The sequence below is a fragment of the Ostrea edulis genome, chromosome 5 (genome assembly GCF_947568905.1).
Source record: "Ostrea edulis chromosome 5, xbOstEdul1.1, whole genome shotgun sequence".
Taxonomy (NCBI): Eukaryota; Metazoa; Mollusca; class Bivalvia; order Ostreida; family Ostreidae; genus Ostrea; species Ostrea edulis.
Genome location: NC_079168.1, coordinates 46,568,513 through 46,712,691, shown reverse-complemented (window position 1 = coordinate 46,712,691; position 144,179 = coordinate 46,568,513). Strand labels below are relative to the sequence as shown.

The 144,179-nt window shown below is 34.9% G+C and overlaps 4 protein-coding genes and 1 long non-coding RNA gene across 10 annotated transcripts; 3 read left to right on the top strand and 2 right to left on the bottom strand.

The window, feature by feature from the left end:
• Positions 1-714: 714 nt before the first annotated feature.
• LOC125650145 (cytochrome P450 4F2-like) lies at positions 715-38,363 on the bottom strand. 4 transcript variants are annotated; one of them, XM_048878145.2, is made up of 12 exons: positions 36,667-38,363; positions 24,772-25,063; positions 21,717-21,864; positions 19,641-19,825; positions 15,281-15,402; positions 13,325-13,384; positions 12,341-12,464; positions 8,110-8,242; positions 7,806-7,935; positions 7,266-7,544; positions 6,925-6,990; positions 715-2,925 (listed from the first exon to the last, which is right to left on the bottom strand). In XM_048878145.2, the coding sequence occupies exons 2-12, from the start codon at positions 24,997-24,999 to the stop codon at positions 2,814-2,816; spliced, it is 1,587 nt and encodes a 528-aa protein (XP_048734102.1). In that variant the 5' UTR covers positions 25,000-25,063; positions 36,667-38,363; the 3' UTR covers positions 715-2,813. The 4 variants fall into 4 exon arrangements, with proteins under 4 accessions (XP_048734102.1, XP_048734105.1, XP_056020583.1 ...); XM_048878148.2 differs by having other exon boundaries at positions 19,641-19,822; positions 36,667-38,361; XM_056164608.1 differs by having other exon boundaries at positions 19,641-19,822; positions 36,704-36,755.
• LOC125650146 (cyclin-dependent kinase 2-interacting protein-like) lies at positions 25,303-34,528 on the top strand. Its single transcript, XM_048878149.2, has 5 exons — positions 25,303-25,425; positions 28,805-28,967; positions 30,053-30,155; positions 30,941-31,058; positions 33,827-34,528. The coding sequence occupies exons 1-5, from the start codon at positions 25,362-25,364 to the stop codon at positions 34,024-34,026; spliced, it is 648 nt and encodes a 215-aa protein (XP_048734106.1). The 5' UTR covers positions 25,303-25,361; the 3' UTR covers positions 34,027-34,528.
• Positions 38,364-49,479: 11,116 nt separating the features above from the next.
• LOC125651859 (solute carrier organic anion transporter family member 4A1-like) lies at positions 49,480-76,929 on the top strand. Of its 2 annotated transcripts, XM_048880668.2 has the most exons (15): positions 49,480-49,543; positions 58,358-58,445; positions 62,089-62,181; positions 65,118-65,185; positions 65,752-66,068; positions 67,654-67,869; positions 69,572-69,668; positions 70,812-70,933; positions 72,538-72,653; positions 72,742-72,880; positions 72,977-73,172; positions 75,295-75,439; positions 75,528-75,688; positions 75,833-75,897; positions 76,041-76,929. In XM_048880668.2, exons 3-15 carry the CDS (start codon positions 62,092-62,094, stop codon positions 76,283-76,285), a joined length of 1,977 nt encoding a protein of 658 aa, XP_048736625.2. In that variant the 5' UTR covers positions 49,480-49,543; positions 58,358-58,445; positions 62,089-62,091; the 3' UTR covers positions 76,286-76,929. The 2 variants fall into 2 exon arrangements, with proteins under 2 accessions (XP_048736625.2, XP_048736626.2); XM_048880669.2 differs by lacking the exon at positions 49,480-49,543 and having other exon boundaries at positions 51,442-58,445.
• Positions 76,930-95,654: 18,725 nt separating this feature from the next.
• Positions 95,655-140,687, top strand: LOC125649755 (sprouty-related, EVH1 domain-containing protein 2-like). Of its 2 annotated transcripts, none has more exons than XM_056164606.1 (5): positions 95,655-96,133; positions 107,499-107,682; positions 116,633-116,801; positions 131,162-131,184; positions 134,349-140,687. In XM_056164606.1, the coding sequence occupies exons 1-5, from the start codon at positions 96,111-96,113 to the stop codon at positions 135,207-135,209; spliced, it is 1,260 nt and encodes a 419-aa protein (XP_056020581.1). In that variant the 5' UTR covers positions 95,655-96,110; the 3' UTR covers positions 135,210-140,687. The 2 variants fall into 2 exon arrangements, with proteins under 2 accessions (XP_056020581.1, XP_048733447.1); XM_048877490.2 differs by having other exon boundaries at positions 131,141-131,184.
• On the bottom strand, positions 108,499-112,549 carry LOC125649756 (uncharacterized). Its single transcript, XR_007360800.2, has 3 exons — positions 112,085-112,549; positions 111,500-111,667; positions 108,499-109,686 (listed from the first exon to the last, which is right to left on the bottom strand). It is a non-coding gene; the product is annotated as an uncharacterized LOC125649756 (long non-coding RNA).
• Positions 140,688-144,179: the final 3,492 nt, after the last annotated feature.

Here is a 144,179-nt window from a genome sequence, read left to right as displayed (position 1 = left end):
ATATTAGTATACACTACATTTTCAACAAATGATCAACCAACCTCCACTCTGAGATCCGAACTCTGAACCCAGGGGTCATGAATTTCACCATTGCTCATTATAATCATACATACAGTTAGTCTGCTTGATGTCCAGCAGCAAAGATTTTCTATTGCAGTTCCAATATATAATGTATATTGCCAATCTAGCCCCATCCTGGTACTGAACCCTGGGGTTATGAATTTCACAATCTTGGCAAAGGGAATACCATTATAATTATGTGAACATTTTCCTTTCTTGATGTCCAGAAGTAAAGAAAATTTTCTAAAATATACTGCATTTTCAATATATGATCAACTTAGAACCCATGGGTCATGATTTCCACAGTTTTCGTATAGGGCTTATTCATTGCTCATCATAATCATGCCAACAGTCTGACTGATTTCATTCTGACTGCTTGATGTCCAGAAATAAATAAGATTTTTTAATTAAATATATGACCAATTTAGCTCCAACCTGAATTGAACCTAGGGGTAATGAATTTCACAGTTTTGGTAAGGCCAAAAAAATTGATAAATAGTTTCTCAGGCAAAAAATTTCAGATTTCATATTGTGACGAGCGACTCAGGGGACCTAAAAATCCAAATCACCAACATTGATTTTGTTAGAACAAACGTTACACGGTCCAATGGTCAGGTGCCTCTACCCTCCTTTCATTGTGTAAAAATGGGAATCTTTTTTCTTCACGTCTATCATATTTTTATTTAATATTCAAATTAAAATATGATATACATAATGTATCAATAAGAAAATAAATGCATTCTAAACATAAAGCAAATTCTTGAAAGCTCTGTAAGCTGAACAACAAGGAAAAGTCTCTCGAGTATTGCATTAAATGACAATAATAATCAGAATGCTTTGATATACATGTACAACAAGGAATTATTTTATAAGGTGTATAAGTTTATAATGGAGTATTGATAAATATTAACACAATAATATCACATACAATAAAATCTTCATGTATTATCATAATATTGCAGAAAAGAATACCAAACATGTACCAGAGAAATATGTCATGGTTATCTAGTCATAAAGTTAAATTTTAGTAAAATTGCAAATAATTTACATAATGCAAACCATGTGCTAAATTCTTGATCCCCTCCTTGGTTCATACACCAGAAACTGAGGCTTGAGATGCTGGTAATTCAGTGATAGAAGTTTTCAAGTACATGCATGGCAACCTTTATGATGTTTTGCTAACATACCATTTCATTGATTTTACAGCATTCATTTTAATTCTCTTAAATAAAAATTCTTTGAATGTGTTCTAATAGTCTATACAATAATTAAAAGATGCATGAAATCATAATTTCTGTATCATTTCTTTAATGGGTACAAAATGGATTCATACAAAATCTGCTTTTGCATTTTGTTCATGTTTTCTTGAACACAACTTTACAGGCAGTATGGAGTATTCCTACATTGAAAATTCAAAGACAAAAATATTTCGCATCTAGAATTGCACATGTTTAGGTAATCTCATTTGAAGGGCCCACATGAGCATTCTATATGCATGATTTCTGTTATATCACCATAATTTATGGAATGAGACTAACATATTATATACTATATAAAATGGTTTGGGACAGGTTATGCATTATAAACCGCAAAACTGTTTACAAAAAGGCATCATCTGCTCCAAATCATTTTAATTCAAATAATATGAGCAAGTAACAACTTTATTTCTTATAATTTAAAATCATTTTAAACAAAGTTATATCATTTATGTATTCAACAATAAAATATGAATGTAAAGTGACACATAGTGATATTGTTAAAGCAATGTTTGAAAATCTGTATTGTGATGTCGTCTGTATTAGTTATATGGCATGAAAAAGCAGCTAACTTTTCTATTTAATGGTGTGATGAATGCCAATCAACAAATCAAATTGTGTGTTTAAATTGAAATTCAATTATACATATCATTCTGAGTAAAAATCTTACTTGCAAGTATATACCCGGTAATAGCATTTATTTGCATGCACAATCTGATTAAAACCAGATCTTCGATCCGCTCCTCTATTGGACATGTCAGATTTTTGGCATGCATCACATATAAATACAGTATTGATCCCCCAAACCAAAACAATACCAGTAACCATCCAAATTCATCAATACCCATTGAAAATATATCAATACTCAACCAGTACTTTATATCATTAGTTTGTTCTGTAGATGGATACACACAGAAAATTTTTCTTAGTGTTCAGAAAATTTTGCTTATGCCAAATCTTGCATACCTCTTTAAAAACCTACCAAATGTAAAACACAGAATTTATCATGGTCAACCCAAACTGACAAACAACAACATTTGATGTGATAGAAAAAATATTATCTCCTAAGAAGGATATGGACTCATGGCCAGTCATTTATATGCATTATTGTTACTGTTTCCTATTTCAAATTGATATTTGTTTATTGAATAAAAATGCTTTAATCATTTTTTCACTCATGAAATATGGAAATAGTTTCAATAAAAAGTAAAATGTATAACACATTCATTTTTTACCCTGTGTATAGAATAAAGATATGGACTTTTTGTTGCTCAATATGTTGATAAGGTGACCTATGTTCAGTCTTACTGACTTCAAAAACCAAAAATAATATCAACCTTGCACTTTGTGCTTAGTTGATATTATTTCTGTGTTTGAGGTCAATATTACTGAACATGGGACACTGACCAACAATCAAGTCCATATTTATATAATTATAAACATCTTCATCTTGGGGCCAGTCTCCTAAGTCTCATCTCTGCCTTCAGAAGGAGACCATCACTTTGATACATTGCGCCTGGTGACAAAGACCCGAATCCCATTTTCTGCCTTCAGAACAGGGCCAATCTTCTTCTCTACTGTAAAATTGGGATCCAGTTCAACAGTGAAGCTGTAACAGAAAATCGATACACTGAAGAGTCACAGGTTTTACACATCTACACTATGCACAATTGGATTAAAATCAAATCCTTTGACCTGCTCACATAAATCACTATACAAATTTTTTTAAAAAGAAAAATACAGGTTGTTGGACTTGATCAGGTTCGAGGAAATATTACATAGATAGTACAAAATTTCTCCGTTAACTTTTCTCAAAGTTCTAAAGCTAGAACCTTCTCATTTTACAGTGTTGTATGACCACAATGACCTTGTCTGGCTCATGAATTATAGTTTCAAATGAACAAACTTAACTGAGGAAACTTGAGAAAAACTGATCTATGCAATATCCAAAGCTAGAACTTTTAACTTGAATGGACACTACGAAAAGATTACTGGGATTTGCTTATCAATCTTATATTATAGGCATGGACAGGTGACTCTCGATAACTCAAATTTCAAGGGACCTTGACAAAACTTTGAATGATCAAGAGATCGAAAGTCGAATCAAACTTGATTTTAACAACATGCAAATTTATCCTGCAGAGATAAAGATTTGCAAAATTGTAACAATTTCCAGTCACTTTACACAAAGCACACATTCTAACAAATAATGACATTACCTTGGCATGTCTCTAAATTATATTCTCAAAATTACTGTCACATTGTCAAGTTTAAACAAGTAGTACATATCGTCGAATTATATCACCAAAACAAAGTGCAAGTGGAGGGTTAAAATGAATTGAACAATTAATTATCCACTCCACAAGGAAATGCAGGGCAGGTGTCACCTATATAAATACCTAATTAAGACATTCACCATTATTCAGGTAAGGTCCAAGTGGAAATAAATATACCCTAGAGTGATGGTGTGTATATATGCTTCGAGACTTTGAGAGATCAAGAGTGAAAAATAACAAAATTTACTTTGAGAGATTGAACATTAGAGAGATCGAGATTAAATTTGCTTAGTTATAGAGAGAAAAAAATCAGGACCATGATTTCACTTTGGGAGATCGACAACTTCGAGAGATTGAACTTTGAGTCATCGAAAGTCACCTGTAGTTCTTGAGAAAGAATTTCAAAAGATTTTCCCTTATTCCTTATGCAAAACTTTGAATCTTTATTTTGTTTTCCTATATACAGATGGTTCTCAATAACTTGAAGTTCAATCAGGGACCTTGATAAAACTTCAAGAGATTGAAATTTGAGTCAAATCCAGAAATTAAAGGTCCAACCATTATGGTTCAGATTTTATAGCAACTGGAGTATATTCAACATCTTGGCATTGTTTTGGCACATTGTCCTTTATATTTCAGGTACATGCAGTTGACTTGATTTTAAGAACACGGAACTTAATCTTGCATAAATAAAAAGATTTTTAAAAGTTTATATATCAATTTTGTTCCCCTCATGTTCAGACAAATGTACATTTATGAGACAGATTTCTCGTCCATAACAACATTTCACAGTCACTAACTACACATAGCACAATCCACCGCACAATCGTCACAATTTTCAGTTACGTTACACAAAGCACACTTTCTAATAAATAACAATGATTCCTTGGCATGTCTCTAAATTTTATTCTCAATATTACCATCTCACTGTCAAGTCCAAACAAGTCTTAAAGTTGGCTCGAGTTGAAATGTAATGAAAACAAAGCTCAGTAAGAGTGTTCAATTAAACAATTAATTATACACCCCACAAGGAAACACATGCAATGAAAAACATATGTGAAAACACATAATTAACACAGCTGAGCTAGCCCGGGCATTCAACGTTATCTAGGTAAGGTCTAAGCGGAAATAATTATATGCATGAGTGACGGTGTGTATACACTATCGCCATGCACTTCGAGAGATCAAGTGTGAAAAACAATGAAATAGTTTTTTGGGACCCAAATTTTACTTCGATAGAATGAACGTTCGAGATATCGATAGTAAATTTGCTTTGTTATATGGAGAGAAAATTGGAACGGTGATTTCACTTCGAGAGATCAAAGTTCGAGCCATGGAGAGTCATCTGTATGTGTATTTCAATGCACATTTGACTTTGAACCCCTATTTTGGCCCATCCTGGCCTCAAGAGTCATGGTTTAATACATGATTCTACATCATACATACATGGATACTTGCATTTCACTTTGACAAATTACAGTTACTCAAATCACTGCATTCATCGCAGATCATCTATTATGGGTAGGTAGGACAGTGGCATGCACATCTGTAAATGAATATTCCGCATATTCCTTAAAATCTTAGTATAGGGGACCCCCAGTACAAATGTCCAAATTATGTGGGGGTTCTTGTCATTGTAGGGAGATAATTAAAGACATGGAAGAGTTATCGTCCCTGAAAACTGAATCACCTCATAGAACTGTTGAACTTTTTCTGAAATTAATTTCTGTCTGAAAATCACACGGACTATAGGGAATAGATAGCCTTTGAATAATTTTTCAGTATCTAATTTCAGATTTTGTGGTTTACTGACAAAAACATTATAAATCCCCCTCTTCCCAGACATATTTATCTGATAATATAAAAAGAGTGTCACTGATTTTTTTCAAAACACATAAATAAAATTATATGTGCTCAAGCTGACTTCAATGTTAAACTATGGTGACATTTTGTGCTGTCACGTGACTATAACTGTCTATCATCATCTTATATACTTAAACAGTACCTTCTAGGTTTATCAACGTTTAAGAATTCCAAAGAACCATACAAATCAAATTCATTCTGAATATTTCATCAAATTCGAAGGAGAATTGGAGGAAGAATTCAAGAAAAATAGAAAAAAATCCACACCATGGCAATATTACTGAGACATCACAATAAACCCAACAGCTACGACATGCCAGCCTACTGAAAGATGTAATGTAGTTTAGTTGGCTATCATGTCCAAGCTAGTAAAATATGACAGCCACTCTTATGACATGGAGTCTCTGACATACATTGTGAAATATTTAAATGATGTGATCAGTGTTCTGCCTATCCTTCATGTAATGCTAAGATCAGATACAACATTAGATGCCTTTAGTGACATACAGTTCAAGGGACCTTGATAAAACTTTGAGAGTTCGAGAGATAGGAAAAAATTTGGAAATAAAAGGTCCGACCATATGGTTCAGATTTTACAGTAACCGGAAATGTTTACCAGCTAGATAATGGGATCGTTTTCATTCATATTTGTCAGGTAGTTGATTTGATTTCAAATCAAAGAATTTTGCATTATAAAAAAGATTTCAAAGTTTATGTATTTATTTGTTCCTTTATCATAGTAAGATAGGTGTACAAAACTAATTTCTGATAAAGCTTTACTGTCGCTATAGCTAAACAGAGCACATTTTATGTCGCTTTACACAAAGCAAAAATTCCAACAAATGAGTAAAATGACATTTTAGAGTAACTTTACCAAAAATACAAACTCGAGCAATCTAACAGTCTGTAGATCTCTAAATTATTGTCTCTGAATTAGTGTCTCCAACTTACTCTCTCGTTGTGAAATCAACACAACTATAGATTTTATTCCTAGTGGGATTCTATACAAATTTTAATCATCATAATACCCCAGTGTAGGGTGAAAACTGACCAATTAACCAATTATATATATGTGTCCACCTCCCCAAAGAAGCATGTGTGATGTATCACCTATGTAAACACTTAATTACCACAACCACACTAGCCTCTGGGATTCAACAAAATCCAGGTAAGGTCCAAGCAGAAATAATTGTACACTTCGGTAACGGTCGGTATACAATACCACTACATCGAGAAATCGAGAGTGAAATACAATGAAATGTGTTTTACGGGACCCAACTTCATCAAGATCGAGAACTTCAAGTGATCAAATGTTTGAGAGATCGATGGCAAATTTGCTAACTTATATAGAGAAAGAAATCGGGACAATGATTTCACTTCGAGAGATTAAGAACTTATAGAGATTGAAGTTCGAGCCATAGACAGTCACCTGTATTAACAAATGAATGAAGAAGGAAAACAAAACCTACCGTCGTAATATTCTTGAAAGAATCACCTTTTCTTCATTTAAGGCAAAATGCTGTCCGATACAATTCCTAAATTCAAAAGAATGCAATTTTTAAGAATAAATCATGGTAGTTGTAAAATACAAAAAAATACGACTTTAAGCATGGTATAAATAAAGTAGCTAAAAATTTATGATATTTGACAGCATAATTTACATGTTCAATTAAAGCAGAAAATAAGTTATATATAAGATAAGTTATATCATATATCTAGCACATAATGTACTGGCATATTTACCACAATCTTTTTTAAAGTACTTCTCTCTTCCTATACAAATCAACTCAACTGGAGAAATTCATTTTACCTTGGACCCGCAGAAAAGGGAATGTATGAGAAGTTATCAATGTTGGTAGAATTCTCATGAGAAAATCGCTCTGGAAGATATTCACTTGGATTTTTCCACACCGCTGGGTTGTGGTGGACACTGTTTATTGCTATAGTGAAGAGAGTATTCGGAGGGAGTATTTTGTCATCAATAGTTATTTCCCTGGGTATAAGTCTTTGGATGATTGACACAGTGGATGAGGCACGTAAAGATTCCTTCAGGCACATGGTCAAATATTCAAAATTTGGCAAATCATTCCTGTAAGAGTGAAAGCAATTACATGTACTTTGAAAAGAAAAAAGAAATCCAACTCATTGAAATCATTTCAGTGCATCAACTACTATATCATCTTGATAGCAATTGTCATTCTTCATTACCGGAGGTTTTTTAAAAATTATTGATAATGACTTGCCAAACATTAATTTTCCTACCAGCATGAATCAAGGACAGAGAATCTTTTCTTATATATACCAGTATTTTCTTGTTCGCACTTGATAGAAAAAAATGTGTATGACTCACCATTGTACATACTCAGTGGACTTTGAGTGCCAGATTGTGTCTAGTTCCTGCTGAACTCTCTGTTGGTGGTTCTGATGCTGAGCCAACAAATGAAGCAACCAGCTAGTGGACGATGCAGTTGTATCATGTCCTGATTAGTAATATGTGCCGTAAACAAAAACAGTTGCATATATATTTCAATACATGTATTTATCATTTGTTAGTTTAGGAGGTGTTATAAAAAAGAAAGGAAAGAGCTATATACCATTATATTGTTATACCACAAATGAGAATTATTTAGAATTCTAACTTCACAGAAATATACCTTCAAAAAGAAATGTATCGACTTCATTCCTGATTTCTGATTCAGTAAGTTTATTTCCATCTTCATCTTTAGCTTGGAGTAGGAGATCCAGGAAATCTAAATATGGCCGTTCACTCATTCCATCTAACTGATCCTAAAATAAAGTATGAGATTTGTTTGTGTTGAACAAAAAGACTTAAATTCAATACATGTACATGTATTTTCTGGACCTAGGTATCCATGTATTGCGACACTCAAAGACAACATCACACCTTCAACCCCAGAGACTCTTATCACATCCTCCATCTCAGAGACTCTTATCACACCCTCCATCTCAGAGACTCTTATCACATCCCCCATCTCAGAGACTCTTATCACATCCTCCGTCTCAGAGATTCTTATCACGACCCCCATCTCAGAGACCATTATCACATCCCCCATCTCAGAGACCCTTATCACATCTTCCATCTCAGAGACCCTTATCACATCCTCCATCTCAGAGACTCTTATCACATCCTCCATCTCATAGACTCCTATTGCATCCCCCATCTCAGAGACCCTTATCACATCTTCCATCTAAGAGACTCTTATCACATCCTCCATCTCAGAGACCCTTATCACATCCTCCATCTCATAGACTCTTATCACATCCCCCATCTCAGAGACTCTTATCACATCCTCCATCTCAGAGACTCTTATCACATCCTCCATCTCAGTGACTCTTATCACATCCCCCATCTCAGAGACTCTTATCACATCCTCCATCTCAGAGACCCTTATCACATCTTCCATCTCAGAGACCCTTATCACATCCCCCATCTCAGAGACCCTTATCATATCTTCCATCTCAGAGACCCTTATCACATCCTCCATCTCAGAGACCCTTATCACATCCTCCATCTCAGAGACCCTTATCACATCCCCCATCTCAGAGACTCTTATCACATCCTCCATCTCAGAGACTCTTATCACACCCTCCATCTCAGAGACCCTTATCACATCTTCCATCTCAGAGACCCTTATCACATCCTCCATCTCAGAGAGCCTTATCATATCTTCCATCTCAGAGACCCTTATCACATCCTCCATCTCAGAGACCCTTATCACATCTTCCATCTTAGAGACCCTTATCATATCTTCCATCTCAGAGACCCTTATCACATCCTCCATCTCAGAGAGCCTTATCATATCTTCCATCTCAGAGACCCTTATCACATCCTCCATCTCAGAGACCCTCATCACATCTTCCATCTTAGAGACCCTTATCATATCTTCCATCTCAGAGACCCTTATCACATCCTCCATCTCAGAGACTCTTATCATATCCTCCATCTCAGAGACCCTTATCACAGCCTCCATCTCAGAGACTCTTATCACATCCTCCATCTCAGAGACTCTTATCACATCCTCCATCTCAGAAACCCCACTAAAACATCTACCTTAGAGACCCCACTAAAACATCTACCTTAGAGACCCCACTAAAACATCGAACTTAGAGACCCCACTAAAACATCAAACTTAGAGACCCCATTAAAACATCGAACTTAGAGACCCCACTAAAACATCAACCTCAGGGACCCCACTACATCCTCAATCTCAGGAACCCCACCACATTATCCGTCTCAGAAACCCATTACATCATCCATCTAAGAGACGACACTAAATCTTCCATCTCAGAGATCCAACTGTATCCTGAATCTCAGAGAATCCACCAAATTTGTAATCTCAGGAACCCCACCACTTCCCCAATGTCAGGAACCCCACCACTTCCTCAATGTCAGGAACCCTGCCACTTCCTCAATGTCAGGAACCCCATCACTTCCTCAACATCAGGAACCCCATCACTTCCTCAATGTCAGGAACCCCACAACTTCCCCAATGTCAGGAACCCCACCACTTCCTCAATGTCAGAAACCATACCACTTCCTCAATGTCAGAGACCCCACCACTTCCTTAATCTCATAGACCCCACCACTTCCTCAATCTCAGAGACCCTACCACTTCCTCAATCTCAGAGACCCTACTACATCCTTCATCTCAAGGAATCCACCATATCACTACACTACATCCTCAATCTCAGGAACCCTTCAACTTCCTCAATCTTGGAGACCCTTCTATACCTTTAGTCCTAGGGACCCCCTCTACATCCTCATTTTCATGTGCCCCACCACATCCTCAATGACCTGACCACATAACCTCAGGAATCCCACCACATCCTCCATCTCATGGACCCTATTACATCCTATATCTCGGATACCCTATCACATCCTTCAACTCATGGATCCCACCGAATCCTTAATCTCAGGGACCCCACCACATCCTCAATCTCAGGGACCCCACCATATCCTTAATCTCAGGGACCCCACCACATCCTCAATCTCAGGGACCCCACCACATCCTCAATCTCAGGGACCCCACCACATCCTCAATCTCAGGGACCCCACCATATCCTCAATCTCAGGGACCCCACCACATCCTCAATCTCATGGACCCTATTACATCCTATATCTCGGATACCCTATCACATCCTTCAACTCATGGATCCCACCGAATCCTTAATCTCAGGAACCCCACCACATCCTCCATCTAAGGGGGACCCCATCACATCCTCAATCTCAGGGATCTCATCACATCCTCAATCTCAGGGACCCCACCATATCCTAAAAGACCTGACTATATATATATATATATATATATATATATATATATTTAACCTCAGGAATCGCACCACATCCTATATCTCAAGGACCCTATTACATTCTTCATCTCAGGGACCTCATCACATCTTCAATCTCAGGGACTCCACCACATCCTCAATCTCAGAGACAACATTAAAATATCAATGTCTCCATGAATCCTCAGGGACCAGAATATGACTTTCAATGTCTCGGTAAAATACCGGTGAAGACATTGTAGCCATTATTGTCTCGGTAAAATACCAGTGATGACATTGTGGTCATCGATGTCTCCATGAATTCTCAGGGACCATATTATGGCCTTCAATGTCTTGGGTGAAAAGTCAGGTATATTAAGGCAATGACATTTGGTGAAATGTCATGGACAACATTTAAACTATCAATGTCTAGAGAAATCTCATGGACAACATTTAAACTATCAATGTCTCAATGAAATCTCATGGACAACATTTAAACTATCAATGTCTAGAGAAATGTCATGGACAACATTTAAATTATCAATGTCTAGAGAAATCTCATGGACAACATTTAAACTATCAATCTCTAGAGAAATGTCATGCACAACATTTAAACTATCAATGTCTAGAGAAATCTCATGGACAACATTTAAACTATCAATGTCTAGAGAAATCTTATGGACAACATTTAAACTATGAATGTCTAGAGAAATCTTATGGACAACATTTAAACTATGAATGTCTAGAGAAATCTCATGGACAACATTTAAACTATCAATGTCTCAATGAAATCTCATGGACAACATTTAAACTATCAATGTCTAGAGAAATGTCATGGACAACATTTAAATTATCAATGTCTAGAGAAATCTCATGGACAACATTTAAACTATCAATGTCTAGAGAAATGTCATGGACAACATTTAAACTATCAATGTCTAGAGAAATCTCATGGACAACATTTAAACTATCAATGTCTCAATGAAATCTCATGGACAACATTTAAACTATCAATGTCTAGAGAAATGTCATGGACAACATTTAAATTATCAATGTCTAGAGAAATCTCATGGACAACATTTAAACTATCAATCTCTAGAGAAATGTCATGCACAACATTTAAACTATCAATGTCTAGAGAAATCTCATGGACAACATTTAAACTATCAATGTCTAGAGAAATCTCATGGACAACATTTAAACAATCAATGTCTCAGAGAAATCTCATGGACAACATTTAAACAATCAATGTCTCAGAGAAATCTCATGGACAACATTTAAACTATCAATGTCTCAGAGAAATCTCATGGATAACATTTGAACTTATCAATGTCTCAGAGAAATTTCATGGATATTATTGTGGCTATCAATGTCTCAGTAAAATACTAGCAATGTCATTGTAGCCATTGTTGTCTCTGTGGCTCAAGGGAAGTAAATCCAAGGAGTCTAAATTCTCTTCCTTCTCATGGCAGGTAACAGAGACAAGACGATCTTGTGTTTCTGATATTAAAGTTACTTTGAAACTTTGAGTAATTTACATTTAGAGAGGTGATTAAAAACAGATCAGCAGCTGTGACATACGGCCACATTGAAACTTACAATTTCATTTTGTCTTTCTTTGATGATGCTCTCTGCCATCTTATGAACTTTTGCACAGTGTTCTTTGAACTCTCGACCCCATCTTGTGTTGTAAAAGATTACATCAGGAAACAGCCACAGTGATCTTCAAAAATAACGATACATGTATGCCATGCAAGAGACACATTTTCCTTGTTTGTTTTATGTCCCTTCAAGAATTTTACACTCCTATTGAGACATTACCCGCTGTAGAAGCAGTCCCACAAATGAAGACCAATGCTCAGGTGCTCAGGGCCATAGCATGAAAGGTTCTTCATCATATTAATGCCTGCCACGATACAGGACCCCTGTTTTTAAGGTCTTATCCAAAAGACCTGCAACTATCATTTTTAAATGCTGAGCGTTTGACAAAGGAGCATGCAGTCACTACCTATTTTTGCATCTTAGGTTTGACATAGCCACGGCACAAACAGGGCTCACTACAACAACCGCCCAGTCATGAAACAAACGCTCTAGCCACTGGGCCATCACAACCATTGTACAAGTAGTTCATGCATGTATTCATGGATATACAGTGAAAACTGTCTAATCCAACACTTGTGCAATCCATTTCTCCAGACATTCCAACCTTTTCATCCTCAATTTCACATTTTCATTGCTTTTAACTCTGTTTACTCTGACACACTGTGTATTCTGACAAAAATTTTGTCTCCTGGCATGTTGGCTTAGATGGGTTTCATTGTATATACATATATCTAAAGAAAAGGGAACATATAAGCATAAAAACTAAAAGTTTCATTAATTATACTTGTTACAAACAAATTGTAAACATTGTTGTAAACAAATATCCCCATGAGCAAAATAAGTTTGCACTGATATCCATAGAATATCAATGTTTACCATATACATGTATATGTATTTATTCAGAAAGATATTCTCATGTACTTCAAGTGTAATCTATTTGTCACATAAACTGTGAGTAATATATGATGATATTTGAATTACCTATTTCGTTTGCTCCAAATTTCTCCCAATTTTAAGACTGACTTAACATAGTCAGATTCCCTACAACAAAACAACAAACATATTAGTACAATGCATTCAAAAGATATAGAAAGTAATTTAACAAGCAAGCTTTCATAGAATTCTTTTACCTTCAAAGTTTAATTGCCCAACAATTTGGTTAATTGTTAAGTGGATTATTGTTTTAACAAATTGGTATATGGTTTGGACTACAAGATTTGATACAACTAGAAAATAAATGCCCTGCACAATGTGACATCTGTAATGCAATATGAAAAAAAACAAACCAAGGATTTATCGATACCTTCTCATGGCCCGATATTCTGCCTGATTCACAATGGAAAATAGGTTGAATTTTTCCATTTTGTGGAAATTAAAATATTGAACTTTTTAAAAAAGAAAATATGACCATTGGGGGCGTTGGAGGGGAAATACATAATGTAATCTCCTTCATATAAAAAAAAAACTTTATAGCTTTTGTTTGTAGCAAATTTATAGATGATCTCTCAAATCATTTGATGTGTCTTCACAAAAATGTATTTGAAAGTTAATAATGACATTAAGATAACAAGAATGCTACACGTAGCCATGTCCCCCACTGCCGCAAAAAAAGTTGAAGCACAAAAGTCCCATAACTCCGTACTAAAATTTGTCGAATCAAAATGATGGCGCAATATGATCAATTACATATGGTGACTAACAATCCTACAAAATTTGAACAAAATCCGTTGAGAGGTTTCGAAGAAGTTGCGTCCACAAAGTGTTTCTATAGTGTAGCATGTACAAATTCAACAAAGTTCCATAACTCCTGTAAATTTTATCGAATCAAAATGACGGCGCAATATGATCAATTACATATGGTAACTAACAATCCTACAAAATTTGAATGAAATCCAGTGAGCGGTTTCAAAGGAATTGCATCCACAAAGTGTTCCAATAGTGTACGTAGCGCGTACAAATTCAACAAAGTTCCATAACTCCTGTACAAATTGTTGAATCAAAATGGCGGCATAATATGATCAACTACACATGGTGACTAACAATCCTACAAAATATGAACAAAATCCATTGAACAATTTCTGAGAAGTTGGATCCACAAAGTGTTCCTATAGTGCAGCACGAACAAATTCAACAAAGTTCCATAACTCCTGTAAAAATTGTCGAATCAAAATGGTAGCGCAATATGATCAACTACACATGGTGACTAACAATCCTACAAAATATGAACAAAATCCAGAGAGCGGTTTCTGAGGAGTTGAGTCCACAAAGTGAAGTGGGACGGACGGATGGATGGACACACGGATGCACGGTATTTCTATGTCCCCTTCTGCGTTGCGGTGGGGGACAATAAAAACAGGTTGTAATTGGTATTTATTTATCTGTGACTAACGGTGACTATACTATAGTTGGAGTAATAAGATGGAATAATACGGATGCCCTGTAGCTGCACCAGTTCATTGCAAAAAGCCAAATCTAAAGTAGAACCATAAACATTTGTAAGTTCTTTAACTTCTTGTTTAAATCCAAGTGAGAACAAGTCTTTTTAAAAGCTTTTAAACTGAGCTATCCACGTAATAGCAAATAGTGAGGTGAAGGTCACAGGGAAGATGAAGGTCAAAAAATAATGCCACAGTTGAATAGCTACCACTTATATGTATCAGTGTAAGAGCACTCACAAAAATATTGTTAATAGTTGCTTTGAAACTGAGCTAAACACCAAATAGGGAAAAGTGATGTCAAGGTCAAAGGAAATGTCATGGTAAAAAAATATTGATGCAGTTGAATAGATGAACACACCAATATGTATCAGCATATAAGGTTTAATAAAAATATCTTGAATAGTTTCTTTAAAACTGAGCTAAATGCAAAGTGTGACGAAAGGACAGAAGGACGGAAGACGGACATGAAAAACACTATATGCCCCGGCTATAAAAATACCTTTGTTGGCAGTCTGTTTCCATGGAAAATATACACTGTAGCAGTATATCTAGGGTACACAAACTCATCTCTTGCAGTAGATCGAAACTTTTTCCTTCTTCAGCATAACGCTCAAATTTTTGCTGCATAAGAAAATATCCTGTGTTTGAGTTTTACTATTCTATAACAGAAAACTATTGTACAATGGTATTAGAAAACAAAAACAAGATTTGTTTGTAAAACACTGTTGCTCCCAGATTACAACATTTTAGTGCATAATTTTCAAAGTAGGCCAGACGTCAATTTCAAGTTCACAAGGTCAACAAATTTGGTACCAATGAAAATGTTCTTTGCACAGGAAATGCACATGCTTGATATAAAAACAGTAACTTGTACTATGTGAAAGATATGGCTTAAATACAAAATTTCTAAAAGTAGGTCAAAGGTCAATGTTAAGGTCACCAGGTCAAAGATTTTGGTACCGATGGAAAGGTCTTGCCACAATTAATACACATGCCAAATACGAAAGCTGTACCTCTTATGTTGTAAAAGATATGACCAAGGTTAAATTTTTTTAAAAAACAAAACACTAGGTCAATGGTCAATATCAAGGTCACAAGATCTACAAATCTGGTATCGTTGGAAAGGTCTTCACACAAAAAATGCACATGCTTAATATAAATACAGTACCTCATACGATTTGAAAGATGTGGCTTATAGTTGAATTTTCTAGAAGTAGGTCACCAGGTCAAAGGAATGCACATACCAAATATGAAAGGTCTACCTCTTATGGTGTAAAAGATATGACTAAGGTTAAAGTTTTTTGCCATGGACAGATGAACAGATTTGCAGACAGAAGCACAATCTAAGTTTGAGTATGTAATTAGGTTTGATTATCCTAGCCTTATTACATTTAGCACTGTTTCAGTCTTGGTTTGTGCATGTAAAATTACTACCTGCCCTGCTTGACCTTGAAAAAAATTGGCTTCTTCTTCTAATCATGGGAAAAGTATATCAAATCTGATGATCCTAATCTTATAAGTACGGATTTTATCTCATTCACAAAGTGATGAGGCCAAAATAAATCAATTAAGTGTTTCAGGGACCATCAAAAATTTAAAAATAGGGTCGGGTTGGTAGGTAGGAAAAGCATTTTATTTTCCTGAAATATTTTAATTTCCAAACTTTTGTTTTGTGCATATATTCTACAAAATATACGCACCTTACAATCTTTGCGCCATAGAGACTAGCCCTTGTGATGCACTTCCATTAAATAGATGAGGGGCAACATGTTTTAGGCACATGTCATAACATTTTCCCCTGCTGGTGACTGCATTTATCAACATGGCAGACATCTATTTTCAAACGCTTTTAAGACTCAGACATTTTAAAAGAAATTTTGGATTGGATCAGGAAAAAAATCCAGAATTCAGTATTTTGAAATATCAACGAATGAAATATTGCGGGGTCGGTCCAATAAATTAGGGTTGGTTGGAGTTCCGGAAACAAACAATTTATTTTGACCTGACAGATTCACTGCACCATACCATAATATGACCCATCAATGACAGGTGTATCAAAACTTGAGAGGGATCATTCCTATCCCATGGCAGTCTGTCTACGATATACTCCTGGTAACAAGGGAAATCACTTATGGCCTGCAAACCTTTTTCTTTTCTCATAGTTAAGTTCACTTGACCTTAGACCTCAAAATTGATATGGATGATCCTCATCCCAAAATGAGTCTGTTTCTTAAGTATGGTGACTCCAGGTGTGAAAGAAAATCACTCAGGCCAAAAACAGTTTTCCTATATCTGTTACAAATATAAAATTCACCTTTGTAGTTTAGGGATATAGATACATGTACAACCTTCTATTCACTGCAAATTCATTACCGGGTAATTTCAAAGCAAAATCAAAGAGAGTAAAACTAGCAATGAATATAACCTAGCTATGACATTTGTACAGAATGGACTTAACAAGATTACATGTACTGTAAATGGTACATAGTACTAGTACACCTGTGAGAAGGTTATATAGGGTGTTTTTATTATAAGTTGTTTGTTTTGTTACATTCATTAGCAAACATGAGTTCTGTGTGGAAAATACTACCACAAAATTAACCAAGTTTAACAACCTGTAAATATTTCAAAATCAGAAAAAATCAGAAGATTATTAAGAAACAAAATCCTTACAAAAAGCACAACTTCAAGCTGTTTACAAAAGCCCTAGCTTTAAAACTGTGCAAGGAGTTAAAAGGATAAACCATGTACTCACTTTTTAATATTTCATCAAAACTGACTAAGTTCAACAATTTTCTCAAAAATTGAAGACAATCAAAATCCTTGCCACATACAAACCTTCAATACCCAAACAAACACTCCGTTAAATAAGAAGGTCCTTACTTGTTAGATGGACAAATCATGTATTCTTCATGTTATATTTCCTTTAATAAAACTGACACATCTACAAATGGCAATGAAGCATTGTACAAAGTTTCAAGTCTATCCAATAAGTCATATAGGAGGAAAAGCGTTCACAAGACTTTGTGACAGACAGACGGACGGACAGAAAGTACAAAAACAATATGTCTCTCCCTGGAAGAAGGGAGACATAATAAGAAGGTCCTAACTTGAAAATTGTGGGAGGAGTTAGACAGACAAATTATATACCTTCCATATAACATTAAATTTCAAATAAAGGGGCAAAACTCCTGCAAGAGAGGTCAAAAATGGATCAAATTGTATCATGGTCTAGAGTGACCCAAATATATGCTACATAACAAGTTTCAGCTTGATATGTGACAGAGAAAGAGAAAGAGATGTTTGTAAAATACATATGCCCCCCTGGTGCAAAATTGAAAAGGGTTATACACACACACACATCATTTAATTGAGAGTAATATCATCAATTCAAAATATTGAGCAGACAATATCTTCCTATGTCAAGTGTGGATTGACCATGTGACCTAAAAATCAATAGGGGTCATCTACTCCTTAAGATGTACCAGTGTACCAAGTTTGATGTCTGTCAAGCAAAGGGTTCTCAAGATATTGAATGGACAGTATATTCCTATGACCAATTTGACCCTTGACCTTTAACCATGTGACCTCAAAATCATTAGTAGTCATCTTCTCCTGAAGATGTACCAGTGTACCAAGTTTGATGTCTGTCAAGCAAAGGGTTCTCAAGATATTGAATTGACAGTATATTCCTATGTCCAGTTTGACCCTTGACCTTTGACCATGTGACCTCAAAATCAATAGGGGTCATCTTCTCCTGAAGATGTACCAGTGTACCAAGTTCGATGTCTGTCAAGCAAAGGGTTCTCAAGATATTGAGCGGACAGTATATTCCTATGTCCAGTTTGACCCTTGACCTTTGACCATGTGACCTCAAAACCAATAGGGGTCATCTTCTTCTAAAGATATACCAGTGTACCAAGTTTGATGTCTGTCAAGCAAAGGATTCTCGAAACACTGAGTGGTCAATATATTCCTATGTCCAGTTTGACCCTTGATCTTTGACATGTGACCTCAAAAGCAATAGGGGTCATCTACTCCTAGATGTACCAGTGTACCAAGTCTGATGTCTGTCAAGCAAAGGGTTCTCAAGATATTGAGCGGACAGTATATTCCTATGTCCAGAGTAGACTGACCCTTGACCTTTAATCTTTTGACCTGAAAAACAATAGGGGTCCTCTTCTTTTGATAACCAACCCACATATGAAATATCATTACAATCAAGTGAATGGTTCTCAAGATATTAAGCGGACAACATGTGGTCTACCGACCGACCGACTGACCGACCAACAGGTGAAAACCAATATGCCCCTCTTCTTTGAAGGGGGGGATAAATATAAGCAAAAACCCGGATGTTCAGACATCACTAAACAATAATCCATCCCGTCTAAAGTTGGATGTATAAAAACCATGAATTTAATACTGCATGATAATGGATTTAGATTAGGAATTGTTACAATAACCAGGAGTGAATTTAAAGCTGTATACAGTAATACAGCCAAGTATTTCTGCCACTCAGTTGAAAGTTTCAATTCTCAGTCTAAGAGAAAAATATTGGCCATGCAGTCCAAATTGAAAATTCAATCAGTCTGATGAAGCCCTCCTAATTTACATGTGGTACAAAGTAGGGACTTAGATTGTCAAAAATAAGATAACACACACAAGACATACATGAACTATATATAATACATATATAAACAATTGTATATAGAGTCTATCCAATTAAAGTCCAAGACTACACAAAATTAATAATCAGTTTCTTGATGTTGATCAAAAGATTTTTGGATAGAAGGTTTTGGTTATCTAGCAACTTTTCAGCAAATTATTGTTAGGTGAATTGAATTGGAATGATCAGTTACCAGCAGTTGGTCTGTGGCTTTGTTGTAGATCGTTATGTATGGTTTCAGGATATTGAAATGGAAGGCAGGGGTCAAAAGTCGTCTGGCTCGACTCCATCTCTGGCCATCTGCAAGCAGCAAACCCTCTCCCAACCAGGGGTAAACATGGCGGTAAGCTCCCCCAAAGCCCTTGGACTTGGGATCTGCTTAAAAATTGTTTTTTATTATTCATGCCACACTAAAAACAATATGACATTGAGAAAATGTACCTCAGAAGACATTTAGCTTGAAGTTTATTGGTGGATACTTTTTTCTCTTTGTGTCATACTTGAATGGATATCTGAAAAAAGGCTTAATGGTGCAAATGTTCTTCAATCAAAAAATTTGTGGTCCATTCTTTATTACTTACTGTTTAATAACAAAAGAATGTTATCTTTGTTATCACAAGTACTACATTCTATAACCATTAAAATTAAATTTAAGCTGTTTGTAAGTGTTCCCTGCAGACAGACAGAGGTAAATTAATGAGATAATGATACTGCAACAAGAGCAATGCCCACACTGCATAACACGCCCATCAACTATACCCAGTATAAATGTAGTAGAAATCAGCGAAAAGATTAACATCCAAATACCGCTAAACCAGTCTTTCGTCAAGAGATAGCTCTCGAATTGATCTTTTGGCACTTCCTTTGATACCGAAAAGTATTAATGAAACATTAATTCTAAAATGGCTTTATCAAACATCAAAATGAAGAGAGATTTTGTTCTAAAAAGGTATAACTTGAGAAGCAAAATTATTACCTTTTAAAATAAATTTTGCACCAACACCATGGAGAACATGTACACCAAGTTTGATGACCCTAGCCTTATTAGTACTGTTTTCCTTCATGGTTACCCTTCATTGAAAGTATCACCTAAACCTTTGACCTTCAGAGAAATATGGGGAGCATGTGTACCAGGTTTGATTACTATAGCCTTGTTAGTACTCTTTCTATCCTTACCACAATTTGCTGATGGATGAACAAACAGACGACAGACACACACAGAAACACTGCAACATACCATTATAAAACTGTCTATGATGAATGAATAGGTGTAATAAGTTAGATTCTCCTAGTCTTATAGGCACTGTTTCTATCTAGTTTTACCCATGTAAGTTTGACCTTGACAATTGAAAAACAACAGGCTTCTTCCTCTAATCAATGTTAGTATGTATACCAAGTTCGATATTAAGTACCATTTTTATTTGATCCACAACAGACAGACGCATACTGCACCATACCATAATACAACCAATTTATGACAGGCGTATATAAATAAAAACTGAATTTCATCTGCAAGTACCTGTTCACTACACATATAATCAATTCCATTAGTTTAGAGTTTTTTCCCCATAACTTAAACTTAATGCATAAATCAAGTAATTTTACATCTCTTTATTTGCTATGTTTTAAAGTACAGTCAAATCAATCAATCAATCATTTTAGCACATAAAAAAGCCTTAATTGTCTTCTCATCTTTACTGTACTGGATTTCAAAAATGTTCTTAAACAGTTAAAAACTTATTAACATTGTTAAAAACTTATTAACATTGACTAAGAAATACATTTGCCAATCAATGAATAAGTTTGAATATAAATCAATAAGAGATACTCTCACCACAAACCTAATTTAAAAGCTACAGTTCACCAAGCAAGTTTATTTATTAGAGCATCTACACACACACACTTGTAAATGAATTTGCACTTTCAAAAATTATGAACCCATATTGCCTTACACATATTACTCTTACTAAATGTTAATAGATTTAAGTTGATATTTTACCTTCTCATCACTATATAATAACAAAAAATATATAAGAAAAAGACTGAATTACATGTTCAATATAATTCTTTTTCAGAAGATAAAATTAAAAGCAAATTTTACAAGTTTTTAAACAATCTTCGTTTAATAATCATGCAGGGTACCAACAAAAATAATGTGTGTCCCCCCTTTTTTTTGTAAAATTATGTCAGTTATGAAATGATTCCAGAACATATTCAAATCCTTTAAAGAAAAAGCCCAAATCTCTTGAACGGTACAGCTTAAACAAACCTGCATATTTCAGAACTTGTTTGATAGTTTCTGGGTGGTTAAGAACAATCGTTGCGTTGAACGGACCAATCCAAAACTTGTACATCCTGGGAAATTTTGCTGTCAATTCATTTCCAAGTTTCAACTGCTCCGCATGTTTATTTGTTAGCTTGAATATGAAAAAATGTAAGTATCTTAAAATTCAAAATAATGAATGATGTGATACATTTTAATAAAATACAATATAGCATGTTTTGTGATGTAACAAGTATGTAATTCAGAATGAAAAAAAGAACATGGGGAATTCGAAAGATTAACACCAAGCTTAAAACAAGGGATAATAAGCAGTTTTCAGAGTGGAATAAAATAATCAGAAATTGCTGAATAGTCTGGGACTACACCAGAGTACATTGTGATTAAGAACGATATACAGTGTATATAAGGAACAATATTTGGTGGGAAGAAAAATCTTAACCATGTTAACATTCAAGATGAACAATCACATTTGAGGTTGGTCAGATCACACCATGTCAAGCCTTTGAAAGAAATTACCCAAAGATTCAGCTAGCTTAGGGAAAAGACTGTTTCAGAATTAGAGTGTGAAAAGTTGTTTGTGTCGTAAAAAAAGATCATCTAAATCCAAGATGTAAACTTAAAAACTATACATAGCATGGGAAAAAGACATTGGAAAGTTGATGTGACTGGAACCATGTCAAATTTTTTGATGAATATAAAGTGATTATTGGAGAAAATAAGTCAACCACACATATGTGCAGCATAGACCAGGAGAAGAGTGGATCCCACAGTGCATAATGATTAGCCCCACTCGTAGCGCAAGGGCAAGTCTGATAGCTTTGGGTTGTATCTGCTGGAATAGACCATGCAGGTACTCTGATGATAGATAATGGAAATTATGTGCAAAGGTATATCAAAATAACTGATAATAAACTGTGGCCTGTTGTTGCTTAGCATTTGCCTCAAAATTACTTCATTTGTCAGTGCATTGTGCAAGAGTTGTCCTTAATTGCAAAAATGAAAACAATATTCATGGAATGATGTGGCCAGCCCAGTCACCAGATGCTAATAATATAAAAAATTGTTCTGATCATCATTATTAAAAAAATCAATGGAGAAAATGTGCCAATACAATAATTACTGCAGCTGATCTGGAATGAGAAATTCAGAGAATATGGATAACCATCTTGATTTACTACATATAGAACCTGTACAAATCACTTTCTCCCTGAATGACCAATTTGAAATGTTATGATCAAAGGCGTATGGCTCAAAATATTAGCTAAGTTTCAATTACATCAAGCTATTACAGATTTGGAAATTCTTGCTTTTATATTTTTGAATCCATATGTTGCTAATGATGCTACAACACGTACCATTTTGTTTATATAAATAGTAGATGATGTATGCCCCAGACCAGGGCCATCAATCTCCCTAACGTGGGTCTGATAAAAGGAAAATTTGCAAAAATTTCCATTTTAAAGTAATCTAGATATTCCCAATTTTAAGACAGTGTTAAGTAAGATGCATTTCTCAAATGATCACCTATTGACAAAATATACAAAAAAATATAGATTTCTAAACTACATTTCATGTATACTTTGACGGGGATGTGCGAGTGTGTGTGTGTGTGGGGGGGGGGGGGGGGGTATTACTGAATAAATGTAACTGAGTGAGAGTCTAGCTATCTTGCCACTTAAGAGTGATTGTATGTAAATTGAAAAATTCCCAATCTGAACAAAAAATTTCGATAAACTGAACCCAATCTAAAGGGATTGTGACCTGGGACTGTCCCAAAAACTAGTGACAGCCCTGCAGACCTTTATTTGGTTTGGCTGCGATACATGAGGAGTTGAAAGGCTTTCTAGACGTTCCGTCCCATAATCAATCCGTCCCTTAGTCGATTCGTCCCATTACCGATCCGTCCCTAGACTATCCGTCCCCTAGTTAATACGTCCCCTAGTCGATCCGGCCCATAAAAAATAATATTTTTTCAAGTGCTATTTACAGTACTGAATTGATTTAATTCATCTGCGTATTTCATCTTCATGGTGTGTGTGCCGCTGATATCTTCTGTCATCCTTTAATATGCTCTATGGTATTTATGGCTTGATTGCAGACTAATTAACCTTGATCACACGTAATGTATATTAATCTTCTTGAGACTGTTTATCATAACAAATATCTCTTCTTTTAAAAGCAAGAAAAACATACTTTGCCAAAGCATTTAAGGTATTTGTTCCTCCATATTGAAATAAGCTTTCAGTATTTCCCTAAAAGAAGAGATGTTTTGATATTTGACAGCTTTTTCTAAGATCATTATACACATAACAATATTCGATAAAGTGGGCTTAATTTTCAATACAAAGAATATACCTTTTGTTTTTAGACAAAATTTACATACTCTGTCATTTCTTGGAATATTTCTATACCTGCCACATTCTATATCCAAATCATGAGCAATTCTTTGAACTTCTGGAGTTTAAAAAAAAACAAATAAACTTCTAATAGTTACATGTAGGTTACTGTAAGCTCGTAATGATGAAAGGTTGCACAACAATGCAGTTATAAAAACTGTTTTCACTAAGGTGTTTTCACAATGATCAGTGGACTTGGGACACACATTTACATTGATTGCTATACATAGTTGAATAACGATATTTTTACAATAATAAATGAGCACACATTTTCATAACCATCTCACTTCAAACAACAATTATAAATCCTAGTTAAGGGTTGTATAAACAATTTTATTTACACCTCTGATTTCGGCAGTTATCTAATTTTGATAACTATAACTGCAATATATATGCAAAAACTTCCCATTTTCTCAAGTAATAATCATTTATTGTACCTTTGATTAAAAAAAAAATGGAGGGGCCGGATCGACTAAGCAAAATGGGCCGAATCGACCATGGGACGGACCGTCCAGGGACGGATCGACTAGGGACGGACCGACTGGAGACGGAACGACTTGCTACCGTTGAAAGCTATTCTTCACTTGAAATGTACTGTATTTCTAAATTTATCCCGAGAGTAGAAAATTTGAAATGTATCATACCAAATGCAAGTTTCCATACAGCCAATGTGTATTTTCTGGGCCAGGTACCTGCCTCATCAACTTTATGTAATATATGTACCATACACAGAAATTCGCAACTTTCTTGACAACAACGGCCAACACTAATGTTGTAATAGCCACAATAACAGTTTTAGCGACTGTGACATCTGTGTTCGTCTCCTTCAGCAAGTTCCACATTGAGAAGATAGTGGCATTTAATGTCTCCATCGTAGTTTTAATTAAATCTAGTAGATAGTCCTACCGCAGAAAGTATTTTTTCTTTCTTCTCATTCTGCAAAGATTTTGGTACTGTTACAAAAACAAAAAATAAGGCATACTTGAACTATTTCGTGTGAAAATGATGAACGCGTTTGTTTTTATCAAGATCATTTATTTATTTTTTATTTCTATGAATAAAGAATACTTTCAGCTTTAACTTGAAAATTATTAAGACACCATCCAATATACCACAAAAATAACTACACCTTATCCCGGAAAAACAAATCTTGTTAGAAGAAACTAACATTTAACGTGCAGTAAGTTCATCCGGCTTATGAGGAAAATCAGAAAATTCTGTGAAAATCGTGATTATGTCTAAGAAAGAGACCGACCTTAGTAATGTTAGTGAACTCTTCTCACCAATTAGAGTAAGGAGTAAGTGTAGTTTTCATTGCATATAGAGAACATGGAGAGGGGTCCTACTAAACTGTAAAACGGAGTATCTCTATAGCCTATGCGTCTAGAACCCTGGGGACTTTTAATCATTACAAGTGTGTAAACTATTTGAGTACACTGATTTTTTATAATAGTAAACATAATATGTTTTACGGCGTGACCGTGTTTGAGGGCGAAGCAAACAAATTTTGGCATTGGTATCTATATCCAAAACAGAACAAAGACAACCCGAAGTTAGCACGAGGACGGAACTGTATCAAAGCATCCTAATTTTGGATATTTGATCCGCCTACATATTGAACGCGGGAAATATAACGCAATTGATGTAAACAGTACATTGTGACGTCATATTCAGCGTCGTTATTTAGGAAATTTACAAACATAGCGGTTGAACCACAACAACAAACATGGCGTTAATCGTGGAGTGATTATACATGATTAAGAAAATAAGATTTACATGCTTTTACGAATTTTATGTAACATCTCAGAACGACGTGAACTAGGGTAGACGAGATTCAAAATGGAGAAATACATGTCCACGCGATAATATTCGAATCGACGCCATTAGTACCAAACTTTTCAAGTTCCATAGGTATGGTTTAATTTTTCATTATTTCCCTATATTTTCCTTTTAAACATGTATATACGTTTTACCTATAGGGAGAGCTCCGCTCTCACGGCCCTTCGGGCCGTGAGAGGGCTTCGCCCTCTAATATGTTGTACGGTGTGACCGTGTTTGAGGGCGAAGCAAAAAAGTTTTGGCATTATTATCTATATCCAAAACAGGACAAAAACAACCTGAAGTTAGCACGCAGATGGAGCTGTACCAAAGCATCCTAATTTTGGAGATTTGATCCACCTATATATTGAACGCGGGAAATATAACGCAATTGATGTAAACAGTACATTGTGACGTCATATTCAGTGTCGTTATTCAACAAATTTACAAACATAGCGTTTGAACCACAACAAAAAACATGGCGTTAATTGTGGAGTGATTATATATGATTAAGAAAATAAGATTTACATGCTTTTACGGATTTTATGTGTAACATCTCAGAACGACGTTAACTAGGGTAGACGAGATTCAAAATGGAGGAATACATGTCCACGCGCTAATATTCGAATCGACGCCATTGGTACCAAACTTTTCAAGTTCTATAGGTATAGTTTAATTTTTCATTATTTTCCTATATTTTCCTTTTAAACATGTATATACGTGTTACCTATAGGGAGAGCTCCGCTCTCACGGCCCTCCGGGCCGTGAGAGGGCTTCGCCCTCTAATATGTAATATGTCTTACGCTGTGACCGTGTTTGAGGGCGAAGCAAAAAGTATTGGCATTAGTAATCTATATCCAAAACAGGACAAAAAACAACCCGAAGTTAGCACGAGGACAGAGCTTTATCACAGCATCCTAATTTTGGACATTTGATCTGCCTATATATTGTACGCGAGAAATATAACGCAATTAATGCAAACAGTGCATTGTGAAGTCATATTCAGCGTCGGTATTTAGCAATTAAATTTACAAACATAGGAGACGTATAACAATCGCGTTAATTGAGGAATGATTATGTATGATTAAGAAAATAAGATTCACATGCTTTTACGAATTTTATTTAACATCTCAGAACGACGTGAACTAGGGTAGACAAGATTCAAAATGGAGAAATACATGCCCAAGCACTAATATTCGAATCGATGCCATGGGACCAAATTTTCAAGTTCCATAGGTATGGTTTAATTTTTCATAAGCTTTCTATATTTTCCTTTTAAACATATATATATTACGTGTTACCTATAGGGAGAGCTCCCTTTGGGCTGTGAGAGGGCTTCGCCATCTATTACAGCATGACCGTTTATAAGGGCAAAGTCAATCGGATTAAAATCAGCTCCTCGGTCCGCTCCTCTTTTTTAAAATGTCGCTACATGATAATAAAAGAAAAGAAAAAAAGAGGAGTGGATTGAGGAGTGGATATTAATCAGATTGGGGCGAAGTGAAAGGTACTGTGATCCACCAATTCACTGAACGTGGGAAACATAACGTAATTGATGTAAACAGTGCATTGAAAAATGGTCACAAATATAATGTAGAATATTCCTGGTTATATGCGTTGATGAGGATTATTTTTATGAAATCGTCGATTTAACTTAAAAATCTATCTAATAATCCCTTGTAGCGATGACTTATATTGATTTAAACAATAATCAAATAATTCAGCATTCTAAGATAGTAAATCAATTCCAATATGTTTGCCACCCCCCCCCCCTCTTTTTTTTCCCTTGTACATCATCGGAAACTCGCAGGTCAGTTAAGGCTATCCAAGAAAAATCACAGTGCTGTTATAAATGTACCTCTGTGCACTTCGCACCATATGACGTCAGAATGAAAAAGTATGTCACAGTGTACATGTTCTGATAGTTGTATCGCGGGGAAAGTGTCATAATATTTTGTCGTTATTTACTACTGTTATAAAGTGACAAGCTGTATACGTGAAAACATATCTTGTCAATTGATTATATATATATATATATTATTCCTTTATGATATCAAATCATTCTCCCTTTTTAATATATAGTATGCACGAAGGTGATATTCATATTATATTGTGACCTTGAAATCGCCCCTAATCTGAATGACTGAAGCCCTTAACCTAGTTGTGCTACAGGTTTTCTCTCCATTTCATTACATTCATAACAGAGAGAATCCTGTGGGTTCTAATGTTGGTTGTTATGATACATTAAAATCCATTCACAAGCCTAGAATTAATCAAGTTGATCACAATCATTTGATGTCGTTTCATGGACAATAATGAATTTCTCTGTCATAGTTCTAGTGACAAGGTTGATTTTCATTGTAATGTATGTGTATGCTAAACTCGCCCTTCAACTCCTAATTTAGATTCACCACTACTTCAGTTGTGTGACCTGTATGACGTCAAAACGGAGACCTTGACGTAACACATCCACCGTTTTGTCACGGTATTCCATTTCATTATATACATTAGGTGTAATGTGGTGCACTGCATTGTGTAGGGAACCACAAAACTATGATGAGATTGAGATGCTCTATGTAAATTCATAATCTGAGATCAAGGAAATGTGACTTTATGAGGTCTCTGCCATTTTTCATAAGGAATTTCTGGGATTGTGACAAAGATTTTTTTTTAGACAAATGTTTAACTTTTTTGCGCACTGTAGTTAATAGAGCTTGCAGCACAAACCAGCTCTTTGCACTTAATTGAAGCTTACAGTGATATAGGCATCAGTCAGAATATCCCAGCCAAGTAGAATGTCACCGAGCTTAAGGCAGAGCTGTCTGGGGGACAAGTAACAAATTGATATTTTGTTTTCAGATTCACCAGCATCCTTCAGCAAGACAGCAAATCTTACAGGGAATAAACGACAGATTAAGGACGGGTGTGCTGATATCCACAATGTCATGCAGAAGTGGACAAAAACTAATCGAGAGGGAACTGACACCATTAGGGAAATAGCAAATATCAGAATTAGTCACATGTAGGCATGAAATTTTAAAAACAAATAATTCTAATTAGATACAGATTAAAAAAACATTCACACAAAGTAATAAATAGTAAATAATGGTAAAAACAATGCTATAAAAAATGCCACCCAAAACAAAAAAAATACCAAAACAGCCAGTGAATGCCTTTGATACCAAATTGAAACTAAATTGATATTTATACCCCGCGAAACAAAGTTGCAGAGGGTATAATGTTTTTTACCCATCCGTCAGTTCATCAGTCCCTTTCTTGTCAGCGCAACTCCTCTGAGACCGCTCAACAGAATTTCGTGAAACTTTGTAATTAATAAGGACACGCTGTGTAGATGTGCATATTCTAAGGAAATTCTGATTTCGAGCCCATCTGTTCTGTTCTTGCAATAATGCATAGCATTACCATTCATTATGTGAGGCATTGTCAAGGAATGTTGGAGCATGTGGTATGTGAGCTTGCTCACTTTTGCTTTCTTTCATTAAGAAGGAGTATAGTAGCCCTTTGCCAGAATTGTAAATTTCATGATCCCAGGAGAAGGGGTTTTGGTTCCAAAATTATCATCGTGATTATTGTCTTTATCATTTGAAATACTTATACTTGAAAGAGTGACAATTCTCCTAAGGGTTAGTGCGAGGTAACGAATCAATAACCCTCAACTTGTGAAGATAGGTGATATTATAAATCTGTTATTCCAAGGGGAAAAATATACAGTATTAAGAGACGCTGTCCAGTATTCATGGAGAATTTTTGGAAAAGTGCATTTAACTTAAAGAGCTAATGGACGTGATTTTGGCGAAAAATTTCCAAATTTCATTTTTCCACTTTTTATGTTTACAATGCCTAACTATAAAGGTACATGTACCTTTGTATTTCTAATGGTCAGCAAAAATTTGAATGTCATTTGTCGAGTTACAAGTGAGATGCAGAGCTCACAATTCTTAGTTATGTAAACAAGGCTCGTGTCATGTTTTTGTTTACATAGGTTAAATATACTGGTAAAATTTTCGTTAGTGGTAGAAACAACAGGAGTGGAGGGATATGTAACTGAGAACATTGATGAAATCAAAGCTTTTTTATTTTTTGCAGATTACAGTCTAGTGAAGAAAATTCAGAGAAAAGTGATCATTCTACTGATATGCTGAAGCTGGAGACTCTCTGTGGAAACCTGCAGTGTTGTGTGCAAAAATTGGTAAGACCTTGTGCAAGCCGGAGATTTGTTTATATAACACCGCTGTAATGATATGGATGATTGTAGTTTAGCTTCATTATAATGATTTTGATGAGAGAATATGAGAAATTCAGAAGACTTGATAATTAAATAATTAAATACTTAATAATTATAACTTTCTATGAAAAAGCATAAAAAAAAATTAAAAGTACTCAAAAGAATCATATCAGTTTGGGCCAAAGGAAAAGTTACTTTTCTCTGTATGTAATATATCAGTTCTTTTAGGTGAGGTTAGATAATATCAATTTTATCAGTTTCACCTCGTGGTTTGTTTTGTATATACATTTCTTGACAGCTTGTATAATGAATTCCGTAAAAATTGATGCATCTGAAAAGAATTAGCTATATTTCATAGTACCAGATTAAAAGTTCCATCATATCAAACTATACTGCAATCATTTTCAGACAGAACAAATGAGAAATATATGTACATGTGTATTAATGGCCTATGAAATATCATAGCTTAGTTGATCCACATATATACAGTGAAACTTCCTTATAGCAAAGTTCTGGGAATGAACTATTTTGATTCATTTTAAACATGATTTGTTATATCCTATGAGTTTGTAATATGTTTTAAGACTACAGGGAATGAAAATTACTTCACTGTAAGTGTTAATTCATTATAAGCATATTTGTTGTAACCATGTTTTACCGTATAAAGATTAGAAACTCTGTGTAGAATATTCAAAATGTTTATACACATATTATGAAATCTAACTTTTTTCATCATTTCTTATGTGTAGAAGAAACTGGTTTTGAAGATTGCCATGGTTGTAACAAAGTTTCATGGGGTTCAGATGCTTTCAGAGTACAAAAATGACTCCGATGTGTTGTTCCAGACTTGGTCCACAAAAGATTTTGGTGAGCAAGATGAATCACATTCCACAGCGAGTTTGGTGAAAAACCATGATCAATTGAAAACAAGATTCAAGAACAGTAGAAACATGACAATTTGCTCAAATCTCACTTTAGATCCATTTAAAATCACATCTGTCAGTAAAATGATCAAAATGAAATCTTTAGAAATATATCAAAAATCATTTCAAATTGAATATTTTCATTCAGTACATAATCCAACTCCAAAATGAGTCACAGCTTATTAGCTAACCTATGCTGAATTTTTTATCACCTTTTGTTCTGCATCTGTCTGTAAACTTTAAAGATCGAGAAAATAAGCACAGTCTTCCAATTCACCTGGTCTGTGAAACCTTGTCAATCAGGAGAAATTAAGCTTCAGATTGGATGCTAGAAATTTATGGACATTTAGTTACTAGTCCTTGTGTTTACCTTATCTGGCGATCAAGGCGTCCGTGCAATATTTTGATGCTTACCATGTAAACTAGCTTGATAGGGAACGGTTTTGGCTTTTTCATGTAGGCCTGGAGATAGTCACACAATAATTATAATAGATTATAGTAGGTTATTCCTAGGAATGGGTATGATTGATAATCATGGATTTACGTGTATATTATTTTATGCTAAACAGAAAGTACCGACATCTCATTGGAAACGTCGTGTGATTATGTGTAATTAATGTTTATGAAGAAAAATTAATTATGAGTAATTATGTCATTGAAATCTTGATTACACTCAGTTGAAAATTTATAAGCATAATTTTCCCTTAAAAGTACATGTAACTGTCAACTTTAGCTTCTCTAAGGGCTCTTTCTTGCATATGATGGTTGGAATTGGGAATCCAGAGGGAAAAGGAATTATTCGTATAGACAGTTATTGAAGGAATTGTCGGAAAATTCAAATATCCTGACTTTTATTAGGCCATGCGTTATGGAAGTCACGAGTAATACAGACAACTTTGGTAGCCAGAGAATTCTGAAGGGTCACGCCTTTTTCAAATGGGAAATAAATAAGAAATAGCGAAAATATGTTGGCGTCTTTTTTTAAAAACTCTTCTTCTCAAGGACTACTGGGCCAAAAAATTTGAAATTTACACGAAAGCTTTCTGACATAGTGTAGATTCAATGTTATTTGAATCATGGCCCAGGAAGTAGGGTGGGGCCACAATAGGGGATCAAAGTTTTACATGGGGATATGTATGGAACATCTTTAAAAATTGACATCTTAATGATTAGTCATACCCATACGCAGGCATCTTTAGGTGTTCAAATTCAAGTTTGTTCAATTCAAGGGCCCTGGGGGTATGTTGGGACCATAATAGGAGATCAGAGTTATATATTAGAATATACAGGAAATTAAATAATCAAGAATAGCAGAGCCACAATAACTCAATATTTTTTTTAAAAGTTTACATTTACATGGAAGCTAGCTTCCTGACATAATGCAGATACAAATTTGTGAACATCACAGCCCCTGGGGGTAGAGTGGGACCAAAATAGGGGATCAAAGTTTTACATACAAATATACATGTATAGGGAAAATCTTTCTCTTAAAGGGGCATGGACACATTTTGAGCTGAAAATATTCAAATTTTATTTTTCCATTTTTGATGTTTAGAATGCTTAACTAAGGTATTTCTAATGGTCAGAAAAAGTTTTGTCAGTTGTCAAGGTACAAGAGAGATACATACCTCACCATTCTTTATAATGTAAACAAGGCTTGTTCCATGTTTTTGTTTAGATAGGTTAAATGTACTAGCAAAAGTTTTGTTCAGATAAAAAATTTTCAATTTACAAGTTGATTCTGAACACAATTAAATAGTTTCTAGTGTTTGTCACAAGTCATTTTGTTTTAAACATGATATTTTCTATTAAGCAACCTATATGCAAACAAAAACATGGCATGAGCCTTGTTTACAATACAACGAGTTGTGAGTGCTGTATCTCACTTGTAACTCTACAACCGATATCAAAATTTTGGTTGACCATTAGAAATACTTTAATTAAGCATTGTAAACAATAAAAATGGGAAAATAAAATTTGAAAATTTCCAGCTCAAAATGTGTACATGTCCCTTTAAGGACCACTGTGCCAGAAAAGTTTATATTTGCATGAAAGCTTCCTGAGGTAGTGCAGATTCAAGTTTGTTAAAATCACGGTCCTCGAGGGTAGGGTGGGGCCACAATAGGGGATCAAAGTCTTACATATAAATATATAGAGAAAATCTTTAAATATGGGCTCAGGTGAGCGATATAGCCCATGGGTTTCTTGTTTACTAGCTCATTGGATTAAAGCACCAGGCTAAAAATAACTGTAGTTTCCTTGGGGAAAGATGGATAGACCAGAGGTGGTATATCCAAAAAAAAAAATTCTATAGTTCAGCAGTTTAAAACAAGAATTGGAGTCCAGCTTGGGTTTCATTTTTCTTTCTTTGTACAATTACATTGAAAGGGCCATTTTTAGGGAAATACAGCTTTTGCGACAAACTTTGTTTGGAAAAATTAGAATGATATATTATTCCTTTTAAAACCGCCCATTAAAATAATTTTATTATAAACAATCATTGGTAGTTGAATTGTGTAATAATCAATATAGAATTTTTCTGTGTTAGGTTTTAAATAAAAATTTGGCACACTTGCATGCATTTAAACTTTGTTTTTGGTACATAGATGTCAGTTTAATGATTTATATTGGAACAGAAACATGTACAGGAAAGAAATGTTATGGGCATAAATTTGTTAGAAGTGTATAGATTGGTGTTATGCTTTATTTCAGCATCAGCAGCAGAGAAGTTGTCAACCATGTATCACAAGGAGTGGGAACTAAAACAGTCAATCTATGAAAATGTCTGCCATGTCATCAGCCGAGATTCTGTCATGTTCTATACATCGGCATGGGTACACCAGCCTTATATAGAGGAAAGAGCAGAGCTTCTACTTCAGAGCATGCTCACTGAGACTGGTCATGTGTCATGATTAAACCAATAAAAAGACCTGTTTCAAAAATAATGGAACTGTGAAGAAAGCCGTTAACAGTCCAGCTCAAAGAAACATGTACTATATGAAAGTAAAAAAGATGTAACATGGCATAGAATTCCAAGAAGCTATTTCATAACAATTTCTGAAGACTTGAAATTTTCAAAATGACTGAAAATATGTTCCTGGTATATGCTGGAAAAGTGACACTGATTATAAGGAAAAAATTGTCAGATTCTAGTGACTGTGCAGAGGGATGTCCTGTACGATACAGTGTAGTACAAGAATAATCTAGGATATCATTAATTTATGTGTATTGTCAAGGAAATAGAGGAATGGAACAACAAAAAATGGGTTTTTTTTATCTCTTGGGAGCCATGTATCATTAAAGAATTGTATCTGACACAATAGTACTGTGTAGCAACTATTCAATGCATTGACATTCAGTAGTAAAACAACTGTTCTATGCAATGGCATTCAGCAATAAAACATGAAACAGCTATTCCATGTATTGACATTGAGTTGTAAATTAGCTAATCCATGCATCTGCATTCAATGATATAGCTATTGCTTATATTGGCATTCAATAATAAAACAGTTATTCCATGTATTGACATTCAACAATAAAACAGTTATTCCATGTATTGACATTCAATAATAAAACAGTTATTCCATGTATTGACATTCAACAATAAAACAGTTATTCCATGTATTGACATTCAACAATAAAACATCTATTCCATGTTTTGACATTCAATAAAACATCTATTCCATGTATTGACATTCAATAATAAAACATCTATTCCATGTATTGACATTCAATAAAACATATATTCCATGTATTGACATTCAATAATAAAACAACTATTTCATGTATTGACATTCAACAATAAAACATCTATTCCATGTATTGACTTTCAATAATAAAACATCTATTCCATTTATTGACATTCGATAATAAAACATCTATTCCATGTATTGACATTCAATAAAACAGCTATTCCATGTATTGACATTCAATAATAAAACATCTATTCCATGTATTGACATTCAATAATAAAACATTTATTCCATGTATTGACTTTCAATAATAAAACATCTATTCCATGTATTGACATTCAATAATAAAACATTTATTCCATGTATTGACATTCAATAATAAAACATCTATTCCATGTATTGACATTCAATAATAAAACATCTATTCCATGTATTGAATGTCAATAATAAAACATTTATTCCATGTATTGACTTTCAATAATAAAACATCTATTCCATTTATTGACTTTCAATGATAAAACAGTTATTCCATGTATTGACATTCAACAATAAAACATCTATTCCATGTATTGACATTCAATAATAAAACATCTATTCCATGTATTGATATTCAATAATAAAACATTTATTCCATGTATTGACATTCAATAATAAAACATTTATTCCATGTATTGACATTCAATAATAAAACATCTATTCCATGTATTGACATTCAATAATAAAACATTTATTCCATGTATTGACATTCAATAATAAAACAGTTATTCCATGTATTGACATTCAATAATAAAACAGTTATTCCATGTATTGACATTCAATAATAAAACATATATTCCATGTATTGACATTCAACAATAAAACATCTATTCCATGTATTGACATTCAATAATAAAACATCTATTCCATGTATTGACATTCAATAATAAAACATTTATTTGATCAATCCAGATAACACGTTAAATACATTGTTTGTCATCAGGAATTATAACTGTAGAACCAGTGCCAATTTCAGATTTCCCATTTAATTCCCGAAATTCAAGGTCAGCTTTCGAAATATTTTTATCATAACTTTCTAAAATGGGAGAAAAATTGTTGGGATATATTTGTCTAATTTCTTTTTGAATATCTTCTCTAAATTCTTCGGTAACAGGGGCACATAAACCAATTTGTTTTTACGAAAGCGGGTAGTCAAGGTCGTACTGTGACAAGAAGTTTCGTCAACAAGGTCACCTGTGCTACACCCGGGTCTCGTCTATTGTGTCATGTATTGGTTGAAAAGGAGTTATGTAATCCGGTCTGCACGAGAAATATATGACTTGGCATTGTTCAAAATACGGTCAGCTACTAGAACACGTGGATTTTTTTCTATCTATAACTCGAATCAGCAGAATTCTGCTTTTATTCATCAGAAACTCGATAAAAATCTTGTGAGTTTGATAGCTTAATATCTTGAAATGACACAGCCATTACTGACTATATACTAATCAGCCGAAAGTGTGGGTATGAAACACACAAGCGGTTTTACCAACAACCCAAAACAGGGGGTTAAATTCCTATGTAGCGGCACCACCTTTTGTCATAGGATTAAATCCTCGGTACCTAACGGGACCACTTTTTGTGATAGGAGGGTTTGGCTGTTTGGACACATTTTGATATAGTTGGTCACCCGCACCTAAATTTTGATTATTTCCCAGGTTCTTTTAGATTTAAATTCTGTTTGGGTTTTTTTTTTCTTTAGCATGTTAATGTCTGCCGTATTTCACACCTTGAGTCATTGAGGAATAACAACACACTGTTCAACAGAAAACGACGTTTAGGCCTGTTCAACAACACACATGAAAGAAAAACAAGAGTACGTACCGCAAACAGTACATAATACGCCCGTGAAAGTGCTTACACAGTGTGTTTTTTCTTAAGCGACTACTTTTTCCGTCTTGGTTTTAATTTTTACTTTCCCTTTTCAAAGTCTCGCGAGACCCAGAGTATGCGAAAATTTGGGCATGTTCGTAAATAATACCAGTTCTGCAACTTTTGTCGTGATCGATTCACCCGATTTTAACAATGGTGCACTATCATTGCATTACATTAGACTGTAGTAATGATTTAAGAAAGAAACATGATACGCAGAAATATCCACAAATGATAGATTTTAATGGAAATGTGGTGGATTTTTTCCCCACTGCTGTCAGCCAGGAAATTCCCAAAGCCGAGAAGAGCTTGTGTCAAAATATATAGCTTCGAGAGCTAAATTCAGGAGTTCATTTTTCCTGTATCCAGACGTTTTTACACACCTTTGATTTAAAAATGCTTTTAATTGCGGAAAGCACATGGATGTTATCGTCTTCCGATCCCATGTTTTGAATAAACAAAAAATGCCCAAGATCGACGGCTGGTATTGTAGAACTTTGCTTCGGGTAGTATCAGCCATCATCAGGCTGTGACATACTCTCTTTGGATAATATGAATATTTCCTTTAAAAAAGGGATTATGTTCAACAACCTGTGATTTTCTTAAAAATTGAAGAAAATCAAAATCCTTGCCACATGCACATCTTCCATACCCCTACAAATATTCTGTAAAATAAGGTGCTCAATTGAAAACTGTAGAAGGAAAAATAAAAGACAAATCATGTGCTCTCTATGTAATATTTTCTCAAAACGAACTAAGTTCAACAACCAGTAATTTTCTTAAGAAATTGAAGGAATTCAAAATCTTTGCCACATGCACATTTCCCATACCCATACAAATGTTCTGTAAAATAAGAAGATCCTCACCTGAAAACTGTGGAAGGAAAAACAGACAAATCACGTACAGACTGTACTCTCCATGCAATAAATCCTCAAAACGGACTAAGTAAGTAAATTTTATTTAAAGTCGGCACCGTATTCAAGTAACAACAAATAACATGAGCTCTACAGAGCTCTTAAACCGACTATCACAGTCAGACCAACAACAACAAAAATACAAATATCACAAGGTAAGTATGCAAAAACACTTATATACATATTTACACGCATACTATACAGATAGACAGTTTCAGAAGTTAAGAATTAAATACAAATCAAACAAAAGTATTTCACTACAAAATTTAAGCATTAAATTCAAACCACAGCAATAAAAATTGTTAATAAGCACTATAACTGTTATAATGTAAAATAATGAAAAATGTAATAATAATAAAATAAATAATATATAGCAATTAACAGTAAATAAGTTACAAGGTATACAAACAAAACAGGTTTAGGAAGATGAAATAAAAATGAATCTTTCAAAAGACAGAACAAAACATAAAGATTAAACAAAAGGCAAAAAATTGGTAGTAGTGCAGATGAAAGGCTGCAAAATTTGCATAAAAGGAAACGGCAAACTTAAACAGTAAATAATATATTGAAAAGTGAGATTTTCATTCAGCCATACACCTCCACACCGTGTCCTCGACAGGAGCTGCATCTGCATAAATGAAATGAATAAAAATGTTCAATAATGGTACAAAAAATGGTAAGGAAAAATCGCATCTCTAACTATAAAGTCTATAGTGATAATAATAAAAGAACCCCAACCCAGGGTAGGGAGAAGTTATTTTACTTAACTTAGAAGTGAGGAGGGGGGGGGGGCGCTAAGAAAAAAACAACCTATTCAAATTATATATTTATTTACCTAACTCCCAAGTTTTAGGTTTGGGGGTCTAAAATAATTTAACAGGAGCCATTAGAGAAAGACAAGGACTGGTGCAACCTGCTAAATGACTAAAAAGGCTGAATCTAAAGTGAGATTCAGCAAGTGCAGCAAGTTAATGCTTCCTAAGTCCCCCAACTAATTAATAAAAATCATGGTATTTATACTAAATTGGAATAATAGAAAATCATAAACTTGAATATAATGAATAGAATACTTAGGGTATGAACTTTACCCGTATCTTAGTACCACACATAGAGGTTAGATTATGCACTTCAGGATCCAACGAGAATGAATGTTACGAAAGTTAAAGATTGTTTTGATGATTGAACACGTGGGCATATGCAACTATTCCATGCATTGACATTCAATATTGAAACATCTATTCCATGTATTGACATTCAATAATAAAACATCTATTCCATGCATTGACATTGAATAATGAAACAGCTATTCGATGTATTGACATTGAATAATAAAACATCTATTCCATGTTTTGACATTCAACAATAAAACATCTATTCCATGTATTGACATTCAATAATAAAACATTTATTCCATGTATTGACTTTCAATAATAAAACATCTAGTCTATGCATTGACATTCAATAATAAAACATTTATTCCATGTATTGACATTCAACAATAAAACATCTATTCCATGTTTTGACATTCAATAATAAAACATCTATTCCATTTATTGACTTTCAATAATAAAACATCTATTCCATGTATTGACATTCAATAATAAAACTTCTATTCCATGTATTGACATTCAATAATAAAACATCTATTCCATGTATTGACATTCAATAATAAAACATCTATTCTATGTATTGACATTCAATAATAAAACATCTATTCCATGTATTGACATTCAATAATAAAACTTCTATTCCATGTATTGACATTCAATAATAAAACTTCTATTCTATGTATTGATCTATTCTATGTATTGACATTCAATAATGAAACAGTTATTCCATGTATTGACATTCAATAATAAAACATCTATTCCATGTATTGACATTCAATAATAAAACATCTATTCTATGTATTGATCTATTCTATGTATTGACATTCAATAATGAAACAGTTATTCCATGTATTGACATTCAATAATAAAACATCTATTCCATGTATTGACATTCAATAATAAAACATCTATTTCATGTATTGACATTCAATAATAAAACATCTTTTCCATGTATTGATAGTCAAGAATAAAACATCTATTCCATGTATTGACAATCAATAATAAAACATTTATTCTATGTATTGACATTCAATAATAAAACATCTATTCCATGTATTGAATTTCAATAATAAAACAGTTATTCCATGTATTGACATTCAATAATAAAACATCTATTCCATGTATTGACTTTTAATAATAAAACATCTATTCCATTTATTGACTTTCAATGATAAAACAGCTTTTCTATGGATTGACATTCAATAATGAAACAGCTATTGTCATTTAATAATAATGAAATCGGGTATTTCATGCAATGGTGTTCAATAGGATACATTTTTCAATGTAGTGTGTGTTATTTCCCCCTGATTACAGGGGGCGCATAATACATTGCGGTCCTCAATTTATTGCGCCATTATAAGGATTTACTATTAATGCCAGCTAAGAATTTTTTAAAAGTCAATTGTAATTTCTTACAAATTCATTGATTAAATTCATTGGTCAGTTTTTAAATGGAGGCAGGAAATAGACAATAAGTTAATGGTGCAGGGTTTTCAACACTCTCGTTTCAAGTCAGCATTTCACAAATTTTATGGTCGTAATAACGATTTAATTCATCAATACAACCTGTCATTGGGTAAAATGCTGTCTAACATGTTTCATACCAATTGAGGTCGTTCTTTACACACTGATTTTGACTCGAGATATAAGGCTCACAGTGGGTGTGACCGGTTGACAGGGGGTGGTTACTCCTAGACACCTTATCCCACCTCTGGTATGACCAGGAGTCGGGTGGCCAGAAGGATCTTTTTCGCATGCATGTACCTTATACGAGTAGTCGTCTCGGTTTTGTTGATAATTTTTTATGTAATCTTGCATATGTTGACCGATGATGTCATAGGGAACTTCTGACGTACAATAGATGGGAGACATTTCCTGAAAGTACTCCTGGGGGTCATGTTGGGATGCTGAAAATGCTCTGGACTAACATCTACCTCCGCCATTTTAGAAGTTTCCTGCTATCACCGCCTGGAGGATTCCCATCTCCGTCATTTGTATCTGAGGTGTCGTGAATCAACAAAGGCACTTCATTTTGTATTGAAATGCATATTGTTACTCTCTCTCATCTCCACCACCTGATAGTCTTGAGTCTTTTAATAGCGTGTTGTTTCCCAAATCTTTTTGGCCCTTTTGACGCCATATCGCCTCCCACTTTTCTTTGCCATTATGATGTTTAGTCAACCAGCGCGTGTCAATAGAATCTGTGAAACTAGTATTTCGTTTGTCATAACGTTGAGTCGTTAGTTTGTCGTTAATATATATGTTCAATTAAATATCTACGTATGAAGCAGATGTGGAAGACTTTGTGGTTTCTTTTTATTTCAAGTTCAACGGGATATATCAAATCAACATATAAATAAAAATGGTTATTATCAATTGAGAAAACGTCAATGTATCTAGATGTCGAGTTGCCAAATGGTCGTCTATCATACGTTTTGATGCTGTTGGTTTGAGAAAAGTTTGCGATTCCAAATTTACTAAAAGTTCCTTAGAATGTTTTAGAATCCACATTTGATTTACAACACTTCTGGCATATGCCGTGGCACAATGTGTTTTGAAGTTTCTCCTTCACAGCAGTTAATAATTTCGTGAGGAGCAAAGATAGAGGCTTGATAGAACATTTAATGGATCCAGTAACGAATTTGTTTGTAAGGATTTTTGTGAAGTTTAGGAATCCAGATAGGTACAGTAAATCATATTATTTCATCGTATTGATTGGGATATTAAGTGTGTTTAAGACTGAAGCATGATTTTGAAGAATTTCATCTTTTAAAAGGGAAGTTAAGTACGATTACCAAAGTGTATATTAATGCAAATTTCGTTTAAAATACTAGTACTTTGTAAAAATGAGCTTGACAAACAAAGACAATGTTGTTACAAGTTTTGGTGGAATCAATATATATTCTTCATGTAACCTGTCTAATTCCTTTATCACTTCTGGTTTACTAAAAACAGAAGGATAGATGGTACGCACTTTTGATTTGATGTGTTGAACACGTGATTTTAACATTCCTCCTCTACTTTTGATCCCTTCTGACAAGGTGTTTAGCTTTTCCTTTTCATATTTAGCCCATCATCTGGCATACTTTTCGACAGAATTCATAATAGAGACGAAGTTCTCTTGCCACTATTGAGAAAGACCGGTGTTGTCGGAATTAATACCTTTCAAACGGTATCTGTTCCTGTATTAGTAAATTAAAGCTTAAGGAATTGACGGCATAATTCAGAAGGATTACCACCCATAACTCTCGATGGTTTAAAGAGTCTGTGATGGGCAACATCCATAATCCTAGAATCCAGTCTGTATTATGGTGTTGCAAAATTCAAGTACAGACTAGGTTTGGCTTCTTCAAATAAAGTATTCAAAACTATCAATGGTATAGAGTGAAGTTTTGTGCAAAGAGTATGTGTCTTTTGACGTAAGGTAAATGTTAATCAAGTGTGAGCAACAGTTATATCAATCGCTCTTTTCGCTATCGCAATCAGATGTTATTGGAACATATGCATGAAACCAGGTGGGGGTCCGTTTGGTTTTTTTCTGAAATAGCCTAATGCACCAACTGTACATGAAAGGTGAAGATATTTAAGTGATCAGGATGAAACACAAATGTTCTTCCTGCAAACAACTTTGTTCTTTATTCCAAATATGTTAACTATCTGTTAAATACACAGAAATAATTAAGTTAAGGGCTTCCATCATCATCAACTCCGTCTCTCTATGTGGAGAATTGGGTCTTGAATAATTTATCTCCATTTTGTTCTGTCTTTGACTTTCCTGTTGGCTTCAACCTATGACCGCATCCCGGCTGTTTTCTTCGTCTTTCCACAGTTCTTCTCCATGTTTTCTTCGGTGTCCTTTGCCCTTCGGATGTCCAGCTTAGGGCTATTCTGGCATGGCTATTCGTTATCACTCTTACTACATGCCCTATATATTTCGAGCTCCTTGTTTTAGTGATGCTTCAGATATTGTTCATGTCAACTGGTTAATTCTCTCGTTTTTTCATTTGTAATTTTCACATTGAATATTTTCTTATCTTTTTGATACACTTGTGGAGGAAGTTATCGAGTAATTTTTCGTCTCCTTTGGCCATCCTCCAGTTCTAAGACACTCATTGTACTTTCATTATATGCAGTTTCCCACTGGATCTCTTTATCGACGTTTGTTGATTGTTCTTCAAGAATAATGAATCCATTTTTTTTTTATTCTTTCCTGAATTTCTCTTTCGCTTCTTTTGATTTCGGCTTGCACAAATCATATCTGGTTGAGTTTAATGAAAAGTGAAGATAACGAACAGTGATCAACTTCAAAACTCCTATAAACAATACAAAATAAGAGAGTTGTGCAAACACAGACCTCTGGATATATCAAAGGTGGGATCAATTGTCTAGGAGGAGTAAGCATCCCCTGTTGACCGGTCACAACCGCCGTGAGCCCTATATCTTGATCAGGTAAACGGAGTTATCCGCAGTCAAAATTAGTGTGCCAAAAACTGTCTAACAATCGGTATGAAACACGTCAGACAGTATTTGACCAAATGATACATGTAGGTCGTATTGGCAAACTAGATTGTTATAATGACCATAGAAATGGCGAAATGCTGACTTTAAAGGAGACCGTTGAAACCACTCCACCATCATCTTTGTCAGTAGCCTGCCTCGATTTAAAAACTGGTCATTCGCAGAACAAACTCTTGCGTATCGAATCAGTTGTTTGTCTGTTTGTTTTGCTATTTTCCGCCACACTCAACAATTTTTCAGTTATCTGATGGCGCCCAGTTTTTATTGGTGGAAGAGAGAACCCAGATACAATGGACTTGGGCTGACACCACCGACCTTCCGAAAGTAAACTGGGAAACTTTCTCACTTACCAACGCGAGTGGGATTCGAACCCACGCCGACCAGAGGTGAGAGGCCGTGTGATTTTGAACGCGATGCTCTAACCACTCGGCCACGGTGGCCCTTAGAATCAGTTGAGACATGTAAACACCATATGCAGGATATAATGGAATATTGCTACATAAATGTGGAAAGTTGACGAATGAGAATTGATTGATTGAATATTGTTTAACGTCCCTCTCGAGAATATTTCACTCATATGGAGACGTCACCACTGCCGGTGAAGGGCTGCAAAATTTAGGCCTATGCTCGGCGCTTATGGCTTTGAACAGGGAGGGATCTTTATCGTGTTACACCTGCTGTGACACGGGACCTCGATTTTTGCGGTCTCATCCGAAGGACCGCCCCATTTAGTCGCCTTCTACGACAAGCAAGGGGTACTGAGGACTTATTCTAACCCGGATCCCCACGGGAAGAAGCTGAAATCATCCTGCTTTTCATAAAGTTGAGTTGTCAGTTTGCCATTAATATCTATTTTCAATTTCTTTGAAACATTAGTTGTCATGCCTATTGCAACTCCATTGCAATGATGTTCGTCCTCCCTGCCTGAGTATATGATTGTTTCTTCTATTGATGTTTTGACCTTTCCAGACTTGTCTGCGCACGCTTATTCCCAAGATATCAAGACCATATCTTTGTATTTTCCTCATGACCTTATCCGCCTTTCCAATAGCAAACATAGTTCTTACATTGCATGTTTCTATTGGTCATATTGACTTCAGAGCGGCTAGCAAATCTTTCAGTACGTATGTTTGCTTAATTCGGCAATTTTCAACAGATTCCGGTACCCTACACCTAACTTTCTCGGATGTATGACGTAAATTGATATTCAGCTACGCCTAACATTTGTAAGGCGGTCGTCTATTTCCTATTCTCCCGGCAAAATTGCCGCTTTGAGAATGTAATTAAAATGGATTTTCAAAAATGAATTTATCGAGTTTGCCTTTGAAACCTGTCCTCTATTTCGAGAAAAAAAACCATAATTCTCAAAGAGAAACAATTACAAAGATTGAGAGTGCTAAATGATGGAAAGGACTGCATTTCGGTAGAGCTGTCAGTAGTTTCAGTCGATCAGTGACGTTAAACATGTACACTGGTATACATACCATGGCGGAAAACATCATGCACCCAATGTTAGATGGAATCGGCCGAGATGATCCGAGTGGGTTTGTTCTAGGGTCTTACTTCTGATATCATCTCCATCGATGTGACAACAAATAATGAAACGATTTCAGCTTCTCCATCGTCAGCTTCCCATATTTATGTAGCAATATTCCATTATCACCAGCATATAGTGTTTATATCTCTCATCTGATTCGATACGAAAGAGCTTGCTTTGCGTACAATCAGTTTCTAAATCGAGGCAGGCTACTGATAAACAAGTTCATGTTACAGAGGTTTCAACAATGTCGTTTAAAGCCAGAATTTCGCAAATTCTATGGTCGTTATAATGATTTACTTTGCCAGTACAACCTGTCATTGAGTTAAATGCTGTCTGACGTGTTTCATATGAATTGTTAGGCCGTTCTTGGCACACTGATTCTGACTACATATTATTCCGTTTACCTGATCAAGATATCGGGCTTACGGTAGGTGTGGTCGGTCGATAGGAGATGCTTACTCCTACTAGGCAACTGATCCCACCACTTGTATATCCAGGGGTCCGTATTTGCCCATCTCTCTATTTTGTTTTCCTTATATTCACCTTTTTTTTTTTACCAGGGGGTGTCTGAAAGCTGGACAACCCGTTCTTGTTTGATTAGCTGTATTATCCATAATTTTCGTAATCCACTAGTACTGGTTTTCAAGAGTGTGGGGTGAATGGCCCCTACTCCTAAACTGCTACCTATAAGAATCGGGGTTTTTTCTGTCAGGGGTGCCTTGCCATAAATGATTGCATTATCTGTGCTCATGAACTCCATATGTCCCAATTTTCTGCCTGATTTTACTCCCTCAGCCTTTAATTTTCCAAAACCATCCACAAGATGACCCATGGCTGACAACTAGGATTGCAGGCGCCAGGGCATATCCACACACCGAGAGGTCATGCATGCCGTGCATTTAGGGGTTTGGTTTCTTTCAAGACCTTGTGGTTCTGCTTGGGATCGTAAGGGACATAACTTCCATTTGCTAACTCGAGAAGAGTTCTCATGTCTGGGTCGCATAGGTCTGACTGTGGAGAGGCTTTACCTGGCAGATAAGACTTAATCATTCTGCTACTTTTTCGCAGAGAACTGCTAGTCAGGTGTGGTGCTGAAAGCGAGAGTCACAGACTGTACGCACCGCGCAACTTAGCAGACTATTTAAATATATCCATAGAGGGGCTTCCATATCGAGATGTAATTTTTGGTGTGAAATTACATCTCAAATTCACAAATTTAGACTTTATAATTGTTACTGATAAACACAGTAAGAATACTACCCATATCTTTATTGCGACCAATCTTGTTTGAACCCATGATAAGGCAAAGCCATCTGAGATTGGAGCTACCTTAATGAACAGCACTGTGATTTTTTACTTTCACTTTGTCCGCAAAGGAACGAGTGGTCTGACCAGAAAAATGTGGATTCCAAATTTTCACAAAACCCTTACAAACAGATATACATTGCAAGATCTAATACATGATTAATGAAAGGCGAAGATAATGAACAGTGATCAAGCTCATAACTCCTATAAGCAACACCAAATAGAGAGTTGGGCAAACATGGACCCCTGGACACACCAGAGGTGGGATCAGGTGCCTAGGAGGAGTAAACATCCCCTGTCGACCGGTCTAATTAAATTTTTTAATTAAAATCATATCTTCTTTGGCATATACACTGAAGAAGTATGACGGTCATAGAAGATATGATTTTAATTAGACTCAGTAAATGGTTTACCAATCCCATCTACGCTTTTTTCACAAAAATATGAACTGCTGTGATTGAGAAACTTCAAACGTATTGTGCCACATCATATACGAGACGTGTTGTAAATCAAGTGTGGATTCTCAAAGATTCTAAAGAATTTTTAGCAAAGAAAACATATTTTTTTTTCCAAAATGAACAGCATCAAAACGTACAACTTTTCAACAATATATACCACCACTTCTTACGATAAATTAAAGGGTAGATTTTTTTTACATCATAAACAGCTGCATCCTTATTAAAATGGAACTCGGAAATATTCATATCTTGTGATAAATTGTCCAGAAAATTACTTTGTTAAACACCACTCTAATTCTACGCACAAGTACTCTGAAGTTGAGATTTAAGAATTGCTAGAGTTTCTCATTATCAATATCTCTGTAGTCTTGAATGATCGTGTCTTCCAAAAAATTGTTGAAATTCTCACGGGTACGAAGTTTGCTCCTTCATTAGCTGACCTGTTTTTGTATTCTTATGATGCAGATTTTTTCCCCCAAAAGCTTCTACACAAGAAGAAAAAATATCTTTCTGAGGCCTTCACCTCGACTTTTACAGTAGATACATCGACGACATTTTAGCTATCAACAATATTCAATTTACTACCTAGAGATTCATTGATATTTAAATTTCCCAGTAAATAAACATCTTCGCACGTTGGTTGTTGTGGGGAATTGTTAACAACTTCGATGGAAACACATGCCATTAAAACTAATGTTCTTTAATTTATACCCGTATAATTTGAAATCAAACGTCTGTGCACGTTTAAGTTTCTTTTACGTAGTGGTCTGTAAGACAGATTTATATTGTTGACATATTACCCAGTAACATTCGGAGTTCCCGGCGAGCTCGGAGAAGTCCAAAAAGATACGATTAATCCAATAAGAGATGCGGTCATAATATTTAGTTGCTCTTTAGTAGGAGCGACATAGTGACGTGCTATTTTACACCATCTTGCTTAAATTATAAACTATTATTCCCAATTTTGATGGAATAGACAAATTTACTTGAAAAGAAAATAACATCTTTGTTACGATCTACATGTAAACCTGAACAAAAATTCCAGGATGCATTAATCAATTGTGCAAATCTAGGGTATCAAATGCTGCTGATTTGAAAATAATAGTTTAATTCCCAGCGGATTTGTTCGTACATAGATGTAGACATATCACAAATTACTTTTTAAAATGAACCCTTTGAAGATACGCGCATTTATAGGAGAATAGTGATACACCAACTTTCCTATTAGAGTATGTGGCATAAAAGATGCATATTTCAGGCATATCAAATGGGCTTTGAATACACATCCGAAGGATATTATGTCTGGGTTGTTTTTTTTTATATTATGGCATGCATAAGTATCAACAATAACCTATAAAGTTTGCTGAAATAAAAGACATTTATTGCTAGCAGTTAAGCCGACAAGAAATTCTTATTGTATTCAGAAAGGGGCAGTTATATTTCATGTACTACCGATGACAGTTTTAAACTTTTTAGTAAGATTTTGATATAATGTGTTCATGCTAAACTAACCATAAACCATGAGTGAGGGAGGGCTGTTACGGTGTTTTGCATCACTGGTCATGCCAAGGAGTTGAAACTGGTAACTAAATATGTTTTCTGATATGAAAATAAATCCTTGCCAGCTAATAAAGCTGAGAGAAAATTGAATTGAAACCAAGTAACCTGTTTCTTGTCGCTGGTTATCAGTTTCTATAGCCTTTATTCCCTGAAGTAGCTGGTTACCAGTAACTAGGTTTTCTCACTTTAAGTACCTGGTTACTAGTAGTTAGGTTTTCTCATTTGAAGTAGTTGGTTACCAGTAGCTAGGTTTTTTCATTTGAAGTAGTTGGTTACCCGTAGCTAGGTTTTCTTATTTTAAGTAGCTGGTTACCAGTAACTACCTTTACCAATCTGTTTTAGGAAGAGTTGGGTAAAAAAAATTTTTTAAAAAAGAGCAGATATTTTCTTACGAGGTAGTAAAAAGTATTCAACTTGATAAAATTTTAAAACAAAATAGGAATTTTTGAAATTATATTGATAATTTTCCTAACATTAGTTTGATTTGAATTTCTGCCTTGATAATTTCATGCCAAATATATATGTAGTAAGGTACACATAAACCACGAACAATTAAAATTTTGTAGGTTACATCCTTGTAGCATTCTTGCTGTACCACACTTCTTCTCAATTATCTAAAAATCCATCGAAGATGGGCAGTATGGACTGTTTTAGGCTTTGTGCATTATAAATAAAAATATTTCATCGGGTACTTACACAAACAGGCCTATACTTCCACTGGCATCCAGACTGTTAACTCGAGGATGAATCGAACGTATCTAGTAATCCTAAAACGTCACAAATATGACTTATTAACCTTATCCGATCATACCTGGGTCCAACCTACATGCAATCGATTAATTGATTGTATATTCTTTATCGTCCCTCTCGAGAATTTTTCACTCGTGGAGATGTCACTATTGGCGATGAAGGGCTGCAAAATTTAGGCCTATGCTCGGCGCTTATGGCCATTGAGCAGGGAGGGATCTTTATCGTGTCACACCTGCTATGACACGGGGCTTGAGTTTTTGCAGTCTCAGCGGTTACGACCTTTGAACAGGAAGGGATCTTTATTATGCCACACCTGCTGTGACACAAGGCCTCGGTTTTTTGTGGTCTCATCCGAATGACATCTAGAAGTTTACGTCACAGTAATGGTTGTAAACAGTGTAGGCGTGTCTTATTTATTAGTTTTTGTGGGGCATTGTTTGAAAAAGAGGCTTTACAGGAATAGCTGAAAAGATATTTCGAATTGGTCTGTCATTTAATATGTGAAAACTTTTCTATTCCTGGTGCCGCCATTTTTCTTTACATGCGATAAAACTAAAGTTATTCAAGACTTATGTTTGCGCATGTGCATCACGTTTTCCAATCGGAGTAGGCCCTAGTGTTCGAGGGCGAAGGACATGATCATTCAAGCGAATCGAAATAAAACAAACAATTAAGGTAAGATGACTTTTTGTTCTTGTTCAAATACAACTTTGAGCATTAAAGAAATTAAATTAACCTCAAGTTGCCCTGTAAATTTGAGCTATGTTCAATGTACACAAGGTTAATAATTTTTATTGCGCTTGAATCTATACTTTCTTTTGCAAATTTTTTATAACATATCAGCATCTATGCATACATGTATATCAAAGCATACCTTCAAATATATAAAAGTTGCATAATGAAATAGCCTGTACCTTTGAAGGCGATATAATGCATGAAAGCTATTTAAAATATCACTTTCTTTGTGACTTCTCCGTATCGATATTCCATCAGTGGGCAGACATTAAATAGCTGTAGACGGAACTAGGATTATTCACTACCACAACATTTTTGCCACAGTAAAGTTTAAGAGATTTTAACAAATGTGACCATTGAATAAGCATCGCAAACAAAATTATACCAGCTTTATTATCGAATCAGGTTAAAACGATGAAAAATTATAAAATAGAAGTGGTTAGATTTAAATGTCGTCACAGAAAACTGACATTTTTATAACAAGAACACAAAGTAAACACTAAACATACTATAAAAATCCACACACTTTCTCTCGTGTCTCTAATTACGGATTCATTAAAAAAGTGGAACGACAACGTTCTTTTCTTGAAAGTAGTCAATCTCTTCATGTATACCAAATGGATTGTTTAAAAATGGTGAATCAACTGCTTGTGCACACACAGTATTTATCCATGTGCAAATTAAAATGTCCCAAGTCCAGTATGATATATTGCTAAATACTGACACTGTAGATATAAACCAGTCAGATATTTACATGTCCAATGTTTTTGCCTTTGACAGATGATAGGCATTTCCTCATATACACGCTGTAGTTGTAAATGATGCGCGTATGAATACAGAACTACTTGATAAAAATATTAAGTATATTTAACGGCTGGGAATTCCGACAAAAATGAAAGTAGAATGTAAATTTAAGAAATAAATATAATTATTTGAAAACAAAACGCGCTGCATAAAGAATGCGGGCGTGAAGAGATATCTCTTTCACGTTAAAGATAATCTAATTCTAAATGTAACACACTATTTCATTGGTTGAAAAATTAGTAGCATATTGCAGGGACCTATATACTATAGTATAGTTAGTATATAGGTCCCTGCATATTGTTTCCACAAAAAATGTCAGAACTACTTTCTACTGGAATGTTGGGTTTCCCTTTTATATTCTATCTATAGATTTTTTTTTATAGATTGGATTTCCTGAAAACAAAAACTTTACAATTCTGTTGATAAACTTTACAATTCGGCTGATCTAAATACATTTATTCGAGGAAGGAGGGTGTTGCACCGAAGCGGGAAATTTCCCTAATCAAAACTCCGTGCCAGCACTTGGAAAAAAGGAGGTCACAGAGTACGAATTTGTTGTACGCGCCGTGTGATTGGTTCGCAAAGACACTGCTTAGTCTCGGGATCATACGAATGGTCTCGGGATTATTCGCGGACCAATCACACGACACGTTATAAATTCGTACTCTGTGACCTCCTTTTTGGCTGCCAGTGGAAGAGATGAAGCCTGTCCGATCAATACACGCAAGATTGTGTCAAATAAAAGAGATGAGAGGGGTTTTGAGTTGAAGAGACTTGTAGTAGGACATCTCCCTGACCTGCCGCTCGCCAAAATTCCTTAGGTAACACTGCAATTACTTGGAAAATGTGCCCCGAAACGGGGACCCCCTGTTTGTTTACAAATTTTTGTTTCATACCTTGTTTATTTTATTATACCGATAGAGCACCAATCTCTAAAGCTTACAAAAAGCGTGAAACGATTACATGAATCGAGAGAGGGATGAGATAGACCGGGAATTCACACATTTCAGAGAAATTATTGCCACCAAATTTTTTTATCAAAAAATGGGGGGGGGGGTAGTAATATCCATACTTCAGATGCCTGTGTCTTGGTCTACACAACACAAAACAAATCACTCATTTTAAAAGGTCCTAAATACAGAGAATTCTTTCAACTGGCAAAAGAACTTCATTTCTTTTGTGAATTCTGTCGAAGATTGGCTAAATATGAAAAAAAAACAAAAAAAAACTTGATACATTGTCAGAATAGATTAAAGTATAAGATGATATTAAAATCCCTCATTAGACACATCAAAACCAAAGTACATACCATCTATCCTTCTGTGTTTAGTAAAGTGATAAAAGAATTGGTTCCAGCTGATAAAGCTTATAACAACATTGTCTTTGTGATTACAACTGTATTTTAAACGAATTGTGCTCCTTTGTTAGCTGACATGTTTTATATTCTTATGAAGCAGAATTTATTCATAAACTTCTACGTGAGAAGAAAAAAATCTCTATACTGTGGCCTTCAATTCGACATTTAGATATATCGACGTTTTATATATTAACAATAATAGTTTCATTCACATATGTCGATTCGATATATCCCTGTAAACTCGAAATAAAAAAGACACCACAGAGTCGTCCACTTTTTCTTTATACTTCGATATTTTATTCAAAATGGGTATTAACGGCAAACTAACAACTCAACTTTATAACAAACGGGATGATTTCAGCTTCTCCTTCGTCAACTTCCCATATTTATGTAGCAATATTCAAATATCACCTGCATATGGTGTGTGTATATATATCTCAACTGATTCGATACGTAAGAGCTGATTTTGACTATGGATAACTCTGTTTCCCTGATCAAGATATAGGGCTCACGGCGGATGTGATCTTTCGACAGGGGATGTTTACTCCTCGGCGCCTAATCCCAACTCTGGTTTATTCAGGGGTCCGTGTTTGTCCAACTCTTTATTTTGTATTCCTTATAGGAGTTGTGAGATTGATCACTGTTCGTTATCGTAGCCTTTCATTTGTTAACAGTAATGATTTGCTGAAATCTCGGACTACCTTTCCACTATTGATAATCCCGTCATTTTGCGCTTTTGGGTCTGGTATGACATTTCGATCCATTTTGTGTCATGGGGGCTTGAGTTTCATCGACAGCTGATGACAAACTCATTCGAGTTTTCGTATAATGAGAATGGAAAGAATATGTGGTAATTTCCCATGCAACCAAGCAGAAGAATTGGCAGGGTAGTCTCGACACATCTGGGGCTCCACAGGATAAACGAATACACTCAACCAGGGATGATAATTGTCCTGTTCGCACCCTACAACAACTTCTTCATGTCACAGACCCGAATACCACCATCGCTATATAATCACTGTTTCAAAGCTGCCAGTCTCCACAATCATAGAATATGTGGTTCACAGCAAAGTCTGTCAAAACGTACCAGTTTTTTGTTGTTGTTTTTTTTTTTAGAAATTCTGGTTTTTCTCAAAATTACATTGGACACTGCCCTAGAGCGCTGTGATTCAAGCCCCTAAGGACGATGGTTTCAAACTCCGGCATATAATGTTCATGGGTGGGCACCGGAACGAGGTTTCTGTACGAAGTTACAATACGAATTGCAGTGACCATCAACAACAAGGCCTTAGCAATTCACTGGCAACACTCGCAAGATCCTCTGCAACACTCACTCGTCTACCTGGAAGCCTTGACAACCCTTAAGAGAACCCTACCTGTCTGGTCTCTGATCGCATTCCGCATCTTTCACATGTCCCATGTTTTCCGTTGGTACCCACAAATCCCACATCCAACCTTGAACTTAGTGCCAGTTCCAATTAGATTTCCAGCAGTTTTCTATTTACAGAATTTATCTTTAACTCATCCTTTCAAAACTGCACCTTTCAGTTCACAGGGAACCCATTTACTCAACAGTAAACATTTCGTGGAAACAGTCATTACCTGATTTAGTTGATGTTTCCACAAATTACTACGCCCATCTCGAATGACGTGAAATGTAGTCCAAGAATAAATCTTTAATTCAACTAAAATCATATCATGTTTTACCATTCAAATTCAGTGTATTAATATACTTAAGTGATAAGGAATGGATTTATATTTGTTTGTTGGGTGGAGGCATACCAAGAAAAAAACCCGGAAAACTTTGCTCCATCCAACGAAGAAAAAAAAATCACTCCTTAAATATCTTAAACCTAGAGAGATATTTCTTTAAGTTGGAAAGATGTCTCTTCATTTAGATTGATATCTCTTATTTTTTTTAGATATCTATTTAACGCAAGGAGATGTCTATATCGATGTAAAAGAGATATCTCTCAAAGTTACAAAAATATCTCTTACAAGTTTTCAAAAAGAGATATATATCTTTTGAAAGATATCTCATAAACCTAAAGAGATGTATTTTCCCATTTGCCCTATGAATAACCTTCGCTATAAATGATAAGGTGAAAATAACGAACAGTGATCAATTTCACAACCCCTATATAAAATACAAAATTAAGAGTTAGGCAAACACGGACCCCTGGACATGCAAGAGGTGGAATCAGGTGCCTAGGAGGAGTAAGCATTCCCTGTCGACCGGTCACACTCGCCGTGAGCCCTATATCTTGATCAGGTAAACGGAGTAATCCGTACTCAAAATCAGTGTGCCAAGAACGGCCTAACAATTGGTATGAAACACGTCAGACAGCATTTGGCGCAGTGATAGACAGTATTGGCAAACTAGATCGTTATAACGACCATATAATTTGCTAAATACTGGAATGTTGCTGTATATTGATATGGGAAGTTCACGATAGAGAAGCTGAAATCATCACGTTTGTCTTAAAGTTGAGTTGTTAGTTTGCCGTTAATATTCATTTTCAATAAAATATCTAAATACGAAGCAGATGTGGAAGATTATGTGATGTCTTTCATCTCGAGTTCACAAGGATAAATCGAATCGACATATGAATGAAAATCTTTAAAACTATTTTGAATCCAATGCAACATTAAATACCAAGGGCTTACTCTACTGAATATTGAATTTAGAGATTTACATATTTGTTAATTGATCAATATAATTGAAAAGATCTAAAAATCTACCATCATTTAATTCATTTATCGAAGATGTCAAATTGCTTAATGGTGGAAATTGCTATCGGTCTTGTTTCCAAAGTTCAAGAGAATTACTGGTAATTGATATTAGTTTTGAACACTTTACACCACCATTTCGTACAATAACAATAAATTAAAGACCAGGCTTTTTGACATCGTAGAAAGCTACTTAAAACTGGAAATAAACGTCTCAAGAGTAGGGCCAAATTACATTTTGTTTACTGTTAGTACATGTACAGTATGACGATTTTGTTTACTGCTAGTACAACATGACTATTTTGTTTACTGTTAGTACAACATGATTATTTTGTTTACTGTTAGTACAACACGACTATTTTGTTTACCATTAGCACAACATGACTATTTTGTTTACTGTTAGTACAGCATGACTATTTTGTGTACTGTTAGTACAACATGACTATTTTGTGTACTGTTTGTACAACATGACTATTTTGTTTACTGTTAGTACAACATGACTATTTTGTTTACTATCAGTACAACATGACTATTTTGTTTACTGTTTGTACAACATGACTATTTTGTTTACTATTAGTACAACATGACTATTTTGTTTACTGTTAGTACAACATGACTATTTTGTTTACTGTTAGTACAACACGATTATTTTGTTTCCTGTTAGTACAACATGGCTATTTTGTTTACTATTAGTACAATATGACTATTTTGTTTACCATTAGCACAACATGACTATTTTGTTTACTATTAGCACAACATGACTATTTTGTTTACTATTAGTACAACATGACTATTTTGTTTACTGTTAGTACAACATGACTATTTTGTTTACTGTTAGTACAACACGATTATTTTGTTTCCTGTTAGTACAACATGGCTATTTTGTTTACTATTAGTACAATATGACTATTTTGTTTACCATTAGCACAACATGACTATTTTGTTTACTATTAGTACAACATGACTATTTTGTTTACTATTAGTACAACATGACTATTTTGTTTACTATTAGTACAACATGACTATTTTGTTTACCATTAGCACAACATGACTATTTTGTTTACTATTAGCACAACATGACTATTTTGTTTACTGTTTGTACAACATGACTATTTTGTTTACTATTAGTACAACATGACTATTTTGTTTACTATTAGTACAACATGACTATTTTGTTTACTGTTAGTACAACATGACTTTGTTCTGCAATTTATGATTTACGTGTTTTGATAGTAATCTTAGTGTCAGAGTGTTTGTCATTAAGAATAGCCTGGTATAGACATTGACGCTGGGGGGATACCGCAAATTCATTGTTTGTGCTGCTTTGGAGCAAATTCACATCTTATCTTAATTTTGTCTTTTTAAAAATGTCGCATCGGATCTACCTACAGAACTGTAGCTCTCTAAAAATATTCTTCGATCTGTCCCAATATTTTTTCAGAGAACTACAATTCTGCAGCTACGTCGTATCCTGAGCTGTGCTAGATTTACATCTTACAGTTTGAAGAACTGACGAAAGTGGTAGACAATTAGCATTGCTCATGTTACGAGCTACTGGTTTTTTTTAATTGTGTGCCTTTATCCCTCATTTTTTTCTCTCTTTCTTTCGAGTTGGTCCCCCTTTTCAAAAATTGATTCCAATTTGTAAAAAGTTGTATAAATGCGATATCATACCGTGTAATCATAGTGTCAAAGTAAATCAGAGTTCCACAATGCTCTAAGTAAGCTAGAGTTCTGCAATGTCGAAACAATTACGTCCCTAGTTCACTGAAAAGGAAACTAATTACCCGGCCCCGCCTCTCTTTAATAAATCTATATAGATATAAGAAATAATAATATGGATACAGATATACTATTCAATATGGATAACATAAATATCGGAGTAGTAATCCCCAAAGCATGCACCCGGATTCCCTCTATCCACTAGAACAGTAGTATTATTTTTCATCCGGGTTATCAACCATATAACTTTTTGGCAACTAACTTTTTAAAAAATAAGTTAGCTTTACTTTCAGATTTGTTTCTATTTCTATGCCAGTAATTTCTTAATATTAACATTATGAAAGCGTTACAATATTATACAAGTCTTGATTTACATGTATATGTCAAATTCTTGATTTACGTTCGATAATTTTGATATTCATATGCAGAGTGTTATGGGTCAGAAAATATCCACCAGCAGAATTTACTAAAAAAGGCAATTTCAAATTAACACAATTTATTTACAATTATTGAAAGAAAATTATAACAATAACAAAATACTAACTTGTGATAGATGTACAAAACAATGTCCAATGCTAAACTGAATCTACACACAGTCACAAGTTATTCCTAAATCCTAGTTCCCAGTTATTGGGTATAGTCATCAATTCTTTAAGTCTTTTTCTACCAGAGCTTAACATCATCAAAATTCACAGTGTATTTATAATAAAAATGAAGCCTCGGGAATATTCATGAAATACGGTTACGCAAGTGTTACGTCATCTTCCTATTAAAAAAGTAAACATCGAACTCAAGAACAATCTAGGTCACAGGTGTTAATCAAGTACAAGTATTACCCAACAATAAATCTGAATGTATATATTCGATAATGTTGATGTTTATACGTAAATCTTGATGTGTATTCGATAATCTTGATGTTTAAATGAATATAAAGATTATCGAATATTAATCAGGATTTACGTATAGTACATGCAGGGATTATAAAATCATATACATGTATTGATTATTATCGTAGTAAATAATGTTTTGACTACGGGTAACTCCATTTACCTTATCAAGATATAGGGCTCATGGCGGGTTTGATCGGTCGACTGGGGATGCTTACTCCTCCTAAGCACCTGATCCCACCTCTGGTGTGTCCAGGGGTCCGTGTTTGCCCAACAATCTATTTTGTATTGCTTATAGGAGTTATGAGATTGGTCTTTGTACGCTATCTTCACTTTTCATAAACATCAGGATTATCGAATATACATCAAGACTTACGCATATAAACATCATAATTATAGAATAGACATCAAGATTTACACATATAAATCAAGACTTAAATAATTTCACAACGTTTTACGCCAGAGAACATAAAAATGTAAATTTGTTAATTCTTTTAAAACTAAATTAAGGTTATAAACTATAATTCAAAAAAAAAAAAAAAAAAGATCGTTTGACGTTAGAAAAAACTTGAAAAATTTATTGAAATAGAATTGTTAATTTAAAATGATAAACAGAAGCAAAATTGCTAAAATAAAAATGTTTAAAAAATTATAAATTTATAATCATAAATAGAAATAGAAATGTTAAAATGAATTTATAGAATTAAAATCCGTAAATAGAACTTTAAAAGCAAACATGTTAAGATGTAATTGCGGCAATAATATACCTCCGTATCATACCAAAGTTGCATTTGCCGTAAAATTGTCACCGTAGCGAATATTTATATATCTAGGAGGCATCAAAATTCAAATTAAATTTACTGATGTGTAACAGATAATTATGTGTATCATGATCAGTCTGATGGGTGTAGTGTATTTTATATTCATCATTTTAGAACGATTTTGTAAAACAAAAATTGAGCAGAAATTTTCTTATTTAGGGGTAGTATATAGTATTCACATCGGCAAGAGTTTGACAAAAAACATAATCTGAACTTTAAAAACTCATGATTTAGATCAGTTTTCTAACATCCGTCTGATTTGACTGCAGAAATGAATAGTTCAAAATTTGTTTGTAATATTCTAGTAACATTCTTATTACCTTAGACTTCTCAATTTTCTTAAAATCTGTCGAAGATGGACAATTTGGACCCTTTACTTTGTGCGCTATAAATAGAAATACACCATTGTGTACATGTGTATGCATTCAAATAGCTTTCATATGGGCGGAGGCCATGATCATTCAAGCGAATCACTAGAAAACAGGTGCTGTTGAACAACTGAACGGAAACAAACGTAAAAGGTAAGGTTACATTTCTTTTAGTTTAGATTCAACTTTAAGGGTACTAAAGAAATGTTTACCTCAAATTGCTCAGTAGATTTGACCTATGTTCAAAGTATGTAGGGGTAATCATTTTACTTGTGTTTAAATCTACACTTACTACGGCATTTTTTTTTTTTTTTTTTTTTATCATGTAAACATATCAACGTGCATCATCTTCAAATAAATCAAACGTTGCATAATGAACTATCCTGTGCTTAAAAGGCGATATAATGTATGAAAATCATTTAAAATAACATTTTCTTTACAAACAATTATGACTTATCCGTCGGTGGACAGACATTAAATCTCTTCGACGAAATTGGGGCTATTCACTACCACAAAATTGTCATAAATGGAGTTTTCCCACAATAAGGGTTTCTCTCAAATTTAAGAGATTTTAACAAAGGTGGCCATTATATAAGCATCGCAAACAACATTAAGCCAGGTTTATTATTGACCCAGGTTAAAACGATGGAGCGTGACAAACTAGAAACGGTGTCACAGAAAACTTTTCCTGACATTTTCTCAACAAGAACGCAAAGCAAACAAAAAGCATACTATAAAAATCTACACTCTCTCGTGTTTCTAATTACAGATTCCCTAAACCAGGGGAAATAACAAACAAAAAGTATCCAATCTCTTCATATGAAAAACATACACATCATACTGTAGTATATATAGGAGAGAGGAGAAAATCTTTGGCTGGACCGTGAATCGAACCCGGGACCCCTGCATTACTAGTCAGGTGCTCTAACCACTGAGCTATCCAGGCCGATATCCACGATCCATATTTCCCTAATTACCACAATACAAACTTAGATACATTGCTGAATCCAGTAAATGTTCTACCAAGCCGCTATCTTTGCTACTCACGAAAATATTGATTGTTGTGAAAGGTACTGTGCCACAAAATATGCCAGAAGTGTTTAAACTTTCCTCGAATGAACAATATTAGAACGGATGACTTTTAAATACATTACACGACCGATCCTTGCAATAAACGTTTTCACATCATAGACAGTTTCTTTTTCCATAAAAATGGGAAAAAGAAAATATTCATATATATTGAGCAGTCATTAAAAAAATACTTTGTTAAACACCACTCTGATTTTATGCACAAGTACTCAGAAGTTGATATAAAAAAGATGCTGGAGTTCTTCATTGACAACATCTTCTTAGGCGTTGGTGGAATGGGTACGAATTGTGCTCCTTTATTAGCCGACCTGTTTTTGTATTCTTACGAGGTAGAATTTATTCAAAGGCTTCTACATGAGAAGGGAAAATATCTTGCTTTCAACTCGACAAATAGATTTATTAACGACGATTTGTCTATCAACAATAATGATTTTTACTTATATAGTGATTTGATATATCCCAGTCAACTCGAAATATAAGACATCACAGAGTCTTCCACATCTGCTTAATACTTAGATATCTTATTGAACAAACTAACAATTAAAAAACCCGGGATGACTCCAGCTTCTGAATCATCAACTTCCTATATTAATGTAGCAATATTCCATTATCACCTGCATATGATGTATATGTCTCTCAACTGATTCGATACGCAAGACCTTGTTCTGCGTATGATCAGTTTTTAAATCGAGGCAGCTTACTGACAAATAAGTTGATTTACAGGGGTTTCAACAGTCTCGTTTAAAGTCGGTATTTCGCAAATTATACGGTCGTTATAATGACGAAGACGTGAAGGTAACGAACAGTAATCAATCTCATAACTTCTACAAGGAAAACAGTAATCAATCTCATAACTTCTATAAGGAGTACAAAACTAAGAGTTGGGCAAACACGGATCGCTGGATATAACAGAAATGGGATCAGGTGCCTTGGCGGAATAAGCATCCCTTATCGATCGGTCACACCCGCCGTGAGCCATATATCTAATAATTTTGATCGGGTAAACAGAGTAATCCTAATACATCATTTAGGGGTACAGCCGGTCATCGGGTTAAATACCTCAGACAAATTGTTAGGTTGTTTTTTACACTGCTACGGCCATGATCGCTAAGCATAGGTTTAAATTTATTGTACTTCACCTACAGCTGGTGACGTCTCAATATAAGTGAAAAATTCTCGACAACTGGATGACTTCAGCTTCTCCATCGTTAACTCCCCATATTTACGTAACAATATTTCATTATCGCCTGCATATATACTGTTTATGTTTCTCATCTGATTCGATTCGCGATAGCATATTCTGTGCATGATTTTTTTTTTAATCGAGGCAGACTACTGGCGAATAAGTTAATGTTTAGGGGGTTTCGACAGTCTCGTTTAAAGTCAGCATTTCACAAATTCTATGGTTGTTATAATGGTCTAATTCATAAATAGAACATGTAATTGGTTCTAATGCTGTCTAGCGTGTTTTATATCTATTGTTAGGCCGTTTTGACTGTCTTATGAAGTGTGGGACTCACATCAACAGGGGATATTTACTCCTTCTAGGTACCTGTGGGCCCTTTTCACACAAAAAAATCTTACAATTAGGATAAAAATCTTAAAACACCGCCAGTCTTTTATGATTTGTATTATATTAAACTAAGTATATACATAGGTGGTAAAACTGTCATTCTTACTCGGGGCATAGTTGCACTCAGTTGAGTATAAGCAGATAAATTTTTTTTATCTTTATTGTAAGATTTTTTGTAAGATTGTAAGATATTTTGTGAAAATGGCCACCGATCTGTTTTGGCCTACTCTCAGTTTCGTATTTATTATTAGGGCGTCAACATACAGAGAGTGGTCGTCATAGTTACATTAAATTAGAAAGAAAAATTACCACTTTCAGTCATTTACAATATTTCTATAACAGTTTGTATTCCTAACAGGTTCTGTGCACACTCTGTGACGGTCATATATTGTGACTTTTTACAAAGCGATTTAAGGTTTCTTTGCTAAAATGATAAGTAGTTAAATAAATTAATGTTCCTAACCTATTCAAAAATACAATTTTAGGAAATCTTCTAGATCTGTTTTTGAAATAATTTGAATAAACGTTTAAGTAGGGCTAAATCACATTTGTATACTGCTAAAAATACATATTCAGGGCCGTAACTGCCGATGAGGCAGACGAGGCAACTGCCTCGTCTGATTTTTTGGCAAAAAAGAAAATAAAATTATATAAATGTTATATTATAGGATATATGTTTAAAATGAAGACAAGCACCTTTGTCTTTGACACCATATTACGATTCTTTACATAGTACAAATGAAACACAAACATGATAAATTGGGATTTAAAAAGTGTCATTTTCAGTCGTAAAGTCAATCGGCGGCCCCCAATCCCCTGCCTCCCCTGATTTAGAACCCTACTTACGGCCCTGATATTTACTAGTCGTTCTTCAATTGATAATATATAGAAAGTGTGTTTTGAGAGTGATTTTAGTGCCGTCAGCATATCAGTAGGAATAAGCTGATATAGACTCTGATGCAGAAAATGGTGCTTTTTTTGGAACAGATCCATGTTTTAATTCATTGTCATCTTTTTCAAAAATGTCGCAGTTGAAATGAGAGATCCACCTTAGAGATAATCGTTGGAAAGAATTTTGTCATGATTCGGATTCTGGGCAATTCTTCTTTGTTCAGATATATTTTGCATTTTTAGAAGATGGAGAAAAACGGATTCCATGGAACTGCAAATGCGGCGTTTGATGGTGACGAAGGGGTCCACGTGTCTGTGGTGGAAACAAATAGAAAGGTGCTATTCAATACTTATTAGTTGTATATCAGCATTTGCAATGAAAATCGTACGCGTAAAAAGATCATAATTTGCTCCGAATTAGTTCAACCTCACATAGACGGTGTATTCTAATTTTCCTCATATCTTAAAAAATATGTATGCTTTCAACATATCTACTTGTATACTGTATGGCAAGTCCTTTTACTATTTATTCGAAAAATAAGATATCTCTTTAAATCAAAGAGATATCTCTTATTTTAAAGAGATATCTCTTATTTTAAAGAGATATCTCTTTAAAATGAGAAATATCTCTTAATCTTAAGAGATATCTCTCTAAATAAGAGATATCTATTTCACTTAGAGATATATCTTTTATACTTTAAAAGATATCTCTTTCACTTAAAGAGATATCTCTCTAAGAATTCCTAGAGAGATATCTCTCAAAGTATAAGAGATATCTCTTTAATCGTTGAAAAAGAGATATCTCTTTCCAATATTTTTATTAGTTTGAATACTTAAAGAATTCTCCCTAAAACGGAAGCCCGCCAAAGCAAATCTTACCTTGATGGCTGGGGTGTTGCTAAACCGCGGAACGGTAAATGGAGCGGAAGACGGAACGGAACGGAAAATATATTATGCAATAATGTTATGAGGAGGTCAAATTTTTGCAAAATCAAAAGGCTTATTATGAACAAAGGATTCAGAAATTACAGAGAGAACAGAAATTCATATAAATTTGCATAGTAAGTTTTAATAAAAATATCAAGCAAGCGCCTGTTGGCACCATCTTTTTTCCCGGCTTTGTCATCCCTCCCCCAGATTTTGACAGTATGTTGTTTCACAAATTAATAAAAAGAAAAAAGAAAAAAAAAAGAAAGATAACATACTGAAAAAGACTTGAATTATAATTGAACCCCTTTCAAATTCTATTACTTTATTCTGGCTGGTATCGTAAGATAGGATTTTATGAGCCCATCCAATGAATTGAAACAATGTTGTACACTAGAAGTATTTTGCTTGGTTAAAAAATAGGGTTACATCATTTCAATGATAATGCAACAGGGAGAAGTCATTATGATCACGGGGGGGGGGGGTCTAAAGAGATATCTCTTTTTGAAAATTTAAAGAGATATCTCTCTAACTTAAAGAGATATCTCTTTTTACATCGATAGAGAGATATCTCTTTACGCTAGAGAGATATCTCTTTCTCTTTGAAAGATATCTCTCTAGCTTTGAGAGATATCTCTCAAAGAGAAAGAGATATCTCCCAAGCGTAAAGCGATATCTCATTTGTTTAAAGAGATATCTCTTTAAACAAAAGATATCTCTTTGGTTAAAGAGATATCTCCCTAGCGTAAAAAAAATATCTCTCTAACTTACAGAAATATCTCTTTAACCAATAGAGATATCTCTCTTATTTAAAGAGATATCTTATTTTACGAATAAATAGTAAAAGGGCTTGCCATAATACTGCGCAACAAACATTTTTTCACTGATGGTCAGGCAGCAACATTAACTCCCGAGCTGTTACATTAAATGGTATATCTTGTATTTGAGTACTTTGTATCCCTTTAAGGTACCTAGGTCGGAAATCTTTTTTGTCAGAGACTCTCTATATGTAACGTAACTTGCAAGTGAATATTGGGTAAGGTCCTATATATGCTGAAAATTGTCATCAAAATATCGGGAGATATCAATGAGAAATCATCAATATTCCAATTGATACGATTATTTAATACGGAATGGTATAAAGAAATGTTTAAACTGGGTAAGTATATCTTTTATAGCACACAACTCAGAAAATTAAAAAAATTATCAATATGTTATGATTTACATTGTAATTAAAGATGTCTTCAATTGTATTAAAGAAATCATCAAATCATTTCGTAGAGGACACACCGATTTATTATCCCAACATTAGTAGAGGACAGAACGACAAATTGTCTTGACTATTTTGATAGAACACAGAAAGACAGATTGTCGCAAAGCTTTTCTCAAATCAACAACATCAAAACGTATAAACAACTGATTGTATCGACTAAATTAGTAAGGGACAGAACGACAGATTGTCTCGACTAAATTAGTAAAGGACAGAACGACAGATTGTTTAGACACAGAACGACGGATGGTTTCAATTAAACTAGTAGAAAGAACGACAGCTTGTTTCGACTAAACTAGTAGACAGAACGACAGACTGTCTCGACTAAATTAGTAAAGGACAGAACGACATTGTCTCGGCTAAATTAGTAAAGGACAGAACGACAGATTGTTTAGACATAATAGTTGAGGATACAGAACGACGGATGGTTTCAATTAATATAGTAGAAAGAACGACAGCTTGTTTCGACTAAACTAGTAGACAGAACGACAGACTGTCTCTACTTAATTAGTAAAGGACATAGAACGACAGACTGTCTTGCGATTGATCACTCCCCAACGTAAGTTGTCAAGGTACACAGTTATTTGAATCCTAATCTGAAAAACCGAGAACTTTCCTGACTGACCTTGTTTAGTATTATTGAAAACAAACCATTTATTAACTGGCTTTGCCATGGGACATGCTGTTATCAATGTATCACCTAAATGACAATTAATCTTTAGAAGGAATTAATCTTATTTCTATGCTGACAAATTGTTTCCAAGGTGCAAAGTTACAGATGCAGTTGCTTGGGTTTTTTCTTTTTATTCTGTTGCAAACAGTATCGGCCAGCGCAACATGTCCGTCAATTTGGGATGTTTTAAATGTAGGAATTATAAATTCTGGAGGGTAAATTTATGACATTTTAAAACATTCAATTAATTACATAGAGAAACTCTACAGTAATGATGGGTCTGGTTTGTTGGTAATATTCGGTGTCTTTTCTGTAGTGAAATATCCAACTGCAACAGCTTATGTGCTTAAACTGACAAGAAATATTCAATTGACTTTTCTTAAGATTATTATATTGCTCCAGCTTCCAGCGAAAGAAGACACCGCGGAGGCAGTGGACACGCGGCTGGGACTGGGATCATGCAAACCGCAGTAAACATTTTTTATTCAATCAATTATACTTTGTCATACATTTGAAAATTAGAGAGAGAGAGAAATATGAACGCTTATATATATATATATATATATTATATATATATATATATATATATATATATATATATATATAAAATTAGTATGCTGATTAGGGATGGCAATCAATCAATATATTGTCGTAAATTCTTTAATGTGAAAATCATGAAGTTGGATAAGTCATTAAATTTCTAGACCTTTGAATATTACGATCAACCCCCCCCCCTTTTTTTTTTTTTACATGCATAATATATTTAATTAAAAATATTTGTTTAATATAAAAAAAAAAAAAAAAAAGAATAATAACGCAGTAAATCGGTTACAATTTTAAAACAATTTTTCGACCGAGTACATATGTAATCGGTTAATCGTTGCCATCCTTAATAATGATCAAATGTTTGACAGTTTAAAAATTTCAAAGTAAATTATCAAAGTCTTGATTCTTATATGAATTAAAGGTCAATTTCCTGACGCTATATCTATTCTACCAGTAAATCAGTGTAATACATAAACTTTTATATGTGCAGATATTTACAGTCCCTGAACAAGATGTCCCTTTTTGTTCTGTGGGCCTTTATCCTGTGCTTCCTAGAGGGCTTTGCTGTAAACGGGATCGCCAACGCAGGTCTTCCCGCCATCGAAAAACATTTCAGCATCTCCTCCACTAAGTCATCAGTCGTCGCCAGCTCGCAGGACTTCGGTGCGTTAGCGGTAGTACTGTTCGTTAGTTTCGTTGGTGCCAGACTTCATAAACCTCGTTTTGTTGCCTGTGGTTCCGTAATTATGGCGATTGGGTCCTTCCTTTTCATTGTACCACATCTGGTAGAAGAGTATAAATTTGGAGGTAAGTTTTGGAGGTACTGGTACTAATAAGTGAATTCCATTCAAAAAGACTATATACATGTAAAGGAGCTAATAAAATTTGGTAGGAGTAATTAAAAATACCTTTATTAAAAGAATGATATCTCCTAATCTGAATTTATAATACCTTAGAACGAGCAATAATTGAATTAACGTTATCTCTAGTTAAATTGCTGCTTTCTTTAATTATATGTAAAATCCCAGGGTCTACAAAATGTATGTCTCCTGTGAATAAGAGAATGTTTTCCAATGTCTCTGAAGTTGATAATTAGGTATAGAACTGTAGTTGAGAATAGTGTTTTAATAGTAATTCATCTACTCCATACCCGACAACCAGAACTTTTTAAAAAAGCATACAAAATGTAGTTAATTTTAGTATAGATAAAAATGATAAATTAATTTCTTCATGAATTGATATGTCGTTGATTTTTATATGCCCATTCTTTTCTTACTTGATTTAAAATATAATGGAATAAACACAAGCTATGTCTAATCTAACTATTCTCTTTAATAAAATTGGAGTGCATAATGATACAATTGGAGTACAGATGGAAATGGAGTGTAGTTTGATAGGATTGGAGTGTTTGTTGATGGTATTGGAGTGTAGTTTGTTAGGATTGGAGTGTAGTTTGATAGGATTAGAGTGTAGCTTGATAGGATTGGAGTGTATGTTGATGGTATTGGAGTGTAGTTTGTTAGGATTGGAGTGTAGGTTGATGGTATTGGAGTGTAGTTTGATAGGATTGGAGTGTAGGTTGATATAACTGGAGTGTAGTTTGATAGGATTAGACTGTAGGTTGATAGGATTCGAGTGTAGGTTGATAGGATTCGAGTGTGGTTTGATAGAAATGGAGTGTAGTTTGATAGAAATGGAGTGTAGTTTGATAGGATTGGAGTGTAAGTTGATAGGATTACAGTGTGGTTGGATAGAAATGGAGTGTAGTTTGATAGGATTGGAGTGTAGTTTGATAGGATTGGAGTGTAGTTTGATAGAAATGGAGTGTAGTTTGATAGGATTGGAGTGTAGTTTGTTAGGATTGGAGTGTAGTTTGATAGAAATGGAGTGTAGTTTGATAGAAATGGAGTGTAGTTTGATAGGATTGGAGTGTAGTTTGTTAGGATTGGAGTGTAGGTTGATATAACTGGAGTGTAGTTTGATAGGATTGGAGTGTAGTTTGATAGAAATGGAGTGTAGTTTGATAGGATTGGAGTGCAGTTTGATAGAAATGGAGTGTAGTTTGATAGAAATGGAGTATAATTTGATAGGATTGGAGTGTAGGTTGATGGGATGGAGTGTAGTTTAAATAGAACTTCAATCCTATCAAACTACAGCATAGGTTGGTGGAATTGGAGTGTAGGTTGATGGGATTGTAGTACAGATTGGTAGAACTGGAGTGTAGATTGATAGAATTGGGAAGCAGATCTATAAAATTGGAGTGCAGATTGGTATAATCGGAGCGCGTTCTAGTTGAATCTTTTATATAAGTAGAAATAGAACATTATATAAATTTAACGAATGTTTGAAATGACAAAATCGCATTTTGTGTACTTATGGTGTTATTTTTCAGGTGCTTTGCCAGCCTCGGGCCCAACAGGTGCCTGCAACGGAACGCGAGGGGCTGCTATGGACCCCGCGGAAAACTGTGATTCTCCCGGGGATAGGTTTATTCCGGCCCTGGTGATCGCCCAGATGATTCACGGAATAGGCTTTTCCCCGATGTTTACCCTTGGATTAGTCTATATAGAAGAAAATGAAGAACCCTCCCTCGCAGCAGTTTATATAGGTAACCCATGTTGGACTCGGTGCCCCCTTCAATTTATACCCAGTTGCTTTGAGTGGTCTCGCACCAACTAATAATATGATCTTATGTTTGGATATTATTTCCTACTTTGTTTCGACTCTGCTTCTTCTGGAAAAATATTGAAGTTATTTTTATTCAGATTGTAATGTCTATAGTAACAGCATAGAGATATATTTTTATTTCAGTTCTTATTCGTGATATACTGTAGATAACACACATAAATGGGGCAAAATTCACGTAACTAGCTATATATAGTTTATTACTTTGTTTTGTTGAAATTTCACATATCAGTTCTGTCCTTGAATTTAAAAGAATAATAAAAAAGTATGTGTGCTCTGACCTAACCGTCTATAAGATGAAGGAAAATCAGGTATTTGCTTTTTGGCTGTGTTTCTGTACCGAATTTACATAATTAATCTTTATTTACGAGCTATGAAATGTTTGAACAGCACTCTATCTCAATACTCGCTATGCAGCAAAATGACGACTGGGTCCACTTTAATACTTGATACTCAGCCATAGCAATGCTATAAAATGAATACCTTACATTCTGCATTTTGATTTAGATACGAAGGTCACATAATTCCATTCCACTGCAACAGTCACACCAGAATAAGACGTTTAACATATGCTTTTCACATTAAAGTAAATTTATCTACAAGATATTTTCGATTGTTTGTTACTATCACATATATAAAGTGATTGATTGATAAATGTCAGATATAGTAAAACTTAAGAAAACCCAAAAATAGAAGAATGGGAAGGATGCAAAGTTTAGAGCCCAAATTAGCATACAATTTCTAATTCATCGGGGAAGAAAAGCGCATTGGAGGATTGATTTTTTAAACATTCGTATTTCATTTGTATATATCGGTTTGCCCTTCATATAGATTTAAAACTAAAGTTTCTGATGAGCTATTGGCACTATTTTAGTTTCTGATGAGTTATTTGACACTATTTTAGTTTCTTATAAGCTATTGGGCGCTATTTTAGTTTCTGATGAGCTATTTGGCGCTATTTTAGTTTCTGATGAGCTATTGGGCACTATTTTAGTTTCTGATAAGCTATTGGGCGCTATTTTAGTTTCTGATGAGCTATTGGGCACTATTTTAGTTTCTTATAAGCTATTGGGCGCTATTTTAGTTTCTGATGAGCTATTTGGCGCTATTTTAGTTTCTGATGAGCTATTGGGCACTATTTTAGTTTCTGATGAGCTATTGAACACTATTTTAGTTTCTGATGAGCTATTGGGCACTATTTTAGGTTCTGATGAGCTATTGGGCACTATTTTAGGTTCTGATAAACTATTTGGCACTATTTTAGTTTCTGATGAGCTATTGGGCACTATTTTAGTTTTTGATAAGCTATTTGGGCACTATTTTAGGTTCTGATGAGCTATTGGGCACTATTTCAGTTTCTGATGAGCTATTTGGCACTATTTTAGTTTCTGATGAATTATTTGACATTATTTTAGTTTCTGATGAGTTATTTGACACTATTTTAGTTTCTGATGAGTTATTTGACATTATTTTAGTTTCTGATGAGTTATTTGACACTATCTTAGTTTCTGATAAGCTATTTGGCACTATTTTAGTTTCTGATAAACTATTTGGCACTATTTTAGGTTCTGATAAACTGTTTGGCACTATTTTAGGTTCTGATAAACTGTTTGGCACTATTTTAGGGTTGACCTATGCTGCCGCTGCTATTGGTGTTGCTGCTGGATTTTTTATCGGTGGACAGATTCTACAAAATTATTTCGTCGACTTTGATAGAGTGAGGTATTATTGAACTTATTTTTTGACATTGACATTCACAAATTAAAGTGTGTGGTGCAAAAATGCACCAGACGAATATGCCCAGTTAACATTGGTTTAATGAATTTACATATTCATTTATTTACTATATACAGATACTCGGGAGTGTTATGGGGTACGTCGTAACCATCAAAAGTTCTAATCAACAGTGAATTATTCATCCAATTTTAAAAATCAGATCGTCACTTATTCTCTTAGAAAACTCACAACGTCTAGATGTCGACCTGAATGACTTTGTCTCAGACCTTACAAAAGACCTCACTACTAGCGCTAGTATTGAATGACTTTGTCTCAGACCTTACAAAAGATCTCGCTACTAGCGCTAGTACTGAATGACTTTGTCTCAGACCTTACAAAAGATCTCGCTACTAGCGCTAGTACTGAATGACTTTGTCTCAGACCTTACAAAAGACCTCGCTACTAGCGCTAGTACTGAATGACTTTGTCTCAGACCTTACAAAAGATCTCGCTACTAGCGCTAGTACTGAATGACTTTGTCTCAGACCTTACAAAAGACCTCACTACTAGCGCTAGTACTGAATGACTTTGTCTCAGACCTTACAAAAGACCTCACTACTAGCGCTAGTACTGAATGACTTTGTCTCAGACCTTACAAAAGACCTCACTACTAGCGTTAGTACTGAATGACTTTGACTCAGACCTTACAAAAGACCTCGCTACTAGCGCTAGTACTGAATTGTTGAAGCAGCCCTAGTCTTGTTTCTGTAGTACTTCGTGGAACATTTCTATAAAGTTAATGGTGTATGATTTTCTGATCAGCTTTGTCAATGAAATGTGTGGTTTTTTAATTAAGTACATCAATCTTGGATAAACATGACCCAAAAATACGAAGAGAACAAAATAACTGTTTATAACTTAGTCCACATAATTATCTTTTGTCCTATTCATAAGTTTTATTAAACAGGGGACTTAGGATTATTACAAACTTCATGGAGGCACTCTGTAACTACTGAGTATGTCAGCCATGAAACATTTATAAATATACTATTCTAAATCCAGCAACTTTGTTCCCCTTTCTCGTGCCTTTTGACACAATTTGAGTTTGAGAAGCACTGACTGACCTCGAATTTCTTTTTGTTTGTTTAGTGTGGATTTTGATGCCCAGGACCCTCGATGGGTCGGTGCGTGGTGGTTTGGATTTATTTTCACAGCCATCCTTTTTATTATCATCGCCATTCCTATTTCACTCTACCCCAAATCAATGCCAGGTACGTGTTCAGATTGCAGATACCTAGTGATATATTCTAACAGTATTAGTTTCCTTATCTTGTACCATATATATATATGATCCAGAAAAAAATACAGAAACATTTACAATATTAGTATGATAAAAATATCACGAAATAGATTGAGTATATATACTCGACTAGTTTTTTTTTTACTTCTTCAGGAGGATAATCTAAATTCAAACTAAAGTCTTGACTCTTGTTGAGAACAAACCTATGTAGCAACGACTAATGCAATCCCCGCCAGCTAGTGTAATCCGATAACATTACTCGTGCGAGTCGCACAGCTAACGTAATCCCTATTACATTACAGGTTGCAAATGTACTTCCTACTGTAATTCCTTTCTGATGAATTACACAAGCGATTGACTATGTAGATATCACCTGCAATATCAACCGCTAATGTAATATCTGTCAAACCGACTTTGGGAGATATAGTCTACTCAGTTTCATTTCGTATTATGATAAATATTTCCAACGGAAGACCTTATATTGATTCTATTATTTCTTATTGCAGTGGAAGACCTTATATTGATTATATTATATCTTATTGCAGTGATTTTATTGGTTTCTTCTTAATTTTTTTCCTGTCATCAATATTTCAGTACTGGGTCGTTCGATCGTTACAAAATTTTATTATGATTTTAGATTGATTATTTGCCCACACATTCCTTTTATTTTAGGTCACGTGAGTAAACTCGGGTGACCTATTGCAATTGGTTGTCATCCGTCGTCGTCCGTCGTGCGTTGTCCGTTAACAATTGAACATTTTTAACTTTCTCTTGATAACTATCATTCCAATTCTTTCCAAATTTGGTATGTATCATCATTGGGACAAGGGGGACATAAAATGTATAATAAATAAAACATGAAATGTAAATTTCAGGACTCTTGCACCCTTGGAGCTTGAGGTGAGGGGCAAAAACTGCCAAAATTGACCAAATTTCAAAAATCTTATTCTATACAACCGCACATTTGTAAGAAAAACTAAATGCATAGTGATGTAGAGCAGGAAGGCCTCTACCAAAATTGTAACTTTACAATCCCCGGAGTAGAGGTGCGACAGGTCTAATTTCATAGCTCAAAGAATAAAATTTCAATAAGTAGACGCCCTGTTCTTTCCTAGCCTTTGTAGTTTAGTTTTAGTGGTAGTTTGTCTTTGATTTCACTACATTAATTGTTAGATTGTTAGACCGTTCTTGGCACACTGATTTAGACTACGGATAACTCCGTTTACCTGATCAAGATATAGGGCTCATGGCGGGTGTGACCGGTCGACAGGGGATGCTTACTCCTCCTAGGCACCCGATTCCACCCCTGGTGTGTCCAAGGGTCCGTGTTTACCCAACTATCTATTTTGTATTGCTTGTAGGAGTTATGAGATTGATCACTGTTCGTTATCTTCATCTTTCATTAATCTGACTTTCGTCTCCTGTCATATATAATCCAGATTTAAATGTAGAAAAATTTACACAATTAGCAGTATAATAAAATATCACAAAGCCGATTGAGTATACTCGACTAGTTTCATAATGCTTAGTGTTCTATATACATATTTATATATATATATATATTCTCTTTCATAGGAAGTGAGAAATACAGAGTTGATAACAAACCCAAACACCCGGATAATGATAAACTAACACTATGTCAGTTGGCGGCAAAACTTTTCAAACTGTTCATCAAGACATTTCTGAATTTGGTAAGTAATTTTACTGCTGAAATAATGATCCCTAGTTTAGTATATCCGAGTAGTTGCTATTCACAGAATTTATTTTTCTTTTGAATAGCTTAAAAATCCTGTCTTCATGTTGTTGAATTTGGCCGGAAGCTCGCAGACACTGATCATTGCTGGAGTTGGTGCATTCTCGTTCAAGTTTCTCACGGAACAATATAATCTTAACTTTGACGATTCAGGATATCTGATAGGTGCGACAGATATATTACACCGAAAAACATAATGCATAGTATGTTCTAATGGATACCTTTCATTACCAGTAAATAAATATAATGCTCGTTTTGCAGGTGGTCTGATATTAGTGGGGTCTTTTGGAATGTTCCTGGGAGGACTGCTGGTTAAAATATTCAGGTTGGAGATCCTCGGGATGACCAGACTTTGTGCTGGAGCAGCGTTGCTGGCAGGGATTCTCGGGATAGCTTTCCTGGCTGGATGTCCCGAAGTCCCAATAGCTGGACTAGAGGTTGCTTATCCAGGACGCACGTGAGTATCTTTTGAGTAGGGGTGAGACCGAACCGGTGTCTGGTTTCCCAGTTTCACTTTCTCCGGCTGAATCTCAGATTCGTGTACTGAACCATGAATGTCAATGGTATATAATAAAGTAGATCGTTCTGTTAGAAAGCCTACTCTTGATTATCCTTCCATGTGAAGTTAAACTTAGCATTAAAAGACAAAACCTAATAATAATCAATAAATTTATTAAACATAGTTCAAGTACACTTTTACCTGATTTAAAAAGCTCTTCAATAAAATCCTTCTTTCGGATGAAATACCTGATGACTGGAATATGGTGCAAATAACCTGCATCTATAAATCTGGAGATCTATATAACCCGTCAGATTATACAGGATTAAGTACCACTAGCAATATGAGTTAATCTGGAGATTTATATAATCCGTCAGATTATACAGGATTAAGTACCACTAGCAATATGAGTAAATCTGGAGATCTATATAATCCGTCAGATTATACAGGATTAAGTACCACTAGCAATATGAGTAAATCTGGAGATCTATAAGTAGCACTAGCAGTATGAGTAAATCTGGAGATCTATGTAACCCGTCAGATTATACAGGATTAAGTACCACTAGCAATATGAGTAAATCTGGAGATCTATATAACCTGTCAGACTATACAGGATTAACTACCACTAGCAATTTGAGTAAATCTGGTGATCTATATAATCCGTCAGATTATACAGGATTAAGTACCACTAGCAATATGAGTAAATCTGGAGATCTATATAATCCGTCAGACTATACAGGATTAAGTACCACTAGCAATATGAGTAAATCTGGAGATCTATATAACCCGTCAGATTATACAGGATTAAGTACCACTAGCAGTATGAGTAAATCTGGAGATCTATATAATCCGTCAGATTATACAGGATTAAGTACCACTAGCAATATGAGTAAATCTGGAGATCTATATAATCCGTCAGACTATACAGGATTAAGTACCACTAGCAATATGAGTAAATCTGGAGATCTATATAATCCGTCAGATTATACAGGATTAAGTACCACTAGCAATATGAGTAAATCTGGAGATCTATATAATCCGTCAGACTATACAGGATTAAGTACCACTAGCAGTATGAGTAAATGTATTATATTAGCCTCCGCAACACCGTCTAAATAAACACCTGAGTAATCAATAGTTTGGATTTAGAAGAAGGCATCTTACGATCGACAGATAATACATTTATTTTTTAAATCTCTTATCAAGAAATACTTGAAACAAAATATATATGCATGTTTTATTGATTTTACCGATTTTTTTAATACAGTTGATAGAATTGCTATGTTATACAAACTATACAAAAAGGGGATAGGTGGAAAACATAATCTTATGAATATATAGGGTTTCAAATCTTTAACTATGTGCCTAGGTGACTCAGGTGAGCGATGTGGCCCTTGGGTCTCTTGTTCAGTTCTGGGCTGATGGCACTTGAACACCGTTGGTCTAAGTGCATCACACTAGAGGGCAATTATATCGAAAAAAGAAGAGATGGATCTCAACCGGAAATTAGTTAGGCTGGCTATTTGTTGACTCGCCCTCGTACTATGTAACTTTTCTACTTTCACTTCAAAAACAAAAAGAAACAAAACAAAAAAACAAAAAAAAACAAAAAAGGTATATTTTTGTTTCATTTTGTTTTCTGATGACCCTCTCGCCAGAGGGCCTCCGTGGCCAAGTGGTTAGAGCATCGCGCTCAAAATCACATGGCCTCTCACCTCTGTCGGCGCGGGTTCGAATCCTGCTCGCGCCGGTAAGTGAGAAAGTTTCCCAGTTTACTTTCGGAAGGTCGGTGGTCTCTTCCCAGGTACATTGTATCTGGGTTCTCTCTTCCACCAACAAAAACTGGGCGCCACCATATAACTGAAAAATTGTTGAGTGTGGCGGAAAACATAAAAAATCAATCAATCAAACCCTATCACCATCTTTATGAAAAACAATGCCTGCATGGAAGAATTCAGTTTGTGTGCAAACGAACTCTAGCGGAAGTTTGTATACAAAGAGACATTACATGTATATTTAAAACGTCGAGAGCTTATGTCTAATAATGCTGGTATTCTTCACTTTTTCATATTTGATTTAGTACAATAGACGGTTTTGCCGATGCATGCCATGCCACATGTGATTGTGAACGACAAAGTTTCTCCACGGTTTGTGGGGCGGATCAGACAGTTTATTATTCCCCTTGTCATGCAGGATGTACGGAATTGATGGGAATGGGCCCTACTGTAAGTTATGTATTTAGAGAATGCACAATATCAAATATCTAAGAGAGAGTTCTTGGCATATTTAGAAAATTAATTCTTTGTTTCTCAGTCGACCTACTACAACTGTAGCTGTATAGCGGGTGCTGCGACAGCCAGGCCAGGTCGATGTGAGGACAATTGTACTCAGCTGAAAATTCTAGCCCCCTGTATGTTTATTGCCATGGTGGCCGTTCTCACAGCAGTAACACCGACTTCAATGGCTACGATGAGGTAACTCTACTAACTAAAAATACATAATAACAATTGCATTAGACCGTTCATAAATGTATATAATCTTTTATCTCCATTATCTCTATATGAGTTATAAGTAAATCGTAATTTACATATGTAACATCATGTCTTCATTGTACATAGGTGTGTCGACGAACAGGATAAGCCGTTTGCTCTTGGTATACAATGGGTATTTGTGCGGTTATTAGGTAAAATACTACTTCTTGTACAAAATGTTCATGCTTATTGAAGATATTGTTCGTGTGAAATTCACTCTGCAGTACATCGCATTCGTTGCTTTGTTCGACAGAAGACAAATCCCATCAAATGTGTTTCTTTTTACGTCCTCCAGGTATGATCCCGGGTCCCGTGTTGGTTGGCTGGGTCCTAGACAGATCTTGTTTGTTGTGGTCCGGTGGGTCCTGTGGGTCCTCTGGATCCTGTCTTCTGTACAGCCACGACAAGATGGCGGTTGGTGTCATGTTGTGGTGGGTGATGGTGTCCCTAGTGGCGTCCGTTCTCTTCTTCATTGCCTCCATTATTGTTGTTTGCAAGAACTCGTCCAAATCGTTCGATCTAAAGTCCGAGGCATCGTAGATATTTTTACGTATTTAGATGCTTTGATAAGATAAGTAAATTGTTGAATAGTATTCTTGATGACATATATATTCCTTTGATTGGAAGAAATACCCGGAAATCCCATCTGAGCAAGGTTATAGAAGGGAAACAAATCTTATATAGGCATATCCTCAAACCTTGTAAATCACTACATGAATATGTCTTTGGAATGCGCAAAATGTTGGTTTGTCAGCTGACTTTTGTTGAGAAGGGTAATTAATATCATGGTGATATATATATCTTTCATGTAATCGTCCAATTATTTTTGAATATTTCTACGCACAGTCCTTGTTTTGTATACATCTTCCATGCTTACCGGTAAATCTCGTGCGATTTTTTTTTGCAGGATGGTAAATAGTTAGGAATGTAATGTTATTTTTGCCCATTACCGATTTGCAAAAATTAGTTGTAGTATACATGTATTATTATTCGCCCATTTTCAGCTGGACCAAAGCGTTTACAAATGAAATTGTGGTGAAAGTCCTGGCAAATTATCATGTTTGTCTAGATTTGTGTGTGTTATTGTCGATTTAATAGTATGTATATAGGAATGGTTTTAGAATAAACAATGTATTTTTGTTGTACCCATTTTAGTCCTGAATTAAACATATCAAAATGCACAATTTTGCCTTTCTTATTGTCTAGTATATTATTATCGTAAAAAATAACTACCTAAAGTCATTGTTTAGCATCAATAGCACCCCTACAAAGCAGAGAGAATATTTATTTAATTCATGATCATTTGAATTAAAGTCGAATACTCTTGTCTTGAGGGAATGTTTGTTTCTCTTTACACCGTAAAGTGGTAATGGAGAAAGGCCTTAGACGTGTCTCACCGATTGTTAGGTGACTCGGGTGACCTAAAGCTATCGGTCCCCAACCGTCATTGTGCGTCGTGCATTGACAATCACACATTTTAAACTTCTTGAAAACTACTTAACGAATTCCTCTTTTGGTGTAATAAGAACCTTAATTGTAAATTTCCCGACTTTGCAGTTCCAGGAACCCTCGGGACAGGGCACAATTGCCACAATTTGACAATTAAAAAAATGTCTTATCTGGTTCTGCACATCTGAAAGGAAAGCTGAATGCATAGTTACACAGAGCAGGGAAGTCTGTATTTCATGAAATCTTACTATAAATACTTGAACATGCATCGTCTGCAACGGTACTATCAAGGGTTAACTCAACTTTCCAGTTTGTAAATTCAGAACAGGACGGTGTTCAAGCAGTAACTCGAAACTCCACCATTAGTCCCGTTTAACCCGACACTCGATGAAGGGTTCTGTCAGCTTCCCCTCATGAAGACTTGACAGGTGGCATCTTCATACAGTTGTTTGGTGAAGGAGACGAACTTGGCGGGAATTCAAGTAATACATCAGTCTCCAGACAACATATCTGTCAACGCTGTCAAAGACCTTTTGAAAGACTGTGTAAAGTGGTTGCCACTGTAGGGAATCTAGGGATCCGTAGTGTTGCAATGTGGTCTGTGCATGATCGATCATGACGGATGCCTGCTTGTTCATCCCGAAGTGTTTGGTCAAGGGCGATCTTCAGCCTCTCCAGGATAATCCTTGTCAAAACTTTTCCTGGAACAGATCGAACCATAATTTCCATCCAGTTGTTGCAGGATAACAAATCTCCTTTCTTTGGCGTAGGAGTGGGTATAGCGTCTCGGTTGAAGTCTGGATGTCTGCCTTTAGTGCTTCTGGTAGTATTCCATCGGGACCTCCTGCCTTATCCGACTTGATTGCTTTAGTGATCTCTGCCTTGGTTGGGGGTTGGTGCTGATGTCAAGGAACTGGATTGGTGGTGGGATATCTGGTGAGACTGAGGGTGCCGGTCTGTTGAATATTTCTTTAGAGTGTGCGGCCCATCTTGCTCCTTGGTCATCTTCGTCAGAGATGTTACTTCCATTCTTGTCCTTGACAGAGTGACTGGAGTTGCCGGTCTTACCAGAGAGTTCTGGTGTGATCTCGTATAGCCTCTTCATGTTCTTTTGTCCCGCTGCAGTTTCTGCTTCTTCAGTCAGATCCTTGGTGAAGTTTCTCTTGTCTTTCCTTTCATTTCTTTTCACTTGTCGGTTCACCTCCCAATAGCATGCTTTCATCTCTTGTTTTTCTTCTTCATTCTGTGCCTGTGGCGTCGGTGGCCTAGAGTTTAGGCTGTCAGACTCTCGACCGAAAGGTCGTGGGTTCGAATCCTGGCCGCGGGAGGGCCGACGTTGTGTCCTTGGGAAAGGCACTTTACATGAATTTCCTCACTCCACCCAAGTGTAAAAGGGGTACTTGGCGATAGACAGTGAAAGATATTGTTAGAATGTTAGTGCTCTAGCGCTTGTAACGGCAGCTTGCACTGTATGCTTCCTAGGAGGCTGAGAAAGTTCTAGATTGATATAATGTCTGCCGGGGTAATAATACATTGTAAAGCGCTTTGAGCAGCATACGCTGGAAAAAGCGCTATATAAAACCAATCATTATTGTTATTATTATTATTGATCTGGTCCTTCAGGTGCTTTCTATCGACAATCAGTGTCCATGTCTCTTTTGTTAATCATTCTTAATGTTTTCTTGTCCAGACTTCTTGTAAACTGTGTCATTGGTCTTCTGTTGTTTCCTCTTGTAGCTGGGAAAGCACACTGAACTTGTTCTTTAGCTCTACCTTGAATTTTTCTACAGTCTCTTTCAGCCTGGGAACATTGAACTTGTGTGATGGTTTTCCTGCCTGGTCATTATAGGCGTTCAGCATTTTGTCTTGAGTGTTGCTACCACTAGATAGTGATCTGATGATGCGTCTGTCCCACGCTTCACCCTGACGTCATGTAGGCTTCTCCTCCCCATTCCGCTGATGGTGATGTGGTCAATTTGGTTTTCGGTCTTGCCGTCAGGGGAAATCCGTGTGGTCTTGTAGGGGAATAGAATACCTCCGATCACTAGGTCATTGAAAGTGCAGAATTTTGTGAAAAATAGGCTGTTCTCATTCTGTTCTCCAACTCCATGTCTGCCCATGATGAGTTCTTGGTTTGTGTTATCTGATCCCACTTTTGCATTAAGATCTCAAATGAAGTCTGTCCTATTACAAATGTATATTGTTCAGAAACTTGGCGAGTTACAAAGACCAACACCAACAGATTTCAGACACTTGTGAACAGATGTCTTAGAAACATCCTCAACATCAGGTGATCGGAAGTCATCGCCAATGAACAATTGTGGGAGAGAATGAAACAAGTTGAAACTGAGATCAAGAGGCGGAAATGGGGATCGATTGGTCTCATACAACAAAAGCCTGCATCAAGCCTTACCAGGCAGGCCCTGGATTGGAACCTACACGGGAAACAGAAAGTGGGTCGACCAAGACAGACATGGCGCAGAAGTGTTGACGCCGAGGTGAAGGCCGCCGGAATTACTTGGGCCGATCTGAAGAGGACCACCCAGAACAGTGTGCGTTGGAGAAGTGTTGCTGCAGCCTTATGCCTCGGAATCAAAAGACATCAGTAAACATTCGGTTGCTTCCATGAACTCCAACGAGCGCGAGTCTGGTAAAGAGTCTGGTAAGTAACAGTTGTGACAACAGTAGGGTGTAAATCGTTCAACTATAGTCCAGCTGAACATGTCATTACTGGTGATGTTGATATACATGTAGTTGCAAATGAGTACCTGAAATCACTTATTTTACAATTCAGAGAACCATAGAACTTCATCTTTATTGTGATTTCTGTCGAAGAGTATGTCAAACGATGGGCTAAATATGAAACAGAAAAACTTGATACCATTATCACCTGCATATGGTGTTTGCATCTCTCAACGGATTCAATACGCAAGAGCTTATTCTGCGTATGGTCAGTTTTAAGATCGAGACAGGCGACTGACAAACAAATTGATGTTACAGGGGTTTCAACAGCCTCGTTTAAAGTAAATTTTTCGCAAATTCTATGGTCGTTATAACGTTACAACAACCTATTTTTGGATCAAATGCTATCTGACGTGCTTCATACCGATTGTTAGGCCGTTCTTGGCACACTAATTGTGATTACGGACTACTCAGTTTTCTTGATCAAGATATAGGGCTCAAGACGGATGTGACCGGTCGACAGGGGATGCTTACTCCTCCTAGGCACCTGATCCCACCTCTGGTATATCTAGGGGTCCGTGTTTGCCCAACTCTCTATTTTGTATTGCTTATAGGAGTTATGCGATTGATCACTGTTCGTTATCTTCACCTTTTATTATTCACATCAGTAGAAAGAGACTCATTTCCCTATAATGAAAGATAGTCTGCTGGCTATGTTGAAGAATTGTTTACTATAATGTGATTGTTCGGTGTTCACATTTCTTTCATTGAATGCTGTTTTACGGAAGTGGCTTCTCTTACCACCAGACTAACAGAGGTTCATTTACTAGCTGTCTGAAGGAATAGTGTGGTTTTCAGTATTACGTACTAAGTATATAGTATGATGCTTAGTTTCCACGAATATGGGGGAGGGGGAATTGCTGTAAATGTTGCAAGGGTAGTAGTTAATTATGGAAACCAAATGACTGTATCATCAATGGATTTATATTCTGGCGATCTACGTCTATATCTATATCTATCTAAACCTGCAAAAGCATACTTAGTACATGTACAACAATACAATGTCATCAAGAGTACCTAGACAAAACATCATAAAATCTTATTAGAGTTATTCCCCTTGACACAACGTTACTAGTATGAACGTATTTACATTTCATTTACATGCACATACATGGGGGTAACTTTTATCATTTATATCAAGAGCTAATTCATATGAATAGAAGGTGCAAGTGTACGATCATGTTACATGTAACCAACCAACTATGAGCTGAATCCTTTCACAATCATAGAATTACATGGATACTTCATAAAATATGTTCATGATCTGCATACAATACAATGTTTAAAGTGGACAAGATTTGAACAGTTTCTAGTGTCTATCACATCTCATTTGCTTTAAACATATTTCCCATGCCCCTTTCATAGACACGATTTGAGCTGAAAATTTTCTATCCCCCCCCCCCATTTTTAATGTTAACAAAGGCTTAAGACATTTCTGATGGTCAGCAAAATTTGAAATGTCAGTTGTCGAATTACAAGAGATATACAGAGCTCACAATACAAAGTTCATGTCATGTTTTTGTTTACATAGGTTAACTATATTATTCTAATAAAGTTTTGTTTAAAGCAGATTTTTCAATTTACAAGTTAATTCTGAACACAATTAAACAGTTTCTAGTGTTTCTCATCGCATTGTGTTTTAAACATGATATTTTCTATGAAGCAATCTATATTTAAACAAAAACATGGCACGAGCCTTGTTTACACAACAAGGAATTGTGAGTGCTGTATCTCGCGTGTAACTCAACAACTGCCATTAAAATTGTTGCTGATCATTAGAAAAAACTTAGTTTAGCATTGTAAACATTAAAAATGTCATATATTTGTAATACATAACCTGTAAAAAACTTAGTTTAGCATTGTAAACATTAAAAATGTCATATATTTTTAATATCAAAACCTGTAACAAAATATCATTTATCATTGCAAAGCGTTGACTATGAAATATTTGAAACACCAAATAGATTATTAGTTTTACATAAAAATTTTGAAAGTATGGAATATGTTAGAAATTAAGTCAACTTAATTCACTGTCAGTGAATCTACATGTCCTCCAAAATTATATCGGTCCTCTCACCATTACCTGGACTGTCTAATAATGTAAAACTCTACCCAGGGACAAAAGGGGTTACAGGCCTTGGCAGTAAATAATGACCCGTGGGCTTTTATGATTATCTAATTAATTCAGGTTAGGATTTTGACATTAAAATTTAAATTTGAGTTTATTGAAACCTTGAGAAACATCTCATTGGTACGAAGGCCTATTAGTATCATGGTAAAAAAAAATCCCCATCCCATTATCTCGTAATTACGAAAAGATCTCGTAATTACGAGAAAAGATCTCGTATTACGAGATCATCATCTCGAAATTACGAGATAATTATCTCGAAATTGCGAGAAAAGATCGCATAATTACGAGATGATTATCTTGTATAATTACGATAAAACATGTATATAAAGTCGAGTTACACAACTTATGGATAGTCTTGGAAACGTTTGATACTATTTCCTTCTATCTTGCTTGGTCAGCAAATCGAAATGAGGGCTACAGATCCACCCCTGATAAAATTCCTGACATATATTCCCACTACACTTGTGTCGAAATATACCGTCAAACATTCATAAAAGCCCCATGTAAACCGAAAACCCACAATTTCAAAATAATTTCGTCAGTTGGCGTTTAAACGTACAGATACTATGAATTGCCTACAATTATCGAGATACACCATGCAGTGCAAGCTTCCGGAGACTCAGCTTCCGGAGACCACGCCCCCTGGACCCCAGCAGACGTTGTTTTCGTGAATTTTTTTTTAGCCAAGCAGTTACCCCCCCCCTTTTTAAAAAGCATTATATTTTCCAACATAGGAGATTTGGAAGGCATAATTCGTCCCTTGAGCCTTCATCAGGACATTGCCCTGGACCCCAGTGTAGGTCTCAAACATCAGGACATTGCCCTGGATCCCAGTGTAGGTCTCAAACATCAGGACATTGCCCTGGACCCCAGTGTAGGTCTCAAACATCAGGACATTGCCCTGGACCCTATTGTGGGTCTCAAACATCAGGACATTGCACTGGACCCTAGTGGGGGTCTCAAAGCAGCTTCCAGTCCCCCTGCCTTATTTTTCTTATCCACCATTTTATTTTACTACCGACGCATATGGTAATAAATAGCTTTTCAACGTTCTGTAGTCGGGTTTGGAGTTGATCAACTGCGTGAAGGACAGGTTTTTTGAGTTTCAAGAGCATAGCAGAATAAATTCCATATCCAACTACTGAAATTCACATTTTCTGTGTAATACATTTTACACACACACACACACACCCTTGAAAACAACTAGTGGAAATTTTGCTTTTATTCAGTGGATAAATTTAAAACAAATATTTCGCTGAAAATGTAAATGGAATTGATCTATCGCATTATGTTCGTGTCAGCAATACATTTGCTGTCGGCTTAACATTCGCTTCTAAACAGGGAGTGTTTTGTACTTGAAGAAATCTTAAGAAATTTTGTACTTGAAAGAATTATCTTCACTTGTAATAGTAAAGTTGAATATGCAGCTGAACAGCTAGCTGACCGTGTACGAAGAGCTTTTTATGCAACAACACATTCTTTACCCTTTTATGATAACTCTTTCAAAACTTTATTCTGCTCTTATTAAACCTATCATTTTATATGGTTCTGAAATTTGGACTTCAGACTTCAATTTTAACAATTGTGACCAACTACCCTTTGAAAAAAATACGGCATTTTGTATTCAAAGATATTTTGGATGTACAGATGAAGGCTTCAAATTTAGCCATTAGATATGAACTAGGAACATTCCTCATCTGCTTTAAAGCTTCCCTCTCTATGTTTAAATACTACAAAAGACTAAAATCTATGGTGATGAAAATGGTATTAAAAGTCCAATAATATGGCCGCTAAATTCGAAGATACATGTAATAACCTTTATGACACTAGCATACAGGAAAATTGGCAGGAACAAATAAAAAAAATTGAGAAATAAACTAAATCTTCCTGGCATCATTAGATATTGATGCAAGCACATTTCACAAACATGCAACTACAAAACACCGAATTCTCTAAAAGTGGAAAATTACTCTTTTGCAGTAAAATTAGGAAGAACTATGAATTACAAGACAGTTTGAAGTTTTCAATTATGAAAGTAGTACGCTCTAAATTCTAAATTAACAAAGCTAACAATATCTGCCTGCCCTTTAGAAATTGAAATTGGTAGATATTTAAAATCATGTATTCCAAAAGAACATCGTTTTAGTCAGTTTTGTAATACTACTGTTGAAGATGAGTTACAATGATGATATATCAAAGGAAAACAATTGTAAGGTACTATGCAACCCTGTCAATGCAGTCCATGCTAGAAGGTTATACGAATTTTTACTTGAATGTTTTGAGATATATATATATATATATATATATATATATATATATATATATATATATTTGAATTGTTTGTAATTAGTTTATTATCATATATATCTCATAATGTTTAACCTGATTGTATGTCAACATGTTTGGTGACTCAATAAATATATTGTAATTGAAGACTCTCAAAATCATAAAATATTAACAACACTTCAATTTCACAATAAATTGGTAAAACTTGTAGTGTAATACTATACAATAATCTGTACACTATAGTCTCCTACTTACTGAGTGAAAAGCCAATTTATCATTCCGAGAATTCCAAAATAATTAATGATAATAGTACTTGTTGATGAATGTAAGTTCTTATCTGTAATCTAACGTAATATATTCGCGATGAAAAATGAAAACTTTATGCGAAGATTGTTCCTTGTGTAAGCAGTTGAAACTAATTGGAGTTATAGTTTTAAAGAGATCGACGTCATTGAACATCAAGTATACACAACCGAACTGTAGTTTCCATTTCTTTAATTTATTTCAAAGACGAGACGTCCGATGTTAATACTGTCTGACAACAGAGTAAGACGCTGCTTATAAATCATATCAAGGTTTAATACCCAGCCCAGCTTGTTTTTAATCAAGGCACTGAAAGTATTGACACGAAGTATCTATGATATTGAATCACATGCATGTCTTTGAGGAAAATCATGGGCCCATACTGCCTTTAACATTGTGCTTCGGTGTTTATAAATCAATGGGTCTGCTGTGCCAAAACGTTAACCTGATCACTCATAAATTTGGAAGATGTAGTCGGATGTATCAACCGAAATCACGAATGGCAGTGAGCATCTTAAGATCCTACCTCATACATGCAGAAGATACGGTTAACTGGTCCAGATACAAAATCAATATGATAACTCGCCAGGAAAATTTAGGTTAGATACAGCACCCGTATGGAAGTTTGAACCATGCACATGTAACCGGTAAACAGCTTATTGAAACTGGACTTCCTAAATAGTTTTAATCCAATTATATCACTCATCTAGAAAACACAGGTCAGACGCTGCATCAGAATTGCGAATGGTTGTATACATAAATATTCTCAATCTCTACCCAGAGTTATCGTTCCTGCTACTCTCCACTAATTACCTCTGTCAACGTCTAAAAATCATATCAAAACGTACTAAAACTAACTTAGCATATCAAACTGTAATGATCATATCTAAGCAAATCAAACACTTGTCTGAATTTTATAAACGCAGAAGCTGGTAAATATGAGACACCTGAGCGAATTAAAAGGTTTTATATAAATATTCATTCATCCAATAATACTAGAATAATCATGGAATTCGTTGTTTTTGTGAACTTGCTGCAAGATTTTAAGCTTAACACTAAAACTTGTAAAATCATACTTTATTATGCAATAGGTAGAAATAAGTTTTGCCAAGAATCTTGACATTCAGACGTTGACAGAGGTGTTGTAGCGCAGCGTAATACGCCCTCTGGTGAGAGATTGAAATATTCTGTTAATGAATCGTACACACGAGTATGAATCATGTCGTCCAGGGCCAATTGTTTATTCGGGGAAAAAATTGAAATGTCTCTCCACATACACTAACAATAGTGTTGACGCTGAGGATATGATATTAGTAGCTCTGTTGACATTCTGTCCCAGGGAGTTACAACACTTAAATATAATCTAAGTTCCCTCCGTAAAACATTTGTTAATTCTTCGCTCACAATGATGTACTTCTCGCGCTTTCATTTAATAAAGATTCATCTGTCATACTGTTACCAGGTTCCAAATAACAAGAAATGTTTTGTAGTGTTTGTATTTATGGCACTGTAAATATAGTCTGAAACAAACATTATTATATAGCAACACAAAAAAAAAAAGACATAGTATGATGAAACAAAAACAGACGATTTTACCAAAATAACTACCACAGAAATCATCTTAATGTTGTAGAAATGGTAAAAATGGATTACTTTCACTATTTGAAAGGTGAAGATAATGAACAGTGATCAATCTAATAACTCCTATAAGCAATACAAAATAAAGAGTTGGGCAAACACGAACCCCTGGACACACTAGAAGTTGTATCAGGGGCCTAAGAGGAGTAAGCATCCCCTGTCGACCGGTCACACCTGCCGTGAATGATTATCATTAACAAATAAAACGTCGTCGATACACGATAATCGATATATCTAAATGTCGAGTTGAGGGCCACAGTAAGAGATTTGTTCTTCTCATGTAGAAGCTTTTGAGTAAAGCCTGCTTCATAAGAATATAAAAACAGGTCAGCTAACAAAGGAGCACAATCCGTGCCCATGGGAATTGCAACAGACTGTTGGAAGACCTGATCAACAAAGACTACGAAGATATTGTCAATGAGGACCTCCAGCATATTTTTTGTTCTATTTCAACTTCAGAGCACTGGTAAAGGCAACATGATTTGATTAGAATAAAACATAAATTGAAAATCAGTACTAATTATTCAACAGAAAATGAATATTATATGTATATACATACAGATCATGAAGTGACGACATCATGCATGTAGACTATACACACAGGTCTACAAAGTTGTATCATTTCCCAATATGTGGCACCAAACCAGTACTCGGCCAATTTTAAAACATATCAGGTAACTCTATGCAAGAAATAATATTCCTAATTATACTTAGAACACACTATGCATAATCACATATCATTTATACATTAACACCGATGTGATTAAAATAAACTGACCTGCAATGCAATGATTAAAGTCCCATGAAAAACGAAATACCACAGTAAATGATAAATGCAACCATTCAGTCTAAAGGTGTTCCAAATTCAAATTACTGAAATACCTAGAAAAAGAACTTTAGGAAAACCTATTTATGGAAAGCAGATAGTGTAATGCTTCATAATTTCAATGATATTTATAAACTTAAGTTAAATTGGGATTTAAAAAATCTATTTACGCACACAAGCACTACCACATTACTGGTCATTTTAAAATATTCTGAACTATATATTTAAAATGATTCGCTTGATAGACAATTTCTAAACAAAGCGCGGGAATAAGGTATTTCCCCAGAATTCTACAATATGAACAGAGCTTGTATAGAATCGGAACATCACAGATTACTCCGTTTAGGCTCACGGCGGGTGTGACCGGTTGACAGGGGATACTTACTCCTCCCAGGCACTTCATCCCACCTCTGGTATATGCAGGGGTCCATGTTTGCCCAACTCTCTATTTTGTATTCCTTTTAGTAGTTGTGAAATTGACTGCTCGTTATCTTCACCTTTCAGCCTTTTCCGTTAAGTCAAGAGACCCATCGCCCCCAAAAAACCAAACAAACTCGGATAAAGGCCCCAGCATACAACGATTTTCATGGTGAAAAGATGGCGACCTTCGAAACTATTTCCTTGGAAATAAGAGGTAGACTACCAAATATACGAAACCATGAGACGTTTGGTGATTTTTTTTAAATGAAAGAAATAGGGAGCCAATTTTTGTGCAGGTAAGAGTCATACCAGGTATCCAGTAATATAAGTTTTCCGAGTGTACCAAAGCGTTAAAAATTGCAAGCTACGCCCATTTTCTTGTCATGTGACACTAGGGTGACGTATTACATCAAGACTCTCTCTCTCTCTCTCTCTCTCTCTCTCTCTCTCTCTCTCTCTCCGAACGATGTCCCGATTGAACTAGTATATAGATTCATCATAATTAAGTTTGCTCTAACACGCGCACCTACGCTAACGAAGAGTCCGTGTGATTAAGATTACAGTAGAGACCAAATAAAGGCTGGTTATTTATTACAAGAAAGAGTCGTCAGTCTATTCAAAAGTATGTGACTGTTGGATATGATTAATATTGTTACGGATTTTTCAATATACAGCAAATGTGTCGTATCGTTGTTAACTTCAGAATACATTGGTTTATTTGCATAACAGTCTTTGATTTCAAAATATTTTTGTACAGATCCTCCACTTCTCATCCATATCAAATTTCTCTGGTGTAGCATACCTCCTTAAACTCCAAATGCCCGTTGCGAGATCTATATTTTAACAGTGTCACCGCTGCCTGGATCTGGGAAGTCCATAATATAGGCAGGAATGGTTCTTGCTAAATAGTGTGCAATAACTCGTCAAGGTAATTTGACCAAATTCAAAGTTATTATGATTCAAGGGAACATCTTATACTGGACAGTGGAATTTGTTCAAAATTTGAGGTTATGATTGTAATTCTGATATGAGGTTATGATTGTAATTCTGATATGAGGTTATGATTGTAATTCTGATATGAGGTGATGATTGTAATTCTGATATGAGGTGATGATTGTAATTCTGATATGAGGTGATGATTGTAATTCTGATATGAGGTGATGATTGTAATTCTGATATGAGGTCCCATGATTGTGTGTTGTGTATTGTCCTTCTCGAGAATTTTCAATCATGTGGAGACGTCACTGGTTTAAAATTTTGACCTTTACTTGGTGCTCAAAATCATTGAGCAGTGACACCAACAATTCTTTGTAGTAGCATATCTGACAGATATTATTTGCACCTGGTAACGTTTTACAGCATCCAAGCTGTGAAGGAGAAACTTCAAATTTACTGTGCGACTACATATGCCAGAAGTGGTGTTAATCAAATCAGTATTCTATAAAAAAAAAATTCTAAAGAACTGTTAGTAAACTTGAAATCGCAAAGCTTTTCCCAAATCAATAACATCAATTGGAAAACGGAAATATTCATATCTAGTGATCAGTCATCCAAAAAATTACTTTGTTAAACACCACTCTTATTCCACGCACAAGTACATGTACTCTGTAGTTGAAATGAAAAATATGCTAGAGTTCCTCTTTGACAAAATCTTCGTGGTCTTTTGGTGATCAGGTCTTCCAACAATCTGTTGGAATTCCCATGGGCACGAATCGTGCTCCTTTGTTCCTTTGTTAGCTGACCTGTTTTTTTTATTCCATGGAAGCAGAATTCATTCAAAAACTTTTACGTGAGAAGAAAAAATCTCTTGCTGTGGCCTTCATTTCGACATTTAGATGTATCGACGACGTTTTGTCTATTAACAATAATAACAACTTTCATTCATATGTCGATTTGATATATCCCTGTGAGTTCGAAATAAAAGAAACCACAGAGTTGTCCACTTCTGTTTCATACCTAGATATTTTATTGAAAGTAGACATTAACGGCAAACTGACAACTCAACTGTATGACAAATGGGATGATTTCAGCTTCTCCATCGTCAACTTCCCATATTAATGTAGCAATATTCCATTATCACCTGCATATGGTGTTTATATCTCTCAACTGAATCGATACGCAAGAGCTTGTTCTGCGTATGGTCAGTTTTTAAATCGAAGCAAGCTACTGACAAACAAGTTGATGTTACAGGGGTTTCAACAGTCTCGATTAAAGTCAGGATTTCGCAAATTCTATGGTCGTTATAATGATTTAGTTTGCCAACAGAACCTATTATTGGAATTGGGTCAAATGCGGTCTGACGTGTTTCATACCGATTGTTAGACCGTTCTTGGCACACTGATTTTGACTACGGATAACTCCGTTTACCTGATCAGGATGTAGGGCTTACGGCGGGTGTGACCGGTCGACAGGGGGTGCTTACTCCTCTTAGGCACCTGATCCCACCTCTGGTGTGTCCAGGGGTCCGTGTTTGTCCAACTCTTTATTTTGCATTGCTTATAGGAGTTATTAGATTGATCACTGTTCGTTATCTTCACCTTTCATCCATTAGTTTTTCGTCGTAAATATTCAACATATGCATTTATGTCCGTTGTTATGCATCAATTGCCAATTGGATAATGATTTCGTATTAAAAACGTAGAAATTCAGGAGTCTCCAGACTCCCAGTCTTTTGGATACCTGTTGAAAAAAAAAGCTTGGTCCGCGCCTGTCTGTATGACTATACGTAATAGTTTTGCACTCGGCAGGTTTACTTGTACGTGTGTGCTGCTGGAACATTGTAACTTCGACCTCTAGATAATTCCCATACCTTATATACTGTGTCGGCAAAAAGTTATGTTAAACCTATTCTCATATTGGTACAAAATGTATTCATATGATGATTTCAAAGCAGCATTGGTACAATGTATAGAATTAATTAAGAATGGGTCTGGAATAGAGGGTTTTTTTTTTTACGAAAGCCCATTGAGATCATTTTCGTAGCTGAAAAAAAAACCCTAAATTTTCGCGAATTAACGCGTAACTGTCGCGAATTAACGCAAATCGTTCGCGTAGTAACGCGTAACTCTCTCGACTTAACGCGAAGCTTTCGCGAATAAACGCGTGAGGTTCGCGTTATAACACGTAATTTTCGCGAATTAACGTGAAACTTTCGCGAATTAACGTATAACTTTCGCGTTATATTGTGAAACATTCTATATGAATAGAGCTATGTAAAATAGGAACCCGTGACTAGTACAATGAACGAAGACTGACGTTTATGCAGTTATAAGCAACCTTGAAATAAAGAACTACATACATGTACACACGCCAACACACCTACATTTTACACACGCACATTTCAGAATTTTTGGTATATATGCTATAAGTTTTATTGAATGCAAAGTAGAATTCATATTTGTAATTGATTAATACCAGTGCTGCTTATCTAACAGCAGCTTTTGTTACGGGGGTATAAAATTTCGATTATTGAAATCAAGCCTGAAAATGTCACAGAATTCAAAGAACTATCAACCTCTAAATCTCGGAATTTATATTACGTTATTGCTAAAACTATGCTTATTCTATATTTGCTTTTGATACATTTGATATCCTGAAATAAACCCCCCAGAATATCTCTAGAAAGCACTTGGTAAACTAAGTTCTTCCAATAAAAGATCAATCCACACTTTTCAAAGGTTAGGGGCGAGATCAAAAGCTCAATGTCTGACAAAAAACTAAATTCACATAGTTCTCACCAAGATCCCACCCATTCCCCTTTCAAAACTAAATACTGTATGATGAATGTTGAAACCAATCGATTTTAAACAAGTAAAAACATACGATTATAGATAACACTCTGTATACCTTCTCTACTGTTTATTTACAAATGAAAGTGTACATTAAAACTATATCAAATGTTCATCAATATGTAATATTACATGTACTATATATGTGTTTTTAAAAGCCCCTTCCCTTTTTTACATTGAACTTTTGATCTCGTCCCTAATGTCCCTTGGCTGTCATCTTTTGGAAAAGCCCACATAATTCTCACAACAACTTTATAATTTTGTCATTTGATATGATTTTGGTTTTATTATCATTGTCTAGAAAGACCTCTCCTATGCGACAATTAATAACACAAAATATGTACAACAGAATCAAAGGTCAATAGGATGATCTTCTTAAAGCAGTCAGATTAGATTAAGAGATAAGCATACACAACATTACGAAGTACAGCTGGACAAGTATATCATTATTTTTCTTCATTGTAATGAAATTATTTCATGGTACTTTTTAAAATATTGAGCGTATTCAATTCGATCGTGTTTATAAGCAAAATCTACGTTTTATAACCTAAAAGTTTCGCGTTAATTCGCGAAAGTTTCGCGTTATAACGCAAAAGTTACTACCGTATTCGCGAAAGTTACGCGTTATAACGCGAAAAATATTCTTTTAGCTACGAAAATGAGCTAAATGGGTTTTTGTAGTTTTCTATGTTGTCTATTTCATATAAAAGTCACGGGACCAGATTAATTTTCATTGCTGACAGTTAACATCTAATGTTATAAAATGGGATCAGGGAAATTCAAACTATAGGTAATGAAACAGCAAAAATGTAATCAGAGCAAAAAAGTTTTCTCTTTTTTTTTTTAAAGTCATGGAGACAAGTCTTTGATTGGCAAAGGCGATAGAATATAGAAAGCTGGCATGACATTTTGAACTTGCTTCCCCTCTTGAGGCCATAACTGAATAAAAAGAAACATCATTTAAAAGTACGTGTATAAAGCTCAATAAAAATTAGCTTATGTGTGAAGTATCTAGTAAAAAGCAAATGTGTATGAATATACACAGATATTGCATCGTATCATGTTTCTTACAATTATTTTTAAAACGGAAGAATTCTTTTCCTGTTTTTTTTTTTTTTTTTTTTTTTGAAATACCACTTTCACTAGACCCTTGATAATACCCTCCTGAGATAAAACCCCGTTGCTGCCTTAGATACAATTATATATCTTCGGCACGTAGCACTGTTTTTCAAAGGGAAGGGGGGGGGGGGTCGGAGAAGTTGATTACTTCACAATGTTGTCTAAAATTCGTGACAAACGAAATACCAAAAAGATATTCTTTTCTTCAAAATCATCCTTAGTTGTGGAGGGGTTGGGGGTGGAGTTCGTCAGTTACTATATAGGTTCAACCTGATTAAAACAAGATCTTTGATCCGCTCCAATATTTTGCTGTTGCTAATACAATTTGCATTAGCAGAGACATATATCTAAGTTCGTCCATCACTATATAGGCTCAATCTGATTAAAACTAGAATTTTGATCCGCTCCAATCTCTGCTGTCGCTAATACAATTACAATTTACAATTTATTTATTGATTCACCAAGCATGTTGGCATACAATCACGTTACACAATATGAGATTTATAATGATAATAAACTAAATTATAACAGTCCATTTACATATATGTAAATACAAGTATATATATTTGACATGTACCTGTGATAATAGATTGTATGTATACAATTTAGTATTGCATATTACATAAATGTAATTATAGCAATGTACTTGTGGTGCGCAATTCAAAACATTCATGTAAAAAAAAAAAAAAAAAAAAAAAAAAAAATTCAGTAAGCAACAGCAGATTGATTAAAACCAGATCCTTGATCCACTCCAATATTCTGATACCGCTAATATAATTCTGATTAAAGCCAGATCCTTGATCCGCTCCAATATTCTGATGTCGCACTGTTTTTCAAAGGGAAGGGGGGGGGGGGGGAGGTCGGAGAAGTTGATTACTTCACAATGTTGTCTAAAATTCGTGACAAACGAAATACCAAAAAGATATTCTTTTCTTCAAAATCATCCTTAGTTGTGGAGGGGTTGGGGGTGGAGTTCGTCATTTACTATATAGGTTCAACCTGATTAAAACAAGATCTTTGATCCGCTCCAATATTTTGCTGTTGCTAATACAATTTGCATTAGCAGAGACATATATCTAAGTTCGTCCATCACTATATAGGCTCAATCTGATTAAAACTAGATTTTTGATCCGCTCCAATCTCTGCTGTCGCTAATACAATTACAATTTACAATTTATTTATTGATTCACCAAGCATGTTGGCATACAATCACGTTACACAATATGAGATTTATAATGATAATAAACTAAATTATAACAGTCCATTTACATATATGTAAATACAAGTATATATATTTGACATGTACCTGTGATAATAGATTGTATGTATACAATTTAGTATTGCATATTACATAAATGTAATTATAGCAATGTACTTGTGGTGCGCAATTCAAAACATTCATGTAAAAAAAAAAAAAAAAAAAAAAAAAAAAATTCAGTAAGCAACAGCAGATTGATTAAAACCAGATCCTTGATCCACTCCAATATTCTGATACCGCTAATATAATTCTGATTAAAGCCAGATCCTTGATCCGCTCCAATATTCTGATGTCGCACTGTTTTTCAAAGGGAAGGGGGGGGGGGGGTCGGAGAAGTTGATTACTTCACAATGTTGTCTAAAATTCGTGACAAACGAAATACCAAAAAGATATTCTTTTCTTCAAAATCATCCTTAGTTGTGGAGGGGTTGGGGGTGGAGTTCGTCATTTACTATATAGGTTCAACCTGATTAAAACAAGATCTTTGATCCGCTCCAATATTTTGCTGTTGCTAATACAATTTGCATTAGCAGAGACATATATCTAAGTTCGTCCATCACTATATAGGCTCAATCTGATTAAAACTAGATTTTTGATCCGCTCCAATCTCTGCTGTCGCTAATACAATTACAATTTACAATTTATTTATTGATTCACCAAGCATGTTGGCATACAATCACGTTACACAATATGAGATTTATAATGATAATAAACTAAATTATAACAGTCCATTTACATATATGTAAATACAAGTATATATATTTGACATGTACCTGTGATAATAGATTGTATGTATACAATTTAGTATTGCATATTACATAAATGTAATTATAGCATGTACTTGTGGTGCGCAATTCAAAATATTCATGTAAAAAAAAAAAAAAAAAAAAAAAAAAAAAAAAAAATTCAATAAGCAACAGCAGATTGATTAAAACCAGATCCTTGATCCACTCCAATATTCTGATGTCGCTAATATAATTCTGATTAAAGCCAGATACTTGATCCGCTCCAATATTCTGATGTCGCTAATATAATTCTGATTAAAACCAGATCCTTAATGCGCTCCAATATTAAAACCAGATCCTTGATCCGCTCCACTATTCTGATGATCTGGTTTTATAGGTTCAATCCAAGCTTACATTCTTAGGCTACTATAAAAGAAAAAGAGGGGGATTCACCAATTTAACTTACTTTTCATGTAAAATAACAGAATATGACGGTTGTCAAAAAGTCGAAAAAAAAGGAGATTTAAAAAGAAAAAAAAACAACCCACCAGTTCGGACCTCCCCCTCCCCCCCCCCCCCCCCCCCCCCCCCCGGGTTTTACATTCACCAATCCTTTGTCAATAACAATTCCTTAATTAAAATATAAACATATATAGTCCTGAACTCTATTTTCGGTTGAGATTTATTTGGAATGACGCCTGAGCAGTCCAAATATCCCACCGAGTCGATTAATAGGGACTCATGCTTACGTCACAAAGAGGTTTGCTCTGTATGGAAAAGAAGAGAGAAAAATATTCGGTGCATATAATATTTCATACCGTCTCCTAACCTTTAAACATTGATCATCCTTATTATTTTACAATATATATATTTGTTTAAATTATGGAGGATAATTAATACAGTTGTACATAAACAATTGAAGCATAATGGGGATTTCTGCAGAATCGGCGATGTCGATTTTTACAAATATCCTCATGGCTCCATGTTATACACCAAAGACATTTATCTGAAGTGCACTCTAAGGCCATTGGAAACCACTCTTTTTTTTTTTTTTAAGTGGGCGTGTCTATATACACGCACAGAGTGTGACGTCATCAACACTTCCCACATAGGAGAAATCAGAATTTGATTCATAAATATTAAAATGATTGACAGCTTCAATTTCATTGGCCAGACGGTCCTTCACATAATTTACATAAGAAATATCAATGTAATTTTTGCAACTTCAAGCAGACTCGCAAAAAAATGATTTAAAAATTTATTCTCACCACATTTTAGCCTAAAATGGTGCGATGAATTGTAAAATGTAACGTGTCAATATGTAGTTTTCATCATGTGAAATATCTTGTGTGCCGTAAAGTAGTTCCACGGACCTTCAAATATCTTTCCTTCGCCGAGTCGCCATTTTGCATTTCAGCTGCAGCATTGCGGAAAATAATGATATAAGGATTTTCATCAATATTCCTCGGTACAAGATGTCAAATATTAATTCTTAATGGTTTGACGAAGATTTCAAATTAACTTCCGGATAGATTAAGAAGGCTCACAAATTTTATATCGGATACTATTTTCTTGGGCGCAGTCGTAGAGGAGTAATTGAGTGATGTGCATTTCCTGTCTGATAATCAAGAGTTAATTCAGGAAAATGTAGAGGAGATATATTAAAATGGACATTTTAACATGACGGAGGTGTCGGTCCAAAAGTAAGTAGCGCCGTCACCCTTACTTTAAGAGTTAAATATTTCATTTGTAGGCATAATTAGTTCAGTAAAGGGTTATATATGACCATGGAAGATGGAGTCTGGGTTACTGATGATACCGAGTGATTTTGGACCAATTCATCAAAACCATTTTTGTCAACTTGTATTATATTGGTGTTTGTGACCAGAATGGTCATTTAATAAACAAGTAATCATGGCATTGTGATAAATACTAGGTCAGGTCAACCAGTTAATGCTACTGGCTTCATTCATAAATAGGTATGAATGGTGTAAAACGTCACGTCCTGTTTAGTATTTCGCGTCGTTCATTGTGGTTTAGAGAGTGATTCGGTTACATTCACCCTACAGCGTGCTGTGTTGATTGTTGCATGCATGTTCAAAGGCTGATTTACTCCAGGGCTACTACTAGAATTTCTCAATTATGACACTGCCATTTTTGTGTGCTACAGCTACACATACATGTTCATTTTGTTGAAACATCTTTTCACGGACAGTATTATATATTTGCCTTACATCCAGTCTACAGTGCCGTTTTAAATAAGAATTTAGGTTGTTCTTTCTTCTTCAATATTTCAATTTGTATGAATTTAACAGATTTCTGGTCTTTAACTTAATCGCAAGATTAGACGCCAGCTATTGAAATGACCTTGACACTAGAAAAGGATTGGTTGTACAGAACTGGCTGGTGAAATGTAATTTTCATAATCTGCACAGTCATTTCAGTAGAGAAAATCTTTTTGTTACACTGATCCAACCAAATAACATGAAGTTGTCAAAGTGATCTTGCATTATGAATAATTAACACAGAAATAATATTCTTCATCGAATACTGCAGGCAAGGGCGCATGTGAATTTGAAAGGATGGATATTTTAAGGAAATTTATCATTTTGTGGTGAAAAGTTGTTTGGTGTGAAAAATACCTTTATTGCCTTGTGATATAGAAGATTCATGGTGGAAAAATATATATATATGATGTTTAAATTTATTGACCTGCATAACACAACCCTGCAAGAAAAGGCATCAATTTAATGAAAAAAATATGATTACCAAAATTATTACTCCAAACAGTATCTGAATAACTGTGTTTTATAAAGTCTAAGGTTATTCGTGACTCATTGTTAGAGAAGGCATGATAAAATATCAGAAGTATTAAAGCAAATGCCTATTCTACTTGTGTGTGTGTGTATATATATATATATATATATATATATATATATATATATATATGCTGGTGCATTTTGAAGTTAACATAATTTGTTACAATTAATGTAAGTGTTATATTGTGTGAATTGAATAAAAAGAGATGCAAATTATGAAATTCAGATATCTTTATCACATATATCATTACAAATTCTGGTTGAATTTGTTTCTCTTCACTCATTAGTCAATAGTCAGCAATCTTACTGAGAAAACATTGTAATTTGATTGGAACAATGGCATTTCCTGTAGATCAAATTTGCAGGGTAGACTTGAAATACCATTGCCCAATATCTGGCATCGTCACATGCTAGTATATGTCATGAGGTTTGTAAGAGGTTATGTGTTCGCAAATACTTTTGATATTTTGAAGATGGAAGCTCTGGGTAACCAGTTTTATTGGGCAGGCAAGCAATACTTGTCTGCAAGTAAATCTGAGTATAGATTGGTGTGTTCGTCTATTTCACACTAAAAAATCAAATGGTTTTATTAACAACTACAATACAGAGGGCTTCTTATTTAATTCACATATCAGTTTACAGGCCTAGTTTGAGAACCCAATTAGAAATTTGGAATGGATCAAAGAGCCGAATTCGATTACTTGTAAGTTTTGCCAAAAATAGCACTCTAGGGAGTTAGGACTAGCCCTTCCCCATGTCCATGCAGCAACCAATGTTGGTAAAGAATGCACACTTTTCCTTACCAGTATCTTTGGTGAGGAAAAAAAACCCTCATTTAATTGCCCTTACCAGTAGTATTTTTATTATAATGAGAAAAACAATGAATTGTCCTTATCTATATTTTTGAGAAAAATTACAAATTGCACTTACCAGTATTATTGAGAAAAACAATGAAAAGAAAGCTGGTGATAATAATGATGTAAGAAAATAAAACATTATTATATATCATTGTTTATAATTCATGAATCATTGTCTCTGTTTTTTTAACCATATTAAAAATGGGGCAAGTAAAATAAGTGGTATATCTTGCCAACTTCTATTGTCCAGTCTATGCGAAAGACACCGGACCGTCGGACCTGACCGATGTGCAGTGCCTCAGGTCCGATGCATCATATTTTTTTTACACCGGACCGGAATATCCGATGTCTCAATGTCCGGTTTTGAGCTTTACTATCTTGATGCGGAGTTTGTTATAAGTAAAAAAAAAATAGCACGCATCCAAATACGTAAATAAATTGATTAAAACCGCATGGACTGTCTAAAGTATTATACGGGAAGGATTCCTGGTATAGTATTACTAGTATAATAAATAAGATTCCCTTGGTTTTGCATTTTCACGTGTTTCACTTTTTTACATTAGGTTTTTCGGTCTGACAAAATTTGGTTCGGTCCGGTGTGTTCATTGATTACACTGGACCGAATGTCCTGTGTGGTCCAAAAACTTTCGCATATACTGATTGTCAACAGGCAAACTTTCTCTGTGTTGATTTCAACCAATAAATTACAATTTGCATAATGTAGTAAACAAGGGAGGCTTTTCATTTGCAGTTTACTTTTCTTGGCTTTTTCTTTGACCTGCAAGACATGTTTTACCTACTGCACCAGGGATTTTTTTCTACCCATTGGTACTGGTACCGGTACCCATTCAATTGGGAAAAATAGTTTCAAAATTAAATAAATTGGGAATTTTCTACCAACGATTTCAACCAAAACAAAAGAAAAGAAAGAACCAAACAAGAAGTATTCATCACTTTACAAAACTTTTTTTACGGTAATATTTGCTGTTGTGAGACATAAGGAATCATCAAAGGTTCGTTTTAGAATTGTCATAGCTCTACAAAACGCACACTGCTATGATCTGTACTTTCGATTTAATACCGGAAGTGAAAATTTTAGTTAACTCGTACAACGTTTCAGACTAAGTAAATTACGATGTCAGTGGTTTATTTTTCGGCAAGTGAATTGGGAATGTTTAGTCTCAAAATTGGGAAAAATCAACGGTTTTTGGCTTTGGGAATGGTACTGTTTATCGGTACCAGTTATTTAAGGAAAAAAATCGATAAAATATGTATCACATGTCAAAATATTATCATGATACAGATGTGAATGAAAGCTACTTATTGGCAATTTTAATTAAAATTTAATGCATAATAAACAGGGAAACTACCCTAGTACTATTAGTTACACAGTTAGTGATCAGGTCACTAATTAACTGTGTAACGAATTTATCACATCGAAGACCTCTAACTGTATATGTGGGGGGTCTAAATCATACAACTTAGTCAAATGTCTATATAAAAGATTCATTCACAGCTGCAAGTCGAACCCGACAATAAATCACTCGCTTAATACAGATTTTTCTCACATGATACTTTTTTTTTCACAGTGTCATGTGACCAAGATCTGACCAATTAGATTTCAACAATTTTGTCTGAGGCGTGATAATTTGGTACATGGTTTGAGCATACTGATTACTCTGACATGTATTAATTGTGGGACATGTACTGAAGGGCTGAAGTGATACACCTCCTTCACGATACTTATTGCAATACTTGTGCCATGATTCAATATTTTCAATATGATACATTTTATTGAAGAAGAAAAAAACAACCAAAACAAACAAACACAGCTAAACTCGATAGTTCAAACTTGTTAGGATTGAAGAAAAACTTCGAGATATCCTGTACTCCGAGAGTTCAAGAAATCGAAGTTAATGAATTTGACACCAGTATTGGCAATATTGCGTAATTTTTTATGTTGCATGCTCTATTTGACGGGTAAAGAAACACACCTTAAGCAGTAAAAGTTTTAGTTCGAAGTTAGGGATATTTTTTTATACATTTGTATCTGCATATCTATTACTTTATTTGATACTGCAACACTTACATTTTACGAATTTCGACTGTTTTTCTTAGCGATAATCACCGTTATCACGTTAGTTCAGTATTTCTGATACCCAGATTTGTGTTACACTTTGTAAATGATAAACCAATCACTAATAATGACGAAGATTGAAACGGGAAATATCGTTCTACAGTAATTTCTGTGCCTGTTTCGACTTCTGTTATATCTTGGAACTTTGTTTCAATTGTATGAACTTTAAGCTTCCTTTTACACCACTGCCAGATAATCCAACTATCTCCCTGTTTGGATACCGGATCTTTTGTTAGATGGCTTATCAGACATGATATGTACTGTCAGAAGATTTTGAATTTTGGTGCTGGTATTAGTTCTTAAAAAAATTAGGTCTTTATTCTTATTATGTGGCCACTCATTGATCACCACATCCGATTTAAAAAAAAATGTATTGAACCGAAGATGGAGGCAATGAATTGAACAAAGAATCGAGCATTTATATTTAAAAATTAATAATAATTACAACATTGATTTGGAATCATTTGCAAAACATTGAAAATTTTATAGGTCTTATCTAGGGCTAATTTTTAATAATTTTTTTTTAGTTTTGCACTTGTCTTAATTATCAAGTAACAGGTTAACTAGTCAGAGTAAAGTCTCCACGGAGACCCCCTTTTGATCCTCACATAGGGTGCTAGGGGCCCTCTGGATTGGACACATTTATAGTACATGCAGTGATAATAAAATCATACACATGTATTAATTATTATTATTGTATGATATTTATGAACTCAGCCAGAGTACATTGTCAATTTTTTCTACTTTCTTTACTGATAACCTTTGTTTAGTATGAATGTCTGTCCGTTTGAATGTGTGAGCGAAAGAGTTGGAATTCTTAAAACCCTGTACCCCCTGGTCAGGTTGGGTTGTAAGGGTTTTGTAAAAGCCTGACTATATACCTGAATAAATGTTGTTAAAACTGAAAAAAAAAAAATATTGTAAATAATGTTTTGACTGATCGAGATATAGGGCTCACGGCGAGTGTGACCATCCTGTCAACAGAGGATGCTTACTCCTCCTAGGCACCTGATCCCACCTCTGGTATAGCCAGGGGTCCATGTTTGCCTAAATCTCTATTTTGTATTCCTTATAAGAGTTATGAGATTGATCACTGTTCGTTATCTTCACCTTTCATATAGTACATATATAATTTACTATAGGAAAAAGTATTGAATGTGATAATACATGTACTGTCAACTCTTGTAGCTCAAGATATTTTCATTCTACTCACAAGAGTTCATTGTTTATCCTGCATTATGTACTAATGCCAGGCTATCTCAAGTTGTGGGTTTCTAGGTCATATAAAGTAATTATTGTTACATAATATTATATTGCATATATATTGATATTCATAATGTACAGTGGATGCGAAACCCCTTTCTCAATCCTCACCTAGAGGACCATGGGCCCCTGGATTGGACATCTGATACATTAAATAATACAATAATTATAAAATTATATATTTCATATATAATTGTTATTACACTAATACAATAAAAATTGAGGCCTAATTAAGAAATTTTTTCAAGACTTTTACATGTTTTAAGAATGTGTAATACTTGAAGATTAGGAGTGAAACGATACAGTACCTTCTTGATTCGATTTTCGATACTTGATTCGATGATTTTCGATTCAATACAATAGCATTTACCAAATTCTTTATAATGCTAAGATTTTTCATGTTTCATGGTATTTATCGCTCTTTGCAAATAAATTCTACATATGTAAAAACGTTTAACATAAAGCAATACTCTAATCACTTGTCCTAAAGCTGAAATATTGTCATACCCAGGATTTATACGTTGGGGGTACATTTTTCAACTGGACTGTGTCCATTTTGATACAGCAAAGTTTACTCGTACGTTGATTGGGCAATTTTCAATTCCAATGGCCAGTCAAAAACCATGTTATCAAAAATAATGCGTGCAATGATTCTAGAACTGTATCGAACCGAAACAGACCCGGAATGAATAGAACATCGAATCAAGACCACTGCATTGCGATGCATCGTTTCGCCCTTATTGAAGATTGAAAGTAAAAGCAATTTAAAAAAATTCAAGATGTATTACTTTTGAATCTAAGTGGGATTAATTCAATTCACATTTGTTTAGAATGTGAGATATTATATATATTGAGATCATTTGATTTTATTACATGAAATAGAATTTTTTCTGAATTATTTTAGAATTTTCTTGAGATTGTTGAGAAATACACTTAGATTTGATTGTATATTGTTTTATGTCCTTCTTGAGAATATTTCACTCATATGGAGAGGTCACCACTGCCAGTGTCAGAAGGGCTGCAAAATTTAGGCCTATGCTCGGCGCTTATGGCCTTTGAGCAGGGAGGGATCTTTATTGTGCCACAGACACCTGCTGTGACACGGGACCTCGGTTTTTGCGGTCTCATCCCCATTTAGTCGCCTCGGAGGACAAGCATGGGAGTACTGAGGACGTATTCTAACCCAGATCCCCACGGGATTTGATTGAGATCATATTTGACACATTTTTAACATTTTATCTGATGCACATGATGAATAAGAATTCTTTTGGAATCATTTGAGAACATTCATGAGATTATTGAGATATACACTTAGAATATTACTTTGTATAAGCTTTTTTCCTTAAGGCTGATACTATTATTTGACTTATTTGTTTTTGAGGTTCCTTTAAACAGATATTTGTTCTGAATGGTATTGTGTGACAACATTGAGGAAAAACCAAGCATTATTCTTCTTAAATGTTATTTATTGGAAAATGTGTGCTTTTCACATATCTAAACGAGTTTGTAATTTATTCCATCAGAATGTTTTAAGCATGGTATATATATCACTGCAAATTGTGGTCATTTCATTATAATAACTTAACAGTCCCATCTTACAATAAACTATCATGAAAGTATTGGTAATGGTAATTCTTATTTACCATCAAACACAGTTAACACACTGTACTCTTAATTTGATTACCTAATCATTCCCAAATTTGGGACCGCTGTGGTGGTCTAGAGGTTAGAGAGTTCGCCCTGCATGTGAAAGACTGGGGTTCGAATCCTGGCTGCGACAGACCTAAGTCATTAAAACAGGTAGTGGCAGTTCCATCGCCAAACGCTTGGCATCAGGTGTGAATGTCATGGGTCCTCAGAGATGACCTTAAAAACGAATGCCCCATGTCACAGTAGGTGTGACACGTTTAAAAACCCTCACTGCTCAATGGTTGTAAGTGCCGAGCAAAGGCCTAAATTTGAAGCCCATCATCGGTCTTGGTGACGTCTTCATATGAGTGAAAAATCTCAAGAGAGACATTAAACAAGATACAAACAATCCATCCCAAACTTGGGATGGGGATATGTTATCTTGTCTGTTTGTCTCCTATGTTCAAACATTGTGTTTAGGCCTAAAAAATATGTGTTTACGGTCACTCGACTGACCCTGTATTTTCGCCTTGACACAAATTTTTTTCCCCGGAAAATATGTTATTTTCCTGGAATTTTGTCTCCTTCTGGAACCAAACCTGCTATTATTCCACGTCATATAAGAATGGCGACTTCCGCCATTGGGGGTTTAGTGAAAACGGTGAATGTTTTATCTCTGATCTTTAAAGAATCTGTCCAGCTGAAAGGGTAGAATTTTAAGAATTATTGCACGATTTCAAAATTCCATGGCATTTATAAATATATTTAACCAATATCATGACTTCAGTCTATAGAACCTTTGGGGATCTAGGCTAGAATAGGTCCTCAGTACCCCTTGCTTGTCGTAAGAGGTGACTAAATAGGGCGGTCCTTTGGATGAGACTGAAAAAACCAAGGCCCCGTGTCACAGCAGGTATGGTACAATAAAGATCCGTCCCTGCTTAAAGGTAGTAAGCACTGAGCATAGACCTTTTTGTAGCCCCTCACTGGCATTGTTGATGTCTCTATATGAATGAAAATTTCTCGGGTGAGACATTAAGCGTAATTAACCTACCAACTAAAGAACAATGAATGTAAAGTTGTGGGGAAATAGCATGAGATAACACCATCCCTAGCAGTTGATGAGGTTGTTTAAAACTGTCCAGATACAACAAGTACACAAATATAGCAACAACAAAAAAGTTCTGACCTACCGACTCTATTTTTTCCCCAGTAGGTTACTGTAAGCACACATTTTTTTGGCCTTATTGGTTTTCCCTTGTTTATGTATGAGATTTAAGCCACTAAGAGTTTTTACCAAGTTTGACTATAAAAGGTCAAGGTCACTAGAATAGAGGGGCAAATTCCAGTATTCATAATGTGCAAAATCTGCAGTGCATTTTGTATCTGATATGAAAAAAAAAGCTGGTTCCAAATAATTCACATATATACAAAACTTATTTCGATCATCTTTATCAGACTTTGAGTTATGAAGACTGTATAAAATTTATGAATTATCAGATAAAAAAAGAATTTAGGCCAGCTACATAGCTTCAAATTTGTTTATAAACAAGAGATGTTTGTAAAACATATATGTCCCATGGTGCAAAATTAAAAAGGATTATACACATGCATAATTTAATTGATAGTATCACCAATTCCAAATATTGAGCAGACAATATCTTCCTATGTCAGGAGTTGATTGACCATGTGACCTCAAAATCAAGAGGGGTCATCTTCTCTTGAAGATATCAGTGTACCAAGTGATGTCTGTCAAGCAAAGGGTTCTGAAGATATTGAGTGGACAATATATTCCTATATCCAGTGTGACCTTTGACCATGTGACCTCAAAATCAATAGGGCTCATCTTCTTCTTAAGATGTACCAGTCTACCAAGTTTAATGTCTGTCAAGCAAAGGGTTCTCAAGATATTGAGCGGACAGTATATTTCTATGTCCATATCAACCCTTGACCTTTGACCATGTGACCTCAGAATCAATAGGGCTCATCTTCTCCTGAAGATGTACCAGTGTACCAAGTTTGATGTCTGTCAAGCAAAGGGTACTCAAAGTATTAAACGGACAGTATATTCCAATGTCCAGATTGACCTTTGACCATGTGACCTTAAAATCAAGAGGGGTTATCTCTTAAAGATGTACCAGTGTACCAAGTTTGATGTCTGTCAAGTAAAGGGTTCTCTATACATTGAATGGTTAGTATATTCCTATGTCCAGTTTGACCATGTGACCTCAAAATCTATAGGGGTCATCTACTCCTTGGGATGTACCAGTGTACCAAGTTTGATGTCTGTCAAGCAAAAGGTTCTCAAGATGTTGATTGGACAGTGTCTTCCTATGTCCATAGTAGATTGACCCTTGACCTTTGACCTGAAAAACAATAGGGGGTCCTCTTCTACTCATAACCAACCCACATATGAAATATCATTACGATCAAGTGAATGTTTCTCAAGATATTGAGCGGACAACATGTGGTCTACTGACTGACCGACAGGTGCAAAGCAATATGCCCCTCTTTGAAAGGGAAAGGGGGGGGGGGCATGAAAAAATCTGTCTCGGATATTTGAAAGGTCATCACATATTCATGACTGAACAATATCAGCGAGGATGTAAATATTGGTGTCCATATGCTGTATTGTGAAGGTTTTTGTGATTGGAATTTCATGGAGTGTTTGCTTTAAGATAGAAAGGGGGGGGGGATGAGTACCTGTTTTTTGGTATTCTTACATAAGTTACATTCCATGGAAATCTAACTGTTAATTTTTACAAGGACATAAGAACATTGTTTTCATCAGTACTTAACTTAGTGCATTTCACATTTATTGCACATGTGTCATTTTGGAAATTGTACAAGAAGAATTTGAAGTTTTATAATCTATGCTCAAGACTCGAAACTAACTTTTCAGTCAGCCAGTCAAGCCGGACTGATGGACATTTTCTATCAGTCCGCAGAGAAATTAATCAGTCCGCCACTTAAACTGAAACTTGAGGTAAATAAAAACAATGCAAGACATTTATTGTTTTAATTGGTAAACTGTTCACTCAAAGATCAAAACATCTGTGTCTCCTGGTCATACCACAGTCATTTCCGACCTTTAGCCATCTACCCTGAAAACTTCTTGACTGTTCTTCCTTTTCAGAAACCCGGTCACACTTTTTCTTGCTTTCATTGAAATCTTTCCGCTTTGATGAGTTTTGTGACAAGTTGAGGTCAACACTCTTTATGTAGTTTGTAGACCGGTCGTGGTATCACAGCACTGTGGTAGAGCGTTCGTTTCGTAATCAGGAGGTCCAGAGTTCGAGCCCTGCTGAGCTCACGCTCGTGCCATGCTCTCATCAAACCTAAGATGTAAAGATAAGTAGTGTTTGCTCCTTCACCAAACACTCAGCATTTAGAAGTGATAATCACTGGACTGTGTCACCGCAGGAGTGGAAAATTCTCTAGGGAACGAAAAACAAAACATATTTCCAATAGTGACATGGCGCTTTGATTTCATGAATGCATAATGATGTAGAGCAGGAATCGTAAATTTTATTATCCCGGAGGTAGCGGTTCTGACTCCAGGGCGGGGCCAAACTTGGTATATATAGTATATATGTTAGATAATATTTTCTTTAATGCTATTGGTACTAAATTGAAGCTATTAGGTAAGAGTTGGTTTCAGAGTGTAGCCAAAATTGTTAGTGTGATTATTGTTTATCATTTTATGAAGTTTGCCAATGTGGTATAAAAACTAAATGAATATTTAAGTAAAGCTGAAAAGGATGTACCAAAAATGTGCATTTTGCACCCCCAGGGATTTGACTACAGATCGGAATTAGTCATTTTGCGTTCAGGTTACTACATTTATACATGTTACAAAGACTTTCATCAGTATAGGCACTCATCTTGTTTTATATGTGTACTTTTGCTGAATGTTAGAGTTTAGCTTAGATATTCAAAACAGGAAATTTTTTCTAGATTTTGTAGCCCATGGGACTAGTAATACTTTGAACTAATACTCAGGTGACCAATAAGGCCTGTGGGCCTCTTGTTGAGTATTCATAAATTGGGCAAGATCCTCATCTTATAGCATTTTTAAAATATTTTTTTTTACATGCTATAGGTAATTGTTTATTTGAAAATATGTAATATTCAATTTCATATTAGCTGTGTAAGAACATAATTGTTATCATGCATGAATAAAAGAAATTGCTTTTAAGGAGATAGTAGTGTGAATGAATTTATGTGAACACTGACTGTTTATATGACATCATTACTTTTTATGACCATTGGGACATTGACCCACATTCAGTGTATACCTATACATATATGACAATAATTACGTAATTTGAATTTATAAATCTTTCATCTTCTGTGTTTTCAGTGACGAGTTTATTGTGCGTGTCCAGGCACAAGTCATGACGCGGGATGACTCCAGTGGGGGTTGGGTACCGATGGGAGGAGGTGGGCTGTCTAATGTAGGTCTGAGGAAGGTCACTCGCAAGACGGGAGAAGACCTGCTGCACAATGAGTATCTCATCTATGGCACAAGAATAGCTGACAACTCGGTAGGTAACGAAAGATGTCACTTCTAGTACAGTACTGTAAGCTATTGTGTATAGTGCATACCACCAATTTTGGGGAGGGGGATCTGGAAAAACCTTAGCCCTGCATGTATATTGTGCACATCCAAAAAAAAAATGATTTGAAAAAACAAAAACAAAATAGGTTTGCAAGTTTTTAAATTATGGTTGAAAAAAAGTCCCTTGAATGAATAAACTTTATTAAAAAGTTTCTATTTATTTGCATTTGAAAAATGAAATTACGGTGATGGTAATGACAAAGTTCAATGAAGTTTTGTATTTATAAGATATGAATATATTTAAATTTGTTATCTCCATGAATATATTTATAAGTTGATTACACAATAGATTTACTCGCATTTCAAAATGATAGTAGACATTAAAGCAGCAGCTGTATTAGCTGCAGAACTGTAGCTCTCTGAGAAAATATTGGGAGAGATCAGAGAGCTACAGATCCACCCCTCATAAAAACCATCAATTTATGGTGCAGAAAAAAATGTGCACGTTAAATTTGAACTAAAACGTATTCAATTTTTTCCAAAAAAATCTTTAGTCTCATCATTGATGCTTTTGTTTCAAAACACAACATTTTCTGTTTCTTTAAATTCTATCCGGCACAGAAATTTTAGTTCTTTTAGAATAAAACGACCTCGGCCATTTTTATAAAATGTCTATTTCATAAGTCTGCCTGATTATTTCCAACCATTTCTTATTTTTTCTCTCTCATGGGACATCTCTGTTAGGATGAGAAGTTGTATTTCAATGGAGTCATTCCCACACATATGTCAACACAACGAAAAATGACTGTTTACGATGTAATTTATTGATTTGATAAATACATTCTTGCATTTAATTCAGATAAACTGTTTTTTAACATGTTTAAAGTAAAATTAATTCAATTTATATCTCTGAAACAAAACTTGACACACGTTCACATTTTTAATTAACAACAAGTAGATGTAAAATATCATTTCCGACCATGACTTATTTACTACAACTGAAAATAGAGATTATGTCAGCATGCAGTTTAAAATTGTTTGCAAAGTGTTTACTGTTAATTTTTAGTTAAGAATAAAATATCTTTGGTTTAAGATAAAGTTACTTTTTTTACTCAACTGGACCTATCATTTAGCAGACTTGGTCAGTGGGATGTGCCTTAGTGTTAAACCCTGATTTAAAAGAAAATGATAGAATTTTTTTTTTATTCCCCAGTTTTGGTCTGCCTCTCTGACTGTCTTGTCTGTTTGCTAAAACTTAACCTTGGCCATAACTTTTTAATTAATGGATGGTGACAAGGCTTTCATATTTCACGTGTGTATTTCTTGTGACAAGACCTTTACTTTCGTACCAAAATTTTTGACCTTGTGACCTTTACTTTGGCACCAAAATTTTTGACCTTGTGACCTTCATTTTGGATATTGACCTACTTTAGAAAAACTTTAATCTAACTTTTGAATGGTTAGTGATAGGGCTTTCATATTTGACATGTGTATTCCTTTTGACAAGACATTTCTTAGGTAACAAATTCTTTTACTTCATGACCTTGGAGTATGACCTACTTTTGAAAAACTTTAGTCTTGGACATAATTATCCTTTGAATAGTTAGCAATAGAGCTTTCATATTTCACATATATTCTTTTTGACAAGACATTTACTAAAAACTTTGACCTGATGACCTAGGACTTCGACCTACTTTTGAAAATTTTAACCAAGGCCATAACTTTTGAATACTTAGTGATAATGCTTTCATATTTCATATGTGTATACCTTTTGACAAAACCTTTCCTTTTAGTGCCAGAATTTTTTTTACCTTATGACCTTGACTTGGGAGTTTGACCTACTTTAACCTAGGCCATAAGTTTTGAATGATTACTGATATGGCTTTCACATTTCATAGGTGTATTCCTTGTAACAAGATCTTTCTTTGGGTCCATTATACTTTGCTGTTGTATGCGGGCATCAGTGTTTCGCAAACACATCTCGTTTTTCCTGGGAAGAAAAAATGAAAAAAATACATTATTAACTTGTTTTAATATCAAAATCGTAGAGTTATACTTTGAATCCAAATGATATTTGTATCATGCAGTAAATTCCAATGGTAATTATGGGCGCTCTGTCAGTGTCCCCACTTTCCACAGTAATTGATCATACGCTGATGATATAAACCAAACAAATATGATATAATGCTTTAATTTATTAGTGTTTCAATATAAAAAAATCGTAGTAAAAGGAAGTAGGTTTTATTTTGACATGACAGTTAACAGATGTAATTAACACACCTGTAACTTATTGAACATTGGGGTTATCATGGGTTCAGTGGACCCCCTTTGATTGTATTTATATAAATAATGAGTCCCAAGCCAAGATCAATGAGACCAAAGTTTATTCTTTCAGACAATATAGTCATTTTTGTTGAAACAGTTTCAAATTTTCTCGACCTAAATTTCATTTTCACAAACTGGATCGACAAGGTTTTTTCCCCATGATTACTGTCAATTTAATTATTTGCTTCACTTTGCAAAAATGTAGTTAACTCTCCCTGATTAGGTAGAAGTTTGTATTTTCCCCTGGTGGTATCTCGACAACAGTCAAGGGCAAGTTTTGTCTACCTGCTGTCAATCGTTGTTTCATTGGTTAATTCTGTGTACGTTGACCAATAAAATGACGTCTTATTATCATTCTTGTCATTTGGAATATATCTCGGGTGTCTAGTATGTTCTGGAGCTCAGATTTCACACAAATTGCTAGCACATTTATTTCAAAAATTTATGTATCTGTTGGGATGCAGAATTATTGATATCATGCATCCTGAGCAAATCTAATGCATAATTTACTTTATTTTATGCCTTTCTTGAAAAGGGATGGGGGCATATTGGTTTGCACCTGTCGGTTGGTATTTTGGTAGACAGTTTGTATGTTGGTAGACGAAGTGTTGTCTGCTGAATACCATAAGAATGCAAACATCAAACTTGTTATGCTGGGTTTGCCCTAAAGAGTATATGACCTTTTGATTTTAAAGATCACATGGTCAAAGGTCAAGGGTCAATATACTCTGGACATAGGAAGAAACATCCGATCAATATCTCGAGAACCCTTTGCTTGATAGACATCAAACTAGGAACACTGGTTCCTCCTAAAAAGTAGATGTCTTCTATTGCTTTTGAGATCACAAGGTCAAGAGTCAAACTTGGTACACTGGTACATCCTAAGGAGTAGATAACCCCTATTGATTTTGAGGTAACAAGGTCAAAGTTCAAGGGTTCAAAACACTCTGGACATAAAGAAGGCATTGTCCTCAGTGACTCTATATCTTCAGAACCCATCAAACTTTGTACACTGTAACCCTGAAGAATACATCCCCTGATTAGTTTTGAAGTCACAGAGGTCATGGCTCAAATGACTGGTTATGTAGAAATATCTGCTCAGTATCTTGAGAGATCAAATTTAGTATTGTGGTTGCCCCTGACTAGTACTGACAATCCATATTTTTCACTATCATTGCAGACATTTTATATTTAAAGTTGATCTTTTTCATTTGCCACACAGGGGGCATATAAGTTTTTAAAAACATTTCTTGTTAATAGCTTTTTGTCATCCTGATGAGGTCGGAAAGATTCATCTCAAAGAGCTTAAGGAGTCAATCCTTACCACCATATGCCCTACTTGATTCAAATATGCATTGAGGTTACACTTATTAGGGATGTACTCATCTTGTGATTTGGTTTATAGGGTCTAGATTATTACCATGAGTTAAAGTTTATGTACTCAGATCCCAAGTAATTATAGCCTAGATAGCACCTACCTAGATCAAACTTGGCAGATATATTGATGAGTCTTGGCTTCAGTTATCGATGGCCGCTGTCTAAGATGTGGGCATCAAACTTCCTAAAATGATCTTCTTGCCCCAAAGTCACCAACTACAGCAAGTTTGTTTTGCAAGAGATCCACTGTTGATACGAAGTTTTGTATTCTGTAAAAAATAGTAGCATGGTTACTGGCTAGCGCTAGACAATTACACATACTTTGAGAAAGGTTTCGTGATTGATGTCACATATTTATATGAGGTTTAGAAATTGTTGAATACTAATAGGATAGACCATATGGCGATATAGCCCATGGACCTCTGATTCCCCAAACTACAAGCCTAGCTGGACCATATGTGGAAGTATGAATACATGAGTACCTTAGTGTTACCAGTCCCCCCCAACCCCAAATGTTGACAATGTCTTATCATTATTGCATAATCACCCCCACAGAAAACGGGGATCCTTCTGAAATTCATCAAAGTTTAAATCGCCCACTTTTAGATTTTTGAAGGTTGGAATGCAGTCTAAAATGATTAAAAATGTCCCTTCTGTTTTTTTGTCAGCAGCGCATAAACATTTACCTCAAGCCAAATCTTCATTGGACATGTACATCACCCAAGCTGTACACCATAACAAAACATTTTCTTCAAATATCCCTCTAGAAATAGAATATGTGGTGAAGTGCCAAGAAACTTATACATTTTTCATTAAGCCAAGAAACAATGATGTGGCAGGCCAATGTTGACACACTAAGAGGGTCACACCTAGGACTTCTGATTACTTGTGGCTGATAATGTTTAAATAATTATGAGGATGACAATCCCTATTTATACAAGATTATGCTCAAAGTACACATGCTCTGGGAATTTAAAGCCAAAATTAGATACCTTTGTGAAGTGTGGGGAAGAATGATGAAGCTAATTGTTGGTGTGGGGTTTTTGTCAGATGGGAGAGATTCTAGATTATCCTGTCTAAGGGCAATTCCAACAGGGAAAAGTTCAAAAGTCCATCTGTGGAAAGAAGAATTTCAACTTTTTACTGGTCAAGAAGGTCATTTTTTGTAAGTGTTAGAAAGAAAAAAAGTAATGTTAACTGACACCTAATATTAGTTTGAAATGATGAATTTTTACCTGTTGCTACATGGTTCATAAATTTAATAATGAAAAAAAAATTTAAGTGTAAATTAAAACTTGATAATCTTCCAAACCTCCTAACCTTTAAACTTAAAAGATTCAAAAGACAATATAAATCTTTCAGTCTGATCCTTTACCTGTTTGTTATTTTTCATCAATTTTGAACACCTCAATGTGTTATGAGCCAATTGCTTTGATACACATTATCATATGTAATTTGACAGCAAAATCTTTTTTTAAATGCAGCTATTTCACTAAAGTCATCTTACTCTTTTTCAAGGTTTTGTCAAGTATTAGTATTCCTGTTGGTAACTGAGAACATCCTCTTGTAAGAAAACTTTTATGTATAGCTTCCATACAATATCCCTTGTATATTATTAAGTCATTTCTTGTTATTACCCCCCACCTCACCACAAAGTTGGGGGGGGGGTATACTGGAATCGGGTTGTCCGTCTGTCTGTAGATGCAATGGTTTTCGAGCTCTAAAGCGTTATCCTTTCCACCTACAGTCACCATATCATACATATGGAAGATGTTCCCTATCGATTTTGGGGTCAAAAGTTCAAAGGTCAGGTGCACTCCTAGAAAGAGACTACCCAAGGTTTTGTCATGCCCTTTTTAGCTCACCTGAGCTGAAGGCTCAAGTGAGCTTTGTCCATTGTCTGTCATTGTCGGCGTTGCAAACTTTTCAGATTTTCTTCTTCTTCTCAAGAACCACTGGGCCAATTATAACCAAAGTTGGCCAAAAGCATCCTTGGGTGAAGGGCTTTCAAGTTTGTTCAAATAAAGGGCCATGCCCCCTTCAAAGGGGAGATAATCACAAAAATGCAAAAATAGGGTGGGGTCATTTAAAAATCTTTTTCTCAAGAACCAATGAGCCAGAAGAGCTGAAAGCTTCCTGACATAGTGCAGATTCAAGTTTGTTCAAATCATTGCCCCCGGGGGTAGATTGGGGCCACAATAGGGGATCAAAGTTTTACATGAGAATAAATAGAGAAAATATTTAAAAATCATCTTCTCAAGAACCAATGAGCCAGAAGAGCTGAGGTTTACATGAAAGCTTCCTGACATAGTGCAGATTCAAGTTTGTAAAAATCATGGCCTCCAGGGTTAGGTTGCGGCCACAATACAAACTAAGGTTTTACCTGCAAATATATATATGGAAAGTCTTTAGATATGGACCAAGATAACTCAGATGAGCGATGTGGCCTTTGGGCCTCTTGTTTACACTCAGGAAAGAGGTAATTTATACATATTAACAACACTCTTTGGGAGATTGGGGTAAGCTGGGGTATTCTTAGTAACCATTGCTCACAGTACCTCTTGTTTAATTAACAGTAAGTATACCATAATATTTGCCTTGCTCAATGTTTTGTTTGCAATAAACTAATGATGTTTCAATGAGATGAAAGTGCTGACCTTACAACTCCAAATGAAATCCTGTATATTACAGGAAGATAGATCTAGGATCAGTAAATGCCTTAGTTGTTTGTGTTAAGGAGGATATATAAACAATAAACATGAGGTAATTTCTGAATAATGAGATTCAGGGTGTACTCAAATAGTCAATTAACCTCAGGATTCTTTTGTTTATATACCAACATAATACAAACAACCTAGATATATACTGGTACTGGAATAAATCCTATTAAATTGGGCACTGACTTTAATTTTCACATATTCTGATGCGCCAATTTGTAAAATTTTAATTGTTAAATAATGGTAGCAGTCTTCACGAAAACATTTAAAATTTGCTGGCCAGTAGGACCAGTGAACTGTCTTAATTTACTGGCCCACAGTGCAATTTACTGCTCTCTCCCCCCCCCCCCCCCCCCCATTTTCAAAGTACATGTTTATTGCATACATTGTGGAATGTATTGTATAATTGTACAATTAATTTACTGAACCTTTATCAAATATGATTATTACTCATATTCATATCCACCCTAAGACATCCTTTCTGTCGATACCAGAAAAATGATACCAGAAAAATAACACCTACAGTAGTCTCTCTCTCTCTCTCTCTCTCTCTTTTCTCTCTTTCCTCCTCCTCCTTTACACCTGAAAACCAGACTACAATTCAAGTATTTTTCACAAACATCAAAATAGCCTGAATGCTCCTTAGGAAGTAGTTTATCTACCAACATCAAATGTAAATGATTGATTAATTCTATAAACTATAGAAATTGCATAAAATCAGAGATAACTGCAATTGGCGAAGTTCATTTTAATTGGACAATGCAATAAAGCAGCAATTAACGGTGTGATACAGAACGCAACCATTTTTGTTTCAACAAGTTGTTTGTTGAATATTCACGTGATTTCTTGACAATTACAAATATAGTTATCGTTCTTTAGTTTAAAAAAAACAAAAAAACCACGATATCCAAACACTTACTTTATGTGCTATTTATCGATTTATTTTGATTTTGATCGTTAATTTATGCAAATAAGAAGTTTAGAAGATCTAAATTCAACATTATATTTGATGTGACTTACAAAAAGTCTACAAGCCCATCAGACTTCTTGATTTCTTATTTTCACTTTCCCCGACAGTAAAATTCTCTGCCTTGGTCTTAGGACCACCAAGTTTTTCTGAAGACTGGTAGCTTCTTTTTATGCCCCCTTCAAAATGGGGGCAATTGATTTTTACCTGTTGGTTTGTATGTCAGTTGGACTAAGTGTTGTCCGATCAACATGTTAGAACCCTTACCTTGATAGACGTCAGATTTGTTATCCAAGTTTCCCTTAAAGAGTAGATGACTTCTGTTGCTAATTAGGTCATAAGATAGAGGATGAAACTGGACATAGTAAGATATTGTACAATCAATATCTTGAGAATAAAAAAATAATATACTAGATGACCATTTGAGTAGACCATGCACTTCTGGTTTGATCTGAATAAGTCTAATTTTATGAATAACGTATGATAATTAAGCAACATGTATTTGCCTCTAATACTGTTACATATATGTAATACTGAAAAGAGTACCAACTTTGTGCTTGGGTATGTCTATTAAAGGTGTTTTTCATTAGATATCATGTACAACATGCAAAATTCTTCATTTGCTCCGCCACACTTGTTATCACGAGATCTTGTAAGTGGAAAAGATGGAGCTGTTACTGAAAAACCAAAACATTGACAATCAGTGTGAAAATGTAGTTGTTCAACATGGACTGGAGCCATTCCGACAACGAAAGGAAAATCAAATGGTGGCAGAAAAAATTTACACTCTGCTGTTCTTGATGTCAATTTCAAAACTGATGAAATCGCTTTCTCTTCTGTAATCTTACATTAATCTAAACACTACCTTATATGGGCATATACAAATAACATGACAAACAGAAGTTCACCAGTACATCAAACATGGTGCACAATATGAATTGAGAAATTGGATGTCGAAATTGTTAAAAAAAGGTGGAATAGAGTCTCACAAATCGTAAGTTGAAGATTGTAAATTTATATATTGCCTAAGAAACACATAACATCATTTTTGTCTTAGTAAAGAAAACTAGGAAATGTTTGGTATGATGAAAATGTTGTGGGAGTGAATCACTCCCGCATCTGCACCATTACGGAGATCCTAAGGAGTTGTAGCCCAGCCCCCCCCCCCCCCCCCCTCCAAAAATTATGCAGTTAGTATTCAATAAGTTTAAACATCTAAGAAACTCGGACAAATTTGCTAAAGCCCTAACCAATTCAAGATTGATCTCCAGATTTTCGCTAGTCCGTGCAGACTAGTGTATTAAATAGAGAGTTTACTAGTCTGTCGTTTTTTACTAGTCTTGGACTTAGGGACATGAGGTAATTTCTAACCCTGATGTTTATCAAGATTTATACGCACATTGTTCACATTCATGAGGAAATGGCTTCAATTGGTAAAGATATCGAAGGTGAAAACACAGGAAATGTAAATATTACTATGTAGTGATCAGACCAAACTAAGTTAATGGATTTATGCAGTGTATAAAATGTTCATATTCAATTCATTGCAGGTTGTTCTTGACTGCCTTCTAAAGAGAGATATTCGATATGTGAAAGCTAACCCCAAATTTCATCACTGGCAAACCGATGATAAAAGGTTTGGCCTAACATTTGAGCGTTATGATGATGCAAAGGCATTCGACAAGGGAATCCGAAGTGCAGTTGCTGATCTTGTGGACGGTATGTTAAAACTTACTTGAATAAAACGAATTAAACACCCATTTCATTAGATAGTATGTAGTCCTTTTTCATAACCATTAAATCATTAATTATTCCCCTTCTCCACTTTCATGTATCTGTCAGTGACAGTTTGATTATGGACAGGTTTTCTTTTCATTTCTTGTTGTGCTTTTACTAAAGAGTATCACAGTATATGGTTGTGGTTAATGACTTTCAAGAGCTAATCTTGTGTTCAGCAGTTCTTGTAGACTGATTTAGTCAGATTTAGGTTTGAAAAGTTCAGTACTGATGAAATCAGGGAATAATTAATATTACTTCATATGTATCAGAGGCAGTGTGTAACGAAGCATTAATTAACAGAAGAAAGACTAATGAAACCTAATAAACAATTCTTAAATGTCTCACTGACTCAGAGTATGAATGAACTTTTCATTATTCATGCTGGCAAGATTGCATCATGAGCTAAAAATAAATTCACATGTGACATGGAAGAATGACAGCTGTTAGCTTAAACAGCCTTTTCTTCATTTGCTCAGTTGTATTTTAAAATCTGGACTAACATTTTTTTTGGTGATTGTCTCAATATTCTTAAAGTTTGAAGGGTATGGCATGGAGTTGACATCAATACCTGTATTTTGTTAATGATTTACAACTGCAGTGCACTTAGTATTCCCTTAGTAGTATTAGTGTATAATCAAAATTTAAATTGCCAAATGTATTTCAGTATCAATCTTGGAAGTAGATGTATATATGGTTGCTATGACAGATGCACATTTTTTAAATGTCCTTTCACAGAAATGCATGGATGGGGGGGGGGGGGGGGGTGTCTGTAGAAGTCCAAAAATTAGGTGATACATATCCCTAAAATGACAACTGAAAAAAAGATGATGCAAAAAGATCGAAAGTTTTTTTTTTATTATTAAGAACTCATTATTAGGGATACTTCAGGTTGTAGCATTGTTACAATTGAGCTTGGGATCAGTATTCTATAAATCTGTCAGTGTTTCAAAAAATGTTGACCAAAAATACAAATCATCATGAAGTTAGATTAGAGGATAGTAAAAACAAAAAGCCTATATTAACTAAAGATAGATCTTCAAGTGAGGAACCAACCTGATGGGTGACTAGGTGAAAGATCAGCAAGAGACAGGGTCCAAGATTGAACTTGGTCATGACAAAGTTTTTCAATGGACACAAATTCCAAAGGTTTTACTTTGATTTTGGAGAATGATAAAGAAGACAAAAGTATTTTATGTGTTGATTATTCAAGTTCTGATGATTCAGATGAGGAAAAATTGTCATCTTCAGCCATCACTTACAATATTGAGAGCAATGCTAATTTCCTTTGGTGAAATCTAACTTTGGCCGGGTCATGGCTTTACTTTAGCATAATCCATCTTTTTTACCATCAAAAACAGAGAAATTAGAGTTTGCTTAAATCCATAGATGAATTAATTAGGTCTTTTTTAAGTTTAAGTGTTTTCCCAATTTCGGCCCTGGCCCTTGAAATCAAAGGTTTTAGATATCTCTGAAATGGATGAGACGTAATGGTCTGTTCATGCAGCTTCATTTAAGAAGTGAATTTCATTTTTGAAGATACATTTGGGCATAAACTGTAACACTTTACACATGAAAAGTATGCTGGAGTGTCACACATTGCAGTTCATACTCACATGTATTTTCAAAAATGAAATTTTGTATATTTACTCTCTGCTTTCTCCCAGCCAATATTATAGACATACAATATTTATCAAGATTCTTACACCCAATGTTCACAACTGCATCACATTCATGAGGAAATGGCTATCATTACAATTTGTGAAGATATAAAAGACAAAAACATTGGAAATGTGAATATATTGGAATATACTACCGGAAATAAAGTCATCGCGATTAAATATTGGTTTACAGTACTTTCATCAAATCCATCTTAGTGGCGACAAGACAACTATGCCCAGCTTTTGGATTTTTATATATGTATAATTTTTTTTACCTTATCCATATGAACGTGACTTCACAATCTGGATAATTCAGACCAACTATAGCTGGGCAGTCATGTCCTATGGATATTTTTAGCTTTCATATAAGAATGTGTTTGAAATGTTGGGAGATATAGATTCCCTATGTGTCATGACTTGCAAAGAAAGCAACAACAACAACAAAAAATATTGAATATAATACTCATGTGATACATGTTATTACTAGGTGAACTTGTGTATTTCAGTTTTAGAAAATGTACTGCAAAGTTACATGGGAAGTTGTTCAGCTGACTTTTGAGATTGAAGATCAAAGAGCATTTCTTTTTGTTCATGCCTTAGTGTTTTAAAAGAGGAAAAGGGAAAGTTGTATATTTTAAACCCTGTACATGGGTTTGAAGTCCAATATATTGTTTCTCCATTCAGTAGACTGAATTTTGGCCAGCTTCCCAGCAGGAGCATTAGAACACACAATTGGTTCAGATGCCACTTGGCATTGTAAAGTATCAAGTTGTCATTGTGTTTCACTCTAAAAATCAATGGGTAACCTTTCTCCATTCATAGTTGGTAGCACCTAGGTGTGCCCATTCATTCATAAACCCTGCTAATTGATATCAGACTGTGCCAGTTTTGTGTATTTAGCTTTCCCAGATCAATGAAGCTCTTGCCTGGATTAGTATGCTGTTAAAAATTAGGAACATCCACAAATCATATAACGATTGACCCAATGGACCAGTGCCCTAGTTATTTTAATGAACTGTAGTCACTTAAATTCTTGAAGGTTTATCATGAGAAACAATCAATGATTATCAGAGCCATGGGTCCTCTACAAATGATGAATAACTCCCCCTTCACTTTATTAAGGTGGCTCACTTCACCTTGGAAAAGATTCTGAAATCAGTATGAAATGATATAATTATGAAAGATATGATGATATGTAAGAAATAACTATGTAAAAAAGGCCACCCCCACCCCCCATTATTTTCCAAACATGATTTCGATGAATATTAACAAAAGACTCCAGCGGATTTGAACTTGGGATGTGTGAGTGAGTGACCCATCCACTGCGCTACTATGATTGAGACAAAAACAAGTCAATCAACACAAATAATTTCACAAAACTTTTAAATTGCCATGTAATTAGCTACCTAACTTTAATGTTATTTGCAGTTTGATAACTATTTAATTTGAGTTCAGATAAAGGTTGGGTTGGAAGTGTAGGCAATTGAAGAAAGAAATATAGTGTAGGCCCTGCCTTCCAATGTTCTGGATTTTGCTGGTTGGTTCATAAAGTTACAAACTAAAGCTAAGCTAAGTCGTAAAATGATGCAAATGAATAATCAATTGTTTGAAATCATGATTATAAATTCATATCGATGAGGTCAGCTGCCATTTTTTGATGACCATAATATATACTACAATCTTCGGCTTTATACAGTACACAGTAACTTGAGGTGCACTAATTTATAGGTAGTACAACAGAGGATACAGGATTGGTTAAACACCAAGTGAGTGACCCATTTATGATGTCAAGACGTGATGTTGGCTTGTGACATGTTAGACTCCAATTCGACGTACACGTTGAACCATTAATCACAATTTCCTCCTCCCACCCGGCAGTGCTGGATTAATTATTAAGTCCTTTCTATAACAGTCTATTTGTTGTTTCCCCAGACATAACAATGGCTCATTTATTTGTTTAGCATGCTTAGTGGTGTTGCAATAAGCTTAGCCTAGACATATATAAAGTAATCTAATTGTGGGATTTACCCCAACCTAGGAAGGCAGGAGTGCAAGAGCAAAAACCATTAGAAAGTCTGGCTTCGGTGTTCTGAATTAAAGAAAAAAAATAACGTAATATCTTATTAATATCAGGAACAGGCATTGAAAAATTATTTAACAGTCAAATTTGCACTGTAGCCACTGGTAGACTAATTGAATACATTAATGAGCATTGTGGTATTTGAACAGTAGTGTGTGCTGCATAGTGTTTCATTGATCAAAATGATGAGATCAATAATGCCTGCGCACTGGCTCCGTTAACAGGCACAGCTAATTTCAGGATTGGCAGCAGATTAGAACATGCTTCAACAAACAGCTTGTGAATCATGCAAAACAATAAGTTCACATTTATACCCAGACTGTGCCTAGTCAATATGTTGCTCTTTGGAATTGTTCGAGGTGTAATTTCATCATTTTTTTTTTTTTTTTTTTTTTTTTTTTTTTTTTTGCTTCTAAGTTTTCTCTGCTATAGTCAGCATCTGGTGTGCATTTGTATGTAAACTAAGGTGTGTCATCACATAGGGATTTGCTTTCCAGTTTTAATCCTGGCTCTGAGGATTAGCTCTGGTTACCATACACATTCTGAAGCTTTGAGAGTATATTCTATACATTGATGGCATGGAGGAATCCACACATGTTAACACTTAGGTGGCTTGATTTAAGAAAGAAAATTTTAACTATTATTTATCGTAATTAGTACATCATATAAATATGCAGTATTGTCCTTTGGTTACAAGATTATATGATTAATGAATTTTAGATTGTGACTGGATACAAATACATGGAATGTGATATCAAAATGAATACCTTTTAAACTTTAAATTTATTTTGTGTGATATAGAGTTGTCAAGTTAGACAAAGGCCAGTGTGAATTTTTTATCATCTCTTGGCCTTTGCTGGTCACATTGGTCTTCAAGAATGGCTGCATACCAATTTCGTTGAAATCACTTTGATTGGTACAAATGTTTCTAGAAGTGGATGGTTGTTACGTTTTGGAGTGATATGAATTCCAATATATCAGTACATATGTACCTACCAAGGCTTTTGATTGGCTGATACAAAATTGATGTCAAGTCACCATATCTGGTACAGTTTTACTCTAGTGTTACTTTTCAAAGTGACTTGTGTTCCAATATGGTCATCATGACATTTAATTGGGTGACATAAAATCAACCTTTTCTCTTGAGCTATTGCATGCATATGTAGCGGTCAGCCGTGTTCAATCGACAGTGGCCTGATAGCTCAGTTGGTAGAGCACCTGACTAAAGATTCAGGGGTCCCAGGTTCAAATCCCAGTCTGGTCCATTGCATTTTCTCCCCTCTTGTTACATTTGGTGCTGTTGACCACCCCTGGACTTGCAGATGAAAGTCCTGCCAGGGGCAAAAGAATTTGGGTCGTGTCTTTGAGGACGAAGACAATTTAAGGAGGGAGGAATGTATCAGTCAGTCGGGTTCGATCGCCGGTGGCCAGGTAGCTCATTTGGTAGAGCACTTGACTAGAGATTCAGGGGTCCCGGGTTTGAATCCTGGTCTGGTGTATTGCATTTTCTCCCTTCCTACACATTTGTCTTAGACTTGCTAAGTTATTCAATCCAGGTGAGTGATTCAGGCATTTAGAAGCCAGTAGTTTTGTTATTATAGATGATAAAAAGGTCTTAGCTGCTTCGAGGAAGTTATTTAGTTTTTTGTCCCCCACCGCAACACGAAAGGGGACATAGAAATACCAGTGTCTGTGCACGCATCCGTCCGTCACACTTGATTTTGTGGACTGAACTCCTCTGAAACCACTCAACAGATTTTGATCAAATTTTATAGGATTGTTAGTCACTATATGTAGTTGATCATATTATGCCGCCATTTTGATTTGACAAATTTTACAGGAGTTATGGGCCTTTGTTGAATTTGTACTTGCTACACTACAGGAACACTTTGTGAACACAATTCCTCGGAAACCACTCAACAGATTTTGTTCAAATATTGTAGGATTGTTAGTCACCATATGTAGTTGATCACATTGTGCCGCCGTTTAGATTTAACAAATTTTACAGGAGTTATGGAACTTTATTGAATTTGTACATGCTACACTATAGGAACACTTTGTGGACTCAACTCCTCTGATACCGCTCAATGGATTTTGTTCAAATTTTTAAGAATTGTTAGTCACCATATGTAGTTGATCAGATTGCACCATCATTTTGATTTGACAAATTTTACAAAAGTTATGGAACTTTATTGAACTTGTACGTGCTACACTATAGGAACACTTTGTGGACGCAACTCCTCAGAAACCGCTCAATGGAGTTTTTTCAAATTTTGTAGGATTGTTAGTCATCATATGTAGTTGATCAAATTCACCATTATTTTGATTCGACAAATTTTACAGGAGTTATAGGACTTTTTTGAATTTGTATATGCTACATTATAGGAGCACTTTGTGGATGCAACTCCTCAGAAACCGCACAACGGATTTTGTTAAATTTTGTAGGATTGTTAGTCACTATATGTAGCTAATCATATTGCACCGGCATTTTGAGTCGACAAGTTTTACAGGAGTTATGGGACTTTGTTGAATTTGTACATGCTACACTATAGGAACGCCTTGTGGATGCAACTTCTCAGAGTCCGTGGTACAGATTTTGTTCAAATTTTGTAGGATTGTTAGTCACCATATGTAGTTCATCATATTTCGCCGCCATTTTGATTCGATACATTTTACAGGAGTTATGGGACTTTTGATCTTCAACTTATTTTGCGGCATTGGGGACATGCATGGCTACGACTAGCAATCTTGTAAAAGATTTAGAAAATGAAGGGAAAAAAACCCAAAGTTTCATGTTCACAATGAATGTTTTATATTGAAAGAAAAAATGATAACTTGTTTCATGTCCATACATGTATAATCTTTTCTCAGGGAATTTTTAATCATAATGAATTTATAAAAATAACGCATATGGTCATCAGTGTTTTATGATGTTTTATTATGGAGGAGGGTAAAGGGTGGGGGTGTGTCATTTCAGTCCTAATGCTGGAAGATCAACAATGTTGTTGATCAATAGTTGGACACTGACTTTGATAGTCACTAGCACATAAAGCAGTGCTTATTTTTACATGGAGGAATTTTCAGCTGTTCTGATCCAGTTACCCATCTTCTTTGCGAGACTGCATGGCTATGCTGGTAAATTGGGCAGCAATTTTCAGTATACATAACATAAACATTTAATATGCATAATACATATAAAATCATATATGATTTAGCAACCATGACATTTCAGTGTAAGAACTGCAGCCAGAAAACTTTTAATACTGACATCATGGAAAACATCAGCTATTGTGAAAGGAATTTCAAAGCATTAATGTGGTAATTAAGTGATGCATATATGGCTGCATAGTTTTGCTTATTTATCAAGCTGGTGAATCAACAGTGTTGAGGCTTGTTTAAATTTTGGAATGAAACTGCTAAATCTTTTACATTCCCCCTTGAATGCAAGGCAGTTTTTTTTTATACTTGTGCCCCTCACAGCAAACTTCAACAGTTTTGAAGGGGGGTTGTTAAGCTGGAATCAGTATCGTCCGTCTGTTCATCACTCTAAACATCCATCTAAGAGCCAGATCCCTGGTTTTCAGGCCTTACATCGCTCATTGCTAAGTTTTTTAATGGTTCGTTTAAACACCTCGTATGAAGCATGATTTCACCATCGAAAAAGTAATACATGCTCTGTTATTTGATATGATATTTTCCAGAATGATAAAAAAGGTGTTTGAATTAAATTGATGTGTGCAAATAAAGAGATTCTGGAGTTCAAATTTCGCTGTGGTTTGGTGTATAATATGAATATCTAATAAACCGTGACTAAAAGACTCAGACGTTCTAAATTTTTAGGAAAAAAATATTATTGAAATTTGAAAGCATTATTTGTTGATATCTTTTGAATATACGAATAAAGTCTGTTAGACAAATATATTTGAAAAAGAAAAAGAAATTAAATGTCTTACTCTATTTAAGATTTAATCGAGAAAGAAAAAAGTACCGATTCTTATCAAAACTGGTAGAAATTACTGAAATATTTAATATTTTTGCTAATTGTATGCACTTTTCATCAAGAAATTAGTTTCCTTTATAAATAAATTGAATTTGTAAACCATTTTTCATCAAGGGAATGTAGTTTTCTGTTTACAATGTTCTTTATGACTACTTTATTATAATTTCGATCGGGCTTGGTTCATATTTGAAAAATCTCAATTTTCTGAATTTTGGTGTGTGTATATATAGGGCAAGTACTTCAAAAATTTATTTGTCTGTACCCCTGTACTTTTCTTTGCTCTGTGGTAATTTGTTAAGCGTGGTTTCAGAGCTAAAGGTTATACCATCGCTTGAAGCTAACTTTTTGTGTCACTAGTCCAGCCAGACTGATGGGGTATTAAATTTCAACCAGTCCGCAGAAAAATTTACTATTCCAACAGAGTTTTCCAGAAATAATTAAACATATTTCGTTAATGTTATTAAAATGAAATTTAACTCAATATGCCTCAGACAATATTGTAACACTTAAATGTGGGATTTATATTTATAGATTCATCTGATATCTACATATCGAAGCATGCCAAATGTGTGTATAAAATTTCATAAGTATAATTTCCAAAATGATGCTTTAGAAAATTAACCAGTCCCATTGGACTGACTAAAACAAATGTCAGTCAGTCCGCCAGACTTTTAACCAGTCACAGATTGACGGGCATACATTAATTTCGAGCCCTGTATACAGAGCAGTAAATATTTGTCAACATAAAACTTCATAGATGGACAGGAAGTTATTATACGCCCGTCAAAGACCGGACGTTTTATGGTATGATGTTGTCCGTCTGTCTGGACCTTGTAGGGAAAATACAAGATTAACTGTAAGCTCCAGGAGGATCTTACAACTTGGTACATTTGATCATCATGATGAGAGGAAGATGCCTATTGTTTTCAAGGTCAAATGTCAAGTTTGTAGTATCAGTTAATAGGAAAACCTTGTAGGCAGAATACAGACTGAATTATTGGGGATAGGACTGTCAAACATACTCATCATGGCTAGTGGAAGATGCCTTCACTTCAGTGGGTCAATGACTTTCACATTCGCAAATTTATTTATTATGTTACATTTTTGTCAAATTAGTTAGAGTATGATTATGTATATTTAATAAAACATTGAATTTCAGGGAATTTTTTATATTGAATTTTTATTTGTCGTTCATGGGCATTTGGCTCTTATCCCCCCCCCCCCCCCCCCCCCCCCCCTGCGCCAGATATTTTATGGCACCTTACCTACAGCTGGGGTGATGTCTTTGAGTGAAAAATTCTTGAATGGAACATGAAAACAATATGCAAAGAAACAAATATTATGAATGGGCAGAAGCATCTTGGCATTGTCTGTACGAATAATTAATAATTATGGTAGAAATTGATTGTAACATGATTTTTAATTACAAGGTCCATCACCTTTCAACTTAAAAACATATACATGTATTCTGATACAGTAATCATTATTTGATTTTCCTGCTTGAAAGAGTATGTATATGTGCACATCTATTTATAAAAGGAGTACTAATAATAAGTGTTGTATAATTTCGTTGTGTACATTGACTTATTCAGTTCTTCTCTGATTTTTCTTTCCATTGCTTCATGTTGGATGGATATATTGTGGTAAGTATTATCAGAGGAAAAAGATATTTTAAATACGGAATGAAGATGACTTTTATGGAAAGCCAATGGGGTCAAAATTCTATCCCTGAAACTGTGTGTTTATAACTTGTAAGTGTAGAAATGTTAAATGTTAATGTAGATATATGAAATGTAACTTGACAATTACGGTACTTATTAGTACAATGTCAATCCAGTGGGTTGGAATGACTGTAAATGTTGTTACGCAATGCATTATCCGTTGAATGCTTAGATAGAATTATGTATGGAAACTTTTAAGTTGTCAGTTGTTCTTTGGTAAGTATAAATGCAAAACTTGTTTTGAGGTATAGGTAAATCCATCATTTGTTCTATTAATTAACCTTTGAAATTGAATCCTCCAGGTTTTTAATCAATAATTACACAACTTGAAAAGATGTTGATTCATCATTCGTTAAATTCACTGGATAATTTATTGTGTAACAACATTTACACAATAATCCCAACCCACTGGATTGGCATTGTACTAATAAGTATTGCAATTATCAAATGACATATAACATATCTACATTTACATTGAATGAATGACACGTAGATACAGATACACAGTTACAAGGATAGAATTTTGACCCCATTGGCTTTCCATAGGCTGTCCAATTTAAGGGTTGTGAAACTACTTCAATAGTTAATCTTTCAAACACAAGTACTCAGCCTCTTGTTATATCTGCTGATATGAAGTAGATTTGTGAAATCCAGTAGCTCTAAGGTGAAAAGGTCACATACAGAAGCTGGCATTGTTATTCGCACACACAACTTGCCTTGGCTTTTTTTGTTGTGGTGAAATTTAATTATTCTGCATACAGATAATGAGGCACCCCCCTACCAAGAGTTTGCTATACAAAAATCACTGCTCTTGCTAATGACCTGCTTTATATGATGGTGATGTTACTGCTGTTTACATGTAGAAGATGATCTGCTAATTGATAACATTTAAATCCTAGGATCATTCATGGTTTTGTGTGAATGAACTGTGGTTGTGTTATGAGGTGGGTGTGGTTTGGCAACCTGTCACATGATCTTGATCATGCAAGAAGGGAAATGACATGTGTACACAGATTGTATCTGCCCTGTCATTGATGTGATGGGACACATTGTCACCACTGTTGTGTATTGTCTGTCATTCAGTTGTTATGAGATATACTATCATTTCCATATGTGCTGTTCTTGTATTTCTTACTATTAATAACTTCATCGTCATGTGCAATTTGGTCATTTGCAAAATCATTAAATTTATAAACCTCCCATTATATGGCAACAAATGCTAGTGTTTGTAACTACTGCTTTTCATTAAAAGAGTGTAGTTTTGTAATTAATTTTTTTTTATTAAAAGTAGGACATGTAGGAATGTCCTGTAAAATCTCCCTTTGTTGTTATTTATCTCCCTTTGTTGTTATTTTAGCTTGCAATAGATAATTCAGTGCCATAATGAAATTGCATATTTTATTATATTTCTTGGAAACAATGTAGGATAAAAATAATTAATCAACAACAGAAACAGAAGTCCTTCAAGCTGGTCTTATCTGTTAATTGTATCATTTTCATATGTATCAAGTTAGCAACCAGCAAAACACCAGGAATATACAGAACATCCTGGACAAATGAAGTCACAATAGCAAATGGATAATTTCCACTGCTTAGGCGACAAATGTAAACAAAATTTTTGTAGGCGGAATAAATCTGTTCCAATATATGATATTTCACTGCTGAAGTGGGAATGTAAATATAAGAATATTTTGTAAGGTTGTTAAGTAATCCTGGGGTCCCAATCTCCCCCTTCCACTTTTTCTACCTTTCTGTAGAAACATGTCTAATAGTAAAGAACCCTCACTGATACTGCCTAAATGATGATGATTCAATGTTAGGTCAAAATTTGTGGCACTTCACCTACTGTTCGTCTCTTATGAGTAAAAAATACTTGAATAGGACATATAAAGCAAACAAATTAAAATTGTGATATCTTTGAGCCCATACAGGGTCAAAAGCTCTCATGAGGTGCTAGGGCAGGGCAGAGCCATATACAGTGAAAAAAAATTATTGTGGGGGGAAATCTTGACTGCTGAAGATCAGACAGTCTGAGTGCATTAAGTTATGATAAGCAGGGTGGCCTCTAGATCTACCATAATCGTGTAAACCTTGGTTCCTCTATTGAGTGCTGTGGCAGGGCTCTTAAATGAGCCATACTGAAAATACTTCTTAAAAATCTTGTTCATCTAATTGGTGAACATTGAACATCCAAACTGAGTGCATATTATATACTTGCAATGAGTATAGAGGCCTCTACCAAAATTCAAAGGCCCCTTACTCAGAGGTTCTGGTTGAATAATTGTGAAAAGGAAGGAGATCTCTACTTGTGAAATTCATGGTACTTGAATCAAGTACTTTAATGCCAAGGCAAGTCTGAGAGTTAGAATTTATGTAAATCATAAAGTGATAAGGCTTTTAATCTGCCAAATATCCTAAATCAATTTCAAATTGTCATTAATGATCTGTAGAGTGAGAGAATTGGCGGATATTTGGTTTCATCACAAGTTTAATGAAAAACCAAATTTCATTGAACAAGACCATGAAATCAGGCATTCAGCAAAGTTCAGTTTTTATGTAAGAGTATAAAGAAAAAAGGTAAATTTACTTATCAACAAAACTGCTCTTTGGTAAAACCATGGCGTGTGATGCCCTTGTAAATTGATACTGTGAAGACCCTTACAAACTTTGATGCCCATGAATGTGGTTATGGTTTAATATGATTTTATGGTTTATTATTATTATGATGGGTTTTTTTTTTTCAAAACACAAAATCATTTCTTAAAAAATCCATAAATTAATTTACCTCATTTTATCTCATTATTATGATGCCTTAAGATGCAAAACCCCATTATTATGATTTGTCAAAATCCTGTCCAATTTTTCGTCACACCTCTAATTTGCCATGTTCAAAGGTGAGAAGCACTTACCGACCTGTGTGGAAATAAAGTGATCAGTGGACTTCCACTCACATGAACTAGTAACATTCATAGGGTAGTACCGGTAATGCTCCAGTGCACTGAGACACAGCTATCTGGACCATGTAATCCAGTCCAATTTTTCTTTCACATCTCTAATTAGTTGTCCTTGGAGGTATGAAACACTTAATTACCTGTTGTGTACCTGAAAACAGGTGCTGAACTTGAAAGTTTCATTGAAGTTTTTGAATTAAGGGGAGAGGATTAGTAAACACTCCATTGCAGTGAGATACAATTAGCTTTGACCTTGACCTAACAGACTGCTATTATCTTGTTAAAAAACCAGTCACATACAATTAGGGTTTGTTATCCTGTATGCTGATTAATTGAGCAATTGACTTTTGTTTATGTGCCAGTTTTATGAGAATTCAAAATGCTTCAATAGAAAATGACTCATTTTTATATAAAAACTAATAGAATATATACCTATTGTTTACTATGATGATTTGCTTATTGTAATGCAATAGCTTTGAAAATAAAACATCATATCACAAGGGCTCTATTGTAAAACCATTATATTACTAAGGTGACCATTAAAGCCTATAATGGGCTTATTGTTTATAATGTGTTAAAGTAACTTATAAATTTTTTGAAATGAAATAGATTTATTGAATTGATCAAACATGTTTACTTTCATTTGAATTTTGTCTCATTCTTCATCAGATAATATCAAATAATATGACATTTACAGTAAAGTTTAATCATATAGAAGATGGGAATTTTCAAGAGATGTGTCATTATCTATGTGTTATCATATATATATGTCTGTGTGTCACAGAGTTACTTAGCACGGCTCAGTGAATATTGGGGTCAGTGTGTCCACAGTAATCAAATGTCACATGACTCGTCAATTGGGGGTTTATCAAAAAAATTAGATATGGAAAACTTTTGGATGTACTATGAATTGAGCATATCCAATTGAATAGTTTATGGTGAAAGCTAGGGGCTCTACTAGAGCTTAATTAATGGTTTTGATAGAACTCATCACTCTTGGTCTGTGCACCTCCTTAAAATCATACGAGTGTCAAACTCTTTAAGATATTCATTCCATGAGATTGTTTCAGCAAATTGGATTATTTGTTAGAATGAATGAATTGAATGAAAAATTTTAAATTACATTTGATAAAACCTTCAGTTAAAGAATAAATGTCTAGATGGTTTGTATTTTGGAGGTATGGAAAGTGTGTACCTGTGTATACCAATGATAATGTTGATTATGCAGAAATAAACCATATTGCTTCCATTGTTTTCGTGTATCCCATAATATATCTATATATAAGTTTGAATTTATTTCATCATATAAATATATACAGGTTTTATGCCAAATAGAAAATACATAATGAAACAAAATAGGTTGATTACTAACAAAATATTGTCTAGTGAATGTAAATATATTTATATCAATGATGTAGTGATCTATATCACCATTAAATGAAATACTGGTATGGTCAGTATGGATTGTCTACCCTAAATTCGTTGACTTTAGTGAAAGTTGTCTTTCCACTTTTTACTGCTGTGAGGTTGTGGTAATGTGGGTTTATTTTTTACATGGATTGAGTTATTTGGATTAATATGGTCTGAAATGTGAAAAGGAAATCAAATCTGAAAACATTTATAGGAACACATCACCTTTTCATAGAGTTATTTTTGTTGTTAGGATCGAGTATCCAAAATGTAAATGAACTATGGGAGCTTTATTTTGTTGGCATAATGAAATATACAAAGTAAAGTGATTTGTGAGCAAGAGAAAGTAAATGTTTCTCGAGAAAATAAATTTTTGTATATTTTATTTGAATTTTTAAATACCTTAATATTTTGTCAAACTGGTTTGGATATAATGGAATATCCCATCATGTTTTGCAGGGGGATCAAATGGCACTACAGATGGCGATGATGAGGTGTTTGCAGTAAGTATAGATACACAGGGTTGGTTGTAAATAACAAATGCTTTCATTGCTGTAAATGGAGTACACCATGGATTTGCAGTTCCACCCTTATAAAAGCTGTTGACCTATTGCGATTGGTGGTTTGCCGTCGTTGTCTGTAAACATTTTAACATTCTCTAAAATTATATGGTCATTTCCCATCAAATTTGGGGCATTTATGGAGGAAGGGGAGTGTTTTTTTAATTCCATGGTCACTGAACCCCAAAACTTTTAGGGGTGGGATCAAAAAAACTTTTGAGATTTATGCAATTTTTAAAAGATTTCTTAACTTGAGAACGTCTAGCAAACAAACTATGTGTATAGTCATGATGTGCAAGTATTGCTTTAACCGATATTCATGGCCCATTGATTGGGCTTTGGTACTAGAGTGGGCTTTATAGTTCATTATGTGAAAATGTGCTATTTCTTGTAAAAATCTAAGGAGGAAAACAACACCAAAGAAAACTTGTATGGATGGAGAGTAGAGGATATGTACAATAATATTTTGAAATATAAAACTTTCAAAGTTACCATAATGAATGAGAGAGAAAAAACCTTGCTAGCTTTGAGCCCACAAGCTACAGCTGAACCCAGCTAACCAGCTAGGCATTTAAGGTAGCTCCATCCTCATTTGACTTGTCAATATTAATAGTGGTTCAAAGTAGAAAACTTGTATTGATTTTCATAAAATGTAGTTTAATTTAATAACTAACCAAAGGAAATGAATATGTTGCCACCTTTTTAAAAATGTCAGACATACATAAACAGAAGTATATATCAACATCAGAAAATCACACATTTCCATTAAACAGCATAATAAAAATACATTAAACAATGGCCAAAATGACAAAATTTTTATTTCGACAGCTTCAAAAATCTGCTACTTTATAAATATGTATAAATTACTTGTGCGTATCATGGAAATCATTGTAGAATAGAGGAATTCCAGCATAGGAATTATTGCCCTTGACAACCTTTTAGGAAATGTAAACTTTTTAGTATCATTTAATTTACTAGATTTTTCATTGTACCCAGTGAATGAAATTCCCTCAAAAGATATATTTCTATCGTGTGCAGGTTTTTTTTGTTTGTTTGTTTTTTGGTAAAAACCCATGACGTCACATGAGGGCAGAGCTACCTTGGATTTAAAAGGACACAAATATTTTGCTAATATTTATTTTTCCATTTAGCCATTATGATGATGTGTTCATTCTCTATAACTTCTGGACATCAAACAATCAAACTGAGTACATAAGAATGATAAGTAGAGAAACCTTGACCAAAATTGTGAAAGTCATGACCCCCACATTAGGGATTCCAGGGGGGTGGGGGGGGGGGGGGGGTATGGCTCATAAATTGAAAATGTGTTATTTCTTTAAATTTCTTCTGCTTGACTCCTGGTCATCAAATAACCTAAACTGAGCACATAATGACAGAGAAAAGCTTCTAACAAAATTGTGAAAATCATGACCCTTTGGACAAGGGATTTGTTGTGTGGGGCTCATATCATAGTGAAAATGCATTATTTCTTTTAATATGTTTTCCAACTCCTGGACATCAAAAAACCATACAAATTGTATAGCAATAATCAGAAAAGCCACTACTAGAATTATGAAATTCTTTGTCAGGATTTCTGATGCTAAGAAGAGTGATTGATTGATTGAATACTGTTTTACGCCCCTCTCGAGAATATTTCACTCATATGGAGATGTCACCACTGCCGGTGAAGGGCTGCAAAATTTAGGCCTATGCTCGGCGCTTATGACCATTGAGCAGGGAAGGATCTTTATCATGCCACACCTGCTGCGACATGGGACCTCGGCTTTTACGGTCTCATCCGAAGGACTGCCCCATTTAGTTGCCTCTTATGACAAGCAAGGGGGTGCTGAGGACCTATTCTAACCCGGATCCCCACGGGATAGAAAAGAATGAATGATCATATAGTGAAAATATGTTACATGTATTTCTTTAAAATTCTTCTAAAGTCCTGGACGCTACACAACTAATTTGAACATCTAGCACAGAGACTGACTGCATAAAAGCAATGGGATGCAGGTATCTTCCAAATATAGAAATTTTTGGTCCATGGGTAAAGAGTTCAGGTCTTGGGATGGAGCTATAGGAGTCATTTAGTGATAAAAACCATTGAATTTTAAAGAATCTTCAGTATTCCTGAACATATGACAAACAAATTAACTTACATGTAATAAATATTGTCCCTACAAGCAAGGTTTAGATGTTTTAGAGGAATTGCTGTCAATCTAAAATGTGTCATTTGTCCATCCCTCCCATTTTGCATCAACTTGTAATAAAGGCATTAGAGGCCCATACTTGGCACAGAGATGGCTTATAATCAGATGACATATAATAATCGATCACAAAATCTGAAGCTTATTTTGTTCTTTGGGTTTAAAAGGTACACTCATTGCACCATCAATATGCAACACTTCCTATATACATGCAAATTTATGTGTATGATACTCAGGTGTCCATAAGGTCCATAGACCTCTCTTTTCAATATGAAACTTTAATCATTTGAAAATTTGATCTTAGTGAGGGAATCTGGGAAATTTTTGATTCCCACAGGATAATTTTTTGGAAGCTCAATTCTGAGAGCCTACCTACATCACATGTATGGGAATAGAGTATTAAAAATAACTATAAATTTCTAAGGAGCTGTGAAAACTGCTCTGAATTACATACTAAATAGGTGATATGAAAATTTCAAAAATGTTATTATGACTGAAATTGATCTAATGAATTACCAGCCTGCTCGCAAGAATGAATTCTGTTGTGTAAGCAAGTTATGGACTTTGAACAGCAAAAGTACAAGAGAACATCTCATTTAGAATCTTAAAAAACTTCAGATGGTAATTAAGTTTAATATAAAAGTAGAAATATGTTAGAAATACCTGCAACATCTTGTAACGTTTCATCTATCATTTAGTCTTTTAGATCTTGTGTGTGTCTTCATTAACTGCTGAAATTGCACTTCTGTAGGCATCACAAATTGTATTAATGTAGGTAAACTTTCTCTTTCTTTGGCAAGTTAAAATCATTGTCAAGGCTTATGCATATATATAATAATGAAATGTGGTGTGCAATAATTTTACACAGAGAAATGAACATAATTCTTCTTATTTCAGATTTTAGATCTTCCGATCTCCCGTTCTTCATCCCAGTCAGCCAGTACAACATCCACCACAACCAGTAGCCCCACCCCCCAATCTCCAACCTCGAATGTCTCCGCCCTGGACCCGTATCATGTTCACAACCATCACCATGTTCACCGAATTCATTATGTGTCTTCTTCACCTCATAAAGCCAACAAAAAGCCTGTTACTCCACAGAGTGACAGTTCTAGTAAATCAGACCACCAGGAGGTGTGGGTCCATGGCGATGACCCCAACTCCTTCAGTTCGAAATCGGATCAGGGACTTCTAGATAGTCATTCAGAACATGAAATGAAGGAGTATTCCTATGTAATAATAGCAAAAACACAAAAACCACACGAATACAGTTACCCCACTCTGGAATCTGTTCACAAACCTCCCTCTAAAAGGGAAACGACCAGCAACATCAAACATCAGCCTTCCATACAAGAGCATCCACCTCTCCCCAAGAAAAAAGACAAGAAACGAACTAATCATCCTCTATTAGGATCTTCTAAATTTCGCTGTAAACATTGCCATGACAACTTTACACAGGAGGAGAACGGTCGTGGTAGCTGTGAAGAAGCCCCAGATGGGGTAGAAAAGTGTATAGAGTGTGTCACCTGTGTTTGGTGTGCAAAAGGACTTATTTACCACTGTATGAGTGACCCTGATGGGGACTATGGGCACCCTTGCTACTGTGATCCCAGTGATGCTAATAATTGTAAAAAGTGGACTGCTTTAACAATTTTGTCATTTTTTGTTCCGTGTTTATGGTGCTACTGGCCATTAACGGCCTGTCATAAGTGTGGGGTTAGGTGTGGATGTTGTGGAGGGCGACACAAGGCAGTATAGTGGAAAAGCAACTGTATCAACATCAGTGTCTTCTGCTTGATAGAAGACTGAAGCTGAGGTCAATTGAGGAAGACTGGATGACTTTGGAAGGAGAATAATGAGGATTAGCATACTTTTCCTCTGCACTAATCCACTGCAAGCTCCTTATGGTAGTCTCTAGATTCCTCAGGAAAACCAACAGAAACACACAGCCTCACCTCCATGATTTATGAAACAAATGATGATAGAGGCTTTAATTCTACAAGATCAGCTTCTGCCTTAACTTTTACTCTTGTTAGGCTTCAAGGAGATGCAGGTTAGCTTTACTCATCCTCCAGATAAATTGATGCTCATCCCCGTGTCAGCTCATTCTACATGCACAGCTCTATGTGGAATATCAAAACTAGGGTGTAGCATCAATTGGCTGATTCAACTGTCAGTAGACAAAAGCTACCAGAGAGCTTGTTTCCCCTATGCCTTATATCTACTTACATTTTGATGCCTATTTAATCTTTATTGTTTTGAAAAGAATTCTCATGTTATTTTAATGTTCAAAAAGGTCAAATTGGTGTACAATTGTATATTTAACTGCCACTGTTATTTCTAGTCACTGTTTTACAACTCTTTTGTAATTCATTATTTTAAGAATCACTTTATAGATATGCGAAAAGGGAAAGAATGGTTTGTAGTTGATATTTGGAGGGGTAGAAATTGCATCCAGATCAACAGTATTAAAACTAATGTCTTTTACATCTGAAACTACTGTATTCTTCAGAAAAATAATTGGAGACATTAAAGAAAATATCATATTTTACATTTTTAAACTGTGTGAATTTTACAATCTGTTGTACATTTAACGTCTGCGTTTTACATTGAATCTAATTGGAAACCTACCTTGCACTCTTAGGTTTTTAACGTTGGTTAAATGAAGATGTAAAAGTTTATCCTATTGACGGATAATGTGTACCAAGTTTTCTTTAGGTTGTTATTGTTTTAGTATTACTGCTATAGAGCAAACAATTTTGTTAGTGACATTTTGTATGAATTGTTAGTGAACCTCAATGGTTTTTGTTTTATTTCTTTAAAGTTTGTACACACAATATAGTCAGTGATCATTTTCAGTACATAAGGATGAATTTTACATATGTGTTGAAAGTAAGAATGCAATGGAAATTTAAAATCGTAACCCTTTTATTGCGATCCGTGGTTGTCCATCGTAAAAATTTTAACAGGAATTGTGACAAAATTAATGTGTAGCATGTAAATGGTTTGGGCACTGGGGGATTTGGCCAAAACATCTAAAATAGTGTAATCTGAGCATTTAACACCTACACTTGAGTAAATGTAAAGTTGTAATGAACTTTGAGTCCATTGCTAAAATTTGTGAAATCCATGGCCCTAGTGTCCAGGTTCAGGTCAAGTGGTTGGATACACTATGGATTAAGTAATGAAAATGCATTAAATTTAAGGCTGGGCGATACTATTGATTTATTACAAGACAATCCTGAAAAATATTTTAAAGAAATTCATTTTTGAATACAGATATTTACAGAATCTAAGGATGTTATTTATGAGAAAAATTAATTTTTGTCCTGTTTTTTTTGTTTGTTTTTTTTTTATATTTATTATTATTGCTAATGAAAATGTAAATTTTCAGAATATTTTTTTTTTAAATTCAGGTATACTTTATTTTTTAAACTAATTTCTTCACTGTAAATATTGCAAGGAAGTCAGGGCCCTGATTTTCATTTAAATTTCAAAATAGACTTGAAACTGTGCTGCAGAAATTCATGGCCATGAATCTAAGTGACTAAAGCCACAGGATTGTCACAAAATTTTAGCAAATTTAGGTTTTGGGGAAAAAAATTACCTTTTTTTCTTCTTCAAATTTGTACAATCATTTTGCTTTAGAAGTATTGAGCAAACATTTGTTCCATCTTTTTACATCCCGAACTCGTGTAGGGAATATTTTAAGTTTGAGAGGTAGGCAAGTGTGTGCTGTCTATTTTCTAGAGCAACATTCTTCCTATTTGTACATTTTTGGCCAAAAATAAGGGAATTTGGAATTTTTATTCACTTGTGACCTTCATCTTAAAATTGAGACTCATTTTGAGATAGACCTGACCTGTTTCAGTAAATAATGATCAACTAATCTACAGTTTTGCCCATGCTGACTTCTCAGAATAGGGGCCATATAAGGCTCATATTCTATCTTCTCCATTATATATGCATTGAATTGAAAATATTGCAATATATTGTGATTCAAAACTTCAGGCAATACTCGGCCCAAGTTAAATGCTTCAAAATTATCTTAACTCCTTTACATTTATAGCTGATGGTGGCTGTAATGAGCTTGAAGAGCTCTACCAAGTGTGAAATTCATGACCCTTTTCAGACCTTAGGGTGGGGGCTATTTGGATGATATAGTGAAAATGCATTAGATATTTGAAAGTCTTCAATCTGTGCTCCAGAACATCTTGCACATAAATAGATATGACCTTGAAGGCCTTTATCGATTTGTGTAATTATTCATAACCCCTGGGTCAGGTGTTCAAACCATGGGGCTATATTGACTCATACATGAAAATGAACATCTTTACTCCTGCACATTAGCAGACGAAGTGGGTGCATGAATATAGCCACTACAAAGTTTGGATGGTATCATCATGTTTGTCCATCCATGTTCCATCCCAATTCCTGTCTGGATTGTAGCTATGTAATAAAGAAACATTTAGAAGCTTATATTTGATGCAAGGGTTGCTAAGGATCAGACATTGTGTCTGAACCAAAAGTTACTAGGTCAGAACATGGTGATAGAGATGCATTAAATGCTCATACTTGGCGTAAAAGGTGTTATTTGTGGTCAGGCATTGGGCCTTAAAAGTGGATGAGCTCACTTTTGTTGGAGGTATCACTTATGAAAGGATGGAGAAAAAAGTGAAATGAGATCAAAAGAGAATTTTATGACCCTGGAGCCAGATGGTATGTCATTACATTTAAATAAGGTCATTTGGTCAAGGTCACTGGTATAAAAAAAATTGTCTAAGGGCATAGTTTTGTAATGGAGAAATATTAGAAACTTTTACTTAGAACAAAGGTTGTCTATGACTGAACCAAAGATTTAACCAGGATGAAAGTAATTCAGAAAACAGTTAGAAATGATTCTTCACAAAAATCTTGACAACATTCAGTTTTAGGAGTTTGAAAGATACACCCCTTTTAATTGGTAGTTTTTCGTTGTGTGGTTGATACTCAGGTGATCCATTGAGCCTCTTTGTTTAAGATTCTGAACAGCTATATTTTCCCCTTCCCCAATAAGCACCCCCACACTTTCAACTGAAAGAGAAGGTACCATTCATAACTATCCAAGTTGTAATGGGAGGGGTGTAATACTGCTTCAGTTTGTAAAATCAGCACATACTAATTTATGCTTGTATATAGTTTCCTATGGTGTTTTTGACATAAGTTATATAGGAAAACCTCATGCTTTTTATCAACAGGATTATCATTAAAAAAAATTATACACTTTAAATGTGCTGATCTAATAACAGCTCTATTTCCTCATTCTTTTTGCAACTAGGGATGCTTATTGGGGTGAATATGGTACTGTGTTATTGTACAGTGTAGGAAAGACAACTCTTTGTTATGAAAGTACAGTGGAGGCCCATCAATTTGCAGTGTGGAAGATGTGCTTATGAATATATGATGTCTTTATGCTCGCCTTGATGTGTGTGTTTAGGATTTTTAAAACTGTGAAGAGGGGAATAAGCTATGTCTTAAGTATATGTTTCTGTTCTTTTATATGACTTTGAATAAATATTGTTACAAGTATTACTGCAATTCTGATTGTTGATCATATATACATGTATATCAATTTTGTTGTATATTTTTTTTTGTATGATACAATCATATTTTTTAAGAGTTAAGTAAAAGTTGGTTTAGTTTGAGTTTTTGTTAACAGTATGGATTAAAATGTGTATCCAGAAGGTTGTACAGATTGAACACCCATGACATATTTGTTGATCCAACAAGACAGGATTAATACTGCACATATCAACTGGTTTGGATGGCAATTAGATGCTCCCCTTCCCAATTAAAAAAATATTGTACCATAAAACAACCATTGTTGTTATGGACTAAGATCTGCAATTGTTTTTTCCTTCTATTCTTTCAAAGTTGACTAATACTACATTTTTTAGGAATTTGCTTGTCAAATTGTGTTTGTGCTGTTATTCTTTGTTTTAAAAATGATAGATTACTGTCAAAATTGTTTAAATGTACATTTAACAATTTAAACAGCATTGAAGTAAATGTTGTTTGTGGTCCTACATGAGGATTTCTCATTAATTCTTTTTAGTCTGCAGGTTATTTTTTTTTTCATTGTATGCTCATGTTTGTGTTATTTTGTACACAGGTTTGTCATCCAATGCTACAAAATCAACTGTTGTGATTTTATACGGATAAATGTGCAATTTTTGTGTATTTACAATGCTTGTTTATTCTCTTATAAGTTTTTCGTTTATGGAGTTCATTTCTGTGTATCATGTTTCAAAACCATACGGAAAGTAGTGCCAGATGGTCTATCGTAGTGTTAGATGATGAGCTGTGAAAAAATCATGATGTTTTTAGTTTGGCATACGAAAATTATCAGGTCTAAGAGTTGTTATATGCATAAATGGCAAATGTTTTATGATAATCATGTTGCAAAGTAATCTTTCATGATGAAATAATTTTTTTTCCTCAGTAAAGTATTATGAAATAATTTAAGAATTGTAAAGTAGCAGATTTTAAGAATTATGTATTATTTCAAACTACTGTGAAAATAAAACTGTATATTCCACATGTATTCATTATGAGTTCTTTGATTACACATAAATCATTTTGTAAGTTGTAATCATCTCTCCAGATCTGAATGTTTCCCTAGAATGATGGAAAAAGACTTTGCAAACATGCAATGAGTAGTCTGCGACATTGTGATCTGTCAGTGCTTTTTGTTAATGATAGCTTTTTATGGAGCATTGAATGACGCTTACGACCCAGTACTTGTGGCCTGTACCAACAATGTCCGAACACAAAACATGTCTGCTTGTCCAAGTGTTTCTCCTATTGTTTCTGTTTGTCCTTTGGTTCCATGTTATTCTGAATTCAGTTCACTGATTTGATTGGTATGAGACAAGGAGGAACACTTTGTACAAGACTATTTGTTCTGTTTCTTCATCAACAGGCAGCTGTCAATATAATGGAGGAATATGGAATATTACACCCATTTTTTGTACTTTGTGAATTTTTGTATCAGTCTGTCAGTCTGTCTTCAGTGAGCAGACTTTTTGTGTTGTCTAAATGAAGAAAGCTTTCAAATGAGAACTTGTTCTGTAACTTATATTGCACTTGTCATGTTTTGCATACGTGTAACAGAATTCAATTTGAAAAGATACAGTAAAATACATTATGTATTTTATTATTTGAAATAAAATAAAACATGCATTTACAAACATAAAATGTTGTTTTTCCTGCAATAGGAAATAGAGACAATTATGATATGTAGAGTACAATTGTTTTTGCAAAGGAACAATTTGATTGATACTGTCATCAAGGATGACAACTGGCTTTTTGGAAGGGAGATCATTTGGTATAGTAGATGTTTTCTCCTAGCATGCAATCATCATAGCTGGAGCAGCCGTCTCTTTGAAAGCAGGAGGTTATTTTTAACCCCTGCCGTCATTTCAGAAATTTTCGAAATAGATACTTATTGCCGCTTCATCAGATTATCATTTCCTTTTCTAATTGCTGTGTAACGTGCGATAGCGTGGCGCGAAATTCCAACATCAACGAAAGCAAGTTTCTTACGTTGAACACAAGCTGATAGATTTGGTTGCACAGGTTGCAAGTTTAACCCCACGCGGAGGTGAAAAACAGTTTTGTCGAGATCTGCATAATTTTGAAAATATTTCAGAAGTAGCGTGGGACTTCTCTAATACGTAGCTGTATCACACTTCTTTCCCGAATTACCCTATAGCGTGTGACAGTGCAGTAAGAATTTCATCACCATTGAACTTGCCTAGGTGGTATATTGCACTGATTATGTACTGCTAAAAGATTCTGTTCTGCAGTCTTAATTTCAACTGCAAGGTTACATTGACCATTCACATCAAAACCTTGAAATTCTATAGGAACCAATTAAGTCTTTCGGCAATGGGCTATACCTGGAAGTTATCGACAGATATCGGATATTAAATGTAGCTTTTAGAAATTGTCAATTTTGTGAAACCCCTTCCAGTGATTTTGACCATTCACATGTAACATTTGAAACTTACCAGTTGTTTTTATGCAAGTTATATGTTGTAATCTTTTCTCGTGTACCAAAAGAATGGCTGCCGAACGAAGCGAGGTACCAAATCGAGTGGCGAGAGAAAAGTTTAACAACATACTTAGTACAAGTTTCGCACGAAAAATCAGAAATGATACCTAGAAAACGCATGGATTTTTTTTTTCGATGATGCCCGAATATGTCCAAAAGAATAGTATTAGCAAGTTTTAACATAACCCTCATGTGGCGTTATAGGTTTTTGCAAAATCTTTTACTTTGTTAAACTTCTTGCATGTTATGAAGGAATTTTATTCACTGGGTAAAATTAGAAATTTGATACCCAAGAAAGTTTTATTGTCTATTTGTCAAGGGCAATAACTCTTATGTTGGTATTTTCTCTATTGTACATTTATTATACAATGATTTCCCCGATATCCACCATTGATTTATCTGTATTCATAAAGGAACAATTTTTCAAACTGTTGACAGTAAAATTTTGTCATTTAAACCAATATTTGTGTATTTGTATTATGTTGTTTAATGAAAATGTGCGATATATACTTTGATTAGTTTCTCTTAAATTTGTTGTTTAAAACAATTCTCATATATTTGAATCTCTGTTATGGGTCATAATTTGAATGATGTAATATGCACTACCTGCATGACAAATCATGTTTAGAAGAGCATTTTTAATGCCCCCCCCCCCCAATTTATTACCATGAAAAACTTTGATCCCCTATTGAGACTCCATCTTACCTCCGGGTCCATGATATTGCGCAAACTTCAATATGCACTGCCTGTAGGTGCTTGCATCGTAATATCACTAATCATGACACTGTTGCTCTAGAGAAAAGGATTTTCTTTATATATTCCCATATAAAACTTTGTTCCCTTAGTGTGGCCCACCTTACACCCGGTGCCATAATTTGAACAAACTTGAATGTATACTACCTGAGGATATTTGCATATTTTTATGCCTACATGTAATCATGGCCCTGTTGTTCTTGAGTAGACGATTTTTGCTATAACCTGTTGTATATCCAAATGCAAATCTTGAAGTCCCTGTTGTAGACCTAACCTACCCCTTGGGACCATGATTTGAACAAATTCGAATTAGCACTATCTGTTGATGTTTGCAGGCTAATATAACTAATGATGGCACTGTTGCTCTTGAGAGATTTTTAAAAAAAAAAAAATCTCATAAAACTTTGTTCCCCCCAACCTACCCATGGGGCCATGATTTGAACATACTTGAATCATCACTACCTGGGGATGCTTGCGTATTAATATGACTAATCGTAGCGCTGTTGTTTCTGAGAAGATTTTTCAAGACATTTCGTATATATCTCAAATTAAAGCTTTTATAATCTAGTGTGGCCCCAACCCTATCTGCGGTTGGCCATGATTTGCTTTTTTTTTTTTTTTTTTTTTTTAAATCTACACTCATTATAAAATCTTTCACATACGTTTTGTCTTTTCTAGTCCAGTGGTTCTTGAGAAGATTTTTAATTACCCTGCCATATCTTAACGAACTTCTAATCTAAAGGAAGGGGTCATGGATCCTGAAATGAGAAACTTAGAAGTCCTTTACCCAAAGATACTTTGTACCAAGTTTGGATCACATTGGTCCCGTGATTCTGGAGAAGATGAAAATGTGAAAAGTTTACAGACAGACAAACGGACGGATGACAGACAACAGGTGGTAGAGGGACGTCTAACATGAAGTAAACTTTCATTTACAGATTGTTATAACTGATAGATTTAATCAGTGGGTTAAAGATTTTGATTCTGCACAATATGGTGTCGTTCTAACTTGCTATACAAAAAATACACCAATGCTACATACGGATTAGTACATAACATTTAAGGAATTTTGAAGGGTTACAGACTGGATTTAAATTTGCTTAACTCGTCTCGTCAACATAGATATTCGCAGATTACAGTTGCGATTTAAATTTGCTTAACTCAATTATATGATAGAATTGCAGCTGTAAGTCAAAACTTCTAACCCATGAGGTAATGATCGGTAAAATGTTATTGTACTATGATTCACAGTGTCATCAGAGAGTATTTCAGTGATTTTCACACACCAAGAGTATGTACATGTATAATCAGGTCTGATTTTCTCTTTCACCTTTATGGTCATGAAGACTAGAAACAAGTAATTTTGATAATACCATATATTACATGTAACAATGAGGCTGTAGACTTCTACTTGATAGAATCCCAAACATTCACCTAATCTAGATGTACTTTATGATAAATTCTCGTCTGATTTGACCAAAACCTCAGGGAAAGGATATTTCTAATACTTGCGGGCAAAATAAAAAAAATTAATCCGGAGGCATAGGTATAATAGATGCAAACTAGAGTCTCTTTAGAATTTAATGAAATGTTCAAAGTGCAATTCAATAGTAGTACTGCATGTAGCATTTACTGGCATGAAATATTATCTCGATATCAAGGGTGATTCAACTAAGAGTTTCCAGCAATGTTAGACTTTTGGTATTTTCAGTTGAATATCTATAAGTCCAAACCAATGATTTTCTATTAATTTGAAAATTATAAATTTAGATAGAACTACCAATGTCAGTACCCTGTAAGTTTCCACAACATTGTCAATAAAAACAAATTCCATTGAATATCACTCTAACTTACAATTACTTGTAAGCTTATATTCATAT

Excerpts from the sequence above, each read along its gene's own strand:
- LOC125650146 (XM_048878149.2), top strand. The coding sequence starts at position 25,362 with ATGTCTAAGAAAGAGACCGACCTTAGTAATGTTAGTGAACTCTTCTCA. Across the intron at positions 28,968-30,052 it reads AATATCAGAATTAGTCACAT|ATTACAGTCTAGTGAAGAAA; the intron begins GTAGGCATGAAA and ends TATTTTTTGCAG. Across the intron at positions 31,059-33,826 it reads TTGGTCCACAAAAGATTTTG|CATCAGCAGCAGAGAAGTTG; the intron begins GTGAGCAAGATG and ends GCTTTATTTCAG.
- LOC125651859 (XM_048880668.2), top strand. The coding sequence starts at position 62,092 with ATGGAGAAAAACGGATTCCATGGAACTGCAAATGCGGCGTTTGATGGT. Across the intron at positions 66,069-67,653 it reads AGAAGAGTATAAATTTGGAG|GTGCTTTGCCAGCCTCGGGC; the intron begins GTAAGTTTTGGA and ends GTTATTTTTCAG. Across the intron at positions 75,689-75,832 it reads ACTTCAATGGCTACGATGAG|GTGTGTCGACGAACAGGATA; the intron begins GTAACTCTACTA and ends CATTGTACATAG.
- LOC125649755 (XM_048877490.2), top strand. The coding sequence starts at position 96,111 with ATGACGGAGGTGTCGGTCCAAAA. Across the intron at positions 96,134-107,498 it reads ACGGAGGTGTCGGTCCAAAA|TGACGAGTTTATTGTGCGTG; the intron begins GTAAGTAGCGCC and ends CTGTGTTTTCAG. Across the intron at positions 107,683-116,632 it reads CAAGAATAGCTGACAACTCG|GTTGTTCTTGACTGCCTTCT; the intron begins GTAGGTAACGAA and ends AATTCATTGCAG.
- LOC125650145 (XM_048878145.2), bottom strand. The coding sequence starts at position 24,999 with ATGGAGACATTAAATGCCACTATCTTCTCAATGTGGAACTTGCTGAAG. Across the intron at positions 15,403-19,640 it reads AAGCCACAGACCAACTGCTG|CAAAAATTTGAGCGTTATGC; the intron begins GTAACTGATCAT and ends TTTCTTATGCAG. Across the intron at positions 6,991-7,265 it reads CCCTTTTCTGCGGGTCCAAG|GAATTGTATCGGACAGCATT; the intron begins GTAAAATGAATT and ends TTTTGAATTTAG.